The sequence below is a fragment of the Phyllobates terribilis genome, unplaced genomic scaffold, assembly GCF_046119375.1.
Source record: "Phyllobates terribilis strain yellow unplaced genomic scaffold, ASM4611937v1 Scaffold_207__1_contigs__length_3498100, whole genome shotgun sequence".
NCBI lineage: Eukaryota > Metazoa > Chordata > Amphibia > Anura > Dendrobatidae > Phyllobates > Phyllobates terribilis.
Window position 1 is genome coordinate 1,220,026 of NW_027362967.1, and position 144,179 is coordinate 1,364,204.

Consider the following 144,179-nt stretch of genomic DNA (forward strand, 5'->3'; position numbering starts at 1 on the left):
TCTTGCTGACTTTGTGTTTACTCCTAGTCATCCGCTGAAAGGATTGCTGCCTGAATCCTCTGCTAAGGGGACTTCTGCTGAAAGGAACCGCTGGCTGTTGTTCACTCACGCTGGGATCTCTGAACTTTTGTCTTCCTGAAGAAAACTTCTCCTGGATCTCTACACCTCTGGTATAGTCACCATCTTGCTCTGTGTTTAAATACCCGGCTCCAGCTCTGCTTAAGACATCGCTGTTTCCTCCGCTGCACCTCCTGCATTCTTCAATATCCAGATCCATATTCCAGTTTGTCTTCTCTTCTGCACTACGTGAGTCCACAATCAACTGAGGAATACCTACGTCTGCTTACTATCCTTATTTCTGTTTGCATATTACTGTACCTAAGTAAACTTGGACTATCGTTAACGTTTACATACCCTAATAGTAATGAAGGCCGTGCCTTACAGATTAGGTTCTAAGAAGTGTTGTTTGGAATGAACTTACCTTCATAAACTGTTTGCTGTGATCTTTTGCACTTGAGTTTAAAATAGACTTTCACACTACTCTTGTCTCAGTCTCTGCTTTTGGCCCACGCCATTGGACTTCAGGGTATCTACTAACATCGTAACAGGCAGTTCCTTTGAGCTCATGATTCTCATTTGGTCTGACATGCACTGTGAGCTGTGAGGTCTTATATAGACAGGTGTGTGCCTTTCCAAATCAAGTCCTATCAGTTTAATTAAACACAGCTGGACTCCAATGAAAGAGTAGAACCATCTCAAGGAGGATCACAAGAAATGGACAGCATGTGACTTAAATATGAGCAAAGGGTCTGAATACTTATGACCATGTGATATTTCAGTTTTCCTTTTTTAATAAATTTGCAAACATTTCTACATTTCTGTTTTTTTTCAGTCAAGATGGGGTGCAGAGTGGACTTTAATGAGAAAAAAAAAAGAACTTTTTAGAATTTACCAAATGGCTGCAATGAAACAAAGAGTGAAAGATGTAAAGGGGTCTGAATGCTTTCCGTACCCACTGTATATAGTACTCAATGTTCCAGGCAGTGGGAGGCATTACTGGGATCCAGAGCAGTCGCTCCAGTCACGTCCAGAGCCTAAGGTCTGGCATAGGAGCTGCCGGACACTTTGTGTGCTCTGAAGTACAAAGGAAGATGGACAGGGACCTGCATAGATGGAAGTTGAAGGCCAGTCCCGGGTGCACTGCAGAGGTGGACGAGAAATACAGGATGAGCTAGCAACAGGGCTGAAGAGGAGTTATGCTAAGAAGGAGGATAATGTGAATTGCTGTGCCTTATCCCATCTGTACCCACCTGATGAACTTGAACTGTCAAGTATATGTTTGACTGTTACAAAGAACTTCGTGTCCCCTAAATTGTGAGCGGCGGCTTCTGAGGACAGAAGCCTGAAGGCAGTGGAGGCCTGCGGCCTACAAGAGAGTGTGCTGCACCCCACACCCTAGAGCACACTGGGACTGGGACACCCATTGTCTGTAAAGTGCCAGAGCGAAATCAGACCGACGTTCAGTCACGACTACCGCTCTGTGCCACTTTACAAGATGAGTGATAAGGGAACTTCTCGATCAGAAGAGAAGAGGAAATAATGGTCGCTGCCCAAACTGTGACAAGAACAGGACCACAATGCAACAAGAACTGTCTCACAATGCTCTTGGAACTTTCCCATAATGCATTGCAAATTGAAACTAGAGCAAATACATTAAATCACTAGCAGACAGTGCAGTTATCAAACAATAAAAAAGAGACAGGATTCAAATGCAAGCAACATAATGTCAGAACTGATATACACATAAAGTGACTAGATTCCCTGGATAGCTAAATTCGCTGCTGAGGCAAGAACACGGGCTGCCCAGCACTATTTAAGTGCACCCCATTAAGATAGACACTCTAATTTACAAGGCCATAACATATAGGTGCATCTCACAAAATTAGAATATCATCAAAAAGTTAATTTATTTCAGTTCTTCAATGCAAAAAGTGAACCTCATATATTATATAGAGTCATTACAAACACAGTGATCTATTTCAAGTGTTTATTTCTGTTAATGTTGATGATTATGGCTTATAGCCAATGAAAACACAAAAGTCATTAACTCAGTAAATTAAAATAATTAACAAAAAACACCTGCAAAGACTTCCTAAGCATTTAAAAAGGTCCCTTAGTCTGTTTTAGTAGGCTCCACAATCATGACAATCATGATGAAGACTGCTGGCTTGACAGATGTCCAGAGTTCCAATTTTCATTTGAAATCAAGGTCCCAGAGTCTGGAAGAAGAGTGGAGAGGCCACAATCCAAGCTGCTTGAGGTCTAGTGTGAAGTTTCCACAATCAGTGATGGTTTGGGGAGCCGTGTCATCTGCTGGTGTAGGTCCACTGTGTTTTTTCAACACAAAAGTCAGCGCAGCCGTCTACCAGGAAATTTTAGAGCACTTCATGCTTCCCTCTGCCACAGTATCAAGCTACCAGGGGGGCAAAGGGGGCGGTGGCCCCGGGCCCCTCGCTCTTAGGGGGCCCATCCAGGGCTACGCCAGTGTAACTGTATCTAGCATGCCCCTGGTGCCAGCATCGGGCCCCACTGCCCGCCACCGCCGCAAGTTTACTGATGAGAGAGGGAGCGCGGATCTCTCTCCCATTAGTCCCTTCTGTGACTGACGTCTCTGACATCACTTGGCGCCCAGCCCGCTGTGCTGAAGATGTGTGCGTGCTGGGTGCTCTGAGCAGCGAGGGAACCAGGAGGAGAGATGAGTACTGTTTATTTATTTTTTGCCGGGTGGGGGGCGGCATTATATTACAGACTCTGCCTATGGGAAGGGGGAGGTGCATTATACTACAGACTCTGCCTATGGGGGAGCATTATCCTAAAGACTCTGCCCACAGAGAGGGGGGGCATTATACTAAAGACTCTGCCTATGGGGAGGGGGGGCATTATACTACAGACTGTCTATGGGGAGGGGGGGAGCATTATACTAAAGCCTCTGTCTATGGGGGGGCATTCTACTACAGACTCTGCCTATGGGGGGCATTATACTACAGACTCTGTTTATGAGCAGGGGAGAGCAGTAGACTACAGACTCTGCCTATGGGGGGACATTGTACTACAGACTCTGCCTATAAGAGGGGGAGCATTATACTACAGACTCTGCCTATAGGTGGGGCATTATACTACAGACGCTGCCTATGAGATGGGGGGGCATTATATCACAGACTCTGCCTATGAGGAGGGGGGGACATTATACTACAGACTCTGCCTATGAGATGGGGGGGCATTATACTACAGATTCTGCCTATGAGGAGGGGGGGGATTATACTACAGACTCTGACTATGAGGAGGGGGGAGCATTATACTACAGACTCTGCCTATGGGGGGGCATTATACTGCAGACTCTGCCTATGGGGGGGCATTATACTACAGACTCTGCCTATGAGGAGGGGGGGAGCATTATACTACAGACTCTGCCTATGGGGGGGACATTGTACTACAGACTCTGCCTATAAGAGTGGGAGCATTATACTACAGACTCTGCCTATGGGGGGTGCATTTTACTACAGACTCTGCCTATAAGTGGGGCATTATACTACAGACGCGGCCTATGAGATGGGGGGGCATTATACCACAGACTCTGCCTATGAGGAGGGGGGGCACATTACACTACAGACTCTGCCTATGAGATGGGGGGGGCATTATACTACAGATTCTGCCTATGAGGAGGGGGGGGGGCATTATACTACAGACTCTGCCTATGAGGAGGGGGGAGCATTATACTACAGACTCTGCCTATGGGGGGGGCATTATACTGCAGACTCTGCCTATGGGGGGGCATTATACCACAGACTCTGCCTATGAGGAGGGGGGGAGCATTATACTACAGACTCTGCCTATGGGGGGGAGCTTTATACTACAGACTCTGTCAATGGGGGGAGCATTTTACTACAGACTCTGCCTATAGGGGCGCATTATACTATACGAAGGACTATGGGGAGTGCATTATACTATATTGAGGACTATCTGGTGCATTATACTATATGTAGGCTATTTATACAGTGTGGGAGATAATGTGGGTTCTTTGAACAGCGTGGGGGCCATCATACAGTGTGGGAGATAATGTGGGGTCTTTGTATAGTGTGGAGGCCATCATACAGTGTTGGAGCAATCAGCTTGGGGGCTACTAAGGGGTCAGTATACTTTGTGGGGGTACTATACAGTGAGGGGGAATTATATCGTGAATATGAGAACATCATACTGGTTAGAGCGGAGCTCTACATGGGGGGAGACTCAGGACATTATTAAATCTTAGGTGGGCACTTATTGTTATAGGGGAACTCAGGTTATCGTGACTGTCGAAGGGGCACTATTACTTTCTAGGGGGCACAATGTGGGCACTGTTTTCTAGGACACTTGCACACGGCATTACTTTATTTTAGAGGTTTGTTTTACCATCTAGAGGGCACACAGTAGGTGCAGTAATAGGGACACATTTTGCAGCAGAGGCTCAGTATTGGGGTATCAGCAGGATGAGAAGTTTGTGCAGGTTGGGGATAGATGTGGTCAGTGCCTGAAATGTAAGGAGTCAAATGTGTCTTTGTTGTGATCTCTGCATACCTGAGACTCTGAGTCCTGGCTGGAGAAGTTGTCGTGTCGGTCTGGGCCAGATGGAAAAGACGGGAAAAGTGAACAATTTAATCAGAAAGAACGTCAGCTGTAAGGTACTATATATAACGGAGCTGTGATCTCTTATATGTTCTGCAGGACTGGCATCTATCAATATATGTCACCATATGGCGGTAATATCAGTGCTGGTCTTTGTGTAGAGATTATTTTTAGTAACAGCGCGGTCATCTGCTGAGGTTTTCCTACATCAACTATCTGGGTGCGCCGCTATAGTTGGAATCAGGGTTACCTGGTTAGAGGCCCACTCAGAAGTTTCGGCCCCCTGAACCAAAACCTTAGCTACGCCAAGCTTTTTGGAGATGGAAATTTCATTCTCCAGCAGGACTTGGCCCCTGTCCACACTGACAAAAGTACTAATACCTGGTTTAAAACAACAGTATCACTGTGCTTGATTGGCAGCAAACTCGCCTGACCTTAACCCCATAAAGAATCTATGGGGTATTGTCAAGAGGAAAATGAGAGACACCAGACCCAACAATGCAGACGACCTGAAGGCTTCTATCAAAGCCACCTGGGCTTCCATAACCCCTCAGCAGTGCCACAGGCTGATCGCCTCCATGCCACATTGCCGCATTGATGCAGTAATTGATGTAAAAGGATCCCCGACCAAGTATTGAGGGCATTTATTGAACATACATTTCAGTAGGATAACATTTTGGATTTTGAAAACATTTTTCAAGCTGTTGTTATAAGGTATTCTAATTAATTGAAATAATGACTTTTGAGTTTTCATTGGCTGTAAGCCATAATCATCAACATTAACAGAAATAAACACGTGAAATAGATCACTCTGTGTGTAATGGCTCTATATAATATATGAGTTTCACGTTTTGTATTGAAGAACTGAAATAAATTAACTTTTATGGTGATATTCTAATTTTGTGAGATGCACCTGTAGATGGGCTTGGCTGCACCCTGAATAAAAATAGCATGTAAAAAATATATATGATATATATGAGGTATTGGTCGATATTTTGGCCAAAATATACAAGCTCGCAACCTGCTCAAGGGTCCTCATACTTGCGAGTCCCTACACTAACATTAAAAGCAAAGTCACAAAAACAAGGAATTAAAGTTCCCACCAAAATTCAAGAATTAACACAGCAAATACAGCAACAATAATTACAAGGATGCAGCAAACCCATATAATGAAGAAGTCAGCAACACAGGTGCAAAATACTGATGAGACAACCACTCACAACCTACCAATTCATGGAGGGGGTGATAGCTTAGTATTAAAACTGCACACAAATAAGCCTTGTATAGGGCACTGGTCACACATAGGTAGTGCACAATGTCTGGCTTACAGCCTATTAGTGAAGCTCAAACTATTAGATTAGGTGGGCTGCCCAGCACTTTTTAAGTACACCCCATGAAGACAGACACCCTAGTTTACAAGGCCAACATTGATGGGTCTGGCTGCACCCTGAATAAAAATAACGTGCAAAAAATATATATGATATATATGAGGTATTAGTAAATATTTTGGCCAAAATACACAAGCTCGCAACCCGCGTCAAGGGTCCTCATACTTGCGAGTCCCTACACTAACATTAAAGCAAAGACAAATTTAAATTCCCACCAAAATTCAAGAATTAACACAGGAAAAAAGGGCAACAGTGTTTACCTGCCTAGGTCTCAGTACTAATCATACCATATAATAACGATGACAGCAATACAGGTGCAAAATACTGATGCGACAACCACTTACATATTACCAATTAATGGAGGGGGGTGATTACATAGTATTAAAACTGCACACAAAATTATATGGGATTGCTACATCCTAATAGTGCATTAGTTCTGAGATCTGGGCAGGTAAATGCTATATTAATAATTGATTTTTTGAGGAAAGTTAAATTCTCTTTTGTTGGCTTTACTTTTAATCTAACTGAAATACACATAAGCTTTTTTCCTAAACATTAGGATCTGTGTAGAGCCATCAGCTCAAAAAGGCTTCCTTTGACAGACTTGGCATAAGCAGGTCAAAAGGAACCCTGATCTTTACCATTACACCCCTTTACAGGAATGGAGACTTACCACATGCTCAGGGTTGCATCTACAGAGTAGCTGCTGGCCAGAGGAGCGAGCTTCAGGCTATAACTCTAACTAAAGCTTTTTTATTACTAAATGATGGGTTCTGTCTAAGGCCATTGGCTCAAAAAGGCTTCCTCGGACAGACTTGGCGCAAGCTACTCCATTCTGCAGATCCCAAGGGAACCCTGGCCTTTACCATTACACCCCTGTACAGGGATAGATACTTACCATAGGCCCAGGGTTGCATCTACAGAGTAGCTGCTGGCCGGAGGAGCGAGCTTGAGGCTATAGTGGTTGATTCAACTCTAACTAAAGCTTTTTTTTCCTAAATACTGGGATCTGTTTAAGGCTGTTGGCTCAAACAGACTTCCTCGGACAGACTTGGCGCAAGCTACTCCATTCTGCAGATCCCAAGGGAACCCTGGTTTTTACCATTACACCCCTGTACAGGGATAGATACTTACCATAGGCCCAGGGTTGCATCTACAGAGTAGCTGCTGGCCGGAGGAGTGCGCTTGAGGCTTGAGTAGTTGAGTCAATCCTAACTAAAGAAAAACCTATCTAATGCCACTTTCTTGTTAGGACCTGTCTGAGGCCTATGGCTCAAAAAAGCTTCTTTGGAAAAACTTGGCAAAAGCCAGTCTATCCTACAGGTTCCAAAGGAACTCTGACCTTCACTCTTACAGCCCTGTACAGTGATAAAGACTTATTACAGGGCCTTGATTGCATCTACATAGTAGATGCTGACTGGAGGGGCAAACTTAAGGTTAGAATGGTTCAGCCAACCCTAACTATTGCTACTTTCTTAAATGTTAGGATATTTCTGAGGCCATTGGCTCAAACAGGCTTCCTTGGACAGACTTGGCGCAAAACACACCATTTCTGATATTTCCAAATGAACCCTGGGCTTCACCCTTGAACCTCTATACAGGGACCGTTTCATAGTTTTAAGGTTGAAAGACACAAGTCTGTCAAGTTCAACCTAAAAGCTAATGTGTTGATCCAGAGGAAGGCAAAAACCCCATGAGGCAGATGCTAATTGCCCCATATTAGGGGAAAAATTCCTTCCCGACTCCACATATGGCAATCAGACTAGTTCCCTGGATCAACGTCCCATAACAAAATCTAGTACGGATAACCTGCAATTTTATATTATTTAAGAAAGGCACACACATGCCCTCCTTGAATTTTTTTTAGAAAATTAAGTATTTCAATTTCATGTGGTAGAGAGTTTCATAACCTCATTGCTCACACAATAAAAATTTGCCAACTAACTTCCTTTAGACAAAGTGAATTAGGATCTTTATGCTAGAGTAATTGAATTAACTCTAACTGAAATAGATTAATGCTTTTTTCCTAAATGTTGAAATTTGTTTAAATCCATCAGCTCAAAAAGGCTTTCTCGGACAGACTTGGCGCAAGCTACTCCATTCTGCAGATCCCAAGGGAACCCTGGCCTTTACCATTACACCCCTGTACAGGGATAGATACTTACCATAGGCCCAGGGCTGCATCTACAGAGTAGCTGCTGGCCGGAGGAGCGAGCTTGAGGCTATAGTGGTTGACTCAACTCTAACTAAAGCTTTTTTTTTCCTAAATACTGGGATCTGTTTAAGGCTGTTGGCTCAAACAGACTTCCTCGGACAGACTTGGTGCAAGCTACTCCATTCTGCAGATCCCAAGGGAACCCTGGTTTTTACCATTACACCCCTGTACAGGGATAGATACTTACCATAGGCCCAGAGTTGCATCTACAGAGTAGCTGCTGGCCGGAGGAGTGCGCTTGAGGCTTGAGTAGTTGAGTCAATCCTAACTAAAGAAAAACCTATCTAATGCCACTTTCTTGTTAGGACCTGTCTGAGGCCTATGGCTCAAAAAAGCTTCTTTGGAAAGACTTGGCAAAAGCCAGTCTATCCTACAGGTTCCAAAGGAACTCTGGCCTTCACTCTTACAGCCCTGTACAGCGATAAAGACTTATTACAGGGCCTTGATTGCATCTACATAGTAGATGCTGACTGGAGGGGCAAACTTAAGGCTAGAATGGTTCAGCCAACCCTAACTATTGCTACTTTCTTAAATGTTAAGATATTTCTGAGGCCGTTTGCTCAAACAGGCTTCCTTGGACAGACTCGGCGCAAACCACACCATTTCTGATGTTTCCAAATGAACCCTGGGCTTCACCCTTGAACCTCAATACATGGACAGTTTCATAGTTTTAAGGTTGAAAGACACAAGTCCATCAAGTTCAACCTAAAAGCTAATGTGTTGATCCAGAGGAAGGCAAAAACCCCATGAGGCAGATGCTAATTGGCCCATATTAGGGGAGAAATTCCTTCCCGACTCCACATATGGCAATCAGACTAGTTCCCTGGATCAACGTCCCATAACAAAATCTAGTACGGATAACCTGCAATTTTATATTATTCAAGAAAGGCACACATATGCCCTCCTTGAATTTTTTTTAGAAAATTAAGTATTTCAAGTTCATGTGGTAGAGAGTTCCATAACCTCATTGCTCACACAATAAAAATTTGCCAACTAACTTCCTTTAGACAAAGTGAATTAGGATCTTTATGCTAGAGTAATTGAATTAACTCTAACTGAAATAGATTAATGCTTTTTTCCTAAATGTTGAAATTTGTTTAAATCCATCAGCTCAAAAAGGCTTTCTCGGACAGACTTGGCGCAAGCTACTCCATTCTGCAGATCCCAAGGGAACCCTGGCCTTTACCATTACACGCCTGTACATGGATAGATACTTACCATAGGCCCAGGGCTGCATCTACAGAGTAGCTGCTGGCCGGAGGAGCGAGCTTGAGGCTATAGTGGTTGATTCAACTCTAACTGAAGCTTTTTTTTTTCCTAAATACTGGGATCTGTTTAAGGCTGTTGGCTCAAACAGACTTCCTTGGACAGACTTGGCGCAAGCTACTCCATTCTGCAGATCCCAAGGGAACCCAGGTTTTTACCATTACACCCCTGTACAGGGATAGATACTTACCATAGGCCCAGGGTTGCATCTACAGAGTAGCTGCTGGCCGGAGGAGTGCGCTTGAGGCTTGAGTAGTTGAATCAATCCTAACTAAAGAAAAACCTATCTAATGCCACTTTCTTGTTAGGACCTGTCTGAGGCCTATGGCTCAAAAAAGCTTCTTTGGAAAGACTTGGCAAAAGCCAGTCTATCCTACAGGTTCCAAAGGAACTCTGGCCTTCACTCTTACAGCCCTGTACAGCGATAAAGACTTATTACATGGCCTTGATTGCATCTACATAGTAGATGCTGACTGGAGGGGCAAACTTAAGGCTAGAATGGTTCAGCCACCCTAACTATTGCTACTTTCTGAAATGTTAGGATATTTCTGAGGCCTTTGGCTCAAACAGGCTTCCTTGGACAGACTGGGCGCAAAACACACCATTTCTGATGGTTCCAAATGAACCCTGGGCTTCACCCTTGAACCTCAATACAGGGACAGTTTCATAGTTTTAAGGTTGAAAGACACAAGTCCATCAAGTTCAACCTAAAAGCTAATGTGTTGATCCAGAGGAAGGCAAAAACCCCATGAGGCAGATGCTAATTGCCCAATTTTAGGGGAAAAATTCCTTCCCGACTCCACATATGGCAATCAGACTAGTTCCCTGGATCAACGTCCCATAATAAAATCTATTACCACTAACCTGAAATGTTATATTATTCAAGGAACATTTTTCATCAAGCAGTTTTCACCGGAAATGTGTTGCACAACTGTTTGAATCTCAGTAAATTCCTGCGCAACTTACATTTAAATACTCTGACCTTTTTACACCCACTCTTTTAACTTCTTAAATAGTGAACAGAGCTTATCTGGACCGCTTGTGGCTTAGCTTTACCTGAAAACTTATTACAAATTAGGCTGGAAAAGTGGTGTAAAATAGGACTGATATTGACTCCATCTTTTGACTGGAGTACATTTCTTGAGGTCTAGTACGTCAGCTTTAAGGGGATATTTCAATAAATGAATGACCCTGGCTGCAGGTATAAAGAATCAAACTGTGCTGTCCTGACCCATTCCTGGGATTGTGTATGGCACTGACATCACCTCAATACTGCCGCAGCCAACAAATGTAATCAGACGGACTGCCCAGCTGAGCGCACTGAGCTGCTGCAGCTCTGAGATGGTGGAACCTCTTTTTTTTAATTAAATGACCTGCAGCTAGGGACATTCATTTATTGAAAGGGAACAACCCCTTTAAGGATGAGTCAAGTTCATTAAGAGGTTTAGTCTTTTTAATGAATTTGGTGCACGTTCCTCCAATAGGCGCTTCATGAATGCTGGTATAGAAATCCACCAGCCTTGATGAATCGGCCACCATAGGTTTACATGGCATGAGCATATACAGAACAGTTGTGTAGTATACGTTACCAGGCCCTCATGATGCTCTTGGTCCTGGATGGCCTTCCACAGTCTGCTTTCTTGCTTCATCATCTTGAAGGGCTCCACTTTCTTTTCTTCTGGCTGGCATGGTGCGGCTCTATCATCCTGCTCCTTTAACACGAAGGGACGACTGTAAAGCTGCCAGGAGCGTTTTTTTATCCCCTTAGATCATTGTGACACCACAAAGTGATGACATAGACAAGTGGGTGAGGCGCATTTATTCAGTCATCGGGTGTGGTCAGAAGAAATTTGCATATTCCGTGATGTTACTACAATGAGAACAGACATGAACATTCTATTCGGAACCCGACCGCCATTATCAGCGGAACCTTCACTGCTGTCAGATTGGCACTAAAAACAAAAAGAGACCGCGGTGAACCTGGACAGTAACAATCTACAGGGACAGTGACTGCTAAGCGGACTTCATGTCAGATGTTATGCAGTTTTGTCAGAAAAAAAAACAATAAAATATATAAAAGACAGGCTCCAATAAACCTTAAACACTGGGCTGTAGTCACAGATTCTCCTTCCACCTGCAGCACATTGCTCCCCTGCCTAACCCTCCCCGTCCTGCAGCATGTTTCTCACCGCTTAATTCTCCCACTCCTGCAGCACATCACTCCCCTGTCTAAACCTCCCCCTCTTGCGGCACATTGGTCCCGTCTAATCCTCCCCTCCTTGCAGCACATTGTGCCCTTTCTAAATCTCCCCCTTCCTGCACCACATCACCCACTGCCAAATCCCCTCTTGCACCACATCGCCCACTGCCAAATCCTGCACTTCCTGCAGCATATCGCTCCCTGCCTAATCCTCTCCTATTGCATTACATCACTCCCCTGCATAAGCCACCTCTTCCTGCAGCACATCGCTTCCCTGCCTAAGCCTCCCCCTCCTGCATTACATCACTCCCCTGCCTAATCCTCCTCTTCCTGCAGCACAGCGCTCCCTGCCTAATCCTCCTCTTCCTGCAGCACATCGCTCCCCTGACCCCCTCTTACGTGACATCTTTTCTATCAGTTACATTTGTGAAGTAACTGCTGTCTCCTGTGAGCAGTGGAGAGCGAAGCTGAGAGCCAGGAGGCTCTGCCCCTCTGCCCCTTCTTGCCACATCATCATCCATCTACATCAGGGCTGTCAAACTCAAATATATAGAGGGCCAAAAGGAAGAGTTTAACTCAGAAAAATAAGTCAACACTTTATCAGATGTTTCTGTGAAAACTTGAGTACAACAAATAAGATTTTGTTATTTTCCCTCAGTTATAAAAAAAATAGTTATGAGAAAAGTGTGACAAAAAGGAGTCATAAAATGCACCAAAATGAAATATCACAATTTATGGCTCAAATTGAGGTGAAGCAAGGAAGAGGTTGAGCTTAGCTAATGAGATGCATCAAACATACAGGTGCTTCTCACAAAATTAGAATATCATCAAAAAGTTAATTTATTTCAGTTCTTCAATCCAAAAAGTGAAACTCATATATTATACAGAGTCATTACAGAGTGATCTATTTCAAGTGTTTATTTCTGTTAATGTTGATAATGATGGCTTACAGCCAATGAAAACACAAAGTCATTATCTCAGTAAATTAGAATAATTAACAAAAAACACCTGCAAAGGCTTCTTACGCATTTAAAAAGGTCCCTTTGTCTGTTTCAGTAGGCTCCACAATCATGGGGAAGACTGATGACTTGACAGATGTCCAGAAGGCAGTCATTGACACACTCCACAAGGAGTGTAAACCACAAAAGGTCATTGCTAAAGAAGCTGGCTGTTAACAGAGTGCTGTATCCAAGCATATTTATGGAAAGTTGAGTGGAAAGAAAAAGTGTGGTAGGAAGAGGTGCACAAGCAACCGGGATAACCGCAGCCTTGAAAAGATTGTTAAGGAAAGGCCATTCAAACATTTGGGGAAGATTCACAAGGAGTGGACTGCTGCTGGAGTCATTGCTTCAAGAGCCACCACACACAGACGTATCCAGGACATGGGCTACAAGTGTCACATTCCTTGTGTCGAGCCACTCATCACCAATAGACAACGCCAGAAGCATCTTACCTGGGCCAAGGAGAAAAACACCTGGACTGTTGCTCAGTGGTCCAAGGTGTTGTTTTCCGATGAAAGTAAATTTTGCATTTAATTTGGAAATCAAGGTCCCAGAGTCTGGAGGAAGAGTGGAGAGGCCACAATCCAAGCTGCTGGAGGTCTCGTGTGAAGTTTCCACAATCGGTGATGGTTTGGGGAGCCATGTCATGTGCTGGTGTAGGTCCACTGTGTTTTATCAAGACCAAAGTCAGCGCACCCGTCTACCAGGACATTGTAGAGCCCTTCATGCTTCCCTCTGCCCACAAGCTTTATGGAGATGGAAATGTCATTTTCCAGCAGGACTTGGCACCTGTCCACACGGCCAAAAGTACCAATACCTGGTTTACACAACAGTATCACTGTGCTTGATTGGCAGCAAACTCACCTGACCTTAACCCCATAGAGAATCTATTATAGGGAATCTATGGGGTATTGTCAAGAGAAAGATGAGAGACACCAGACCCAACAATGCAGACGAGCTGAAGGCTTCTATCAAAGCCACCTGGGCTTCCATAACACCTCAGCAGTGTCACAGGCTGATCGCCTCCATGCCACATTGCCGCATTGATGCAGTAATTGATGCAAAAGGAGCCTGGCCAAGTATTGAGGGCATTTACTGAACATATATTTCAGTAGGATAACATTTCAGATTTTAAAAACATTTTTCAAGCTGGTGTTATAAAGTATTCTAATTTACTGAGATAATAACATTAACAGAAATAAACACTTGAAATAGATCACTCTGTCTGTAATGACTCTATATAATATGAGTTTTACTTTTTGTATTGAAGAACTGAAATAAATTAACTTTTTGATGATATTCTAATTTTGTGAGAAGCACCTGTAGTATGCTATATGCCCAATTTTAACAAATGTACTGCAATTTTTGCTGAATGTGTTCAGAAATGTACAGATGTGTAAGCAGACAAATGCAGAGACTTAGGCTGTGTGCCCACGATGCAGAAATGCTCCGGATTTTTCCTGAGCGTTTCTGCATCTCGCTGGCAGAAAAAACGCATGCGGATTGTACATGCGGATTGTACATGCGGATTGTATATGCGGATTGTACATGCGGATTGTACATGCGGATTGTATATGCGGATTGTACATGCGGATTGTATATGCAGATTGTACACGCGGATTGTACATGCGGATTGTATATGCGGATTGTACATGCGGATTGTACATGCGTTTTTCCTGCCAGGGACATGCAGAAGTGAAGCGTTCTTCACATGCATTTCCACATGCGGGTTGACAAGCGCTTTACAAGCGATTTTAGCATCACTTGGAAAGTGCTTGTCAATTTGGTCACACTATAGAAATCCATGAAAACGGCATGGATTTATATAGTGTGACCCCAAAGACTGGTTAAAAATAAAAAAATCTACTGTATAATTGTCTTTTCCCATCTGTCTGTCTGTCTGTCCGTCTGTCCTGGAAATCCCGCGTCGCTCATTGGTCCGGCAGCGGCCAATCAGCGCCGCGGGATTTCTGAAAAAAGATGGCGGCCGTTAGCGGCTCATCTGCGGGACGGAGCTCAGCGGCGATGCAGCCGGGAGATGAGCGCCGCGAGGCGCTCATCTCCCGGCCGGTACCAGCAGAAGGACATCGACCGCCGGACCCATCTGCGGGACGGAGATGCAGCCGGGAGCCAAAATCGTGTAGCCAAGATCGGTGATTGGTCGCGGCCGATATTTAAATTTGGCGCCCAAATCGGTGATTGGTCGCGGGCAGCGTCCGCGACCAATCAGTACAGTAGTGTTTAACTTTTGCGGCAAGATCAGTGATTGGTCGCGGGCCAAGACCGCGACCAATCACCGATTTGTGCGGCACATTTAAATAGCGGCCGCGACCAATTGGATGTCAGCGCCGCTCCCCGGTCCTCCCTTCACCCCCTAGCCGCATGGATGTCAGCGCCGCTCCCCGGTCCTCCCTTCACACCCTAGCCGCTGCTGTCCCCACAGTATCTGCATGGTGTTACAAAGGTCCGGACATTTGTGTTAAAAATCGCTGATTGGTCGCCGACGCTATTTAAATGTGGCGCCAAAATCGGTGATTGGTCGCGCCCAGCGTCGGCGACCAATCAGCGATTTTTAACACAATTGTCCGGACCTTTGTAACACCATGCGGATACTGTGGGGACATCAGCGGCTAGGGTGTGAAGGGAGGACCGGGGAGCGGCGCTGACATCCAATTGGTCGCAGCCGCTATTTAAATGTGCCGCACAAATCGGTGATTGGTCGCGGTCTTGGCCCGCGACCAATCACTGATCTTGCCGCAAAAGTTAAACACTACTGTGCTGATTGGTCGCGGACGCTGCCCGCGACCAATCACCGATTTGGGCGCCAAATTTAAATATCGGCCGCGACCAATCACCGATCTTGGCTCCACATTTAAACACCGCTGTACTGATTGGTCGCGGACGCTATTTAAATGTGGCGCCAAAATCGGTGATTGGTCGCGCCAAGCGTCGGCGACCAATCAGCACAGCGGTGTTTAAATGTGGAGCCAAGATCGGTGATTGGTCGCGGCCGATATTTAAATTTGGCGCCCAAATCGGTGATTGGTCGCGGGCAGCGCCAGCGACCAATCACCGATTTTTAACACAAATGTCCGGACCTTTGTAACACCATGCGGATACTGTGGGGACATCAGCGGCTAGGGTGTCAAGGGAGGACCGGGGAGCGGCGCTGCGGGTCCGGATACTTCAGCTGCGAGCAGTCGCTCATCTCCCGGCTTCTCGCAGCGGAAGTAGCCGCACAGGCAGCGGCGCTCCCCGGTCCTCAATAATACGATTCCGCTCCCCGGTCCTCACCAATACGATTCGCTGATTGGTCTCGCTCTCCACACGCGACCAATCAGTGATCTTGGCGCTAAAGTTAAACACCGCTCTGCTGATTGGTCGCGGCCGCTGCCCGTGACCAATCACCGATTTGGGCGCCACATTTAAATAGCGGCCGCGACCAATCACCGATCTTGCTGCCACATTTAAACACTGCTGTGCTGATTGGTCGCGGACGCCAGACGCGACCAATCAGCGATTTTGGCGCCAAATTTAAACCCGCTCCGCTAGTTGGTCGCGGATGCCGGCCGCGACTAATCAGCATTACTGGCGCCAAATTTAAACACCGCTCTGCTGATTGATCGCGGTCGCTGGCCGGGATCAATCAGCAGTATTGGCGCCAAATTTAAACACCGCTCTGCTGATTAGTCGCGGTCGCCGTCCGCGACCAATCAGCAATATTGGCGCAAAATTTAAACACCGCTCTGCTGATTGGTCGCGGTCGCCTTCCGCGACCAATCAGCAGTATTGGCGCCAAATTTAAACCCCGCTATGCTGATTGGTCGCGGTTGCCGGCCGCGACCAATCAGCAGTATTGGCGCCAAGTTTAAACACCGCTCTGCTGATTGGTCGCGGTGGCCAGCCGCGACCAATCAGCGATTTTGGCGCCAAATTTAAACACCGCTCTGCTGATTGGTCGCGAGCGGCGATTGCGACCAATCAGCATTATTGGCGCCAAATTTAAACCCCGCTCTGCTGATTGGTCGAGACAGCCGGCCGCCACCAATCAGCAATTTTGGCGCCAAACTTAAACCCCGCTTTGCTGATTGGTCGCGGTTGCCGGCCGCGACTAATTAGTATTGTTGGCGCCAAATTGCCGGCCGCGACTAATCAGCATTATTGCCGCCAAATTTAAACACCGCTCTGCTGAGTGGTCGTGGCCGTGACCAGTCACCACTATTGGCGCCAAATTTAAACACCGCTTTGCTGATTGGTCGCGACCGGCGGCTGCAACCAATCAGCATTATTGGCGCAAAATTTAAACCCCGCTCTGCTGATTGGTCACGTTCGCTGGCCGCGACCAATCAGCAATTTTGGCGCCAAACTTAAACCCCGCTTTGCTGATTGGTCGCGGTTGCCGGCCGCGACTAATCAGTATTGTTGGCGCCAAATTGCCGGCCGCGACTAATTAGCATTATTGCCGCCAAATTTAAACACCGCTCTGCTGAATGGTCGTGGCCGTGACCAGTCACCACTATTGGCGCCAAATTTAAACACCGCTTTGCTGATTGGTCGCGACCGGCGGCTGCAACCAATCAGCATTATTGGCGCAAAATTTAAACCCCGCTCTGCTGATTGGTCACGTTCGCTGGCCGCGACCAATCAGCATTATTGGCGCAAAATTTAAACCCCGCCCTGCTGATTAGTCGCGACTGCCGGCCGTGACCAATCAGCGATATAGCCGCCAAATTTCAACACCGCTTTGCTGATTGGTCGCGGTTGTTGGCCGCGACCAATCAGCGATTTTGGCGCCAAATTTAAACACCGCTCTGCTGATTGCGCCCGGTCTGCCGCATACATATTCTAGAATACCCGATGCGTTAGAATCAGGCCACCATCTATAAATCTCTACTTAACTTCCTATGGCCCCCGCAGTCTTGCTTCGCTCCGTCCTGGCTGCCGGCAGATCGCGGTACACTGAAGTACCTGCTGTCACATGACTATGACGTCAGCGCAGGTCCTTCAGTCCATCGCGAGCTGCCGGCATGGGAGGACGAGCGCAGCGGGGGCCGTCAGAAGGTAAATATAACATTTATTTTATATTTTATTCTTTTTTTTGACAGGTTCTATGGTACCCGGGTCCGGAGGAGAGTCTCCCATCCTCCACACGCGGGTACCATCCGCACATTGAACGCATGTATTCCGCATGTGCTTATCTAGTGAAGCGGAATCCATTTGTTCCAATGCAAGTCAATGGCGGCGAAAAAGCAGCGCTTACGCGAAATAATTGGTAGTGCTGCGTTTTTTTCCGCAATGATAATCCGCAGTGGAAATTTCCGCAGCATGTGCACAGCACATGCGGACTATCATTGGGGAACATGGCAGACCTTCTAACATGCGTTTTTAAGCGTTTCTGCAGCGTTTTTGCCATGCCGAAACGCTTAAAAAACGCATTGTGGGCACACAGCCTTAGGCCATGTGCCCACGCAGCGTTTTTGTAGCATTTTTGCGGCATTTTTACGGCCGCGAAAACGTTTGTAGAACAGTCTGCCATGCAAAGCCATGTGAATTCGGATGTGCTGTGCACATGATGCGCTAATTTGCGCGCCGAATTCGCATTACTTTGCAAAACGCAGCATGACCATTTCTACTGCGATTACGCTGAAGCTTATTCGCGATGCGTGTGGTATCTGGGAGGAAGACGAGACTACAACTCCTCTTCATCCCGGCTACCACGCGGTGAAAAAAAGAAATAAAAAAGTTAAAAACAAACAAAACCTGTATATTCACCTCTCCGGCGGCCCCCGGTCTGCTCTCCGGTCTCCTCCGGTCTGCTGTCTGTACTGTCAGGACCTGCGCTGACGTCATTTAGTCAGGTGATGGTCGCATGACCGCTGACGTCGGCATCAGGTGATGGTCGCGTGACCATCAGCTGACTAAATGACGTCACCGCAGGTCCTGACCGTACACTGCGGGACGCTGAAGAGAGAAGACGCGGCCGGGAGCAGACCGGAGGAGACCGGAGAGCAGACCGGGGGCCGCCGGAGAGGTGAATATACCGTTGTTTTTTTTTATTTATTAACGTTTTCTTTTTTTTACTATAGATGCTGCATTTAAAGCATCTAAGTTGTTCACACATTATAGATCCATGTCGGTTGCATGGATTTATATTGTGTGATCAACTTGTCAAGCACTTTTCCAAGTGATGCTCAAAATTGCTTGGAAAAGTGCTTGAAAAAACGCATGTGAAAACGCTTCTCTCTGGCAAAAAAAACGCATGTAAATCTGCATCAAATCTGCTAGGTGTGCACACAGCCTTATAGCTGGTTTTGCTCTGAGCTGAGATGTCCGGGCTGAATAATGCTCTGGGAGCAGAACCCATCAGCAGAATCTGTCTGTTTCCTGCCTTGTAGCAGTGGATCCCAGCTATTTAGCTCACAGAGCATTGTCTACACAAGATACAATTGTATCCAATTTTCAGCTGGGAACAGGACTATGGACAAGTTTTGCAGCAACTGCATTTGTGATAGGAAATGTTGATCAATCTAGATTTTCTTCAGTGTTCTTATTCATTGCAGAAAATCTTAAAAAAGCCGAGGAATGTGGGCAACATGGTGGGTCAATGATTAACGCTGTGGGGCTGGGTTCATATAATAGCAAGGACAACATCTGCAAGGAGTTTGTATGTTCTCCCCGTGTTTGTGTGGGTTTCCTCCGGGTTCTCCGGTTTCCTCCCACACTCCAAAGACATACTGATAGGGAATTCATATTGTGAGCCCCAATGGGGACAGTGATGATAATGTCTGTAAGGGTGCTACAAAATCTAACGGCGCTATATAAGAGAGTAAAATAAATATATAACTAAATAAAATGAATGTATTAAAAGGCTAAGATTGCAAAGAGCTTGTAAAAACAAGAAACTTTGCAATTTCCTTCTTATTCAAAATCTTCTCTGTTCTCAAGAAGGAAAAGATTTTTAATTCTGCAGTGTACAGCTCATTGCTATGGTTACTGACCACCTGAGAAGTGGCCGGTCTCCTTGGCAAGAAGCGCTCACTTGCAGACTGGTGGACTTCAGCGCCCCTGTGCCTGTCCCATTCTGCAGAGGCAAAGCCGCCTCTGCCCGCAGAATGCAAGAGGGCACAATTCAGACAAGCGGCTCAGCCAAGCCACCGGCCAGAACTGTAAATCTTCAGCTTCTGATGAGAGGAACACAAGACCACCCCTTTAATAAAGGAGTAGAGCAGAACTCATACAGTGATTAGTGGGGGTCTGACACCTGAAATCCCCAGACATCAGCTACTTCTGCAAGATGATGTACACAGTGTTAAGAGCTGGAATAGCACAGCTCCGCACACTGTGCAATGGCTGGTTTCAGGTACTACAGCTCAGATCACAATCATTTCAATAGGAGCTGCAGTACCAAGATCGGCCACTACACAGTGTACAGCGCTGTGCTGTTTGGGCTCTACGCTGAGTATTTCCAGCTGCTGTCTTATTGGTGAGGGGGCCGTGTGTTGGAACCTCACTGATCTGATATTGATGACCAGGGTCGGACTGCGGTGTCTGGGGCCCACAGGGGAAATTAACTCTAGGGGCCCACCTACAGCAAGATGCAAATATCTGTTATCCGCTCTCGCTGTTATAGTGGAGCATTGACTGGCGGCTCCTGCACATCTACTGGGCGACACTCTAACTGGGATGGACATGTTTGCATTAAAGGGCTTCTTTGGTTAAAACTAGTGTTGAGCGAGTATGTTCTGTTAACCCTTTCGGCGAGTATGCTCGGGCCGAGCTCCGAGTATTTATAGCTGCTCGGTGATATGGTTGAATCGCTCCCGTGTGCATGATTTGCGACTGTTTGACGGTTTTAATACATGTGAGGAATGTGTAAGAAATAGACATTCCTCACATGTATTAACCCCTTAAGCCGCGGAGCATTTTCCGTTTTTGCATTTTCGCTTTTTGCTCCCCTTGTTCCCAGAGCCATAGCGTTTTTATTTTTTGGTCAATATGGCCATGTTAGGGCTTATTTTTTGCGGGACGAGTTGTACTTTTTAACGCCATTACTAGTTTTACCATGCCGTGTACGGGAAAACGGGAAAAAAATTCCAAGCGCCGTGAAATTGCAAAAAAAGTGCAATACCACTGAGGTTTTTTTTTATTTTTTTTACCACGTTCACTGAATGCTAAAACTGACCTGCCATTATTATTCTCCATGTCATTAAGAGCTCGTAGACACCAAACATGTATAGGTTCTTTTTTATTTAAGTGATGAAAAAAAAATCCAAAGTTTGGTAAAAAAAAAAAAAAAAAAAAATGGTGCCATTTTCCGAGACCCGTAGCGTCTCCATTTTTCGGGATCTGGGGCAGGGTGAGGGCTTATTTTTTGTGAACCGAGCTGAAGTTTTTATAGATGCTATTTTGGGGTAGATCCGATGTTTTGATCGTCCGTTATTGCATTTTATTGCAATTTTACAGTGACCAAAAAACGTAATTCTGGCGTTTAGAATTTTTTTCTCATTACGCCATTTACCGATCGCATTAATTCTATTTTTATATTGATAGATCAGGCGATTCTGAACGCAGCAATGCCAAATATGTGTATGTGGGGTTTATTTTATGATTTTAGGGGGTGATTTAAACTTTTACATTTTTTTATTTTTTTTCATATTTTTTAAAACTTTTTTTTTCACTTTTTGCATGCTTCTATAGTCTCCATAGGAGACTTGAAGCAGCAACTGTCCGATCGCCTCTGCTACATACAGGGGACCAGCAGTTCCCCTGTATGCAGCAGAAATGGTCCTGTCCTATGAGCGCCGACCACTAGATGGCGCTCATAGCGACAGGATCATTACAACCACTGGTGTCTGCTGCAGACCCAGGGTTGTCATGACCACACATCGCCGACCCGCGATCATGTGACGGGGTCGCCGATGGGCGGGGTAAGTGACGCGCTTCCAGGAAGCGCGCATTAAATGCCGCTGTCGGAGATTGACAGCGGCATTTAATATGTTAACAGCCGCTGGTGGATCGCGATTCCACCCGCGCCTGTTGCGGGCACATGTAAGCTGTAATAATCAGCTGACATGTGCTTGGTTCAGTGCGGGCTCAGCGCCGGAGCCCTCACTGAACCGGAGGATAACGACATGCGCGTACTAATACGTGACATGTCGTTAAGGGGTTAAAGCTGTCAAACAGTTGCAAATCATGCACACGGGAGCGATTCAACCATATCACCGAGCAGCTGTAAATACTCGGAGCTCGGGCCGAGCATACTCGGACAGAACATACTCGCTCAACACTAGTTAAAACAAGTTATCACCGATCCATGGGCTCTACAGGATAGGTGATCACTTATTGAGCATTTGTGTCCGAACATTGGAAAACGCACCTATCGGAAGAATGGGGAAGTTTTATCCCTGACAGAACACTTATCCCTATTTTAAAATGCTGCGGCAGGTGGGACGTCTGACCGCAGCTCTATTCATTCTCTTAGAGACTTGCAAAAAAGAGCAGCGCTCACAGCCACTGAGAGAATGAATGGATCAGTGGTCGCATCTCACATGCCGCTCCAGTCTAATGGGGAGAAAAGCTCCACATTCTGCCGGTGTGTGCAAGCAGTCAGACCCCCACCAATCAATATTATCACTGATCCTGTGGAGAGGTGATTACTTGTTTTCACCGGAGAACCCCTGTAAGTGCATCTCTGCCGCTCTGGTCCAAGTATTTAATCGCTAAGGCCACGGCCCTACTATCAGTATTCGGTCAGTGTCCAGTCAGTATTTTTTCTCAGGAGTGGGAGCCAAAACAGGTGATGAACAATCAGAGAAAAGGTATAATAGAAACAAGTCACCAATTCTGCATTAATCAACCATTCCTGGTTTCGGCAGCCACTCCTGAGAAAAATACTGACCAAATACTGATGGTGGGGCTGTGGCCTAATGGAAAAAAATCTTTTCCTAGTTAAGATCAGCGAGAATAAAATGACCGCCATACACAACACAGTCTACTATATCAACACCAATAATACCACATACAAAAGGGACAAATATCGCCACACCTTGACTAGATCACATATTACCACTACATAGTGACCGAATAATACCACATACAAGGAACAAATATGGCCAAACTATGACCAGACCATATATTACCACCCCAAGGTGACCAAATACTACAATACTGATCATGAATACAAAACCACAATACTAACAACACTGTTATTACCACCAGCAACATTATACACAGGAGCTCTGTATATAGTGTCAGTGTACAGGTAACACAGTGATCACCAGTGACATTATAGACAGGAGCTCTGTATATAGTGTATAGGTAATACAGTGATCACCAGTGACATACACAGGAGCTCTGTATATACTATATACACACGTGGTCAAAATTGTTGGTACCCCTCGTTTAATGAAAGAAAAACCCACAATGGTCACAGAAAAAACTTGAATCTGACAAAAGTAATAATAAATTAAAAATCGATGAAAATGAACAAATGAAAGACAGACATTGCTTTTCAACCCTGCTTCCACAGAATTTAAAAAAAAATTAAACTCTTGAAATAGGCCTGGACAGAAATGATGGTACCCCTGAAAATAATGTGACAAAAGGGACATGTTAAATCAAGTTGTGTCCACTAATTAGCATCACAGGTGTCGACAATCTTGTAATCAGTCAGTGGGCCTGTATATAGGGCTACAGATACTCACTGTGCTGTTTGGTGACATGGTGTGTACCACACTCAACATGGACCAAAGGAAGCAAAGGAAAGAGTTGTCTCAGGAGATTAGAAAGAAAATTATAGACAAGCATGTTAAAGGTAAAGGTTATAAGACCATCTCCAAGCACCTTGATGTTCCTGTAACTACAGTTGCACATATTATTCAGAAATTTAAGATCCATGGGACTGTAGCCAACCTCCCTGGACGTGGCCGCAGGAGGAAAATTGATAACAAATCAAAGAGACGAATAATATGAATGGTAACAAAAGAGCCCAGGAAAACTTCTAAAGAGATTAAAGGTGAACTTCAAGCTCAAGGAACATCAGTGTCAGATCGCACCATCCGTCGTTGTTTGATCTAAAGTGGACTTCATGGGAGACGACCAAGGAGTACACCATTGTTGAAAAAAAATCATAAAAAAGCCAGACTGGAATTTGCCAAACTACATGTTCACAAGTCACAAAGCTTTTAGGAGAATGCCCTATGGACAGATGAGACAAAAATGGAAGTTTTTGGCAAGGCACATCAGATCTATGTTCACAGATGGAAAAATGAAGCATATCAAGACAAGAACACTGTCCCTACTGTGAAACATGGAGGAGTCTCTTTTATGTTTTGGGGCTGGTCTGCCGCATCTGGCACAGGGTGTCTTGAATCTGTGCAGGGTACAATGAAATCTCAAGACTATCAAGGGATTCTAGAGAGAAATGTGCTGCCCAGTGTCAGAAAGCGTGGTCTCAGTCGCAGGTCAGGGGTCTTGCAACAGTATTATGACCCAAAACACACAGCTAAAAACACCCAACAATGGCTAAGAGGAAAACATTGGACTATTCTGAAGTGGCTTCTATGAGCCCTGACCTAAATCCTATTGATCATCTTTGGAAAGAGCTGAAACATGCCGTCTGGAAAAGGCAACCTTCAACCATGAGACAACTGGAGCAGTTTGCTCATGAGGAGTGGCCAAAATACCTCTGGAGAGGTGCAGAAGTCTCATTGACAGTTACAGGAGTCGTTTGATTGCAGTGATTGCCTCAAAAGGTTGTTCAGCAAAATATAAAGTTAAGAAGAACCATCATTTCTGTCCAGGCCTGTTTCATCAGTTTATTTTATTTTTTTAATTCTGTGGAAGCAGAAAAGCAATGTCTGACTTTCATTTCTTCATTTTCATAGATTTTTAATTTATTATTACTTTTGTCAGATTCAAGTTATTTCTGTGACCATTGTGGGTTTTTCTTTCATTAAACGAGGGGTACCAACAGTTTTGACCACGTGTGTAGTGTAAGTGTACATGTGTGTCACCCTGGCCTGGATGCCACAAGTGTAATTAAAGCTGTGTCTGAGAGCAGGGGGGAGGTTCTCTAGTCAGGGGAACATTAGCATGCAATGCCTCCTGTCTCAGGCCAGTAGGGGGAGCAGGCTGCCCCTATAAAAGCTGGTGCTGAGGGCAGGGTTAGAGAGAACCCAGATGACCTGTCTCAGGACTGAGACGTGTCTCAGCAGAGCAGGGACAGACAGTTGCACTGCACCTAAGAGGAAGTGTGGCAGGAGGAGAGCCACAAGCCAGAGACAAGAGGCGAAGCAAGCCTGTCTTGGCAGATAACAGACTTAATCTACCAGAGTTTGGTGTCTGAGGCTGGAAGGATTCCACATCCCCCAGCAGAGAACCAGTCCGCAAGGGACTGTATATTCCTTGGCCTAAGAAGCCTGGAGGCCCTGCCACAACAGAAGGGACCAGTAAAGCCATACAAGGCTGGGAGCAGAAAGGAACCCACGTCGCAGGCCATACAGGCGAGAAAACATGGAAAGCTCGGAAACGTGGGCTGTTACCCTATCAGGAGGAGATAGCCAGAAGGAGCGCAGAAAGCACGGTAGGCCTACACCCTCACCCTGACCAGGGCCAATTTCCCCGTTGCTCTCAGACATCCAGGTCCCCTCCTAGCCGGGACTGTTTGTGGGTCAGTTTACCTGTTTAGTAAAGACCCTAGACTGCAACCTGTTGTCTGTGTGCTCCTTGCTCCTCCAGCACTATCAGCACTGGGACTCCCACTACCATCACTCCCAACATCCATTATACTGCCCTGGGGCCGCACTCTTCCCGTGGAGAGTCACACTACCCTAGCTGCACACCTCATCAGCCCCAGCGGTCTGCATGCAGCGGCGGTTCCTAATAACCGCAATCCATGGGTGGCGTAGTCGGACATTATCAGCAGAACATAGCAGACTACCATTGGCCTGACCACCCTGAGCCACGGAACCGGGTCGCCACTACTACCCCCATCGTCTCCCTATTGCCCGGATCCGAGTGCCGCACGGCCCAGGGGGCGAGTCAGCTTTGGCGTAGTCGGCAGGATTTCGTGCCCGCAACCACCGGGTACTGCGTGCCTGAAAAAGACTTTTGTAACTTACCTGTGGCAAAGTTTCCCGCCGTCCGGAGTCTTTTCCCGCCATCCGGAGCCGATTCCCGCCATCGGACGCCATCTTGGACCGTTTCCCGCCATCTTCTGCCGCCTTCCCGCCATCCGCAGCTGCTTCCCGCCATCGGACGCCATCTTCAGGACGCCGCGCGGGAAGAAGAGGGGCGTGGACGTCAAAACCGCGCGAGATCCGAAGCTCCGCCCCACGCACCGACGCTGCGCAAGGTCCTGGAAGGGAGAGAGAGCGACGCTGACGTCATCAGGACGCGACGCCAGGTCCTCGTCCATAGCAGCAGCAGCGGAGCCGCGGCCTACAGAAGAGGATCGTCGGAAGGTAGGCCACGCGTAACTAGGGGGGGAGGAAGATGACGGACACAGAGGCGCCCACTACCACCATCGCAACTGCAGCAGCGGTGATGCCCTTTTCCTTGCCCTACATCCCTGGAGCGGCCTGGCTGCCCAAATACTCAGGGGAGCCCCATGCCCTAACTGACTTCAAGGAAAGGCTATACAGTTTGTTCCACGTTTACCCCCTGACAGAGGAACAGAAGGTCAGCATATTAACAGGGCAGTTAACTGGCGCAGCCCAGCGGGAGGTAAAATCATGGCCCACTGAGGAGAAAAGGACTGTGAAGGGTATTCAAGCCATGGTAGAACCCGTGTACTCAGACAGCAGGCCCACCATTTTGACAGCCCGGGGGGTGGTTGATGTCCGTCATGGGAGGGTGCCCGTCCGCATCCTCAACATTGGGGAGAGGGAGGTACACTTACCCAGGTACGCTACACTCGCCAAGCTGTTTGCGGTTGAACACAAAGCTATCAGGGCCGTGGAACCCTTGCCTCCATCTCCTCAGGCGGAGGGTAATGGCTCCCAGAAACAAAAGGAGGACTGGTGCCAGAAACTCCACGTGGGTGCTGACTCCACTCCCCTGCACCAAAAACAAGGAGTCTACCGGGTGGTACAGGAGTACGAGAGAGTCTTTAGTAAGCACCCGCTAGACTTCGGCAGAGTAAAGGGGATAGAACACCACATCCCCACAGGGAGCCACCCACCGATAAAAGAGAGGCACAGACCTGTACCCCCTGCACATTATCAGAACGCAAGGGGCATGCTAAGAGAGATGAAAGAAGCTGGGGTTATTAGAGACAGCTGTAGCCCCTGGGCAGCCCCCTTGGTTCTGGTCAAAAAGAAAGACGGCACCATGAGAATGTGCGTCGACTATAGACAAATCAACCGTATCACTCACAAAGACGCATATCCGCTGCCTAGAATAGAGGAGTCTTTAGCCGCACTAAAATCAGCTAACTTCTTTTCTACTTTGGACCTTACTAGCGGGTACTGGCAGGTTCCTGTGGCAGAGGCTGACAAGGAGAAGACCGCCTTCACCACCCCGATGGGACTGAGCGAATTCAACTGCATGCCTTTCGGGCTCTGCAACGCACCAGGGACCTTCCAGCGGCTGATGGAATGCTGTCTAGGGCACCAAAACTTCGAGACGGTCCTCCTTTACCTGGACGACGTGATCGTCTATTCGAAGACCTACGAGGACCATCTGAAGCACCTGGCCGAGGTGTTCGAAGCCCTGGCAGGCTATGGCCTGAAGGTGAAACCATCGAAGTGTCACCTGCTGAAACCAAAGGTCCAGTACCTAGGGCACGTGGTAAGCGCTGAAGGAGTGGCCCCCGACCCTGACAAGGTCACGGCAATCAAGAGCTGGCCAAGCCCCTCGAACATCAAAGAGGTGAGACAGTTTCTCGGGTTGGTAGGCTACTACCGAAGATTCATCCCCGGGTTCACCAAGATGGCAGCTCCTATGCAGGACCTCCTGATCGGACAGTCTAAGTCCAGGAGGCAAAAGCCGCCCTTCAAGTGGGATAAACCGGAAGAGGAGTCCTTCCGCCAGCTAAAGATGGCCCTCACAGGGGATGAGATCCTGGCCTACCCTGATTATGGCCAGCCTTTCATTCTCCACACAGATGCCAGTAATGTGGGACTGGGAGCCGTATTGTCCCAAAACCAACAGGGCAGAGAACGGGTGATCGCATACGCCAGCCGGAAGCTGAGGCCCACCGAGAGGAACCCGGAGAATTACAGCTCCTTCAAGCTAGAATTCTTGGCGGTGGTGTGGGCCGTGACGGAACGCTTCAAGCATTACCTGGCCTCCGCAAAGTTCACCGTGTACACGGACAACAACCCGTTGACACACCTGGACAATGCAAGACTGGGTGCCCTGGAACAGCGGTGGATGGCCCGTCTCTCCAACTATGACTTCGTGATCAAGTACCGGGCAGGCAAAACCAACTCCAACGCGGACGCCCTATCAAGGATGCCTCACTTACCTGAAGGTGACGAAGACCCAGAAGAGCTGGAGGAGGTAGAACTCCCCGCGTTTCACCGGTATGGAGCCGCTCAACACTCTCACCGCGTGAAGGAGGAGGATCTAACAACTGTGATGATGAATCCCCTACCTCACCACAGCTGGGCCGAGACCCAAGATAGTGACCCTGCAGTCCGCCTGGTGAAAGATCTGCTGACCCGGGAAGACGCCCGCTTAGATCCAGATGCCCCAGAGGAAGCCAAGCAGCTATGGAAGGAGAAGAGCAAGCTGTTCCTCTACGAAGGCAAGTTGTGCAGAAGGATTGTCAACCACCGGACGCACGAGCTGACCTGGCAAGTCGTGGTCCCAAGGAGGGATGCAGCTATGGTCCTGGGGGCTTACCATGACAGAGCGGGACACTTCGGTTGGAAGAAACTGGAGTTCCTACTAAGAGGAAGATTCTTTTGGGTCGGCATGAGAGGAGCTGTAGAAAAATGGTGCAGAGACTGTGGCCCTTGTCACCTAAGGAGGAAGGACCGTGCCAGCCAGAAGACACCCTTGAGGCCCATCATCACCACGCAGCCTCTTGAGCTGGTAGCTCTGGACCATGTCAAATTGGCTCCCAGCCGGTCAGGATACATCTATGCCCTGACAATCGTGGACCACTATTCCCGTTTTCTAGTGGTGGTCCCGGTAAAGGACTTGACAGCCCAAACAGCGGCCAGAGCCTTCCAGCAATATTTCTGCCGTCCACACGGGTATCCGGAACAGGTCCTGACAGACCAGGGTCCAGCGTTCGAGGCTGAAATCTTCCAGGAGTTCTGCAACCTCTATGGCTGTAAGAAGATTCGTACAACGCCTTACCACCCCCAAACCAACGGGATGTGTGAGAAGATGAACAATATAGTCATTGATCTCCTGAAGACGTTGCCCCTGGAGGAACGCAGCCTGTGGCCAGAAAAACTGCCGGACCTGATAGACCTATACAACAATATCCCGGTGAATGCTACAAACTGCACCCCGGCTTACCTGATGCGAGCTAGACCAGGAAAGCTGCCCGTAGACCTGGAGATGGGAGTCCTAATACCTGAGGACACCTCCCCGGATGCGGACTGGGATACGGAAAGGCAACTGCAGTACAAGAAGGTACAGGAGAGTGTGGAGAAGAGCCTGGCCCAGGTGAGAGAGAAGCAAGAAAGACTCTTCAATCAACACGCCCCTGCTAGTCCCCTAGAACCTGGTGAGCAAGTCCTAAAGCGAAAAAGAAGGCTACATAAGTTGGACGACCAGTGGGAAAGGGAACCCTACACCGTACTGCAGTCTGACCACGACAACCCAAAGGTGTGCGTAATCACCAAGGACGGAGGAGAAACCACTAGTGTCGTCTCCAGAGACCATCTCAAAAGGTGCCCCGAGCAACTCCGTAGTGCAGAAGAGGATCAGAGTGACCTTGAACCCGCAGAGGACAAGGAAGAAATGATCAGCACCGTTCTCGGAGAGTTTCCTCAGTCCTGAACTCGCATAAATGATGCCATAGTGGTACCTGTCCTGCATTTCCTGCAACCGGCACAGCAACAACCAACACCAGAGCCGGAAGGTGAAGAGGAGCAAGCAGTTCCAGAGGCAGAAGAGCCTGTACCAGTAGCCCAGGAGAGTCAACCCTCTGCTGACAGTGAGCCTGCCATGCCTGCGGTAAGCCAAAGGACCCGCAGACAGCTGCCTGCCCTACCTGTACACCCAGCTGGTAGCTGCACCCCTAACGCTAGTGGGGAAAGCCAAGTAGGTCCACCACCAGACAGTGGGCTACGTAGGTCAACCAGGAGCACAAAGGGACAGATACCCGCTCGCTGGAGAATATAGAGTGTACTAAAATTGTAAATAACCCTGTTGCCAAATGTTGAATTGTTTGCAAAGTTACATGCATGTTTGGTAATACTCTGTTTCAGTTTCTTGCAGCTACCGTAAGGACTCACAGGTTATGGACTTTTTATAACCGGGACCTTGTATGGACTGCGTTCAGAGCCTAACCCAGGAATGAACTAAGACTGTGAAGGACTTGGGGTAGGACAGACCCCCACCTGGTTAAGGCTCCCAGTTGTGCTGGTGATATGGACACCCGGTCACAGGCCACACTGTGACCTTAAGAACTCAATTTGTGCGTCGTCTGTCTATTAATGTTTTATTGTTATGCATATTGTCTTTGTTTACTGTTTAGTCCCGGAGTACTAAATTTCACTAGGGGGGAATGTGTCACCCTGGCCTGGATGCCACAAGTGTAATTAAAGCTGTGTCTGAGAGCAGGGGGGAGGTTCTCTAGTCAGGGGAACATTAGCATGCAATGCCTCCTGTCTCAGGCCAGTAGGGGGAGCAGGCTGCCCCTATAAAAGCTGGTGCTGGGGGCAGGGTTAGAGAGAACCCAGATGACCTGTCTCAGGACTGAGACGTGTCTCAGCAGAGCAGGGACAGACAGTTGCACTGCACCTAAGAGGAAGTGTGGCAGGAGGAGAGCCACAAGCCAGAGACAAGAGGCGAAGCAAGCCTGTCTTGGCAGATAACAGACTTAATCTACCAGACTTTGGTGTCTGAGGCTGGAAGGATTCCACATCCCCCAGCAGAGAACCAGTCCGCAAGGGACTGTATATTCCTTGGCCTAAGAAGCCTGGAGGCCCTGCCACAACAGAAGGGACCAGTAAAGCCATACAAGGCTGGGAGCAGAAAGGAACCCACGTCGCAGGCCATACAGGCGAGAAAACACGGAAAGCTCGGAAACGTGGGCTGTTACCCTATCAGGAGGAGATAGCCAGAAGGAGCGCAGAAAGCACGGTAGGCCTACACCCTCACCCTGACCAGGGCCAATTTCCCCGTTGCTCTCAGACATCCAGGTCCCCTCCTAGCCAGGACTGTTTGTGGGTCAGTTTACCTGTTTAGTAAAGACCCTGGACTGCAACCTGTTGTCTGTGTGCTCCTTGCTCCTCCAGCACTATCAGCACTGGGACTCCCACTACCATCACTCCCAACATCCATTATACTGCCCTGGGGCCGCACTCTTCCCGTGGAGAGTCACACTACCCTAGCTGCACACCTCATCAGCCCCAGCGGTCTGCATGCAGCGGCGGTTCCTAATAACCGCAATCCACGGGTGGCGTAGTCGGACATTATCAGCAGAACATAGCAGACTACCATTGGCCTGACCACCCTGAGCCACGGAACCGGGTCGCCACTACTACCCCCATCGTCTCCCTATTGCCCGGATCCGAGTGCCCCACGGCCCAGGGGGCGAGTCACATGTAATACACTGACTCACCAGTGACGTCTCTAGGTGAAGTTCTTCATCTTCGCTTTTCTTCATCATCTGGCACAGACGGCCATCACTTCTTCCAGCCAGGAATCATCTCTGCAGAAAATAACACACAGTTATCAATAACTGATCTCTTCTAGGGAATATTCCCACTCCACCCCCCGACTTCTACACTACACCAGTTGAAGAAAAAAAGCGATATAGTGCCGCCCTGCACAGTAACAGGAGCCCGCTTTTGTCCTATCCCATGGAAAACAATTTCCTAAAAAGTAAATTATATTACAGAAGTAATAATGTCTCTAATTGGACTCTAAAATAATAATGTTCCTCACTGGCCACCATAAACTAATAAAGTATGTTCCTCAATCTGGCCCCAAACAGTAATTAAGTCCCTTGTTCAGCCTGGCACCCCCATATATCCATCCTGGCCCCCCCTTCCCTGCATATATCCATCCTGACACCCCCCATATATCCCTTCTGGCCCCCATATGTCCAGTGTGACCCCTCCATATATTTATCCTAGCCCACGTGTATCGAGCCTGCCCCCTCCCATATACCCATCCTAGTCCCCCATGTGGCCCTCCTGTTCCCCCCATATATCCATCCTGGCCTCCATGTGTCCAGCCTGCCCCCCCACATCTCCATCCTGGCCTCCATGTTTCCAGGCTGCCCCCCCATATATCTGTCCTGGCCTCCATGTGTCCAGCCTGCCCCCTCCCATATATCTGTCCTAAAGCCCCATGTGTCAAGCCTGCCCCCCATATATCCATCCTGGCCTCCATGTGTCCAGCATGCCCCCCCTACATATCCTTCCTGGCCTCCATGTGTCCAGCCTGCCCCCCACAATATATCCATCCTGGCCTCCATGTTTCCAGCCTGCCCCCCATATATCCATCCTGGCCTCAATGTGTCCAGCCTGCCCCCTCATATATCCATCCTGCCCTTCCCCCCTGCATATATCCATCCTGACACCCCCCCATATATCCATACTGGCCCCCATATGTCCAGCGTGGCCCCTCCATATATTTATCCTAGCCCACGTGTATCGAGCCTGCCCCTCCACATATCTATCCTAGCCCCCCATGTGTCCAGCCTGCCCCCCACATATCCATCCTGGCCATCATGTGTCCAGCCTGCCCCGCCCCCCATATATCCGGCCCCCCCATATATCCATCCCCCTCACATATCCATCCTGGCCTCCATGTGTCCAGCCTGCCCCACCATATAGCCATCCTGCCCACCCTTTCCCATGTGTCCAGCCAGGCTCCCCCTTATGTGTCCAGCCAGGCTCCCCCCCTTGTGTGTCCAGCCAGGGTTCCCCCTTGTGTGTCCAGCCAGGCTCTCACCCTTGTGTGTCCAGCCAGTGTTCCCCCTTGTGTGTCCAGCCAGGGTTCCCCCTTGTGTGTCCAGCCAGGGTTCCCTCTTGTGTGTCCAGTCAGGGCTTCCCCTTGTGTGTCCAGCCAGGGCTCCCCCTTGTGGGTCCAGCCAGGGTTCCCCCTTGTGTGTCCATCCAGCTCCCCCCTTGTGTGTCCAGCCAGGGCTCCCCCTTGTGTGTCCAGTCAGGGCTCCCCCTTGTGTGTCCAGCCAGGGCTCCCCCTTGTGTGTCCAGCCAGGGTTCCCTCTTGTGTGTCCAGTCAGGGCTCCCCCTTGTGTGTCCAGTCAGGGCTCCCCCTTGTGTGTCCAGTCAGGGCTCCCCCTTGTGTGTCCAGCCAGGGCTTCCCCTTGTGTGTCCAGCCAGGGCTCCCCCTTGTGTGTCCAGCCAGGGCTCCCCCTTGTGTGTCCAGCAAGGCCCCCCTTGTGTGTCCATCCGGGCCCCCCCTTGTGTGTCCAGCCAGGGTCCCCCCTTGTGTGTCTAGCCGGGCCCCCCCTTGTGTGTCCAGCCAGGGGCCCATCCCATTCTGCATCCACTCATATACACACAGACACACACACAGACACCTCTTACCTTCCTGCTCTCCCGTGCGGTGTCCTCCTTCTCCGGTGACGTCATACGCCGGCCGGGGAAGGGAGACGCGCAGCTTCAGCTGCTTCACTGGGACGTGTGTCGCGGCGGTTCAGGTAATGAATGCCGCGTGCGCGCGTCCCTGCATACACTGTGCCTGCGCTTTTAAAGGGCCCGTGCCCCTTAAAACCGCAGGTTTTTTTATTTTTTCATTCTCTTCTCCCCCTCTCCTCTGCAGAAGGGTACCCCGCCAGCCCAGTCCCACCCTGTTGATGACTTATCCTAAAATCGGTCATTAATATATAAGTCCTGGACAGTCCCGTTAAGCTTGTTTTACCTAGTTATAAAAGCCCTTTAAGTCCTCATTATAAGGTAAGGTATGAATGGATCTAATTAAATTCTCCAAAGAGAACTATTTATACATTTTAGTCACTGTGAGCTTTCTACAAGATATTGCGGGCAGTATATAGCGAATATACGGACACAGAGCCATTCGCCGGCTCAGATTGTCAATAAGCACCTTGTAAATATGAGACCTTGACATCATAGGTTACTTGGCTTAATATGAAATTGTCCCTCATGTGTACCGCATTGTGGGCAGGGACTATATGTACATCACTGCAGAATATGTTGGCAATAAAAAGTCAACAGAAATGAATATCATGCAGATCCTCACCAGGACTCCAGCAGTGTCACCATCCTGCCACCATACAGCTATAGAAGGACAATAAACCTGCAGGGTTCTCCCCTCAGTTATTTTTCCTTTAATTTTATTATCTGTTTCTTACTCACAGTGAAAGAACAGTCATCAGATATTTTATTGTTCACTTTTTATTTTACAGTCTCAGCTCTGAAGAATAGAACGTCTTATGAATAAATGACAGCTCACTTATTACAGTGGTGGCCAAAAGTATTGGCACCCCTGCAATTCTATCAGATAATACTCAGTTTCTTCCTGAAAATGATTGCAATCACAAATTCTTTGGTATTATTATCTTCATTTAATTTGCTTGCAAGGAAAACACAAAAGAGAATGAAGCAAAAATCAAATCATTGATCATTTCACACAAAACTCCAAAAATGGGCCAGACAAAAGTATTGGCACCCTCAGCCTAATACTTGGTTGCACAACCTTTAGCCAAAATAACTGCGAACAGCCACTTCCGGTAACCATCAATGAGTTTCTTACAATGCTCTGCTGGAATTGTAGACCATTCTTCTTTGGCAAACTGCTCCAGGTCCCTGATATTTGAAGGGTGCCTTCTCCAAACTGCCATTTTGTGATCTCTCCACAGGTGTTCTATGGGATTCAGGTCTGGACTCATTGCTGGCCACCTTAGAAGTCTCCAGTGCTTTCTCTAAAACCATTTTATAGTGCTTTTGGAAGTGTGTTTTGGGTCATTGTCCTGCTGGAAGACCCATGACCTCTAAGGGCGACCCAGCTTTCTCACACTGGGCCCTACATTATGCTGCAAAATTTGTTGGTAGTCTTCAGACTTCATAATGCCATGCACACGGTCAAGCAGTCCAGTGCCAGAGGCAGCAAAGCAACCCCAAAACATCAGGGAACCTCCGCCATGTTTGACTGTAGGGACCATGTTCTTTTCTTTGAATGCCTCTTTTTTTTTCCTGTACACTCTATGTTGATGGTTTTTTCCAAAAAGCTCGACTTTTGTCTCATCTGACCAGAGAACATTCTTCCAAAACATAGTAACATAGTTTGTAAACATAGTTAGTAAAGCCGAATAACGATTTGCGTCCATCAAGTTCGACCTGTTAGTTCTGTAATTGGTAAAGTTGATCCAGAGGAGGGCAAAAACCCCAAATGATTTGGCCAATCTTCACCTGAGGAAAAATTCCCTCCTGACTCTGAAACCAGCAGTCAGAATAAATCCCTGTATCAACTTACTATTTTATTTTATTTTTAAGTATATGCTGAAATCTGCCTGGCATCTAGAAATGCATCCAGTCCCCGCTTGAACTGGTGTAGTGAATCTGACATCACCGTCTCCTCACTCTGTGAATTCCATATTCTCACTGCTCTTACCGTAAAGAACCCCTCTAGTGACGCTTACCCAATCTGAGTATATTCCATTTATAACCACCCTCTGCCTTCTATCCCTTAGCCAGTTAGCTACCCACTTGCAGACATTTTCCCCCAGCCCCATCATTCTCATTTTGTATACCAACCTATTATGTGGCACGCTATCGAAAGCTTTTGAGAAGTCGAGATACACGACATCCACTGGTTCCCCCTGATCTACTCGAGAGCTAATCTCCTCGTAGAAGTCAATCAGGTTTGTTTGGCAGGAGCGATTCCTCATGAATCCATGTTGGTTCGGGATTAAAAGATTATTAGCATCAAGATGCTCCGTAATTGCCTCTTTAATGAAGCTTTCAAAAATTTTGCCCACAACGGACGTCAGACTCACCGGCCGATAGTTTCCGGCGTCACTTTTCGCTCCCTTTTTGAATATTGGCACTACATTCGCCTGTCGCCAATCAAGTGGCACAGACCCAGTCTCAACAGAGTCCTTAAATATAAGATATAACGGTCTGTCTATCACATTACTTAGTTCCCTTAGTACCCGTGGGTGTATGCCATCAGGTTCTGGTGATTTGTTTATTTTAATGTTACTGAGGCGTTTCTGTACCCCAGCTTGGGTTAGATTTGTCATACTTAGTGGAGGATTAAGCTTGTCACTTCTCATTTCTCCTGTTAGTTTGATTTCCTTTGTGAAAGTTGTCGAAAAAAAATTATTTAATAGATTAGCTTTATCCTCATCTTTCTCTATGATTTTGCCTTCCTCACTTTTTATTGGTCCAATATTATCCGATTTAATCCTTTTACTATTTATATACGTAAAGAACAGTTTGGGATTTGATCTACTTTCCCTAGCAATACGTCTCTCTGTTTCCTCCTTCGCTATTTTTATTTGTTTTTTACAGGTTCTCGTTTTTTCCTTGTAACACATTAGTGCCTCCTTACTGTTTTCCTGTTTTAATCTCTTGAATGCCTCTTTTTTGCTATTTAACGCCCCTTTTACGTTCTTGTTCAACCATATTGGTTTCCTCTTATTTCTGGCCCTTTTATTCCCATACGGTATATACCTCTCGCACTGAGTATTCAGAATTCTTTTGAAGGTTTCCCATTTACTATTCGTATTCCTTTGATTAAGAACTTTGTCCCAGTCAATAAATTGAAGGCTTTCTTTCAGCTGATCAAACTTCGCCCTCCTAAAGTTTAATGTTTTTGTTGTTCCCTTATTGATAACCCTACTGAAGGGCATTTTGAAGTCGATAATATTATGGTCGCTATTACCTAGGTGCCCCCCTATCTGTACAGTTATTCTATCAGGCCTATTAGTCAATATTAAGTCCAACACGGCCTTCCCTCTCGTTGGTTCCTGCACTAGTTGGGAGAGATAATTATCCTTAATATTTGTCAAGAACCTTTTTCCTTTCTGAGATCTACAGGTTTCTGTTTCCCAGTCAATATCCGGGTAGTTGAAATCCCCCATTACAATCACTTCATTATGTTTTGCTAATTTGTCTATTTGTCCTAATAGCAGATTCTCATTCTCCTCTGTTATATTGGGTGGCTTATAGCAGACCCCCAGTAATATTTTATTATTATTTTTAGTTCCCTCTATCTCTACCCACATGGACTCGACCCCCTCTTCTCCCTCTCCTATATCTTCCCTTAGTCTGGGTTTTAGACATGACTTTACATATAAGCAGACTCCTCCGCCTTTCCCCTGTTTCCGGTCCCTTCTAAATAAACTATAATCTAATAAATTTACCGCCCAGTCGTAGCTATCGTCTAGCCAAGTCTCTGTTATACCTACGATGTCATACCTCTCCTCCCATATAAGCGCCCGCAGCTCATCCGCCTTATTGGTCAGGCTTCTTGCGTTGGTCAGCATGCAAGATAAAACTTTGGGGTTATTTAGCATCCTATTCTTCTCTAACGATCTAACTGTACTATCCCCACCCCCCTCTCCACCCTCATTATATTCACTTCTCCCCTTCCCCCTTGCTTGCCTCACATCCCACCTATTTCCTTGGTTTCCCCCCCCGTCTCTAGTTTAAAAACTCCTCCAACCTATTAGCTATCTTCTTCCCCAGCACCGCTGCACCCTCCCCATTGAGGTGCAGCCCGTCCCTACGGTAGAGCCTGTATATGACCGCGAAGTCGGCCCAGTTCTCCATGAACCCAAACCCTTCTGCCTTGCACCAACTCTTTAGCCACTTATTCACCTCCCTAACTTCCTGTTGGCGCTCCTGTGTGGCTCGCGGGATTGGTAGTATTTCTGAGAAAACTACCTTGGAGGTCCTTGCCCTAAGCTTCCTACCTAGGTCCCTGAAATCATTTTTAAGGACCCTCCATCTACCACTCACTTTGTCATTGGTGCCGATGTGGACCATGACCGCTGGGTCTTCGCCAGCCCCACCCAGTAACCTGTCAACCCGATCCGCGATGTGCCGGACTCGAGCGCCAGGGAGGCAGCACACCGTTCAGCGATCCCGGTCTTTGTGACAGATTGCCCTGTCTGTCCCCCTAATAATAGAGTCACCCACTACCAGAACCTGTCTTGCCTGCCCTACACTTCCCCCCTCCCCCTCATTACTGGAGCATACACTCCCCCGGCGGTCAGAGGATCTGTCATGCTCCAATAATGCCGGTTCTGAACCAGCCTTCCTATACTTCTTCCCTCTATCCCTCCTTACTGTTATCCAGCTCCCTGCCTGTTCAGCCTGCACTTCCCCTCTATGCTCCACCCCCAGTATTGACCCATTGAGTGTCTGCTCGGTGAGCAGCAAACTCCGTTCTATGTTGTCGATGCTCCTCAGTACCGCTATCTGAGCACTTAGATCCAGAATTTGGGCTTCCAAGTGCACGATATGCTCACATCTCTCGCAGCAGTATGGATCCTCGAGTGGGTGCTCACGGAATGCATACATTGCGCAAGATGTACACTGCACGGCTCCGTCCAACATGGACGTCATTCTAAATATGGGGATACAGTCAGTATATATATACAAGTACAAAACACAATTATTTATATATAGGTGTATGGACGGGGATCAATTAGGGATGTGCAAGTGTATCAATTAGATATTGGCAGGGGATCAGTTAAGTATGGACGGGGGATCAATTAAGCATCAAGTATGGACGGGGGAATCAGCTAAGTAGGTCAGGTGGATTAATTAAGTAAAAAGTAAAGTAAAGAAAGAATGAAATACAGTCAGCAATTCAGTCCTAAGTCCTCCCTTCCAAACTCCCTGAATCCAAAGTCACTGAAAAACAAGTCACACACTTACTTTCGTTCGCACTTACGCTCCGGACACACGCAGCTCGTTCACACTCGCAAACTAAGAGATTTAAAGTGTTTTTTTTTTTTTTTCCTTTTCCAGCAATGTACCCTTCACCTCAATGCACTTCCAAAGGACTTTATGCCCAACCAGCTGCCCCTTATAAACCCTTAATTATGACCCCTTCCCCTTAATTAACCCCTTGTGAGTAAATCTACACCTCAGGATTTTAGTGCAATGTAGTTAACCTTTAAATACACAGGTAGTAAACTAAGAAACTAAAACTGTAGTGAGAAAATAGATTTTAAAAAGCCCAATAAATCTAAACAGGTAGAAAAGCACTCAGCAGATCACAATGCAGCACTCACCGCAATTCACACAGGTATTTTATGCAGGATTCCCAATACCTCTTCACGCAATTCACACAGGTATTTTCTGCAGGATTCCCAATACCTCTTCACGCAATTCACACAGGTATTTTCTGCAGGATTCCCAATACCTCTTCACGCAATTCACACAGGTATTTTCTGCAGGATTCCCAATACCTCTTCACCTTCACCTCAATGCACTTCCAGTTCTAGGCTTTATCAGGTAAGTTTTGGCAAACTCCAGCCTGGCTTTTTTATGTCTCGGGGTAAGAAGTGGGGTCTTCCTGGGTATCCTACCATACAGTCCCTTTTCATTCAGACGCCGACGGATAGTACGGGTTGACACTGTTGTACCCTCAGACTGCAGGGCAGCTTGAACTTGTTTGGATGTTAGTCGAGGTTCTTTATCCACCATCCGCACAATCTTGCGTTGAAATCTCTCGTCAATTTTTCTTTTCCGTCCACATGTAGGGAGGTTAGCCACAGTGCCATGGGCTTTAAACTTCTTGAAGACACTGCGCACGGAAGACACAGGAACATTCAGGTCTTTGGAGACGGACTTGTAGCCTTCAGATTGCTCATGCTTCCTCACAATTTGGTTTCACAAGTCCTCAGACAGTTCTTTGGTCTTCTTTCTTTTCTCCATGCTCAATGTGGTATACACAAGGACACAGGACAGAGGTTCAGTCAACTTTAATCCATGTTAACTGGCTGCAAGTGTGATTTAGTTATTGCCAACACCTGTTAGGTGCCACAGGTAAGTTACAGGTGCTGTTAATTACACGAATTAGAGAAGCATCACATGATTTTTCAAACAGTGCCAATACTTTTGTCCATCCCCTTTTTTAGGTTTGATGTGGAATTATATCCAATTTGGCTTTAGGACAATTCTATTTGTGTTTTTTCATTGAAGACAAATTAAATGAAGATAATAATACCAAAGAATTTGTGATTGCAATCATTTTCAGGAAGAAACTGAGTATTATCTGACAGAATTGCCGGGGTGCCAATACTTTTGGCCACCACTGTATTTCATGCGGCAGAAGTTAGCCTCCAGCAATGGAAGAGGGAACCGAGAAAGTGTAGAAAATGCTCTATCATGGCAGCAGTGGTAAGAGACATTGGAAATGCACGATCAAACCTATCATATCATAGGATTATCTATCATCTATCTATCCTTATATACTCTATTTCATATCTATCTATCCATCTATCTATCCATATATGTATCGATCTATCTTTCTATCTATCCATGTATGATGGATGGATAGATAGATGGATAGATGAATAAATAGATGGATAGATAGATGGATAGATAGATAAATAGATAGATAGATAGTGTAGGGATTTGTACTCACTGAGCCGCGTTGGAGGTAGGCACAGGTTCACACAGTGATGCAGTCCACGGGTTCAAACAAACTGGTGGCTTATTTTAGTGTCCATACACCAGTTAAGAAACAAAAGTTACAGCCTTTTCCTGGCACAAAAAGGAATAACAGAACAAAGCTCAAAATAACAAGTCCATGCAGCACGGCTTCAGCCGTTTAAACAAGGTGCTTTTCTCTGCCTCCTGCAGAGTCTAAGAAGCACCTGCAAGGTCTGCTCACCTTGCCCAGCAAACACAGACAGAGACAGGCGCAGCTGTCTTAAATTAGCCTTCCAAGACCTGGACTGGAGGTAAGTGAGCAGCTGTTCCCCCCAGCTCTTTCAGCTGCTCATAAAACCCGGCCCTGTAATCCGGACCCATTAAATTCCTCTCAGCACTATGTGTGCTGGAGCCTGCTTCTCCGGATCCTACATCACCGAAGCATGGCACTTCGAGGACACATACCTCCCGTCCACGATCTGTCCGGCAGCAACCTTACATACACCCCCCCTCTGTCCAAAGCCGTAGGGCTTGGCACCTTCTGTCACCATACAATAAATCCTTGACAAGGCAGCGGCATTCCCATGTTGTTTCCCAGGTCTATGCTCTACCCGGAAACTAAAATCTTGTAGAGCCAGGAACCACCTAGTCACTCTGGCATTGTTTCCCTTCTTTTCTCGCATCCACCTCAATGGGGCATGGTCTGACACTAACCTGAACCTTCTACCTAATAGGTAATACCTCAGAGTGTCTAACGCCCACTTAATGGCCAAACATTCTTTTTCTACAATGGAGTAGTCCTTCTCACAAGCGGAGAGCTTCAGACTGAGGTATTTTACAGGGTGTTCTTCTCCGTTAATCTCCTGGGACAAGACTGCTCCCAGCCCGACATCCGATGCATCTATCTGGACCACAAACTCCTTGGAGAAGCTGGGTGCCACCAAGACTGGTTGTTTACAGAGGACCAGTTTCAATTCCTGGCAGGTCGCTTCTGCTTCCGGGGACCACTTGGCCATAGCTGACTTCATCCCTTTCAGAAGATCCATCAGTGGGGCTGCTATCAGGGCAAAGTTAGGGACAAATCTTCGATAGTAGCCCACAATGCCTAGAAACGCCCTGACCTGCTTCTTCGAGAGGGGCTGTGGCCAGTTCAAGATCGCCTCGACCTTATTTATTTGTGGTTTTATTTCCCCTCTACCAACCACGTACCCTAGGTACTTGGCTTCCTCCATCCCCATGGCACATTTCTTCGGGTTGATAGTAAAGCCCGCCTTCCTTAGGGCATCAAGTATGGCTTGAACTTTGTCCAGATGACTTTCCCAGTCCTGGCTAAATATGACGATAGCATCTAGGTAGGCCGCTGCATACTGTTTGTGGGGTGCTAAGATCCGGTCCATGGCTCTCTGGAAGGTGGCCGGAGCTCCCTTCAACCCAAACGGCATCCTGACGTATTGGCGTAGAGAAGGCTGTCTTCTCCTTAGCCTCTTTGGACAGGGGAATTTGCTAATATCCTTTGGTGAGGTCCAGAGTGGTGATGTACCGAGCGGGTCCTAGCCTTTCGATAAGCTCATCTACCCTAGGCATTGGGTAGGCGTCGAACTTTGAGACCTCCTTCAGCTTCCTATAGTCGTTGCAAAACCGCCATTCCCCATCTGGTTTCGGCACTAAGACTATAGGACTGGACCATCCACTTTTGGACTCTTCAATGACTCCCAGGTTTAGCATCCGCCTTACTTCTTTAGAGATCACCTCTCTGCGGGCTTCGGGGATCCGGTATGGTTTTAGATTGACGCGAACATGAGGCTCTGTGAGAACCTCATGCTCTATGACCTGAGTGAGTCCTGGCAACTCCGAAAACATGTCTTTATTTCGCTGTAACAACTCTTTGCACTGTTGCTTTTGGGCATGTGACAGTGACTCTGCCACCTTGACCTCTTTTACATCGGCCTCAGCCTCAGCCACTAAACAGGGAGCTTCCGCAGGCTCTCTATCTTGCCATGGCTTAATCAAGTTAACATGGTAAATTTGGTAGGGCTTCCTCTTCACTGGTTGGTGGATCTTAAAGTTGACTTCCCCCACTTTCTCTACCACCTCATAGGGGCCCTGCCACTTGGCCATGAACTTGCTCTCCACTGTGGGACTAGCACAAGCACTCGATCTCCTGGGTTGAACGATCTCACCCTGGCCGACCTATTATACACCCTGGACTGTGCCTCTTGTGCCTTGAGGAGGTGCTCCCTCACAATGGGCATCACATGGGCAATCCTCTCTTGCATCTGGGCAACGTGCTCCACCACTCTCCTATAGGGAGTGGTCTCAGCTTCCCAGGACTCTTTCTCCACCTCCAGGAGTCCTGAGGGTGTCGTCCATAGAGTGGTTCAAACGGGGAGAAACCTGTGGAAGCTTTGGGAACTTCCCTCATGGCGAACAACATATAGTCCCAGTCTCGGCCATCCTTTTCCACTGCTTTCCTCAACATTGCTTTCAAGGTTTTGTTAAACCTCTCTACCAGTCCATCCGTCTGGGGAGAGTACACGGAGGTTCTCAGTTGTGCAATCTGCAGTGTCTTGCACAATTCTCTCATGACCTTCGACATAAATGGAGTTCCTTGGTCTGTTAGGATCTCGTTAGGCAACCCGGTTCTTGAAAACATGTGGACTAACTCCCGGGCTATACACCTGGTGGAGGAGTTTCGTAGTGGTACGGCCTCCAGATACCATGTAGCATAATCTAATACCACCAGGATATACTGATGCCCTTGGGCGGACTTGACCAGAGGCCCCACTAGATCCATTGCTATGCGTTCGAATGGAACCTCGATGACTGGTAGTGGCACTAGGGGACTGCGGAAGTGGGCCACTGGGGAGGTTATCTGGCATGTGGGGCAGGAACGACAATAACTCTATATTTCTCTATAGCAACCTGGCCAGTAGAATCTTTGGAGGATCCGTTCTTGAATCTTGTCTGCACCCAGGTGACCACCCAACACATGAGAATGAGCCATGTCTAACACCCTGCGTCTATAGGGCCCTGGCACCAGCAACTGTTCTATTACCTCACCCCTTGGCTTGGTTATTCTGTACAGCAAATCCCCATTCACAGCAAAATGAGGGAACCGAGTGTCAGCCCCCGGTTCCTGAGGCACCCCATTTAACACAGTAACATTTTCAAAGGCCCCTTTCAGAGTTAAATCCCTGAGTTGGGCAGTTCCAAAGTTTCCCTCGGACACCTCCAGCTCAGGGATATTGGACTCAGGGGATGCTACTTCATCCTCATTGCCCACCAGCACACACATGGGAAACTCATCTACTATGTTCTGCGGGTAAGTTTCCTTAGGGGCGATCTGGCTGTCGTCCAAGCAACCAGGTGTCCCCGCTTTCCCCCACATTTCCCAGAATAATGCAAAGTAACGTCCAATTATTATGGGATGCAATAGGTCCTTAACGACCGCCACTTCATGAGATGTGGTGCCACAGTCTGTGTTTACATCCACCTGGGCCACAGGATAGTTCTTAGCGTCCCCATGGATACACCGGACATCCACCACCTTCCCAGAAACCAGCCGATGAGGGAGTGTGGCCCTTATCAGGGTCACCAAACTTCCTGAGACCAATAGTCCAGAGACTTGTGCCCCGTTAACTGACACTGAGCATGCCTGAGGGCCCTCGCCATGTTGACGAACTGCGCTGCAGGCGGGGTAGGCAAAATAAGAGCAACGCCGGCCCATGTTACAGTCCATTGGTTCAGAGGTTATGGGACACTGGGAGGCAATATGGCCAGGGGTATGACATCTCCAACACACTATATTATGGGGTGGGACCTTGGGCAGCAACTCAGACCCCTCCTGAACTCTAGGATGCCCCCCAGGTGTGGCGCTAGCTCGCTTCTTTTGGGTGTCCGCCACCTTTTGGGAACCCCAGTATTGAGAGGCTACGACCCCTTGTTTTCCCAACGGACTCTCAACCGCCTGGTATCTTTCCACCAACCCCACCAAGTCATCAGCATTATAGGGATCTCCCTGGGCAACCCAGGATTTTACCGACTTCGGGAGAGAGTGTATAAACCTGTCTATAACGACCTCTATCTCATATCATAGGACTATCTAGCATCTATCTATTATTTATATGACGCGCCCCCTGGGCCATGAGGCACCCGGGACCGGACTTCAGGGCAATGCTGGGAGTAGTAGTGGCGACCCGGTCCCGTGGCTCAGGGTGGCCAGACCAATATTGTGGCAGTCTCTGTATCAGTATAATGCAATGTCCGACTACGCCACCCGTGGATTGCGGTCAATAAGAACCGCCGCTGCTGAGCAGACCTCTGAGGCTGATGTTGTGAGGGCAGCAGAGTGTAGTATAACTCCCCACGGGAGGAGTATAGCCTCAGGCTAGTGAGTGTGGATGATAGGAGTGATGGTGCACGAGCGCAGCAGGAACGACTCAGAGGCTTTGCAGTGCAGTTCAGGGTCTTTACTGATGGTGATAAGGCAGACCCTCCCGGGAGTACTGGCTAGCATAAGAGGCCTGGTCAGTCTGTGAGCAAACTGGAGTTCCCCTGGCCAGGTGGAGTTGTAGGCCTCCCTGACTATCTGCACTCTTCCTGGCTACCTTGCTGTAAGCGAGTAGAAGTAGCCCACGTCCCTGAGTGTTCCGTGTGGTGCTCACCTGTATGGCTGGTGACTTGGGGCCTTCTGATAGCCCCCGCTCCTCGATTGCAGTGCTGGTCCCTTGCTCGTGACTGAGCCTCCGGGCTTCTATGGCCAGAGGAATTGAAATCCCCTGCCGGCGGGTTTCTGCTGCTGGGTATATATAAGTCCCCGCAACCTCGGACTCCTGTGTCCGGTTCTCAGAGTCTTCTGCCAGGACGAACTCCGCTTAGCTCAAGTCCCTGGTCTTCAGCTCCTGCTCCTACAGAGCTCCTCGCTGTTACTTTCCCTGTGTCTGGAACTAACTCCAGGCTCTGACTTCACTAACCCCGCCCCAGATCCAGTTTATATAGGGCAGGTTCCTCCCCTATCTGGTCTGGGACAGGAGGTGTTGCATGTTTAAGGGCTCCGAACCAGGAAACCTCCCACTTGCTCTCAGACATAATATTTCTATTACAGTGGTAACCAGACCCTGGGGTGCCACATATCCATCTATCTATCTCATATCTATCTATCTATCAATCTCATATCTATCTATCTTCTCCACTTTTTATCTGGTCTCAGGTATGACTTTCATATTACCCACGACTGTTACTTGCCACAGGTGAGTTTTAACGAGCATCACATGCTTGAAGCAAAGTTGTTTTTCCACAATTTTGGAAAAGTGCCAACAATTTTGTCCGGCCCATTTTTGGAGTTTTGTGTGAAATTATGTCCAATTTGCCTTTTTTTCCCATTTTTTTGTGCTGTTTCAATACACACAAAGGAAATAAATATTATAACAAATGTATAACAAAACATGTGTAATTGTAATAATTTTCTGGGAGAAATACTTCACTTTCTGGAACAATCTCAAGGTTGCTAAACACTTCCGGCCATGACTGTGTGTATATATGGGCCCTCAATAAACCATCCCTCCCAAGGAAAAGGCCACAGCAAGGGTCAGGAATCGGTGGCCTTCCCTCTCCGAATCTTAGGGAGAGACGGTTGTGCTTCCAGCATCCACCTAGGCTGCCACCCCAGTGGAACTAATAGCAGGGTTGCCAACTGTCCAGAAATTCTTGGACAGTCCATAAAAATAGGGCACTTTTTTCCCTGTCCGTAAAAAAAAATGTGATGCGTCCATAATCTTTCTGAAGCTGGAGAGACTTGTTCAGATGGAGGGAGATGTAGGGGCATCATATTGTGTATAGGGAGATGTAGGGGCATCATATTGTGTATAGGTATCATATTGTGTATCTGCATGTGTGGGGACATCATACGGTGTATATGGAGCTGTGAGCACATCATACTGTATTTAGGGAACAATGAGGGAATCATACTGTATACAAGGAGCTGTGGAAACATAATGCTGTGTAAAGGGTCTGTGGGGTCATCATCTAATATACAGTACAGACCAAAAGTTTGGACACACCTTCTCATTTAAAGATTTTTCTGTATTTTCATGACTATGAAAATTGTACATTCACACTGAAGGCATCAAAACTATGAATTAACACATGTGGAATTATATACTTAACAAAAAAGTGTGAAACAACTGAAAATATGTCTTATATTCTAGGTTCTTCAAAGTAGCCACCTTTTGCTTTGATGACTGCTTTGCACACTCTTGGCATTCTCTTGATGAGCTTCAAGAGGTAGTCAATGGAAATGGTCTTCCAACAATCTTGAAGGAGTTCCCAGAGATGCTTAGCACTTGTTGGCCCTTTTGCCTTCACTCTGCGGTCCAGCTCACCCCAAATCATCTCGATTGGGTTCAGGTCTGGTTTCTCTTGAAATGAGAAGGTGTGTCCAAACTTTTGGTCTGTACTGTATATAATCGTCTTATCCCGTCTGTCTGTCTGTCCTTCTGTCCAGGAAATCCTGCGTCGCTGATTGGTCCAGCCGCGGCCAATCAGCGACGCGGGATTTCAGAAAAAGATGGCGGCCGTTAGCAGCTCATCTGCCGCACGGAGGTCAGCGGCGATGCAGCCGGGAGATGACCGGCGCTAGCCGCTCATCTCCCGGCTGCTCGCAGCAGAAGTACCGCGACCGGCGGCGCCGCTGACCTCCATGCGGCTACCGTCGGGAGAGCAATGGCTAGGGCCGCTGATCTCCCGACGGCAAGTGTGAAGCGAGGACCGGGGAGCGGCGCCGCCAGTCGGGATACTTCGGCTGTGAGCAGCCGGCCATCTCCCGGTTCCTTGCAGCGGAAGTACCCGCACAGGTAGCGTCGCTGCCCGGTCCTCAGTAATACGATTCGCTGATTGGTCGGAATCAGCGATATTGGCGCCGCGACCAATCAGCGATACTGGCGCCAAATTTAAACACCGCTCTGCTGATTGGTCGTGGCCGGCGGCCGCGACCAATCAGCGATTTTGGCGCCACATTTAAGCACCACTCTGTTGATTGCGCCTGGTCGGCCGCATACAGATTCTAGAATACCCGATGCGTTAGAATCGGGCCACCATCTAGTACTGTATATAAAGAGCTGTGGGAGCCATCACACTATATATAGAGACCTGTGAAAAGCTTATGTGTTGATCCAGAGGAAGTAAAAAAAAACCATGAGGCAGATGCTGCTTGCCCAAAATTAGGGGAAAAATTCCTTCCCGACTCCACATATGGCAATCAGACTAGTTGCTTGGATCAACGTCCCATAACAAAATCTAGTATGAATAACCTGTAATGTTATTCAAGAAAGTCACACAGGACCTCCTTGAACTTTTTTTTAGAGAATTAAGTATTACAAGGTCATGTGGTAGAGAGTTCCATACCTCACACAATAAAACATTGCCATCTAACTTCCTTTAGACAAAGCGAATTAGGAGCTTGATGCTAGAGTAGTTGAATTAAAACTGAAAAAAATTATTAACACAGCAAAAAAGAGGAACAGTATTTATTCTCCAGCCCAGGTCTCAAAACGAATGCACTAATCAGGATGAAGCAAACCATATAATAAAGGCAGGGGCAGCACAGGTGCAAAATACTGATGAGACAACCAACTCATAACCTACCAATTCTTGGAGGGGGTCATTGCTTAGTATTAAAACTGCACACAAAAAATGGCTTGTATAGGTCACTGGTCACACACAGATTGTTAGGGGAATGGTTGCAAACAACTTTATTAAATAGTGGAAAGCAAACGAACCCGGGGTCCGTGATGCAGCCTGGAGGACTGCGGACGAACACCTTCCGGGTAAGAAGGTAAAACAACCAACTGAAATAACAATCCCCCCCGTGTTACTGCACACCGGAACGGGAATAGGGATTCGCACTATCTCCGTTAACTGCACGAGAGATGTGCGACAAATAATGGAGCCGTAGCCCTGTTAACTGCACAGAGGCTACGCAGCAGGCGCTCGGATGCGTGTGTGATTCACGCCGGCTTATACGTGCTCCCAGCCGGCGTGCTACCGGACTGCGGAGTATCTCTCCACGTGGCTAACAGGCGGTGCCGGGAATACGGAGTCCGCAGTCTGCTCGGGGTGTATAGCGACCCCCTTGTTGGAGCCAGACTGTCAGACGAAGCTACCTGCCTCCCTCCATCTAAGGCTGCCTATCCCCTGCTAAACCTGCCTGTCAGAAGCTATAACAGCAAAAGCACACGTGGAGCCGAAACGACCAAGCGTCCACACAATAACACCAACTCAGCTCAATGATCAGAGTGCGCCGCCATGTTTGTGGGCGTGCTATTTAAATATTAAGCCCTGCCCATCGTCACATTATTGGTGACGTCACCCGCGACCAATCAGGCGGTGCCAGGTCACCGGATCAGCTGACTCCCAAACCACCAATCACGGTCCGCCATGTCACGGGCATGCTCAGTGCAGTGTATCCTGGACTTAGGCTGTAACAGCCCTGTTTCCCTCCGCAACCTATCCTTCATGTTGCTAGGAACAAAGACCCGAGAGACAGCTTGTACATCTCGTGCACCAGCTAGGCATTGGGACCGATGACGATGCTGAGAAGCATCTGGACCGGAATGGGAGACCACAGAATCCACTGATGATTCTGAACCCATTTCGGATCCAGAAAACACCTGACGCCCAACACAGATAGTGCTCAATATAGGGCTTACAGCCTATTAGTGACCCTCATACTGTTAGATTAGGCAGGCTGCAAAGCACTATCTAAGTGCACCCCATGAGGACAGACCCCCTAGTTTACAAATCCAGCATTGATGGGCTTGTCTGAACCCTGAATAAAAATAACGTGCAAAATCTATATATGAGGTTCTGGTAGATATTTTGGCGCTGGTCACGCACAGTGTCTGGTTTACAGCCTATTAGTGACGCCCATACTATTAGATTAGGCAGGCTATGCTCCCCTCATACACCTTACCACGGTGTGTAGTGTGACATGGAGCTAAACCCCCTGTCTTCTTAAGAATAAGGCTGCGAAAAACCTTCTCTTTATTGATAGTAGAGAAACCTCCATACAGTAGATGCGGAAAACATACGATGAACCCCAGTATTGTACCACATAGATAGGCCTCTTACCGGCTAAGCTTGGAGCAGGCTGTGTGCACAGAGCCCAAGATACAAAACTGTAGGAATGTGGACTGTCTTACCCTGTTCCTGCCCCTGAAGACAACAAACGCGTCATGTGAATACTGTCTTGCGGTTTTAAATGTAAAAGTGATATGTGTCTTATGTAATGTATAATGGTGATGTAACAGCATGTGAAGTGTTAATGCATAATGTGAGTATAGCATAAGATAAGCTTAGGATACCATAAGACATAAGTATAACATAAACCCTAAAATACAAATTTTATTAAATCTCTTTAAAATCGGGACATGCGGCATAAAGATGATCCGCATCAGTATTGCACTTTATCAAGATAAGTTCCTTTTATTGTTTAGTCTTGTGATCATTTATGTCATTGATACCTCTATGGGTGATTAATTCCAGGGCTGGCTAGGGTTATCCAGGGATAGCCGCCGTGGAGCGGGGCACCACAGTGTCAACATTAACTAGGGTGTCACCCTCCACTATAAGGCAGGTAATCAGCATCTAGGGTGTTGAACAGGGCTGATTGTAGCCTTTGTTTGGATGCCCGAATGTATCCTTTGGCTTGGAGGTCCAAAGATATTAGGAACGTTCTTGGGTGTTTTTATAAATTTGCACATTGTCACTTTATTCACTGTTGTCACTTTAATCATTTAGTACACACTGAGGATTGATTGTTTGATGTGATATCTGTACCAGTTTCTGGTAGACTGTCAGATCTTTGGTCTATGTAAGTACGAATAAGGGACTTTTAGGGTCTAGGGGCAGCTGCCGTTCAGCAAGGGTGCCATTGTCATCTATATGTAGGATGCCCATCTCCGTTGACATGCAGGTTCAGGCTAGGGTATCTATAGGGTGAGTTTTATTGAAGTACAGTGGGTACGGAAAGCATTCAGACCCCTTTAAATTTTTCACTCTTTGTTTCATTGCAGCCATTTGGTAAATTCTAAAAAGTTCATTTTTTTCTCATTAAAGTACACTGTGCACCCCATGTTGACTGAAAAAAACAGAAATGTAGAAATTTTTGCAAATTTATTAAAAAAGGAAAACTGAAATATCACATGGTCATAAGTATTCAGACCCTTTGCTCATATTTAAGTCACATGCTGTCCATTTCCTTGTGATCCTCCTTGAGATGGTTCTACTCTTTCATTGGAGTCCAGCTGTGTTTAATTAAACTGATAGGACTTGATTTGGAAAGGCACACACCTGTCTATATAAGACCTCACAGCTCACAGTGCATGTCAGACCAAATGACCAGTATTGAGTAGAAGCCACCTTTTGAGCTAGTGCATCCATGAGTCTTCTTGGGAATGATGCAACAAGTTTTTCACACCTGGATTTGGGGTTCCTCTGCCATTCTTCCTTGCAGATCCTCTCCAGTTCTGTCAGGTTGGATGGTGAACGTTGGTGGACAGCCATTTTCAGGTCTCTCCAGAGATGTTCAATTGGGTTTAGGTCAGGGCTCTGGCTGGGCCAGTCTAGAATGGTCACAGAGTTGTTCTGAAGCCACTCCTTTGTTATTTTAACTGTGTGCTTAGGGTCATTGTCTTGTTGGAAGGTGAACCTTCGGCCAAGTCTGAGGTCCAGAGCACTCTGGAAGAGGTTTTCATCCAGGATATCTGTGTACTTGGCCGCATTCATGTTTCTTTCAATTCCAACCAGTCGTCCTGTCCCTGCAGCTGAAAAACACCCCCATGATGCTGCCACCACCATGTTTCACTGTTGGGATTGTATTGGGCAGGTGATGAGCAGTGCCTGGTTTTTTCCACACATACCCCTTAGAATTATCACCAAAAAGTTCTATCTTAGTCTCATGAGACCAAAGAATCTTATTTCTCATAGACTGGGAGTCCTTCATGTGTTTTTAAGCAAACTCTGTGCAGGCTTTCATATGTCTTGCACTGAGGAGAGGCTTCCGTTGGGCCACTCTGCCATAAAGGCTCGACTTGTGGAGGGCTGCAGTGATAGTTGACTTTATGCAACTTTCTCCCATCTCCCTACTGCATCTTTGGAGCTGAGCCACAGTGATCTTGGGGTTCATCTTTACCTCTCTCACCAAGGCTCTTCTCCCACGATTGCTCAGTTTAGCTGGACGGCCAGGTCTAGGAAGACTTCTGGTGGTCCCAAACTTCTTCCACTTAAGGATTATGGAGGCCACTGTGTTCTTAGGACCCTTGACTAATGCAGAAATTCTTTTGTAAACTTGGCCAGATCTGTGCCTTGCCACAATTCTGTCTCTAAGCTCCTTGGGCAGTGTCAGGATGCCAGGTTTAATTTTACTTTGCCAGTAGTTTTTCCCTTAGCCAAGATGGCTTCCATTGCCTCACTGGGGTCATGTGTTTCCTGCCTGTGGACCTACTTAAACTGCATGTGTTGCAATCATGCCTTGCCTGAGTATTGTGTGCTTTTAGCTTTCTACTCACCTGTGCTAGCCCTCTGAATAGAGTCTTGCTGACCTTGTGTTTACTCCTAGTCATCCGCTGAAAGGATTGCTGCCTGAATCCTCTGCTAAGGGGACTTCTGCTGAAAGGAACCACTGGCTGTTGTTCACTCACGCTGGGATCTCTGAACTTTTGTCTTCCTGAAGAAAACTTCTCCTGGATCTCTACACCTCTGGTATAGTCACCATCTTGCTCTGTGTTTAAATACCCGGCTCCAGCTCTGCTTAAGACATCGCTGTTTCCTCCGCTGCACCTCCTGCATTCTTCAATATCCAGATCCATATTCCAGTTTGTCTTCTCTTCTGCACTACGTGAGTCCACAATCAACTGAGGAATGCCTACGTCTGCTTACTATCCTTATTTCTGTTTGCATATTACTGTACCTAAGTAAACTTGGACTATCGTTAACGTTTACATACCCTAATAGTAATGAAGGCCGTGCCTTACAGATTAGGTTCTAAGAAGTGTTGTTTGGAATGAACTTACCTTCATACACTGTTTGCTGTGATCTTTTGCACTTGAGTTTAAAATAGACTTTCACACTACTCTTGTCTCAGTCTCTGCTTTTGGCCCACGCCATTGGACTTCAGGGTATCTACTAACATCGTAACAGGCAGTTCCTTTGAGCTCATGATTCTCATTTGGTCTGACATGCACTGTGAGCTGTGAGGTCTTATATAGATAGGTGTGTGCCTTTCCAAATCAAGTCCTATCAGTTTAATTAAACACAGCTGGACTCCAATGAAAGAGTAGAACCATCTCAAGGAGGATCACAAGAAATGGACAGCATGTGACTTAAATATGAGCAAAGGGTCTGAATACTTATGACCATGTGATATTTCAGTTTTCCTTTTTTAATAAATTTGCAAAAATTTCTACATTTCTGTTTTTTTTCAGTCAAGATGGGGTGCACAGTGTACTTTAATGAGAAAAAAAAAAGAACTTTTTAGAATTTACCAAATGGCTGCAATGAAACAAAGAGTGAAAGATGTAAAGGGGTCTGAATGCTTTCCGTACCCACTGTATATAGTACTCAATGTTCCAGGCAGTGGGAGGCATTACTGGGATCCAGAGCAGTCGCTCCAGTCACGTCCAGAGCCTAAGGTCTGGCATAGGAGCTGCCGGACACTTTGTGTGCTCTGAAGTACAAAGGAAGATGGACAGGGACCTGCATAGATGGAAGTTGAAGGCCAGTCCCGGGTGCACTGCAGAGGTGGACGAGAAATACAGGATGAGCTAGCAACAGGGCTGAAGAGGAGTTATGCTAAGAAGGAGGATAATGTGAATTGCTGTGCCTTATCCCATCTGTACCCACCTGATGAACTTGAACTGTCAAGTATATGTTTGACTGTTACAAAGAACTTCGTGTTCCCTAAATTGTGTGCGGCGGCTTCTGAGGACAGAAGCCTGAAGGCAGTGGAGGCCTGCGGCCTACAAGAGAGTGTGCTGCACCCCACACCCTAGAGCACACTGGGACTGGGACACCCATTGTCTGTAAAGTGCCAGAGCGAAATCAGACAGACGTTCAGTCACGACTACCGCTCTGTGCCACTTTACAAGATGAGTGATAAGGGAACTTCTCCATCAGAAGAGAAGAGGAAATAATGGTCGCTGCCCAAACTGTGACAAGAACAGGACCACAATGCAACAAGAACTGTCTCACAATGCTCTTGGAACTTTCCCATAATGCATTGCAAATTGAAACTAGAGCAAATACATTAAATCACTAGCAGACAGTGCAGTTATCAAACAATAAAAAAGAGACAGGATTCAAATGCAAGCAACATAATGTCAGAACTGATATACACATAAAGTGACTAGATTCCCTGGATAGCTAAATTCGCTGCTGAGGCAAGAACACGGGCTGCCCAGCACTATTTAAGTGCACCCCATGAAGATAGACACTCTAATTTACAAGGCCATAACATATAGGTGCATCTCACAAAATTAGAATATCATCAAAAAGTTAATTTATTTCAGTTCTTCAATGCAAAAAGTGAACCTCATATATTATATAGAGTCATTACAAACACAGTGATCTATCTCAAGTGTTTATTTCTGTTAATGTTGATGATTATGGCTTATAGCCAATGAAAACACAGAAGTCATTAACTCAGTAAATTAAAATAATTAACAAAAAACACCTGCAAAGACTTCCTAAGCATTTAAAAAGGTCCCTTAGTCTGTTTTAGTAGGCTCCACAATCATGACAATCATGATGAAGACTGCTGGCTTGACAGATGTCCAGAGTTCCAATTTTCATTTGAAATCAAGGTCCCAGAGTCTGGAAGAAGAGTGGAGAGGCCACAATCCAAGCTGCTTGAGGTCTAGTGTGAAGTTTCCACAATCAGTGATGGTTTGGGGAGCCGTGTCATCTGCTGGTGTAGGTCCACTGTGTTTTTTCAACACCAAAGTCAGCGCAGCCGTCTACCAGGAAATTTTAGAGCACTTCATGCTTCCCTCTGCCACAGTATCAAGCTACCAGGGGGGCAAAGGGGGCGGTGGCCCCGGGCCCCTCGCTCTTAGGGGGCCCATCCAGGGCTACGCCAGTGTAACTGTATCTAGCATGCCCCTGGTGCCAGCATCGGGCCCCACTGCCCGCCACCGCCGCAAGTTTACTGATGAGAGAGGGAGCGCGGATCTCTCTCCCATTAGTCCATTCTGTGACTGACGTCTCTGACATCATCACTTGGCGCCCAGCCCGCTGTGCTGAAGATGTGTGCGTGCTGGGTGCTCTGAGCAGCGAGGGAACCAGGAGGAGAGATGAGTACTGTTTATTTATTTTTTGCCGGGTGGGGGGCGGCATTATATTACAGACTCTGCCTATGGGAAGGGGGAGGTGCATTATACTACAGACTCTGCCTATGGGGGAGCATTATCCTAAAGACTCTGCCCACAGAGAGGGGGGGCATTATACTAAAGACTCTGCCTATGGGGAGGGGGGGCATTATACTACAGACTGTCTATGGGGAGGGGGGGAGCATTATACTAAAGCCTCTGTCTATGGGGGGGCATTCTACTACAGACTCTGCCTATGGGGGGCATTATACTACAGACTCTGTTTATGAGCAGGGGAGAGCAGTAGACTACAGACTCTGCCTATGGGGGGACATTGTACTACAGACTCTGCCTATAAGAGGGGGAGCATTATACTACAGACTCTGCCTATGGGGGGTGCATTTTACTACAGACTCTGCCTATAGGTGGGGCATTATACTACAGACGCTGCCTATGAGATGGGGGGGGCATTATATCACAGACTCTGCCTATGAGGAGGGGGGGCACATTATACTACAGACTCTGCCTATGAGATGGGGGGGCATTATACTAAAGATTCTGCCTATGAGGAGGGGGGGGATTATACTACAGACTCTGACTATGAGGAGGGGGGAGTATTATACTACAGACTCTGCCTATGGGGGGGCATTATACTGCAGACTCTGCCTATGGGGGGGCATTATACTACAGACTCTGCCTATAAGGAGGGGGGGAGCATTATACTACAGACTCTGCCTATGGGGGGGGACATTGTACTACAGACTCTGCCTATAAGAGGGGGAGCATTATACTACAGACTCTGCCTATGGGGGGTGCATTTTACTACAGACTCTGCCTATAGGTGGGGCATTATACTACAGGCGCTGCCTATGAGATGGGGGGGCATTATACCACAGACTCTGCCTATGAGGAGGGGGGGCACATTACACTACAGACTCTGCCTATGAGATGGGGGGGGCATTATACTACAGATTCTGCCTATGAGGAGGGGGGGGCATTATACTACAGACTCAGCCTATGAGGAGGGGGGAGCATTATACTACAGACTCTGCCTATGGGGGGGGCATTATACTGCAGACTCTGCCTATGGGGGGGCATTATACCACAGACTCTGCCTATGAGGAGGGGGGGAGGGTTATACTACAGACTCTGCCTATGGGGGGGAGCTTTATACTACAGACTCTGTCAATGGGGGGAGCATTTTACTACAGACTCTGCCTATAGGGGCGCATTATACTATACGAAGGACTATGGGGAGTGCATTATACTATATTGAGGACTATCTGGTGCATTATACTATATGTAGGCTATTTATACAGTGTGGGAGATAATGTGGGTTCTTTGAACAGCGTGGGGGCCATCATACAGTGTGGGAGATAATGTGGGGTCTTTGTATAGTGTGGAGGCCATCATACAGTGTTGGAGCCATCAGCTTGGGGGCTACTAAGGGGTCAGTATACTTTGTGGGGGTACTATACAGTGAGGGGGAATTATATCGTGAATAGGAGAACATCATACTGGTTAGAGCGGAGCTCTACATGGGGGGAGACTCAGGACATTATTAAATCTTAGGTGGGCACTTATTGTTATAGGGGAACTCAGGTTATCGTGACTGTCGAAGGGGCACTATTACTTTCTAGGGGGCACAATGTGGGCACTGTTTTCTAGGACACTTGCACACGGCATTACTTTATTTTAGAGGTTTGTTTTACCATCTAGAGGGCACACAGTAGGTGCAGTAATAGGGACACATTTTGCAGCAGAGGCTCAGTATTGGGGTATCAGCAGGATGAGAAGTTTGTGCAGGTTGGGGATAGATGTGGTCAGTGCCTGAAATGTAAGGAGTCAAATGTGTCTTTGTTGTGATCTCTGCATACCTGAGACTCTGAGCCCTGGCTGGAGAAGTTGTCGTGTCGGTCTGGGCCAGATGGAAAAGACGGGAAAAGTGAACAATTTAATCAGAAAGAACGTCAGCTGTAAGGTACTATATAAAACTGAGCTGTGATCTCTTATATGTTTTGCAGGACTGGCATCTATCAATATATGTCACCATATGGCGGTAATATCAGTGCTGGTCTTTGTATAGAGATTATTTTTAGTAACAGCGCGGTCATCTGCTGAGGTTTTCCTACATCAACTATCTGGGTGCGCCGCTATAGTTGTAATCAGGGTTACCTGGTTAGAGGCCTACTCAGAAGTTTCGGCCCCCTGAACCAAAACCTTAGCTACGCCAAGGTTTTTGGAGATGGAAATTTCATTCTCCAGCAGGACTTGGCCCCTGTCCACACTGCCAAAAGTACTAATACCTGGTTTAAAACAACAGTATCACTGTGCTTGATTGGCAGCAAACTCACCTGACCTTAACCCAATAAAGAATCTATGGGGTATTGTCAAGAGGAAAATGAGAGACACCAGACCCAACAATGCAGACGACCTGAAGGCTTCTATCAAAGCCACCTGGGCTTCCATAACCCCTCAGCAGTGCCACAGGCTGATCCCTCCATGCCACATTGCCGCATTGATGGAGTAATTGATGTAAAAGGAGCCCCGACCAAGTATTGAGGGCATTTATTGAACATACATTTCAGTAGGATAACATTTTGGATTTTGAAAGCTGTTGTTATAAGGTATTCTAATTAATTGAAATAATGACTTTTGAGTTTTCATTGGCTGTAAGCCATAATCATCAATATTAACAGAAATAAGCACGTGAAATAGATCACTCTGTGTGTAATGGCTCTATATAATATATGAGTTTCACGTTTTGTATTGAAGAACTGAAATAAATTAACTTTTCTGGTGATATTCTAATTTTGTGAGATGCACCTGTAGATGGGCTTGGCTGCACCCTGAATAAAAATAGCATGTAAAAAATATATATGATATATATGAGGTATTGGTCGATATTTTGGCCAAAATATACAAGCTCGCAACCTGCTCAAGGGTCCTCATACTTGCGAGTCCCTACACTAACATTAAAAGCAAAGTCACAAAAACAAGGAATTAAAGTTCCCACCAAAATTCAAGAATTAACACAGCAAATACAGCAACAATAATTACAAGGATGCAGCAAACCCATATAATGAAGAAGTCAGCAACACAGGTGCAAAATATTGATGAGACAACCACTCACAACCTACCAATTCATGGAGGGGGTGATAGCTTAGTATTAAAACTGCACACAAATAAGCCTTGTATAGGGCACTGGTCACACATAGGTAGTGCACAATGTCTGGCTTACAGCCTATTAGTGAAGCCCAAACTATTAGATTAGGCGGGCTGCCCAGCACTTTTTAAGTACACCCCATGAAGACAGACACCCTAGTTTACAAGGCCAACATTGATGGGTCTGGCTGCACCCTGAATAAAAATAACGTGCAAAAAATATATATGATATATATGAGGTATTAGTAAATATTTTGGCCAAAATACACAAGCTCGCAACCCGCGTCAAGGGTCCTCATACTTGCGAGTCCCTACACTAACATTAAAAGCAAAGACAAATTTAAATTCCCACCAAAATTCAAGAATTAACACAGGAAAAAAGGGCAACAGTGTTTACCTGCCTAGGTCTCAGTACTAATCATACCATATAATAACGATGACAGCAATACAGGTGCAAAATACTGATGCGACAACCACTCACATATTACCAATTAATGGAGGGGGGTGATTACATAGTATTAAAACTGCACACAAAATTATATGGGATTGCTACATCCTAATAGTGCATTAGTTCTGAGATCTGGGCAGGTAAATGCTATATTAATAATTGATTTTTTGGCGAAAGTTAAATTCTCTTTTGTTGGCTTTACTTTTAATCTAACTGAAATACACATAAGCTTTTTTCCTAAACATTAGGATCTGTGTAGAGCCATCAGCTCAAAAAGGCTTCCTTTGACAGACTTGGCATAAGCAGGTCAAAAGGAACCCTGATCTTTACCATTACACCCCTTTACAGGAATGGAGACTTACCACATGCTCAGGGTTGCATCTACAGAGTAGCTGCTGGCCAGAGGAGCGAGCTTGAGGCTATAACTCTAACTAAAGCTTTTTTATTACTAAATGATGGGTTCTGTCTAAGGCCATTGGCTCAAAAAGGCTTCCTCGGACAGACTTGGCGTAAGCTACTCCATTCTGCAGATCCCAAGGGAACCCTGGCCTTTACCATTACACCCCTGTACAGGGATAGATACTTACCATAGGCCCAGGGTTGCATCTACAGAGTAGCTGCTGGCCGGAGGAGCGAGCTTGAGGCTATAGTGGTTGATTCAACTCTAACTAAAGCTTTTTTTTCCTAAATACTGGGATCTGTTTAAGGCTGTTGGCTCAAACAGACTTCCTCGGACAGACTTGGCGCAAGCTACTCCATTCTGCAGATCCCAAGGGAACCCTGGTTTTTACCATTACACCCCTGTACAGGGATAGATACTTACCATAGGCCCAGGGTTGCATCTACAGAGTAGCTGCTGGCCGGAGAAGTGCGCTTGAGGCTTGAGTAGTTGAGTCAATCCTAACTAAAGAAAAACCTATCTAATGACACTTTCTTGTTAGGACCTGTCTGAGGCCTATGGCTCAAAAAAGCTTCTTTGGAAAAACTTGGCAAAAGCCAGTCTATCCTACAGGTTCCAAAGGAACTCTGACCTTCACTCTTACAGCCCTGTACAGTGATAAAGACTTATTACAGGGCCTTGATTGCATCTACATAGTAGATGCTGACTGGAGGGGCAAACTTAAGGTTAGAATGGTTCAGCCAACCCTAACTATTGCTACTTTCTTAAATGTTAGGATATTTCTGAGGCCGTTGGCTCAAACAGGCTTCCTTGGACAGACTTGGCGCAAAACACACCATTTCTGATGTTTCCAAATGAACCCTGGGCTTCACCCTTGAACCTCTATACAGGGACCGTTTCATAGTTTTAAGGTTGAAAGACACAAGTCCATCAAGTTCAACCTAAAAGCTAATGTGTTGATCCAGAGGAAGGCAAAAACCCCATGAGGCAGATGCTAATTGCCCCATATTAGGGGAAAAATTCCTTCCCGACTCCACATATGGCAGTCAGACTAGTTCCCTGGATCAACGTCCCATAACAAAATCTAGTACGGATCACCTGCAATTTTATATTATTCAAGAAAGGCACACACATGCCCTCCTTGAATTTTTTTTAGAAAATTAAGTATTTCAATTTCATGTGGTAGAGAGTTTCATAACCTCATTGCTCACACAATAAAAATTTGCCAACTAACTTCCTTTAGACAAAGTGAATTAGGATCTTTATGCTAGAGTAATTGAATTAACTCTAACTGAAATAGATTAATGCTTTTTTCCTAAATGTTGAAAATTGTTTAAATCCATCAGCTCAAAAAGGCTTTCTCGGACAGACTTGGCGCAAGCTACTCCATTCTGCAGATCCCAAGGGAACCCTGGCCTTTACCATTACACCCCTGTACAGGGATAGATACTTACCATAGGCCCAGGGCTGCATCTACAGAGTAGTTGCTGGCCGGAGGAGCGAGCTTGAGGCTATAGTGGTTGATTCAACTCTAACTAAAGCTTTTTTTTCCTAAATACTGGGATCTGTTTAAGGCTGTTGGCTCAAACAGACTTCCTCGGACAGACTTGGCGCAAGCTACTCCATTCTGCAGATCCCAAGGGAACCCTGGTTTTTACCATTACACACCTGTACAGGGATAGATACTTACCATAGGCCCAGGGTTGCATCTACAGAGTAGCTGCTGGCCGGAGGAGTGCGCTTGAGGCTTGAGTAGTTGAATCAATCCTAACTAAAGAAAAACCTATCTAATGACACTTTCTTGTTAGGACCTGTCTGAGGCCTATGGCTCAAAAAAGCTTCTTTGGAAAGACTTGGCAAAAGCCAGTCTATCCTACAGGTTCCAAAGGAACTCTGGCCTTCACTCTTACAGCCCTGTACAGTGATAAAGACTTATTACAGGGCCTTGATTGCATCTACATAGTAGATGCTGACTGGAGGGGCAAACTTAAAGTTAGAATGGTTCTGCCAACCCTAACTATTGCTATTTTCTTAAATGTTAGGATATTTCTGAGGCCATTGGCTCAAACAGGCTTCCTTGGACAGACTTGGCGCAAAACACACCATTTCTGATGTTTCCAAATGAACCCTGGGCTTCACCCTTGAACCTCTATACAGGGACCGTTTCATAGTTTTAAGGTTGAAAGACACAAGTCCATCAAGTTCAACCTAAAAGCTAATGTGTTGATCCAGAGGAAGGCAAAAACCCCATGAGGCAGATGCTAATTGCCCCATATTAGGGGAAAAATTCCTTCCCGACTCCACATATGGCAATCAGACTAGTTCCCTGGATCAACGTCCCATAACAAAATCTAGTACGGATAACCTGCAATTTTATATTATTCAAGAAAGGCACACACATGCCCTCCTTGAATTTTTTTTAGAAAATTAAGTATTTCAATTTCATGTGGTAGAGAGTTTCATAACCTCATTGCTCACACACTAAAAATTTGCCAACTAACTTCCTTTAGACAAAGTGAATTAGGATCTTTATGCTAGAGTAATTGAATTAACTCTAACTGAAATAGATTAATGCTTTTTTCCTAAATGTTGAAATTTGTTTAAATCCATCAGCTCAAAAAGGCTTTCTCGGACAGACTTGGCGCAAGCTACTCCATTCTGCAGATCCCAAGGGAACCCTGGCCTTTACCATTACACCCCTTTACAGGGATAGATACTTACCATAGGCCCAGGGTTGCATCTACAGAGTAGCTGCTGGCCGGAGGAGCGAGCTTGAGGCTATAGTGGTTGATTCAACTCTAACTAAAGCTTTTTTTTCCTAAATACTGGGATCTGTTTAAGGCTGTTGGCTCAAACAGACTTCCTCGGACAGACTTGGCGCAAGCTACTCCATTCTGCAGATCCCAAGGGAACCCTGGTTTTTACCATTACACCCCTGTACAGGGATAGATACTTACCATAGGCCCAGGGTTGCATCTACAGAGTAGCTGCTGGCCGGAGGAGTGCGCTTGAGGCTTGAGAAGTTGAGTCAATCCTAACTAAAGAAAAACCTATCTAATGACACTTTCTTGGTAGGACCTGTCTGAGGCCTATGGCTCAAAAAAAGCTTCTTTGGAAAAACTTGGCAAAAGCCAGTCTATCCTACAGGTTCCAAAGGAACTCTGACCTTCACTCTTACAGCCCTGTACAGTGATAAAGACTTATTACAGGGCCTTGATTGCATCTACATAGTAGATGCTGACTGGAGGGGCAAACTTAAGGTTAGAATGGTTCAGCCAACCCTAACTATTGCTACTTTCTTAAATGTTAGGATATTTCTGAGGCCGTTGGCTCAAACAGGCTTCCTTGGACAGACTTGGCGCAAAACACACCATTTCTGATGTTTCCAAATGAACCCTGGGCTTCACCCTTGAACCTCTATACAGGGACCGTTTCATAGTTTTAAGGTTGAAAGACACAAGTCCATCAAGTTCAACCTAAAAGCTAATGTGTTGATCCAGAGGAAGGCAAAAACCCCATGAGGCAGATGCTAATTGCCCCATATTAGGGGAAAAATTCCTTCCCGACTCCACATATGGCAATCAGACTAGTTCCCTGGATCAACGTCCCATAACAAAATCTAGTACGGATCACCTGCAATTTTATATTATTCAAGAAAGGCACACACATGCCCTCCTTGAATTTTTTTTAGAAAATTAAGTATTTCAATTTCATGTGGTAGAGAGTTTCATAACCTCATTGCTCACACAATAAAAATTTGCCAACTAACTTCCTTTAGACAAAGTGAATTAGGATCTTTATGCTAGAGTAATTGAATTAACTCTAACTGAAATAGATTAATGCTTTTTTCCTAAATGTTGAAATTTGTTTAAATCCATCAGCTCAAAAAGGCTTTCTCGGACAGACTTAGCGCAAGCTACTCCATTCTGCAGATCCCAAGGGAACCCTGGCCTTTACCATTACACCCCTGTACAGGGATAGATACTTACCATAGGCCCAGGGCTGCATCTACAGAGTAGTTGCTGGCCGGAGGAGCGAGCTTGAGGCTATAGTGGTTGATTCAACTCTAACTAAAGCTTTTTTTTCCTAAATACTGGGATCTGTTTAAGGCTGTTGGCTCAAACAGACTTCCTCGGACAGACTTGGTGCAAGCTACTCCATTCTGCAGATCCCAAGGGAACCCTGGTTTTTACCATTACACACCTGTACAGGGATAGATACTTACCATAGGCCCAGGGTTGCATCTACAGAGTAGCTGCTGGCCGGAGGAGTGCGCTTGAGGCTTGAGTAGTTGAATCAATCCTAACTAAAGAAAAACCTATCTAATGACACTTTCTTGTTAGGACCTGTCTGAGGCCTATGGCTCAAAAAAGCTTCTTTGGAAAGACTTGGCAAAAGCCAGTCTATCCTACAGGTTCCAAAGGAACTCTGGCCTTCACTCTTACAGCCCTGTACAGTGATAAAGACTTATTACAGGGCCTTGATTGCATCTACATAGTAGATGCTGACTGGAGGGGCAAACTTAAAGTTAGAATGGTTCTGCCAACCCTAACTATTGCTATTTTCTTAAATGTTAGGATATTTCTGAGGCCATTGGCTCAAACAGGCTTCCTTGGACAGACTTGGCGCAAAACGCACCATTTCTGATGTTTCCAAATGAACCCTGGGCTTCACCCTTGAACCTCTATACAGGGACCGTTTCATAGTTTTAAGGTTGAAAGACACAAGTCCATCAAGTTCAACCTAAAAGCTAATGTGTTGATCCAGAGGAGGACAAAAACCCCATGAGGCAGATGCTAATTGCCCCATATTAGGGGAAAAATTCCTTCCCGACTCCACATATGGCAATCAGACTAGTTCCCTGGATCAACGTCCCATAACAAAATCTAGTACGGATAACCTGCAATTTTATATTATTTAAGAAAGGCACACACATGCCCTCCTTGAATTTTTTTTAGAAAATTAAGTATTTCAATTTCATGTGGTAGAGAGTTTCATAACCTCATTGCTCACACAATAAAAATTTGCCAACTAACTTCCTTTAGACAAAGTGAATTAGGATCTTTATGCTAGAGTAATTGAATTAACTCTAACTGAAATAGATTAATGCTTTTTTCCTAAATGTTGAAATTTGTTTAAATCCATCAGCTCAAAAAGGCTTTCTCGGACAGACTTGGCGCAAGCTACTCCATTCTGCAGATCCCAAGGGAACCCTGGCCTTTACCATTACACCCCTGTACAGGGATAGATACTTACCATAGGCCCAGGGCTGCATCTACAGAGTAGCTGCTGGCCGGAGGAGCGAGCTTGAGGCTATAGTGGTTGATTCAACTCTAACTAAAGCTTTTTTTTCCTAAATACTGGGATCTGTTTAAGGCTGTTGGCTCAAACAGACTTCCTCGGACAGACTTGGCGCAAGCTACTCCATTCTGCAGATCCCAAGGGAACCCTGGTTTTTACCATTACACCCCTGTACAGGGATAGATACTTACCATAGGCCCAGGGTTGCATCTACAGAGTAGCTGCTGGCCGGAGGAGTGCGCTTGAGGCTTGAGTAGTTGAATCAATCCTAACTAAAGAAAAACCTATCTAATGCCACTTTCTTGTTAGGACCTGTCTGATGCCTATGGCTCAAAAAAGCTTCTTTGGAAAGACTTGGCAAAAGCCAGTCTATCCTACAGGTTCCAAAGGAACTCTGGCCTTCACTCTTACAGCCCTGTACAGCGATAAAGACTTATTACAGGGTCTTGATTGCATCTACATAGTAGATGCTGACTGGAGGGGCAAACTTAAGGCTAGAATGGTTCAGCCAACCCTAACTATTGCTACTTTCTTAAATGTTAGGATATTTCTGAGGCCGTTGGCTCAAACAGGCTTCCTTGGACAGACTGGGCGCAAAACACACCATTTCTGATGTTTCCAAATGAACCCTGGGCTTCACCCTTGAACCTCTATACAGGGACCGTTTCATAGTTTTAAGGTTGAAAGACACAAGTCCATCAAGTTCAACCTAAAAGCTAATGTGTTGATCCAGAGGAAGGCAAAAACCCCATGAGGCAGATGCTAATTGCCCCATATTAGGGGAAAAATTCCTTCCCGACTCCACATATGGCAATCAGACTAGTTCCCTGGATCAACGTCCCATAACAAAATCTAGTACGGATAACCTGCAATTTTATATTATTCAAGAAAGGCACACACATGCCCTCCTTGAATTTTTTTTAGAAAATTAAGTATTTCAATTTCATGTGGTAGAGAGTTTCATAACCTCATTGCTCACACAATAAAAATTTGCCAACTAACTTCCTTTAGACAAAGTGAATTAGGATCTTTATGCTAGAGTAATTGAATTAACTCTAACTGAAATAGATTAATGCTTTTTTCCTAAATGTTGAAATTTGTTTAAATCCATCAGCTCAAAAAGGCTTTCTCGGACAGACTTGGCGCAAGCTACTCCATTCTGCAGATCCCAAGGGAACCCTGGCCTTTACCATTACACCCCTGTACAGGGATAGATACTTACCAAAGGCCCAGGGCTGCATCTACAGAGTAGCTGCTGGCCGGAGGAGCGAGCTTGAGGCTATAGTGGTTGATTCAACTCTAACTAAAGCTTTTTTTTCCTAAATACTGGGATCTGTTTAAGGCTGTTGGCTCAAACAGACTTCCTCGGACAGACTTGGCGCAAGCTACTCCATTCTGCAGATCCCAAGGGAACCCTGGTTTTTACCATTACACCCCTGTACAGGGATAGATACTTACCATAGGCCCAGGGTTGCATCTACAGAGTAGCTGCTGGCCGGAGGAGTGCGCTTGAGGCTTGAGTAGTTGAATCAATCCTAACTAAAGAAAAACCTATCTAATGCCACTTTCTTGTTAGGACCTGTCTGATGCCTATGGCTCAAAAAAGCTTCTTTGGAAAGACTTGGCAAAAGCCAGTCTATCCTACAGGTTCCAAAGGAACTCTGGCCTTCACTCTTACAGCCCTGTACAGCGATAAAGACTTATTACAGGGTCTTGATTGCATCTACATAGTAGATGCTGACTGGAGGGGCAAACTTAAGGCTAGAATGGTTCAGCCAACCCTAACTATTGCTACTTTCTTAAATGTTAGGATATTTCTGAGGCCGTTGGCTCAAACAGGCTTCCTTGGACAGACTGGGCGCAAAACACACCATTTCTGATGTTTCCAAATGAACCCTGGGCTTCACCCTTGAACCTCTATACATGGACCGTTTCATAGTTTTAAGGTTGAAAGACACAAGTCCATCAAGTTCAACCTAAAAGCTAATGTGTTGATCCAGAGGAAGGCAAAAACCCCATGAGGCAGATGCTAATTGCCCCATATTAGGGGAAAAATTCCTTCCCGACTCCACATATGGCAATCAGACTAGTTCCCTGGATCAACGTCCCATAACAAAATCTAGTACGGATAACCTGCAATTTTATATTATTCAAGAAAGGCACACACATGCCCTCCTTGAATTTTTTTTAGAAAATTAAGTATTTCAATTTCATGTGGTAGAGAGTTTCATAACCTCATTGCTCACACAATAAAAATTTGCCAACTAACTTCCTTTAGACAAAGTGAATTAGGATCTTTATGCTAGAGTAATTGAATTAACTCTAACTGAAATAGATTAATGCTTTTTTCCTAAATGTTGAAATTTGTTTAAATCCATCAGCTCAAAAAGGCTTTCTCGGACAGACTTGGCGCAAGCTACTCCATTCTGCAGATCCCAAGGGAACCCTGGCCTTTACCATTACACCCCTGTACAGGGATAGATACTTACCATAGGCCCAGGGCTGCATCTACAGAGTAGCTGCTGGCCGGAGGAGCGAGCTTGAGGCTATAGTGGTTGATTCAACTCTAACTAAAGCTTTTTTTTCCTAAATACTGGGATCTGTTTAAGGCTGTTGGCTCAAACAGACTTCCTCGGACAGACTTGGCGCAAGCTACTCCATTCTGCAGATCCCAAGGGAACCCTGGTTTTTACCATTACACCCCTGTACAGGGATAGATACTTACCATAGGCCCAGGGTTGCATCTACAGAGTAGCTGCTGGCCGGAGGAGTGCGCTTGAGTAGTTGAATCAATCCTAACTAAAGAAAAACCTATCTAATGCCACTTTCTTGTTAGGACCTGTCTGAGGCCTATGGCTCAAAAAAGCTTCTTTGGAAAGACTTGGCAAAAGCCAGTCTATCCTACAGGTTCCAAAGGAACTCTGGCCTTCACTCTTACAGCCCTGTACAGCGATAAAGACTTATTACAGGGTCTTGATTGCATCTACATAGTAAATGCTGACTGGAGGGGCAAACTTAAGGCTAGAATGGTTCAGCCAACCCTAACTATTGCTACTTTCTTAAATGTTAGGATATTTCTGAGGCCGTTGGCTCAAACAGGCTTCCTTGGACAGACTGGGCGCAAAACACACCATTTCTGATGTTTCCAAATGAACCCTGGGCTTCACCCTTGAACCTCTATACAGGGACCGTTTCATAGTTTTAAGGTTGAAAGACACAAGTCCATCAAGTTCAACCTAAAAGCTAATGTGTTGATCCAGAGGAAGGCAAAAACCCCATGAGGCAGATGCTAATTGCCCCATATTAGGGGAAAAATTCCTTCCCGACTCCACATATGGCAATCAGACTAGTTCCCTGGATCAACGTCCCATAACAAAATCTAGTACGGATAACCTGCAATTTTATATTATTCAAGAAAGGCACACACATGCCCTCCTTGAATTTTTTTTAGAAAATTAAGTATTTCAATTTCATGTGGTAGAGAGTTTCATAACCTCATTGCTCACACAATAAAAATTTGCCAACTAACTTCCTTTAGACAAAGTGAATTAGGATCTTTATGCTAGAGTAATTGAATTAACTCTAACTGAAATAGATTAATGCTTTTTTCCTAAATGTTGAAATTTGTTTAAATCCATCAGCTCAAAAAGGCTTTCTCGGACAGACTTGGCGCAAGCTACTCCATTCTGCAGATCCCAAGGGAACCCTGGCCTTTACCATTACACCCCTGTACAGGGATAGATACTTACCATAGGCCCAGGGCTGCATCTACAGAGTAGCTGCTGGCCGGAGGAGCGAGCTTGAGGCTATAGTGGTTGATTCAACTCTAACTAAAGCTTTTTTTTCCTAAATACTGGGATCTGTTTAAGGCTGTTGGCTCAAACAGACTTCCTCGGACAGACTTGGCGCAAGCTACTCCATTCTGCAGATCCCAAGGGAACCCTGTTTTTTACCATTACACCCCTGTACAGGGATAGATACTTACCATAGGCCCAGGGTTGCATCTACAGAGTAGCTGCTGGCCGGAGGAGTGCGCTTGAGGCTTGAGTAGTTGAATCAATCCTAACTAAAAAAAAACCTATCTACTGCCACTTTCTTGTTAGGACCTGTCTGAGGCCTATGGCTCAAAAAAGCTTCTTTGGAAAGACTTGGCAAAAGCCAGTCTATCCTACAGGTTCCAAAGGAACTCTGGCCTTCACTCTTACAGCCCTGTACAGCGATAAAGACTTATTACAGGGTCTTGATTGCATCTACATAGTAGATGCTGACTGGAGGGGCAAACTTAAGGCTAGAATGGTTCAGCCAACCCTAACTATTGCTACTTTCTTAAATGTTAGGATATTTCTGAGGCCGTTGGCTCAAACAGGCTTCCTTGGACAGACTGGGCGCAAAACACACCATTTCTGATGTTTCCAAATGAACCCTGGGCTTCACCCTTGAACCTCTATACAGGGACCGTTTCATAGTTTTAAGGTTGAAAGACACAAGTCCATCAAGTTCAACCTAAAAGCTAATGTGTTGATCCAGAGGAAGGCAAAAACCCCATGAGGCAGATGCTAATTGCCCCATATTAGGGGAAAAATTCCTTCCCGACTCCACATATGGCAATCAGACTAGTTCCCTGGATCAACGTCCCATAACAAAATCTAGTACGGATAACCTGCAATTTTATATTATTCAAGAAAGGCACACACATGCCCTCCTTGAATTTTTTTTAGAAAATCAAGTATTTCAATTTCATGTGGTAGAGAGTTTCATAACCTCATTGCTCACACAATAAAAATTTGCCAACTAACTTCCTTTAGACAAAGTGAATTAGGATCTTTATGCTAGAGTAATTGAATTAACTCTAACTGAAATAGATTAATGCTTTTTTCCTAAATGTTGAAATTTGTTTAAATCCATCAGCTCAAAAAGGCTTTCTCGGACAGACTTGGTGCAAGCTACTCCATTCTGCAGATCCCAAGGGAACCCTGGCCTTTACCATTACACCCCTGTACAGGGATAGATACTTACCATAGGCCCAGGGCTGCATCTACAGAGTAGCTGCTGGCCGGAGGAGCGAGCTTGAGGCTATAGTGGTTGATTCAACTCTAACTAAAGCTTTTTTTTCCTAAATACTGGGATCTGTTTAAGGCTGTTGGCTCAAACAGACTTCCTCGGACAGACTTGGCGCAAACTACTCCATTCTGCAGATCCCAAGGGAACCCTGGTTTTTACCATTACACCCCTGTACAGGGATAGATACTTACCATAGGCCCAGGGTTGCATCTACAGAGTAGCTGCTGGCCGGAGGAGTGCGCTTGAGGCTTGAGTAGTTGAATCAATCCTAACTAAAGAAAAACCTATCTAATGCCACTTTCTTGTTAGGACCTGTCTGAGGCCTATGGCTCAAAAAAGCTTCTTTGGAAAGACTTGGCAAAAGCCAGTCTATCCTACAGGTTCCAAAGGAACTCTGGCCTTCACTCTTACAGCCCTGTACAGTGATAAAGACTTATTACAGGGCCTTGATTGCATCTACATAGTAGATGCTGACTGGAGGGGCAAACTTAAAGTTAGAATGGTTCAGCCAACCCTAACTATTGCTACTTTCTTAAATGTTAGGATATTTCTGAGGCCATTGGCTCAAACAGGCTTCCTTGGACAGACTTGGCGCAAAACACACCATTTCTGATGTTTCCAAATGAACCCTGGGCTTCACCCTTGAACCTCTATACAGGGACCGTTTCATAGTTTTAAGGTTGAAAGACACAAGTCTGTCAAGTTCAACCTAAAAGCTAATGTGCTGATCCAGAGGAAGGCAAAAACCCCATGAGGCAGATGCTAATTGCCCCATATTAGGGGAAAAATTCCTTCCCGACTCCACATATGGCAATCAGCATAGTTCCCTGGATCAACGTCCCATAACAAAATCTAGTACGGATAACCTGCAATTTTATATTATTTAAGAAAGGCACACACATGCCCTCCTTGAATTTTTTTTAGAAAATTAAGTATTTCAATTTCATGTGGTAGAGAGTTTCATAACCTCATTGCTCACACAATAAAAATTTGCCAACTAACTTTCTTTAGGCAAAGTGAATTAGGATCTTTATGCTAGAGTAATTGAATTAACTCTAACTGAAATAGATTAATGCTTTTTTCCTAAATGTTGAAATTTGTTTAAATCCATCAGCTCAAAAAGGCTTTCTCGGACAGACTTGGCGCAAGCTACTCCATTCTGCAGATCCCAAGGGAACTCTGGCCTTTACCATTACACCCCTGTACAGGGATAGATACTTACCATAGGCCCAGGGCTGCATCTACAGAGTAGCTGCTGGCCGGAGGAGCGAGCTTGAGGCTATAGTGGTTGATTCAACTCTAACTACAGCTTTTTTTTCCTAAATACTGGGATCTGTTTAAGGCTGTTGGCTCAAACAGACTTCCTCGGACAGACTTGGCACAAGCTACTCCATTCTGCAGATCCCAAGGGAACCCTGTTTTTTACCATTACACCCCTGTACAGGGATAGATACTTACCATAGGCCCAGGGTTGCATCTACAGAGTAGCTGCTGGCCGGAGGAGTGCGCTTGAGGCTTGAGTAGTTGAATCAATCCTAACTAAAGAAAAACCTATCTAATGCCACTTTCTTGTTAGGACCTGTCTGAGGCCTATGGCTCAAAAAAGCTTCTTTGGAAAGACTTGGCAAAAGCCAGTCTATCCTACAGGTTCCAAAGGAACTCTGGCCTTCACTCTTTCAGCTCTGTACAGCGATAAAGACTTATTGCAGGGCCTTGATTGCATCTACATAGTAGATACTGACTGGAGGGGCAAACTTAAGGCTAGAATGGTTCAGCCAACCCTAACTATTGCTACTTTCTTAAATGTTAGGATATTTCTGAGGCCGTTGGCTCAAACAGGCTTCCTTGGACAGACTGGGTGCAAAACACACCATTTCTGATGGTTCCAAATGAACCCTGGGCTTCACCCTTGAACCTCAATACATGGACAGTTTCATAGTTTTAAGGTTGAAAGACACAAGTCCATCAAGTTCAACCTAAAATCTAATGTGTTGATCCAGAGGAAGGCAAAAACCACATGAGGCAGATGCTAATTGCCCCATATTAGAGGAAAAATTCCTTCCCGACTCCACATATGGCAATCAGACTAGTTCCCTGGATCAACGTCTCATAACAGAATCTAGTACGGATAACCTGCAATTTTATATTATTCAAGAAAGGCACACATATGCCCTCCTTGAATTTTTTTTAGAAAATTAAGTATTTCAAGTTCATGTGGTAGAGAGTTCCATAACCTCATTGCTCACACAATAAAAATTTGCCAACTAACTTCCTTTAGACAAAGTGAATTAGGATCTTTATGCTAGAGTAATTGAATTAACTCTAACTGAAATAGATTAATGCTTTTTTACTAAATGTTGAAATTTGTTTAAATCCATCAGCTCAAAAAGGCTTTCTCGGACAGACTTGGCGCAAGCTACTCCATTCTGCAGATCCCAAGGGAACCCTGGCCTTTACCATTACACGCCTGTACATGGATAGATACTTACCATAGGCCCAGGGCTGCATCTACAGAGTAGCTGCTGGCCGGAGGAGCGAGCTTGAGGCTATAGTGGTTGATTCAACTCTAACTGAAGCTTTTTTTTTTCCTAAATACTGGGATCTGTTTAAGGCTGTTGGCTCAAACAGACTTCCTCGGACAGACTTGGCGCAAGCTACTCCATTCTGCAGATCCCAAGGAAACCCAGGTTTTTACCATTACACCCCTGTACAGGGATATATACTTACCATAGGCCCAGGGTTGCATCTACAGAGTAGCTGCTGGCCGGAGGAGTCCGCTTGAGGCTTAAGTAGTTGAATCAATCCTAACTAAAGAAAAACCTATCTAATGCCACTTTCTTGTTAGGACCTGTCTGAGGCCTATGGCTCAAAAAAGCTTCTTTGGAAAGACTTGGCAAAAGCCAGTCTATCCTACAGGTTCCAAAGGAACTCTGGCCTTCACTCTTACAGCCCTGTACAGCGATAAAGACTTATTACATGGCCTTGATTGCATCTACATAGTAGATGCTGACTGGAGGGGCAAACTTAAGGCTAAAATGGTTCAGCCACCCTAACTATTGCTACTTTCTGAAATGTTAGGATATTTCTGAGGCCGTTGGCTCAAACAGGCTTCCTTGGACAGACTGGGCGCAAAACACACCATTTCTGATGGTTCCAAATGAACCCTGGGCTTCACCCTTGAACCTCAATACAGGGACAGTTTCATAGTTTTAAGGTTGAAAGACACAAGTCCATCAAGTTCAACCTAAAAGCTAATGTGTTGATCCAGAGGAAGGCAAAAACCCCATGAGGCAGATGCTAATTGCCCCATTTTAGGGGAAAAATTCCTTCCCGACTCCACATATGGCAATCAGACTAGTTCCCTGGATCAACGTAACATAACAAAATCTATTACCACTAATCTGAAATGTTATATTATTCAAGGAACATTTTTCATCAAGCAGTTTTCACCGGAAATGTGTTGCACAACTGTTTGAATCTCAGTAAATTCCTGCGCAACTTACATTTAAATACTCTGACCTTTTTACACCCACTCTTTTAACTTCTTAAATAGTGAACAGAGCTTATCTGGACCGCTTGTGGCTTAGCTTTACCTGAAAACTTATTACAAATTAGGCTGGAAAAGTGGTGTAAAATAGGACTGAAATTGACTCCATCTTTTGACTGGAGTACATTTCTTGAGGTGTAGTACGTCAGCTTTAAGGGGATATTTCAATAAATGAATGACCCTGGCTGCAGGTATAAAGAATCAAACTGTGCTGTCCTGACCCATTCCTGGGATTGTGTATGGCACTGCCATCACCTCAATACTGCCGCAGCCAACAAATGTAATCAGACGGACTGCCCAGCTGAGCGCACTGAGCTGCTGCAGCTCTGAGATGGTGGAACCTCTTTTTTTTAATTAAATGACCTGCAGCTAGGGACATTCATTTATTGAAAGGGAACAACCCCTTTAAGGATGAGTCAAGTTCATTAAGAGGTTTAGTCTTTTTAATGAATTTGGTGCACGTTCCTCCAATAGGCGCTTCATGAATGCTGGTATAGAAATCCACCAGCCTTGATGAATCGGCCACCATAGGTTTACATGGCATGAGCATATACAGAACAGTTGTGTAGTATACGTTACCAGGCCCTCATGATGCTCTTGGTCCTGGATGGCCTTCCACAGTCTGCTTTCTTGCTTCATCATCTTGAAGGGCTCCACTTTCTTTTCTTCTGGCTGGCATGGTGCGGCTCTATCATCCTGCTCCTTTAACACGAAGGGACGAATGACTGTAAAGCTGCCAGGAGCGTTTTTTTATCCCCTTAGATCATTGTGACACCACAAAGTGATGACATAGACAAGTGGGTGAGGCGCCTTTATTCAGTCATCGGGTGTGGTCAGAAGAAATTAGCATATTCCGTGATGTTACTACAATGAGAACAGACATGAACATTCTATTCGGAACCCGACCGCCATTATCAGCGGAACCTTCACTGCCAGGGCCGGCTCCAGGTTTTTCTGGGCCCCGGGCGAAAGAGTCTCAGTGGGCCCCTTTAACACATACCACAATTCATGATGCACAGATGGCGGCAGAGAAATATAAGTATAGTACAATTCCAAAGATTTCACTTACTTCTTACATTATTTGAGTGATATCTATTGTAAATTCTACAATATCATACATCAGAGGGGATTTATGCAAGTCAACCCTGTATGTGCCAATTCTTGTGACCTACCTCCTCCCTCAGTTCCAGTCAGCCTTTTATTCTGAGCTGACCTCCTTGCAAAGAAAAAACTGCACACATTAAATCCAAAATTTTTTTAATGGAAAACTTTTTAAAGTAAACAATGGAAAATATTAACACAGAACTTTTGTAAAAGTGCAAAAAGTGAAGGAACTACAAAATGGGTTGCAGCATTACATCAGTATTTATTATCCCCATTCTGTGTTTTGAATTTGCTCGAGGTTGGGTTAGTAATACTGATGCAAAACATTAACCCCAGTAGTGGCATGTGCAAGAATGCAGCCTAAGAGCCATAAAAACAAAAAAAAACAAAAAAACAGTAGTGCAATTAGGTGACAAACAGTAGATAATGTGATTTGAAATCACTAAAAAACTTTTCTCCTGGTTTTTTCAGCAGCAAAAGAACGTATAACTTGATTAAAATCTACACATTCTGCTTCTTGTGATTCTATTGAAAGAATTGCCAATGCATTTAACCTGTCTTGAGACATCTGGGACCTGAGGAAGTTTTTAATAAGCTTCAGTTTGCTGAAGCTTCTTTCAGCTGACGCAACTGAAACGGGCACCGTTAGCAGTAGCTTCAAAGCCAATACCAGATTTGGGAATGCCAGATTCAGTGAATTAGAGAACACATATTGCAAAGTTTCCTGTGGACTTAGATGATCGGGCAGCATCCTATCCAGTGTCTTCAGTTCTTCCAGAAGAATCTCTCCATCAACTGCTGGATCAGCAAAGTTTAAACACTGTTGTTCTAATGTCGGCAAGTCAGTTGCTGCTTTCTTGATGTCATTGAGAAATCCAAACTTGGCAGTGAATTTTTTTAAGAAAACGAATCTTGTTTCTATTTCCTCAAGCACAGTTTTAAGTAAAGGCTTGAAGAATGTCTCTTCAAACTCTATTCTTGCATTCAAAAATAATGTTCCACTTGCTTGTTGGCATGCTGGCTCTTGGCAATCTTTATCATAGCATTGGCGAGTTTTTTTCCGAATTCTGCTTGCTGGGTACTCGGTAGGTATATCAAGCTTCTTACATATATCGGCAGCTTTACTTTCTGCTTGTTTGAACCCCGATTCCAAATACTCTGTGAAGGCAGTAGTTGTGGACTCAACCAGTGGAATAGTGTTAGAAAGGTTCATATTTTTCGTCTGTACAGCTAGGCTGATTTGGTTAACCTGCAGCAAAATGTCATACCAAACACATAATGATACAACAAAAGGGTACGTGCATAGTGAATCCAATAGAATCTTTGCTTCACTGTATGTGTCACTGGAATATTTAGTGCCATGTACAAAAACTTCTAAAGCTTCAACAAGCTGAGGAAACTGAAACAAAATGGCTTTCACTGATTCAAGCCGAGCACACCATCGTGTCTGAGACAGAGCCTTCAGTGTTAATTGTGACAAATGCATACAGGCCACTTCCCACCTCTTAGTTGCTACAGAGAAAAATGCATAAATGCGACTCAAAAGGTCATAAAACTGTTTTGATCGGTTGGAACTCTCTGCAGCATGTACCACTACAAGATTCCAGTTATGTGGAGAACATGGCACAAAGAATGCATAAGGGTTTTTCTCTAAAACAATGGCCTGCACTCCTTTGTATTGTCCCCTCATATTAGCTCCATTGTCATAGCACTGGCCACGAATATCTGAGACACACAACTGATGCTGTTCTGTCAATCTTTCTAGAACAACTGTTGCTAGGCCTCTTCCGGTTGTGTCTGCGACATGCAGAAATTCCAAGAAGCTTTCTTTGACCTCCACAGTTTTGCTCATTTCATCCATGTCCACATATCGCAACACAAGGGACAACTGCTCTTGCTTAGAGATGTCTGGTGTGCAGTCTACAATTATGCTGAAAAATTTTACTCGCTTTACTTTTTCAATTATCATTTTAATTACTGCATCTCCAATCAGCTTTAAAAAGTTGTTTTGCATATCTTTGCTCAAATAATGCACATTTGTGCCTTCTTTAGCACGCTGCAAGTGCTCCTTCAGAACCAAATCAAATTCAGAGATCAGTTCCAGTAACTGGAGAAAAATCCCATTGTGTTCTGTGAATACAGTATCTGATGCTCCTCTGAATGGGAGATTGTTTTTTGCCAACCATCGAATCACTTTCAGTATCCGCAACAAAACTTCACGCCAACGCTGTTCTTCCAAATGGATTTGCCGACGCAAATTTTTGTCAATGGCTCTTTCACATGTTAGGCTGGCTTCCAGCTCTTTCCATTTTGCATAATTAGAGAAGTGAGGGCTGGAAATTTCATGGGAGTGCAAAGATCCCTTACCACTGACATGTTTCCAGTCTCTGAAACCACCAGGACTAGAGAACACAGATTTTGCTTCATTGTCAAATAAACGGCAACAGAAACAATATATGCAATCTCCCACCACTGAGTAAACAAGCCAATCTCGTACAACCTTTATTCCAGTACCCATCAACCTGTAGTAATGAGTATAAGCGAAGCGTCTCTTTGAACCATCTGAAAAGTCTGTGAGCGGGAAATTTTCCAATGTCACTTGTTTGGGACCCCTTTTGATTGCCTGGCATCTCAGTACATCAGAAATTATATCAGGCCATTCAGCGGGATCATCGGTTAGGTCCGGCAGAGGTTCAGAAAGACAGTGAAGGATTTGCTGATGTGAAGAATCTTCAATTTCTTCAGTAACTTCATCAGTGCTGGAAAAAGCTTCCACAGATTCACTAATAGCTGGTTGAATACCTGACGTAGTGGAAGTGGAGGTAGACTCTCCACTGTCCTTTTGTGTGGGCTTCCTAAAGAAGCGATCAATTGTAGTAAGCTTCTTCACTTTCTCTTCCAATAATTGCTTCTCTTTTCTTTTCTGACTTCCAGACTTGTGCTTCTTGGATGGAGGTGCCTGTTCACCTGAAAGTTCCTGGCCTTGATCACTCTTATCCATTTTGGCCTAATGAAGAAGTGAAATCAAGGCAATTTCAGTCTGTAGTTTTCAACATTTTCATTTTTCACAGCAACCATTTTGTCTATACAGAATTACTTCCGCTTAGTTCTTCTAGCTTGCGATTGATTTATTTGGTGATGTTTTGTTTTTATATCACTTCTGCTGAAGTTCCTTGCCCAGATAATATGCAAAGGAGGATGTGTTTTGGCAATGGTAACGTGGTTTAGGTTGAGTTCACACTGGTGTTGTAATATTTACTAATGATTGGTCACTAACCTGCACCAGTCCACGCGTGGGTTCTGGAAAACAAATCCTGATAGTAGTGTTTCTGCACTGCGTCACTCTTTGAGTAGGTGCCACATAGATGCTGTGATATAGGGTCCACAGGTTTCAGGGTTTCAGTACCTGTAGTATTAGAGGTAAACGCATATTGATAAATGTACCCTACAAGTAGAAACTATCCTCAGCAGTGTACCCTTTACAAAAATGGTGACTCAGACCATATATTCCATTTTGAACCTGCAAATAACAGCATGACATCAAAGGCTAGTGATCTGCTCCAGTGGTCATGGGGATTGAGAACAATAATTAAGACCAACAGAGACCAACTGCAACCATTTTTTAAATGCATCAAGTCGGTGGGGAGACGCTGGCCCTGATCACCATTTCACAGAGTTACTAATGCAGAACACCAGAGACAGCAGCTAGGTAAAATAGCATTAGGGTACGTGCACACGGTCAGGAGTTGCTGCTGGTTTGACGCTGCGTGTTATTCGACATCAAACCCTGTTACCGCATAGTGGATGCGATTTGTAGAAATCCTATGTCCACTATGCGTCTCCGTGTACCTGTGGATCACCTGTGGTCACTGACATGAGGCGCATCTTTCCAGACTGCAGCATGTCAATTTCTCTTGTGGAGACACTAGTTTCCGCAAGAGAAATTAGATCACTGTAATATATAGGATGCGGTGAATCCGCATGGTTCAATAAACACATGCGGATTCACCTGAAGTATGCTGCGTTCAAAACGCTGCCTGTACAGATGATGTGCACATTATCATACCCTTATGGTCAGATTATTTATTATGCTTCATTGCTTACTTATATAACTACATCATATTCCACAGTGTTTACAGACATTGTCAGAACTCCAGCAGCCGTCCACAACATAAAGAGATGGGGCAGGCAGCCGCACAAAGATGGAGCTACTAACCGCTCCTTAACTATAGCACAGAAGACTGAAACTAATACTATACTTGTAGGACAATAAGATAAAATATGTATGACACAGTATTGTCAGTATAGGACACTTCTCTACAACACAGGTACTGTTATCACAGCATGAATGGATTGATATAATACACAGGACAGCCTGACGGGAACTGTGTTATTACAGAACAGAGGGGCACAGCTATTACAGATGTCACAGTCCTCACCAGGATGGCACAGGGTCAGGACAGCAGTGTTGCTGGCTGCCAGCAGCTAACCCCCACCACATCATCTCAGGACTGGAGTCTGCTAGCAGTAACTCACCCCACATAGTGAAGATGGGCACCACTGGGTGGTCCGTACCAGGAGAAGGGGTCACAATTACAATATACCCCTCCTATGGATCAGCAAACTACCACCATAAATAGTCAGCAGCACACACACTACTACTAAGCACAGTGCTGTCTGCAGTCTGTCTGCAGCATCTTAGGAAATCCTGGTCCGGTCTAGTAGTGGTCTGTCTGACTGTGTGGAATGGCAGAGAAGGAAGGGGCAGCAGGCAGGGCAGGGGTAGGCATGCCGCATGATGGTGCCTGGCTGCTCTGCAGCTGCTATAGGAGGGGACTGGAAGGCTATACTTAATGGTCTGACTCTGACCCACCATCACCAACATCCCTGCCCGTTCCATTCCTTCTCTGCCATTTCTCACAGACAGGGCTTCCGGTTTATACTGCAGTGTGCTGACAGGAGGAGCAATGTCAGTAATTCACCCAGTGACAGTCTCCCCCTAGTGGAAATGGAATGGCACCAGTGGGTGGTCATGGTCAGATAGTGCCAGAAGGGCCGGCCAGTGTGCAGCCACACACAGATACGCACACGGCACACCATTAAGTATTGCCCCCCCCAGACCCCAGTCCCCTCCTATAGCAGCTGCAGAGCAGACAGACTAGGCATGCCTAGGAGGGGACTGGAGGGCTATACTTAATGGTGTGCCGGGCCCCGTGTGCGTATCTATGTGTGGCTGCATACTGGCTGGTCCCTTCTGGCACTGTCTGACCATGACCACCCACTGGTGCCATTTCATTTCCACTATGTGGAGACTGTCACTGGGTGAATTACTGACATTGCTCCTCCTGTCAGCACACTGCAGTATAAACCGGAAGCCCTGTCTGTGAGAAATGGCAGAGAAGGAATGGAACGGGCAGGGATGTTGGTGATGGTGGGTCAGAGTCAGACCATTAAGTATAGCCTTCCAGTCCCCTCCTATAGCAGCTGCAGAGCAGCCAGGCACCATCATGCGGCATGCCTACCCCTGCCCTGCCTGCTGCCCCTTCCTTCTCTGCCATTCCACACAGTCAGACAGACCACTACTAGACCGGACCAGGATTTCCTAAGATGCTGCAGACAGACTGCAGACAGCACTGTGCTTAGTAGTAGTGTGTGTGTGTGGAGTGTGCTGCTGTACTGAGTTGACTTAACTTGGCTATATATCTATGTCTTTCTATTTATACATTATAGATACATGATGATGCATGTGACTATCACTGTGACATCATGTATCTATAGATAGAAAGACATTGATGATAAGAGTAAGATGTGCACTGTGCACAGAAAAAGTTACCGGCGGTCGGTCGCAGTGTGTGCTGCTGGCTGTGGCTGGCTGCTGATTTCCGAGGAGCTCGAGCTCGGAGGAGGGACCCAGTCAGAAGGCAGTGCAGTTGCGGTAAGAATAGATGGTGCACAGCACTGCCACCATCTGACTGGATGTCTGCCGCCGCTGCTGGACCCGGCGCATGCGCTCAATAGCGGGAGGAGAGAGGAGGCTAAGATGCATCTGCCGGCCGGCGGTAACCAAGGACGCGGCGGGCAGCGCTCACATAGCAACCGAGGTGAGTGCGGGCCCCCGCTGTCCAGAAGAGGATCTGCCGGCCGGCGGTAACCAAGAACGCTGATGGCAGTACCGCAGCGCTGCTCACACACATGAGTCTATCATGACACATAGCGATATGAGTGGAGTGGGCCCTCCTTTCTGTCCAGGGCCCCGGCACTCGCCCGGGTGCGCCGGGTGGTGACGCCGGCCCTGTTCACTGCTGTCAGATTGGCACTAAAAACAAAAAGAGACCGCGGTGAACCTGGACAGTAACAATCTACAGGGACAGTGACTGCTAAGCGGACTTCATGTCAGATGTTATGCAGTTTTGTCAGAAAAAAAACAATAAAATATATAAAAGACAGGCTCCAATAAACCTTAAACACTGGGCTGTAGTCACAGATTCTCCTTCCACCTGCAGCACATTGCTCCCCTGCCTAACCCTCCCCGTCCTGCAGCATGTTTCTCACCGCTTAATTCTCCCACTCCTGCAGCACATCACTCCCCTGTCTAAACCTCCCCCTCTTGCGGCACATTGCTCCCGTCTAATCCTCCCCTCCTTGCAGCACATTGTGCCCTTTCTAAATCTCCCCCTTCCTGCACCACATCACCCACTGCCAAATCCCCTCTTGCACCACATCGCCCACTGCCAAATCCTGCACTTCCTGCAGCATATCGCTCCCTGCCTAATCCTCTCCTATTGCATTACATCACTCCCCTGCATAAGCCACCTCTTCCTGCAGCACATCGCTTCCCTGCCTAAGCCTCCCCCTCCTGCATTACATCACTCCCCTGCCTAATCCTCCTCTTCCTGCAGCACAGCGCTCCCTGCCTAATCTTCCCCCTCCTGCAGCACATCGCTCCCCTGACCTCCTCTTACGTGACATCTTTTCTATCAGTTACATTTGTGAAGTAACTGCTGTCTCCTGTGAGCAGTGGAGAGCGAAGCTGAGAGCCAGGAGGCTCTGCCCCTCTGCCCCTTCTTGCCACATCATCATCCATCTACATCAGGGCTGTCAAACTCAAATATATAGAGGGCCAAAAGGAAGAGTTTAACTCAGAAAAATAAGTCAACACTTTATCAGATGTTTCTGTGAAAACTTGAGTACAACAAATAAGATTTTGTTAATTTCCCTCAGTTATAAAAAAAATAGTTATGAGAAAAGTGTGACAAAAAGGAGTCATAAAATGCACCAAAATGAAATATCACAATTTATGGCTCAAATTGAGGTGAAGCAAGGAAGAGGTTGAGCTTAGCTAATGAGATGCATCAAACATACAGGTGCTTCTCACAAAATTAGAATATCATCAAAAAGTTAATTTATTTCAGTTCTTCAATCCAAAAAGTGAAACTCATATATTATACAGAGTCATTACAGAGTGATCTATTTCAAGTGTTTATTTCTGTTAATGTTGATAATGATGGCTTACAGCCAATGAAAACACAAAGTCATTATCTCAGTAAATTAGAATAATTAACAAAAATCACCTGCAAAGGCTTCTTACGCATTTAAAAAGGTCCCTTTGTCTGTTTCAGTAGGCTCCACAATCATGGGGAAGACTGCTGACTTGACAGATGTCCAGAAGGCAGTCATTGACACACTCCACAAGGAGTGTAAACCACAAAAGGTCATTGCTAAAGAAGCTGGCTGTTAACAGAGTGCTGTATCCAAGCATATTTATGGAAAGTTGAGTGGAAAGAAAAAGTGTGGTAGGAAGAGGTGCACAAGCAACCGGGATAACCGCAGCCTTGAAAAGATTGTTAAGGAAAGGCCATTCAAACATTTGGGGAAGATTCACAAGGAGTGGACTGCTGCTGGAGTCATTGCTTCAAGAGCCACCACACACAGACGTATCCAGGACATGGGCTACAAGTGTCACATTCCTTGTGTCAAGCCACTCATCACCAATAGACAACGCCAGAAGCATCTTACCTGGGCCAAGGAGAAAAACACCTGGACTGTTACTCAGTGGTCCAAGGTGTTGTTTTCCGATGAAAGTAAATTTTGCATTTAATTTGGAAATCAAGGTCCCAGAGTCTGGAGGAAGAGTGGAGAGGCCACAATCCAAGCTGCTTGAGGTCTCGTGTGAAGTTTCCACAATCGGTGATGGTTTGGGGAGCCATGTCATCTGCTGGTGTAGGTCCACTGTGTTTTATCAAGACCAAAGTCAGCGCACCCGTCTACCAGGACATTGTAGAGCACTTCATGCTTCCCTCTGCCCACAAGCTTTATGGAGATGGAAATGTCATTTTCCAGCAGGACTTGGCACCTGTCCACACGGCCAAAAGTACCAATACCTGGTTTACACAACAGTATCACTGTGCTTGATTGGCAGCAAACTCACCTGACCTTAACCCCATAGAGAATCTATTATAGAGAATCTATGGGGTATTGTCAAGAGAAAGATGAGAGACCCCAGACCCAACAATGCAGACGAGCTGAAGGCTTCTATCAAAGCCACCTGGGCTTCCATAACACCTCAGCAGTGTCACAGGCTGATCGCTTCCATGCCACATTGCCGCATTGATGCAGTAATTGATGCAAAAGGAGCCCCGACCAGGTATTGAGTGCATTTACTGAACATACATTTCAGTAGGACAACATTTCAGATTTTAAAAACATTTTTCAAGCTGGTGTTATAAAGTATTCTAATTTACTGAGATAATAGCATTAACAGAAATAAACACTTGAAATAGATCACTCTGTCTGTAATGACTCTATATAATATGAGTTTTACTTTTTGTATTGAAGAACTGAAATAAATTAACTTTTTGATGATATTCTAATTTTGTGAGAAGCACCTGTAGTATGCTATATGCCCAATTTTAACAAATGTACTGCAATTTTTCCTGAATGTGTTCAGAAATGTACAGATGTGTAAGCAGACAAATGCAGAGACTTAGGCTATGTGCCCACGATGCACAAAAGCTCCGGATTTTTCCTGAGCGTTTCTGCATCTCCCTGGCAGAAAAAACGCATGCGGATTGTACATGCGGATTGTACATGCGGATTGTACATGCGGATTGTACATGCAGATTGTACATGCGGATTGTATATGCGGATTGTACATGCAGATTGTACATGCAGATTGTACATGCGGATTGTACATGCGGATTGTACATGCGGATTGTACATGCGGATTGTATATGCGGATTGTACATGCGGATTGTACATGCGGATTGTACATGCGGATTGTACATGCAGATTGTACATGCGGATTGTACATGCGGATTGTACATGCGGATTGTACATGCGGATTGTATATGCGGATTGTACATGCGGATTGTAAATGCGTTTTTCCTGCCAGGGACATGCAGAAGTGAAGCGCTCTTCACATGCATTTCCACATGCGGGTTGACAAGCGCTTTACAAGCGATTTTAGCATCACTTGGAAAGTGCTTGTCAATTTGGTCACACTATAGAAATCCATGAAAACGGCATGGATTTATATAGTGTGACCCCAAAGACTGGTTAAAAATAAAAAAATCTACTGTATAATTGTCTTTTCCCATCTGTCTGTCTGTCTGTTTGTCCGTCTGTCCTGGAAATCCCGCGTCGCTCATTGGTCCGGCAGCGGCCAATCAGCGCCGCGGGATTTCTGAAAAAAGATGGCGGCCGTTAACGGCTCATCTGCGGGACGGAGCTCAGCGGCGATGCAGCCGGGAGATGAGCGCCGCGAGGCGCTCATCTCCCGGCCGGTACCAGCAGAAGGACATCGACCGCCGGACCCATCTGCGGGACGGAGATACAGCCGGGAGCCAAAATCGTGTAGCCAAGATCGGTGATTGGTCGCGGCCGATATTTAAATTTGGCGCCCAAATCGGTGATTGGTCGCGGGCAGCGTCCGCGACCAATCAGTACAGTAGTGTTTAACTTTTGCGGCAAGATCAGTGATTGGTCGCGGGCCAAGACCGCGACCAATCACCGATTTGTGCGGCACATTTAAATAGCGGCCGCGACCAATTGGATGTCAGCGCCGCTCCCCGGTCCTCCCTTCACCCCCTAGCCGCATGGATGTCAGCGCCGCTCCCCGGTCCTCCCTTCACACCCTAGCCGCTGATGTCCCCACAGTATCTGCATGGTGTTACAAAGGTCCGGACATTTGTGTTAAAAATCGCTGATTTAAAAAATCACCGATTTTTAACACAAATGTCCGGACCTTTGTAACACCATGCGGATACTGTGGGGACATCAGCGGCTAGGGTGTCAAGGGAGGACCGGGGAGCGGCGCTGCGGGTCCGGATACTTCCGCTGCGAGCAGTCGCTCATCTCCCGGCTTCTCGCAGCGGAAGTAGCCGCACAGGCAGCGGCGCTCCCCGGTCCTCACTAATACGATTCCGCTCCCCGGTCCTCACCAATACGATTCGCTGATTGGTCTCGCTCTCCACACGCGACCAATCAGTGATCTTGGCGCTAAAGTTAAACACCGCTCTGCTGATTGGTCGCGGCCGCTGCCCGTGACCAATCACCGATTTGGGCGCCACATTTAAATAGCGGCCGCGACCAATCACCGATCTTGCCGCCACATTTAAACACTGCTGTGCTGATTGGTCGCGGACGCCAGACGAGACCAATCAGCGATTTTGGCGCCAAATTTAAACCCGCTCCGCTAGTTGGTCGCGGATGCCGGCCGCGACTAATCAGCATTACTGGCGCCAAATTTAAACACCGCTCTGCTGATTGATCGCGGTCGCTGGCCGGGATCAATCAGCAGTATTGGCGCCAAATTTAAACACCGCTCTGCTGATTAGTCGCGGTCGCCGTCCGCGACCAATCAGCAATATTGGCGCAAAATTTAAACACCGCTCTGCTGATTGGTCGCGGGCGGCGATTGCGACCAATCAGCATTATTGGCGCCAAATTTAAACCCCGCTCTGCTGATTGGTCGAGACAGCCGGCCGCCACCAATCAGCAATTTTGGCGCCAAACTTAAACCCCGCTCTGCTGATTGGTCGCGGTTGCCGGCCGCGACTAATCAGTATTGTTGGCGCCAAATTGCCGGCCGCGACTAATCAGCATTATTGCCGCCAAATTTAAACACCGCTCTGCTGAATGGTCGTGGCCGTGACCAGTCACCACTATTGGCGCCAAATTTAAACACCGCTTTGCTGATTGGTCGTGACCGGCGGCTGCAACCAATCAGCATTATTGGCGCAAAATTTAAACCCCGCCCTGCTGATTAGTCGCGACTGCCGGCCGTGACCAATCAGCGATATAGCCGCCAAATTTCAACACCGCTTTGCTGATTGGTCGCGGTTGTTGGCCGCGACCAATCAGCGATTTTGGCGCCAAATTTAAACACCGCTCTGCTGATTGCGCCCGGTCTGCCGCATACATATTCTAGAATACCCGATGCGTTAGAATCAGGCCACCATCTATAAATCTCTACTTAACTTCCGATGGCCCCCGCAGTCTTGCTTCGCTCCGTCCTGGCTGCCGGCAGATCGCGGTACACTGAAGGACCTGCTGTCACATGACTATGACGTCAGCGCAGGTCCTTCAGTCCATCGCGAGCTGCCGGCATGGGAGGACGAGCGCAGCGGGGGCCGTCAGAAGGTAAATATAACATTTATTTTATATTTTATTCTTTTTTTTGACAGGTTCTATGGTACCCGGGTCCGGAGGAGAGTCTCCCATCCTCCACACGCGGGTACCATCCGCACATTGAACGCATGTATTCCGCATGTGCTTATCTAGTGAAGCGGAATCCATTTGTTCCAATGCAAGTCAATGGCGGCGAAAAAGCAGCGTTTACGCGAAATAATTGGTAGTGCTGCGTTTTTTTCCGCAATGATAATCCGCAGTGGAAATTTCCGCAGCATGTGCAGAGCACATGCGGACTATCATTGGGGAACATGGCAGACCTTCTAACATGCGTTTTTAAGCGTTTCTGCAGCGTTTTTGCCATGCCGAAACGCTTAAAAAATGCATTGTGGGCACACAGCCTTAGGCCATGTGCCCACGTAGCGTTTTTGTAGCATTTTTGCGGCATTTTTACGGCCGCGAAAACGTTTGTAGAACAGTCTGCCATGCAAAGCCATGTGAATTCGGATGTGCTGTGCACATGATGCGCTAATTTGCGCGCCGAATTCGCATTACTTTGCAAAACGCAGCATGACCATTTCTACTGCGATTACGCTGAAGCTTATTCGCGATGCGTGTGGTACCTGGGATGAAGATGAGACTACAACTCCTCTTCATCCCGGCTACCACGCGGTGAAAAAAAGAAATAAAAAAGTTAAAAATAAACAAAACCTGTATATTCACCTCTCCGGCGGCCCCCGGTCTGCTCTCCGGTCTCCTCCGGTCTGCTGTCTGTACTGTCAGGACCTGCGGTGACGTCATTTAGTCAGGTGATGGTCGCATGACCGCTGACGTCGGCATCAGGTGATGGTCGCGTGACCATCAGCTGACTAAATGACGTCACCGCAGGTCCTGACCGTACACTGCAGGACGCTGAAGAGAGAAGACGCGGCCGGGAGCAGACCGGAGGAGACCGGAGCGCAGACCGGGGGCCGCCGGAGAGGTGAATATACCGTTGTTTTTTTTTATTTATTAACGTTTTCTTTTTTTTACTATAGATGCTGCATTTAAAGCATCTAAGTTGTTCACACATTATAGATCCATGTCGGTTGCATGGATTTATATTGTGTGATCAACTTGTCAAGCACTTTTCCAAGTGATGCTCAAAATTGCTTGGAAAATTGCTTGAAAAAACGCATGTGAAAACGCTTCTCTCTGGCAGAAAAAACGCATGTAAATCTGCATCAAATCTGCTAGGTGTGCACACAGCCTTATAGCTGGTTTTGCTCTGAGCTGAGATGTCCGGGCTGAATAATGCTCTGGGAGCAGAACCCATCAGCAGAATCTGTCTGTTTCCTGCCTTGTAGCAGTGGATCCCGGCTATTTAGCTCACAGAGCATTGTCTACACAAGATACAATTGTATCCAATTTTCAGCTGGGAACAGGACTATGGACAAGTTTTGCAGCAACTGCATTTGTGATAGGAAATGTTGATCAATCTAGATTTTCTTCAGTGTTCTTATTCATTGCAGAAAATCTTAAAAAAGCCGAGGAATGTGGGCAACATGGTGGGTCAATGATTAACGCTGTGGGGCTGGGTTCATATAATAGCAAGGACAACATCTGCAAGGAGTTTGTATGTTCTCCCCGTGTTTGTGTGGGTTTCCTCCGGGTTCTCCGGTTTCCTCCCACACTCCAAAGACATACTGATAGGGAATTCATATTGTGAGCCCCAATGGGGACAGTGATGATAATGTCTGTAAGGTGCTACAAAATCTAACGGCGCTATATAAGAGAGTAAAATAAATATATAACTAAATAAAATGAATGTATTAAAAGGCTAAGATTGCAAAGAGCTTGTAAAAACAAGAAACTTTGCAATTTCCTTCTTATTCAAAATCTTCTCTGTTCTCAAGAAGGAAAAGATTTTTAATTCTGCAGTGTACAGCTCATTGCTATGGTTACTGACCACCTGAGAAGTGGCCGGTCTCCTTGGCAAGAAGCGCTCACTTGCAGACTGGTGGACTTCAGTGCCCCTGTGCCTGTCCCATTCTGCAGAGGCAAAGCCGCCTCTGCCCGCAGAATGCAAGAGGGCACAATTCAGACAAGCGGCTCAGCCAAGCCACCGGCCAGAACTGTAAATCTTCAGCTTCTGATGAGAGGAACACAAGACCACCCCTTTAATAAAGGAGTAGAGCAGAACTCATACAGTGATTAGTGGGGGTCTGACACCTGAAATCCCCAGACATCAGCTACTTCTGCAAGATGATGTACACAGTGTTAAGAGCTGGAATAGCACAGCTCCGCACACTGTGCAATGGCTGGTTTCAGGTACTACAGCTCAGATCACAATCATTTCAATAGGAGCTGCAGTACCAAGATCGGCCACTACACAGTGTACAGCGCTGTGCTGTTTGGTCTCTACGCTGAGTATTTCCAGCTGCTGTCTTATTGGTGAGGGGGCCGTGTGTTGGAACCTCACTGATCTGATATTGATGACCAGGGTCGGACTGCGGTGTCTGGGGCCCACAGGGGAAATTAACTCTAGGGGCCCACCTACAGCAAGATGCAAATGTCTGTTATCCGCTCTCGCTGTTATAGTGGAGCATTGACTGGCGGCTCCTGCACATCTACTGGGCGACACTCTAACTGGGATGGACATGTTTGCATTAAAGGGCTTCTTTGGTTAAAACTAGTGTTGAGCGAGTATGTTCTGTTAACCCTTTCGGCGAGTATGCTCGGGCCGAGCTCCGAGTATTTATAGCTGCTCGGTGATATGGTTGAATCGCTCCCGTGTGCATGATTTGCGACTGTTTGACGGTTTTAATACATGTGAGGAATGTGTAAGAAATAGACATTCCTCACATGTATTAACCCCTTAAGCCGCGGAGCATTTTCCGTTTTTGCATTTTCGCTTTTTGCTCCACTTGTTCCCAGAGCCATAGCGTTTTTATTTTTTAGTCAATATGGCCATGTTAGGGCTTATTTTTTGCGGGACGAGTTGTACTTTTCAACGCCATTACTAGTTTTACCATGCCATGTACGGGAAAAAAATTCCAAGCGCCGTGAAATTGCAAAAAAAGTGCAATACCACTGAGGGTTTTTTTTATTTTTTTTACCACGTTCACTGAATGCTAAAACTGACCTGCCATTATTATTCTCCAGGTCATTACGAGTTCGTAGACACCAAACATGTATAGGTTCTTTTTTATTTAAGTGATGAAAAAAAAATCCAAAGTTTGGTAAAAAAAAAAAAAAAAATGGTGCCATTTTCCGAGACCCGTAGCGTTTCCATTTTTCGGGATCTGGGGCAGGGTGAGGGCTTATTTTTTGTGAACCGAGCTGAAGTTTTTATAGATGCTATTTTGGGGTAGATCCGATGTTTTGATCGTCCGTTATTGCATTTTATTGCAATTTTACGGTGACCAAAAAACGTAATTCTGGCGTTTAGAATTTTTTTCTCATTACGCCATTTACCGATCGCATTAATTCTATTTTTATATTGATAGATCAGGCGATTCTGAACGCGGCAATACCAAATATGTGTATGTGGGGTTTATTTTATGATTTTATTTTGAATGGGGCGAAAGGGGGGTGATTTAAACTTTTAAATTTTTTTATTTTTTTTCATATTTTTTAAAACTTTTTTTTCACTTTTTGCTTGCTTCTGTACTCTACATAGGAGACTTGAAGCAGCAACTGTCCGATCACCTCTGCTACATACAGGGAACCAGCAGATCCCCTGTATGCAGCAGAAATGGTCCTGTCCTATGAGCACCGACCACTAGATGGCGCTCATAGCAATTCCACCCGCGCCTGTTGCGGGCACATGTCAGCTGTAAGAATCAGCTGACATGTGCTTGGTTCAGTGCGGGCTCAGCGCCGGAGCCCTCACTGAACCGGAGGATAACGACATGCACGTACTAATACGTGACATGTCGTTAAGGGGTTAAAGCTGTCAAACAGTTGCAAATCATGCACACGGGAGCGATTCAACCATATCACCGAGCAGCTGTAAATACTCGGCGCTCGGCTCGAGCATACTCGGACAGAACATACTCGCTCAACACTAGTTAAAACAAGTTATCACCGATCCATGGGCTCTACAGGATAGGTGATCACTTATTGAGCATTTGTGTCCGAACATTGGAAAACGCACCTATCGGAAGAATGGGGAAGTTTTATCCCTGACAGAACACTTATCCCTATTTTAAAATGCTGCGGCAGGTGGGACGTCTGACCGCAGCTCTATTCATTCTCTTAGAGACTTGGAAAAAAGAGCAGCGCTCACAGCCACTGAGAGAATGAATGGATCAGTGGTCGCATCTCACATGCCGCTCCAGTCTAATGGGGAGAAAAGCTCCACATTCTGCCGGTGTGTGCAAGCAGTCAGACCCCCACCAATCAATATTATCACTGATCCTGTGGAGAGGTGATTACTTGTTTTCACCGGAGAACCCCTGTAAGTGCATCTCTGCCGCTCTGGTCCAAGTATTTAATCGCTAAGGCCACGGCCCTACTATCAGTATTCGGTCAGTATCCAGTCAGTATTTTTTCTCAGGAGTGGGAGCCAAAACAGGTGATGAACAATCAGAGAAAAGGTATAATAGAAACAAGTCACCAATTCTGCATTTATCAACCATTCCTGGTTTCGGCACCCACTCCTGAGAAAAATACTGACCAAATACTGATGGTGGGGCTGTGGCCTAATGGAAAAAAATCTTTTCCTAGTTAAGATCAGCGAGAACAAAATGACCGCCATACACAGCACAGTCCACTATATCAACACCAATAATACCACATACAAAAGGGACAAATATCGCCACACCTTGACTAGATCACATATTACCACTACATAGTGACTGAATAATACCACATACAAGGAACAAATATGGCCAAACTATGACCAGACCATATATTACCACCCCAAGGTGACCAAATACTACAGTACTGATCATGAATACAAAACCACAAAACTAACAACACTGTTATTACCACCAGCGACATTATACACAGGAGCTCTGTATATAGTGTCAGTGTACAGGTAACACAGTGATCACCAGTGACATTATAGACAGGAGCTCTGTATATAGTGTATAGGTAATACAGTGATCACCAGTGACATACACAGGAGCTCTGTATATACTATATACACACGTGGTCAAAATTGTTGGTACCCCTCGTTTAATGAAAGAAAAACCCACAATGGTCACAGAAAAAACTTGAATCTGACAAAAGTAATAATAAATTAAAAATCGATGAAAATGAACAAATGAAAGACAGACATTGCTTTTCAACCCTGCTTCCACAGAATTTAAAAAAAATTAAACTCTTGAAATAGGCCTGGACAGAAATGATGGTACCCCTGAAAATAATGTGACAAAAGGGACATGTTAAATCAAGTTGTGTCCACTAATTAGCATCACAGGTGTCTACAATCTTGTAATCAGTCAGTGGGCCTGTATATAGGGCTACAGATACTCACTGTGCTGTTTGGTGACATGGTGTGTACCACACTCAACATGGACCAAAGGAAGCAAAGGAAAGAGTTGTCTCAGGAGATTAGAAAGAAAATTATAGACAAGCATGTTAAAGGTAAAGGTTATAAGACCATCTCCAAGCAGCTTGATGTTCCTGTAACTACAGTTGCACATATTATTCAGAAATTTAAGATCCATGGGACTGTAGCCAACCTCCCTGGACGTGGCCGCAGGAGGAAAATTGATAACAAATCAAAGAGACGAATAATATGAATGGTAACAAAAGAGCCCAGGAAAACTTCTAAAGAGATTAAAGGTGAACTTCAAGCTCAAGGAACATCAGTGTCAGATCGCACCATCCGTCGTTGTTTGATCTAAAGTGGACTTCATGGGAGACGACCAAGGAGTACACCATTGTTGAAAAAAAATCATAAAAAAGCCAGACTGGAATTTGCCAAACTACATGTTCACAAGTCACAAAGCTTTTAGGAGAATGCCCTATGGACAGATGAGACAAAAATGGAAGTTTTTGGCAAGGCACATCAGATCTATGTTCACAGATGGAAAAATGAAGCATATCAAGATAAGAACACTGTCCCTACTGTGAAACATGGAGGAGTCTCTTTTATGTTTTGGGGCTGGTCTGCCGCATCTGGCACAGGGTGTCTTGAATCTGTGCAGGGTACAATGAAATCTCAAGACTATCAAGGGATTCTAGAGAGAAATGTGCTGCTCAGTGTCAGAAAGCGTGGTCTCAGTCGCAGGTCATGGGTCTTGCAACAGTATTATGACCCAAAACACACAGCTAAAAACACCCAACAATGGCTAAGAGGAAAACATTGGACTATTCTGAAGTGACCTTCTATGAGCCCTGACCTAAATCCTATTGAGCATCTTTGGAAAGAGCTGAAACATGACGTCTGGAAAAGGCAACCTTCAACCATGAGACAACTGGAGCAGTTTGCTCATGAGGAGTGGCCAAAATACCTGTGGAGAGGTGGAGAAGTCTCATTGACAGTTACAGGAGTCGTTTGATTGCAGTGATTGCCTCAAAAGGTTGTTCAGCAAAATATAAAGTTAAGAAGAACCATCATTTCTGTCCAGGCCTGTTTCATCAGTTTATTTTATTTTTTTTATTCTGTGGAAGCAGAAAAGCAATGTCTGACTTTCATTTGTTCATTTTCATAGATTTTTAATTTATTATTACTTTTGTCAGATTCAAGTTATTTCTGTGACCATTGTGGGTTTTTCTTTCATTAAACGAGGGGTACCAACAGTTTTGACCACGTGTGTAGTGTAAGTGTACATGTGTGTCACCCTGGCCTGGATGCCACAAGTGTAATTAAAGCTGTGTCTGAGAGCAGGGGGGAGGTTCTCTAGTCAGGGGAACATTAGCATGCAATGCCTCCTGTCTCAGGCCAGTAGGGGGAGCAGGCTGCCCCTATAAAAGCTGGTGCTGAGGTCAGGGTTAGAGAGAACCCAGATGACCTGTCTCAGGACTGAGACGTGTCTCAGCAGAGCAGGGACAGACAGTTGCACTGCACCTAAGAGGAAGTGTGGCAGGAGGAGAGCCACAAGCCAGAGACAAGAGGCGAAGAGAGCCTGTCTTGGCAGATAACAGACTTAATCTACCAGACTTTGGTGTCTGAGGCTGGAAGGATTCCACATCCCCCAGCAGAGAACCAGTCCGCAAGGGACTGTATATTCCTTGGTCTAAGAAGCCTGGAGGCCCTGCAACAACAGAAGGGACCAGTAAAGCCATACAAGGCTGGGAGCAGAAAGGAACCCACGTCGCAGGCCATACAGGCGAGAAAACACGGAAAGCTCGGAAACGTGGGCTGTTACCCTATCAGGAGGAGATAGCCAGTAGGAGCGCAGAAAGCACGGTAGGCCTACACCCTCACCCTGACCAGGGCCAATTTCCCCGTTGCTCTCAGACATCCAGGTCCCCTCCTAGCCGGGACTGTTTGTGGGTCAGTTTACCTGTTTAGTAAAGACCCTGGACTGCAACCTGTTGTCTGTGTGCTCCTTGCTCCTCCAGCACTATCAGCACTGGGACTCCCACTACCATCACTCCCAACATCCATTATACTGCCCTGGGGCCGCACTCTTCCCGTGGAGAGTCACACTACTCTAGATGCACACCTCATCAGCCCCAGCGGTCTGCATGCAGCGGCGGTTCCTAATAACCGCAATCCACGGGTGGCGTAGTCGGACATTATCAGCAGAACATAGCAGACTACCATTGGCCTGACCACCCTGAGCCACGGAACCGGGTCGCCACTACTACCCCCATCGTATCCCTATTGCCCGGATCCGAGTGCCCCACGGCCCAGGGGGCGAGTCAGCTTTGGCGTAGTCGGCAGGATTTCGTGCCCGCAACCACCGGGTACTGCGTGCCTGAAAAAGACTTTTGTAACTTACCTGTGGCAAAGTTTCCCGCCGTCCTGAGTCGTTTCCCGCCATCCGGAGCCGATTCCCGCCATCGGACGCCATCTTGGACCGTTTCCCGCCGTCTTCTGCCGCCTTCCCACCATCCGCAGCTGCTTCCCGCCATCGGACGCCATCTTCAGGACGCCGCGCGGGAAGAAGATGGGCGTGGACGTCAAAACCGCGCGAGATCCGAAGCTCCGCCCCACGCACCGACGCTGCGCAAGGTCCTGGAAGGGAGCGAGAGCGACGCTGACGTCATCAGGACGCGACGCCAGGTCCTCGTCCATAGCAGCAGCAGCGGAGCCGCGGCCTACAGAAGAGGATCGTCGGAAGGTAGGCCACGCGTAACTAGGGGGGGAGGAAGATGACGGACACAGAGGCGCCCACTACCACCAACGCAGCTGCAGCAGCGGTGATACCCTCTTCCTTGCCCTACATCCCTGGAGCGGCCTGGCTGCCCAAATACTCAGGGGAGCCCCATGCCCTAACTGACTTCAAGGAAAGGCTATACAGTTTGTTCCACGTTTACCCCCTGACAGAGGAACAGAAGGTCAGCATATTAACAGGGCAGTTAACTGGCGCAGCCCAGCGGGAGGTAAAATCATGGCCCACTGAGGAGAAAAGGACTGTGAAGGGTATTCTGGCCCGGCTGCGGGGTACCTTTGACACACGTACCTCCGCTGAGATTAAAATGAGGTTCTATGGATGTAAGCAGCGGGCACAGGACAGCATCAGAGACTATGCCCTAAATCTGCAGGAAGCCTTGAGGGCTATTCAACAAACTGACCCTGGCAGTGTGCAGGAAACGGATAAGCTGCTAACAGAACAATTCATAGAAGGTCTGCTGTCTAGCGCCCACAGGGCCCAACTGCGCCTCATGTTCTTTCAGAACCCCGACCTGACCTTTGCCCAATTTAAGGACAGGGCCATAAGGGTGCTCCGTGAATCTGCAACCAGTAGCGCTATAAACCCCCGGCGCCCTGCTATCACTTACCACCAGGAGGCGGCGCCCTCCTCTATGGACTCCGTGGAGGCTGATGCACAGGCCCTGAACCAAGCCCCGTCGAAAGATCTGCACCACCAAGTCCAGGAGCTGACCAGGAGCGTCGCGGCGTTGACCAGGACCGTCCAGGCGTTGCAAGTGGACCCGTCAAGACCCATCGAGCTGGCTTCAAGTCCGGAGAATGTCCCATGGCGTCGACAGAGGAGGATCCCGTCGTTCCGAGGGAGGCCCACAGACCGCTACGCAGAGGATGGACAGCCCATTTGCCGTCGATGCAACCAGCCCGGACACATTTCCAGGTACTGTAATTTAAACGGGTCCAACCTGGGGCAGAGGGCCAACCCCCAGGCATAAGATCACCAGGCCCTTACAATTGGCGTAATAAGTACGTTGGGGGGCGCTCGGTTTTACCCGTGGTGCTGGACGGTATCCCCATGAGTGCCTTGCTGGATACTGGGTCACAAGTAACCACTATCCCTTATGTACTTTTTAAGCAGTATTGGACTGATGCTGATATCACACGGTATCCAGACGGTAACTTGAGCATCATCGCCAGTAATGGCTTACCCGTGCCGCAGATGGGGTTCAAGGAGATGACCATTAAGATTGGTAAAGTTGAACTACCGGCACAGGGAGTGATTATTGTGGACATTGACCGTCATGAAAGTCACCCTAAAATAACTGTGGGTACTAACGTGATTGAAAATTGTCTTTCAGAGGTAATTGTAATCTTACAACAGGTGGCGGTGAATGCTAGTTCCAGCCAACAGAGAATCCTCAACAAGGAGATAAAGGCCCTGATGAGACGGCAGCAGGTAGAACTGTCTGGTGGTGAGATCGGTAGCGTAAGACTGAGTGACCCATTCCGCATTTCCATGCCTCCCAAAAGTGAAATGATGATCTGGTGTCGGACTGCAATCGGGTTGAGAGGTAGAGACTACCAAGACATGGTAGAACCCGTGTACTCAGACAGCAGGCCCACCATTTTGACAGCCCGGGGGGTGGTTGATGTCCGTCATGGGAGGGTGCCCGTCCGCATCCTCAACATTGGGGAGAGGGAGGTACACTTACCCAGGTACGCTACACTTGCCAAGCTGTTTGTGGTCGAACACAAAGCTATCAGGGCCGTGGAACCTTTGCCTCCATCTCCACAGGCGGAGAGTAATGGCTCCCAGAAACAAAAGGAGGACTGGTGCCAGAAACTCCACGTGGGTGCTGACTCCACTCCCCTGCACCAAAAACAAGGAGTCTACTGGGTGGTACAGGAGTACGAGAGAGTCTTTAGTAAGCACCCGCTAGACTTCGGCAGAGTAAAGGGGATAGAACACCACATCCCCACAGGGAGCCACCCACCGATAAAAGAGAGGCACAGACCTGTACCCCCTGCACATTATCAGAACGCAAGGGGCATGCTAAGAGAGATGAAAGAAGCTGGGGTTATTAGAGACAGCTGTAGCCCCTGGGCAGCCCCCTTGGTTCTGGTCAAAAAGAAAGACGGCACCATGAGAATGTGCGTCGACTATAGACAAATCAACCGTATCACTCACAAAGACGCATATCCGCTGCCTAGAATAGAGGAGTCTTTAGCCGCACTAAAATCAGCTAACTTCTTTTCTACTTTGGACCTTACTAGCGGGTACTGGCAGGTTCCTGTGGGCAGAGGCTGACAAGGAGAAGACCGCCTTCACCACCCCGATGGGACTGAGCGAATTCAACTGCATGCCTTTCGGGCTCTGCAACGCACCAGGGACCTTCCAGCGGCTGATGGAATGCTGTCTAGGGCACCGAAACTTCGAGACGGTCCTCCTTTACCTGGACGACGTGATCGTCTATTCGAAGACCTACGAGGACCATCTGAAGCACCTGGCCGAGGTGTTCGAAGCCCTGGCAGGCTATGGCCTGAAGGTGAAACCATCGAAGTGTCACCTGCTGAAACCAAAGGTCCAGTACCTAGGGCACGTGGTAAGCGCGGAAGGAGTGGCCCCCGACCCTGACAAGGTCACGGCAATCAAGAGCTGGCCAAGCCCCTCGAACATCAAAGAGGTGAGACAGTTTCTCGGGTTGGTAGGCTACTACCGAAGATTCATCCCCGGGTTCACCAAGATGGCAGCTCCTATGCAGGACCTCCTGATCGGACAGTCTAAGTCCAGGAGCCAAAAGCCGCCCTTCAAGTGGGATAAACCGGAAGAGGAGTCCTTCCGCCAGCTAAAGATGGCCCTCACAGGGGATGAGATCCTGGCCTACCCTGATTATGGCCAGCCTTTCATTCTCCACACAGATGCCAGTAATGTGGGACTGGGAGCCGTATTGTCCCAAAACCAACAGGGCAGATAACAGGTGATCGCATACGCCAGCCGGAAGCTGAGGCCCACCGAAAGGAACCCGGAGAATTACAGCTCCTTCAAGCTAGAATTCTTGGCGGTGGTGTGGGCCGTGACGGAACGCTTCAAGCATTACCTGGCCTCCGCAAAGTTCACCGTGTACACGGACAACAACCCGTTGACACACCTGGACAATGCAAGACTGGGTGCCCTGGAACAGCGGTGGATGGCCCGTCTCTCCAACTATGACTTCGTGATCAAGTACCGGGCAGGCAAAACCAACGCCAACGCGGACGCCCTATCAAGGATGCCTCACTTACCTGAAGGTGACGAAGACCCAGAAGAGCTGGAGGAGGTAGAACTCCCCGCGTTTCACCGGTATGGAGCCGCTCAACACTCTCACCGCGTGAAGGAGGAGGATCTAACAACTGTGATGATGAATCCCCTACCTCACCACAGCTGGGCCGAGACCCAAGATAGTGACCCTGCAGTCCGCCTGGTGAAAGATCTGCTGACCCGGGAAGACGCCCGCTTAGATCCAGATGCCCCAGAGGAAGCCAAGCAGCTATGGAAGGAGAAGAGCAAGCTGTTCCTCTACGAAGGCAAGTTGTGCAGAAGGATTGTCAACCACCGGACGCACGAGCTGACCTGGCAAGTCGTGGTCCCAAGGAGGGATGCAGCTATGGTCCTGGGGGTTTACCATGACAGAGCGGGACACTTCGGTTGGAAGAAACTGGAGTTCCTACTAAGAGGAAGATTCTTTTGGGTCGGCATGAGAGGAGCTGTAGAAAAATGGTGCAGAGACTGTGGCCCTTGTCACCTAAGGAGGAAGGACCGTGCCAGCCAGAAGACACCCTTGAGGCCCATCGTCACCACGAAGCCTCTTGAGCTGGTAGCTCTGGACCACGTCAGATTGGCTCCCAGCCGGTCAGGATACATCTATGCCCTGACAATCGTGGACCACTATTCCCGTTTTCTAGTGGTGGTCCCGGTAAAGGACTTGACAGCCCAAACAGCGGCCAGAGCCTTCCAGCAATATTTCTGCCGTCCACACGGGTATCCGGAACAGGTCCTGACAGACCAGGGTCCAGCGTTCGAGGCTGAAATCTTCCAGGAGTTCTGCAACCTCTATGGCTGTAAGAAGATTCGTACAACGCCTTACCACCCCCAAACCAACGGGATGTGTGAGAAGATGAACAATATAGTCATTGATCTCCTGAAGACGTTGCCCCTGGAGGAACGCAGCCTGTGGCCAGAAAAACTGCCGGACCTGATAGACCTATACAACAATATCCCGGTGAATGCTACAAACTGCACCCCGGCTTACCTGATGCGAGCTAGACCAGGAAAGCTGCCCGTAGACCTGGAGATGGGAGTCCTAATACCTGAGGACACCTCCCCGGATGCGGACTGGGATACGGAAAGGCAACTGCAGTACAAGAAGGTACAGGAGAGTGTGGAGAAGAGCCTGGCCCAGGTGAGAGAGAAGCAAGAAAGACTCTTCAATCAACACGCCCCTGCTAGTCCTCTAGAACCTGGTGAGCAAGTCCTAAAGCGAAAAAGAAGGCTACATAAGTTGGACGACCAGTGGGAAAGGGAACCCTACACCGTACTGCAGTCTGACCACGACAACCCAAAGGTGTGCGTAATCACCAAGGACGGAGGAGAAACCACTAGTGTCGTCTCCAGAGACCATCGCAAAAGGTGCCCTGAGCAACTCCGTAGTGCAGAAGAGGATCAGAGTGACCTTGAACCCGCAGAGGACAAAGAAGAAATGATCAGCACCGTTCTTGGAGAGTTCCCTCAGTCCTGGACTCGCATAAATGATGCCATAGTGGTACCTGTCCTGCATTTCCTGCAACCGGCACAGCAACAACCAACACCAGAGCCGGAAGGTGAAGAGGAGCAAGCAGTTCCAGAGGCAGAAGAGCCTGTACCAGCAGCCCAGGAGAGTCAACCCTCTGCTGACAGTGAGCCTGCCATGCCTGCGGTAAGCCAAAGGACCCGCAGACAGCTGCCTGCCCTACCTGTACACCCAGCTGGTAGCTGCACCCCTAACGCTAGTGGGGAAAGCCAAGTCAGTCCACCACCAGACAGTGGGCTACGTAGGTCAACCAGGAGCACAAAGGGACAGATACCCGCTCGCTGGAGAATATAGAGTGTACTAAAATTGTAAATAACCCTGTTGCCAAATGTTGAATTGTTTGCAAAGTTACATGCATGTTTGGTAATACTCTGTTTCAGTTTCTTGCAGCTACCGTAAGGACTCACAGGTTATGGACTTTTTATAACTGGGACCTTGTATGGACTGCGTTCAGAGCCTAACCCAGGAATGAACTAAGACTGTGAAGGACTTGGGGTAGGACAGACCCCCACCTGGTTAAGGCTCCCCGTTGTGCTGGTGATATGGACACCCGGTCACAGGCCACACTGTGACCTTAAGAACTCAATTTGTGCGTCGTCTGTCTATTAATGTTTTATTGTTATGCATATTGTCTTTGTTTACTGTTTAGTCCCGGAGTACTAAATTTCACTAGGGGGGAATGTGTCACCCTGGCCTGGATGCCACAAGTGTAATTAAAGCTGTGTCTGAGAGCAGGGGGGAGGTTCTCTAGTCAGGGGAACATTAGCATGCAATGCCTCCTGTCTCAGGCCAGTAGGGGGAGCAGGCTGCCCCTATAAAAGCTGGTGCTGGGGGCAGGGTTAGAGAGAACCCAGATGACCTGTCTCAGGACTGAGACGTGTCTCAGCAGAGCAGGGACAGACAGTTGCACTGCACCTAAGAGGAAGTGTGGCAGGAGGAGAGCCACAAGCCAGAGACAAGAGGCGAAGCAAGCCTGTCTTGGCAGATAACAGACTTAATCTACAAAACTTTGGTGTCTGAGGCTGGAAGGATTCCACATCCCCCAGCAGAGAACCAGTCCGCAAGGGACTGTATATTCCTTGGCGTAAGAAGCCTAGAGGCCCTGCCACAACAGAAGGGACCAGTAAAGCCATACAAGGCTGGGAGCAGAAAGGAACCCACGTCGCAGGCCATACAGGCGAGAAAACACGGAAAGCTCGGAAACGTGGGCTGTTACCCTATCAGGAGGAGAAAGCCAGAAGGAGTGCAGAAAGCACGGTAGGCCTACACCCTCACCCTGACCAGGCCCAATTTCCCCGTTGCTCTCAGACATCCAGGTCCCCTCCTAGCCGGGACTGTTTGTGGGTCAGTTTACCTGTTTAGTAAAGACCCTGGACTGCAACCTGTTGTCTGTGTGCTCCTTGCTCCTCCAGCACAATCAGCACTGGGACTCCCACTACCATCACTCCCAACATCCATTATACTGCCCTGGGGCCGCACTCTTCCCGTGGAGAGTCACACTACCCTAGCTGCACACCTCATCAGCCCCAGCGGTCTGCATGCAGCGGCGGTTCCTAATAACTGCAATCCACGGGTGGCGTAGTCGGACATTATCAGCAGAACATAGCAGACTACCATTGGCCTGACCACCCTGAGCCACAGAACCGGGTCGCCACTACTACCCCCATCGTCTCCCTATTGCCCGGATCCGAGTGCCCCACGGCCCAGGGGGCGAGTCACATGTAATACACTGACTCACCAGTGACGTCTCTAGGTGAAGTCCTTCATCTTCGCTTTTCTTCTTCATCTGGCACAGACGGCCATCACTTCTTCCAGCCAGGAATCATCTCTGCAGAAAATAACACACAGTTATCAATAACTGATCTCTTCTAGGGAATATTCCCACTCCACCCCCCGACTTCTACACTACACCAGTTGAAGAAAAAAAGCGATATAGTGCCGCCCTGCACAGTAACAGGAGCCCGCTTTTGTCCTATCCCATGGAAAACAATTTCCTAAAAAGTAAATTATATTACAGAAGTAATAATGTCTCTAATTGGACTCTAAAATAATAATGTTCCTCACTGGCCACCATAAACTAATAAAGTATGTTCCTCAATCTGGCCCCAAACAGTAATTAAGTCCCTTGTTCAGCCTGGCACCCCCATATATCCATCCTGGCCCCCCCTTCCCTGCATATATCCATCCTGACACCCCCCATATATCCCTTCTGGCCCCCATATGTCCAGTGTGACCCCTCCATATATTTATCCTAGCCCACGTGTATCGAGCCTGCCCCCTCCCATATACCCATTCTAGTCCCCCATGTGGCCCTCCTGTTCCCCCCATATATCCATCCTGGCCTCCATGTGTCCAGCCTGCCCCCCCACATATCCATCCTGGCCTCCATGTTTCCAGCCTGCCCCCCCATATATCTGTCCTGGCCTCCATGTGTCCAGCCTGCCCCCTCCCATATATCCGTCCTAAAGCCCCATGTGTCAAGCCTGCCCCCCCATATATCCATCCTGGCCTCCATGTGTCCAGCATGCCCCCCCTACATATCCATCCTGGCCTCCATGTGTCCAGCCTGCCCCCCCCAATATATCCATCCTGGCCTCCATGTTTCCAGCCTGCCCCCCATATATCCATCCTGGCCTCCATGTGTCCAGCCTGCCCCCTCATATATCCATCCTGCCCTTCCCCCCTGCATATATCCATCCTGACACCCCCCCATATATCCATACTGGCCCCCATATGTCCAGCGTGGCCCCTCCATATATTTATCCTAGCCCACGTGTATCGAGCCTGCCCTCCCACATACCTATCCTAGCCCCCCATGTGTCCAGCCTGCCCCCCACATATCCATCCTGGCCATCATGTGTCCAGCCTGCCCCGCCTCCCATATATCCGGCCCCCCATATATCCATCCCCCTCACATATCCATCCTGGCCTCCATGTGTCCAGCCTGCCCCACCATATAGCCATCCTGCCCACCCTTTCCCATGTGTCCAGCCAGGCTCCCCCTTATGTGTCCAGCCAGGCTCCCCCCCTTGTGTGTCCAGCCAGGGTTCCCCCTTGTGTGTCCAGCCAGGCTCACACCCTTGTGTGTCCAGCCAGTGTTCCCCCTTGTGTGTCCAGCCAGGGTTCCCCCTTGTGTGTCCAGCCAGGGTTCCCTCTTGTGTGTCCAGTCAGGGCTTTCCCTTGTGTGTCCAGCCAGGGCTCCCCCTTGTGGGTCCAGCCAGGGTTCCCCCTTGTGTGTCCATCCAGCTCCCCCCTTGTGGGGGCCCATCCCATTCTGCATCCACTCATATACACACAGACACACACACAGACACCTCTTACCTTCCTGCTCTCCCGTGCGGTGTCCTCCTTCTCCGGCGGCTGAGTTGCGCGCCTCCTTCACTGCAGGCGCATGACGATGGCGTCATACGCCGGCCGGGGAAGGGAGACGCGCAGCTTCAGCTGCTTCACTGGGACGTGTGTCGCGGCGGTTCAGGTAATGAACGCCGCGTGAGCGCGTCCCTGCATACACTGTGCCTGCGCTTTTAAAGGGCCCGTGCCCCTTAAAACCGCAGGTTTTTTTATTTTTTCATTCTCTTCTCCCCCTCTCCTCTGCAGAAGGGTACCCCGCTAGCCCAGTCCCTCCCTGTTGATGACTTATCCTAAAATCGGTCATTAATATATAAGTCCTGGACAGTCCCGTTAAGCTTGTTTTACCTAGTTATAAAAGCCCTTTAAGTCCTCATTATAAGGTAAGGTATGAATGGATCTAATTAAATTCTCCAAAGAGAACTATTTATACATTTTAGTCACTGTGAGCTTTCTACAAGATATTGCGGGCAGTATATAGCGAATATACGGACACAGAGCCATTCGCCGGCTCAGATTGCCAATAAGCACCTTGTAAATATGAGACCTTGACATCATAGGTTACTTGGCTTAATATGAAATTGTCCCTCATGTGTACCGCATTGTGGGCAGGGACTATATGTACATCACTGCAGAATATGTTGGCAATAAAAAGTCAACAGAAATGAATATCATGCAGATCCTCACCAGGACTCCAGCAGTGTCACCATCCTGCCACCATACAGCTATAGAAGGACAATAAACCTGCAGGGTTCTCCCCTCAGTTATTTTTTCCTTTAATTTTATTATCTGTTTCTTACTCACAGTGAAAGAACAGTCATCAGATATTTTATTGTTCACTTTTTATTTTACAGTCTCAGCTCTGAAGAATAGAACGTCTTCTGAATAAATGACAGCTCACTTATTACAGTGGTGGCCAAAAGTATTGGCACCCCTGCAATTCTATCAGATAATACTCAGTTTCTTCCTGAAAATGATTGCAATCACAAATTCTTTGGTATTATTATCTTCATTTAATTTGCTTGCAAGGAAAAAATACAAAAGAGAATGAAGCAAAAATCAAAACCTTGATCATTTCACACAAAACTCCAAAAATGGGCCGGACAAAAGTATTGGCACCCTCAGCCTAATACTTGGTTGCACAACCTTTAGCCAAAATAACTGCGAACAACCGCTTCCGGTAACCATCAATGAGTTTCTTACAATGCTCTGCTGGAATCGTAGACCATTCTTCTTTGGCAAACTGCTCCAGGTCCCTGATATTTGAAGGGTGCCTTCTCCAAACTGCCATTTTGTGATCTCTCCACAGGTGTTCTATGGGATTCAGGTCTGGACTCATTGCTGGCCACCTTAGAAGTCTCCAGTGCTTTCTCTAAAACCATTTTATAGTGCTTTTGGAAGTGTGTTTTGGGTCATTGTCCTGCTGGAAGACCCATGACCTCTAAGGGCGACCCAGCTTTCTCACACTGGGCCCTACATTATGCTGCAAAATTTGTTGGTAGTCTTCAGACTTCATAATGCCATGCACACGGTCAAGCAGTCCAGTGCCAGAGGCAGCAAAGCAACCCCAAAACATCAGGGAACCTCCGCCATGTTTGACTGTAGGGACCATCTTCTTTTCTTTGAATGCCTCTTTTTTTTTCCTGTACACTCTATGTTGATGGTTTTTCCCAAAAAGCTCGACTTTTGTCTCATCTGACCAGAGAACATTCTTCCAAAACATAGTAACATAGTTTGTAAACATAGTTAGTAAAAGCCGAATAAAGACTTGCGTCCATCAAGTTCGACCTGTTAGTTCTGTAATTGCTAAAGTTGATCCAGAGGAGGGCAAAAACCCCAAATGATTTGGCCAATCTTCACCTGAGGAAAAATTCCCTCCTGACTCTGAAACCAGCAGTCAGAATAAATCCCTGTATCAACTTACTATTTTATTTTATTTTTAAGTATATGCTGAAATCTGCCTGGTATCTAGAAATGCATCCAGTCCCCGCTTGAACTGGTGTAGTGAATCTGACATCACCGTCTCCTCACTCAGTGAATTCCATATTCTCACTGCTCTTACCGTAAAGAACCCCTTCCTATGCTGGTGCTGAAACCTTTTCTCTTCCAGTCTTAGTGAATGCCCTCTTGTTACCGTAATATCCCTCCTTTTGAACAAATCCCTGGCAAGGTCTCTATACTGTCCCCTAACATATTTGTACACATTTATTATGTCCCCCCTCAACCTTCTCTTTTCCAGGCTGAATAGTCCTAGTTTTGCCAACCTCTCTGGGTATTGCAGTCCCTCCATTCCCTTTATTAATTTTGTTGCCCTCCTTTGTACCTTTTCAAGCTCATTTATATCCTTTCTATATATTGGGGCCCATAACTGAGCACAGTATTCCAAGTGTGGTCTGACCAGTGCTTTGTACAGTGGAAGAACAATGTTCTCCTCCTTTGCAGCTATACCTCTTCTGATACATCCCATTACCCTGTTTGCCCTTACAGCAGCGGCCTGACTTTGGGCACTCCAATTTAGTTTGCCATCAATCAAGATGCCCAAGTCCTTCTCCATCTCTGAATTCCCCAATGATTTCCCATTCAGTGAGTACTGGTGACTTCCATTTTTCCTTCCCATATGTATGACCTTACATTTCTCCTCGCTAAACCTCATTTGCCATTTAATGCTCCACCTACCCAGCTTATCCAAATCCCTCTGTAGGTCTTCACTATCCTCTTTTGTATTAATTGTTTTACATAACTTTGTGTCATCTGCAAATATTGATATTTTACTATTTATCCCGTTGACTATGTCGTTAATAAAGATATTAAATAACATTGGGCCTAGGACAGACCCCTGTGGTACCCCACTAGTGACGCTTACCCAATCTGAGTATATTCCATTTATAACCACCCTCTGCCTTCTATCCCTTAGCCAGTTAGCTACCCACTTGCAGACATTTTCCCCCAGCCCCATCATTCTCATTTTGTATACCAACCTATTATGTGGCACGCTATCGAAAGCTTTTGAGAAGTCGAGATACACGACATCCACTGGTTCCCCCTGATCTACTCGAGAGCTAACCTCCTCGTAGAAGTCAATCAGGTTTGTTTGGCAGGAGCGATTCCTCATGAATCCATGTTGGTTCGGGATTAAAAGATTATTAGCATCAAGATGCTCCGTAATTGCCTCTTTAATGAAGCTTTCAAAAATTTTGCCCACAACGGACGTCAGACTCACCGGCCGATAGTTTCCGGCGTCACTTTTCGCTCCCTTTTTGAATATTGGCACTACATTCGCCTGTCGCCAATCAAGTGGCACAGACCCAGTCTCAACAGAGTCCTTAAATATAAGATATAACGGTCTGTCTATCACATTACTTAGTTCCCTTAGTACCCGTGGGTGTATGCCATCAGGTCCTGGTGATTTGTTTATTTTAATGTTACTGAGGCGTTTCTGTACCCCAGCTTGGGTTAGATTTGTCATACTTAGTGGAGGATTAAGTTTGTCACTTCTCATTTCTCCTGTTAGTTCGATTTCCTTTGTGAAAGTTGTCGAAAAAAAATTATTTAATAGATTAGCTTTATCCTCATCTTTCTCTATGATTTTGCCTTCCTCACTTTTTATCGGTCCAATATTATCCGATTTAATCCTTTTACTATTTATATACGTAAAGAACAGTTTGGGATTTGATCTACTTTCCCTAGCAATACGTCTCTCTGTTTCCTCCTTCGCTATTTTTATTTGTTTTTTGCAGGTTCTCGTTTTTTCCTTGTAACACATTAGTGCCTCCTTACTGTTTTCCTGTTTTAATCTCTTGAATGCCTCTTTTTTGCTATTTAACGCCCCTTTTACGTTCTTGTTCAACCATATTGGTTTTCTCTTATTTCTGGCCCTTTTATTCCCATACGGTATATACCTCTCGCACTGAGTATTCAGAATTCTTTTGAAGGTTTCCCATTTACTATTCGTATTACTTTGATTAAGAACTTTGTCCCAGTCAATAAGTTGAAGGCTTTCTTTCAGCTGATCAAACTTCGCCCTCCTAAAGTTTAATGTTTTTGTTGTTCCCTTATTGATAACCCTACTGAAGGGCATTTTGAAGTCGATAATATTATGGTCGCTATTACCTAGGTGCCCCCCTATCTGTACCTCAGTTATTCTATCAGGCCTATTAGTCAATATTAAGTCTAACACGGCCTTCCCTCTCGTTGGTTCCTGCACTAGTTGGGAGAGATAATTATCCTTAATATTTGTCAAGAACCTTTTTCCTTTCTGAGATCTACAGGTTTCTGTTTCCCAGTCAATATCCGGGTAGTTGAAATCCCCCATTACAATCACTTCATTATGTTTTGCTACTTTGTCTATTTGTCCTAATAGCAGTTTCTCATTCTCCTCTGTTATATTGGGTGGCTTATAGCAGACCCCCAGTAATATTTTATTATTATTTTTAGTTCCCTCTATCTCTACCCACATGGACTCGACCCCCTCTTCTGCCTCTCCTATATCTTCCCTTAGTCTGGGTTTTAGACATGACTTTACATATAAGCAGACTCCTCCGCCTTTCCCCTGTTTCCGGTCCCTTCTAAATAAACTATAATCTAATAAATTTACCGCCCAGTCGTAGCTATCGTCTAGCCAAGTCTCTGTTATACCTACGATGTCATACCTCTCCTCCCATATAAGCGCCCGCAGCTCATCCGCCTTATTGGTCAGGCTTCTTGCGTTGGTCAGCATGCAAGATAAAACTTTGTGGTTATTTAGCATCCTATTCTTCTCTAACGATCTAACTGTACTATCCCCACCCCCCTCTCCACCCTCATTATATTCACTTCTCCCCTTCCCCCTTGCTTGCCTCACATCCCACCTATTTCCTTGGTTCCCCCCCCCCGTCTCTAGTTTAAAAACTCCTCCAACCTATTAGCCATCTTCTTCCCCAGCACCGCTGCACCCTCCCCATTGAGGTGCAGCCCGTCCCTACGGTAGAGCCTGTAGCCGACCGCGAAGTCGGCCCAGTTCTCCATGAACCCAAACCCTTCTGCCTTGCACCAACTCTTTAGCCACTTATTCACCTCCCTAACCTCCTGTTGGCGCTCCTGTGTGGCTCGCGGGATTGGTAGTATTTCTGAGAAAACTACCTTGGAGGTCCTTGCCCTAAGCTTCCTACCTAGGTCCCTGAAATAATTTTTAAGGACCCTCCATCTACCACTCACTTTGTCATTGGTGCCGATGTGGACCATGACCGCTGGGTCTTCGCCAGCCCCACCCAGTAACCTGTCAACCCGATCCGCGATGTGCCGGACTCGAGCGCCAGGGAGGCAGCACACCGTTCGGCGATCCCGGTCTTTGTGACAGATTGCCCTGTCTGTCCCCCTAATAATAGAGTCACCCACTACCAGAACCTGTCTTGCCTGCCCTACACTTCCCCCCTCCCCCTCATTACTGGAGCATACACTCCCCCGGCGGTCAGAGGATCTGTCGTGCTCCAATAATGCCGGTTCTGAACCAGCCTTCCTATACTTCTTCCCTCTATCCCTCCTTACTGTTATCCAGCTCCCTGCCTGTTCAGCCTGCACTTCCCCTCTATGCTCCACCCCCAGTATTGACCCATTGAGTGTCTGCTCGGTGAGCAGCAAACTCCGTTCTATGTTGTCGATGCTCCTCAGTACCGCTATCTGAGCACTTAGATCCAGAATTTGGGCTTCCAAGTGCACGATATGCTCACATCTCTCGCAGCAGTATGGATCCTCGAGCGGGTGCTCACGGAATGCATACATTGCGCAAGATGTACACTGCACGGCTCCGTCCAACATGGACGTCATTCTAAATATGGGGATACAGTCAGTATATATATACAAGTACAAAACACAATTATTTATATATAGGTGTATGGACGGGGATCAATTAGGGATGTGCAAGTGTATCAATTAGATATCGGCGGGGGATCAGTTAAGTATGGACGGGGGATCAATTAAGTATCAAGTATGGACGGGGGAATCAGCTAAGTAGGTCAGGTGGATTAATTAAGTAAAAAGTAAAGTAAAGAAAGAATGAAATACAGTCAGCAATTCAGTCCTAAGTCCTCCCTTCCAAACTCCCTGAATCCAAAGTCACTGAAAAACAAGTCACACACTTACTTTCGTTCGCACTTACGCTCCGGACACACGCAGCTCGTTCACACTCGCAAACTAAGAGATTTAAAGTGTTTTTTTTTTGTTGTTTTTTTTTCCTTTTCCAGCAATGTACCCTTCACCTCAATGCACTTCCAAAGGACTTGATGCCCAACCAGCTGCCCCTTATAAACCCTTAATTATGACCCCTTCCCCTTAATTAACCCCTTGTGAGTAAATCTACACCTCAGGATTTTAGTGCAATGTAGTTAACCCTTAAATACACAGGTAGTAAACTAAGAAACTAAAACTGTAGTGAGAAAATAGATTTTTAATAGCCCAATAAATCTAAACAGGTAGAAAAGCACTCAGCAGATCACAATGCAGCACTCACCGCAATTCACACAGGTATTTTCTCCAGGATTCCCAATACCTCTTCACTGAAAAACAAGTCACACACTTACTTTCGTTCGCACTTACGCTCCGGACACACGCAGCTCGTTCACACTCGCAAACTAAGAGATTTAAAGTGGTTTTTTTTTTTTTTTTTTCCTTTTCCAGCAATGTACCCTTCACCTCAATGCACTTCCAAAGGACTTTATGCCCAACCAGCTGCCCCTTATAAACCCTTAATTATGACCCCTCCCCTTAATTAACCCCTTGTGAGTAAATCTACACCTCAGGATTTTAGTGCAATGTAGTTAACCCTTAAATACACAGGTAGTAAACTAAGAAACTAAAACTGTAGTGAGAAAATAGATTTTAAAAAGCCCAATAAATCTAAACAGGTAGAAAAGCACTCAGCAGATCACAATGCAGCACTCACCGCAATTCACACAGGTATTTTCTGCAGGATTCCCAATACCTCTTCACGCAATTCACACAGGTATTTTCTGCAGGATTCCCAATACCTCTTCACGCAATTCACACAGGTATTTTCTGCAGGATTCCCAATACCTCTTCACCTTCACCTCAATGCACTTCCAGTTTTAGGCTTTATCAGGTAAGTTTTGGCAAACTCCAGCCTGGCTTTTTTATGTCTCGGGGTAAGAAGTGGGGTCTTCCTGGGTATCCTACCATACAGTCCCTTTTCATTCAGACGCCGACGGATAGTACGGGTTGACACTGTTGTAGCCTCGGACTGCAGGGCAGCTTGAACTTGTTTGGATGTTAGTCGAGGTTCTTTATCCTCCATCCGCACAATCTTGCGTTGAAATCTCTCGTCAATTTTTCTTTTCCGTCCACATGTAGGGAGGTTAGCCACAGTGCCATGGGCTTTAAACTTCTTGATGACACTGCGCACGGAAGACACAGGAACATTCAGGTCTTTGGAGACGGACTTGTAGCCTTCAGATTGCTCATGCTTCCTCACAATTTGGTTTCACAAGTCCGCAAACAGTTCTTTGGTCTTCTTTCTTTTCTCCATGCTCAATGTGGTACACACAAGGACACAGGACAGAAGTTGAGTCAACTTTAATCCATGTTAACTGGCTGCAAGTGTGATTTAGTTATTGCCAACACCTGTTAGGTGCCACAGGTGCTCTTTCAGCTGCTCATAAAACCCGGCCCTGTAATCCGGACGCATTAAATTCCTCTCAGCACTATGTGTGCTGGAGCCTGCTTCTCCGGATCCTACATCACCGAAGCATGGCACTTCGAGGACACATACCTCCCGTCCACGATCTGTCCGGCAGCAACCTTACATACACCCCCCCTCTGTCCAAAGCCGTAGGGCTTGGCACCTTCTGTCACCATACAATAAACCCTTGACAAGGCAGCGGCATTCCCATGTTGTTTCCCAGGCCTATGCTCTACCCGGAAACTAAAATCTTGTAGAGCCAGGAACCACCTAGTCACTCTGGCATTGTTTCCCTTCTTTTCTCGCATCCACCTCAATGGGGCATGGTCTGACACTAACCTGAACCTTCTACCTAATAGGTAATACCTCAGAGTGTTTAACGCCCACTTAATGGCCAAACATTCTTTTTCTACAATGGAGTAGTCCTTCTCACAAGCGGAGAGCTTCAGACTGAGGTATTTTACAGGGTGTTCTTCTCCGTTAATCTCCTGGGACAAGACTGCTCCCAGCCCGACATCCGATGCATCCATCTGGACCACAAACTCCTTGGAGAAGCTGGGTGCCACCAAGACTGGTTGTTTACAGAGGACCAGTTTCAATTCCTGGCAGGTCGCTTCTGCTTCCGGGGACCACTTGGCCATAGCTGACTTCATCCCTTTCGGAAGATCCATCAGTGGGGCTGCTATCAGGGCAAAGTTAGGGACAAATCTTCGATAGTAGCCCACAATGCCTAGAAACGCCATGACCTGCTTCTTCGAGAGGGGCTGTGGCCAGTTCAAGATCGCCTCGACCTTATTTATTTGTGGTTTTATTTCCCCTCTACCAACCACGTACCCTAGGTACTTGGCTTCCTCCATCCCCATGGCACATTTCTTCGGGTTGATAGTAAAGCCCGCCTTCCTTAGGCATCAAGTATGGCTTGAACTTTGTCCAGATGACTTTCCCAGTCCTGGCTAAATATGACGATGGCATCTAGGTAGGCCGCTGCATACTGTTTGTGGGGTGCTAAGATCCGGTCCATGGCTCTCTGGAAGGTGGCCGGAGCTCCCTTCAACCCAAACGGCATCCTGACGTATTGGCGTCGAGAAGGCTGTCTTCTCCTTAGCCTCTTTGGACAGGGGAATTTGCCAATATCCTTTGGTGAGGTCCAGAGTGGTGATGTACCGAGCGGGTCCTAGCCTTTCGATAAGCTCATCTACCCTAGGCATTGGGTAGGCGTCGAACTTTGAGACCTCGTTCAGCTTCCTATAGTCGTTGCAAAACCGCCATTCCCCATCTGGTTTCGGCACTAAGACTATAGGACTGGACCATCCACTTTTGGACTCTTCAATGACTCCCAGGTTTAGCATCCGCCTTACTTCTTTAGAGATCACCTCTCTGCGGGCTTCGGGGATCCGGTATGGTTTTAGATTGACGCGAACATGAGGCTCTGTGAGAACCTCATGCTCTATGACCTGAGTGAGTCCTGGCAACTCCGAAAACATGTCTTTATTTCGCTGTAACAACTCTTTGCACTGTTGCTTTTGGGCATGTGACAGTGACTCTGCCACCTTGACCTCTTTCACATCGGCCTCAGCCGCAGCCATTAAACAGGGAGCTTCCGCAGGCTCTCTATCTTGCCATGGCTTAATCAAGTTAACATGGTAAATTTGGTAGGGCTTCCTCTTCCCTGGTTGGTGGATCTTAAAGTTGACTTCCCCCACTTTCTCTACCACCTCATAGGGGCCCTGCCACTTGGCCATGAACTTGTCTCCACTGTGGGACTAGCACAAGCACTCGATCTCCTGGGTTGAACGATCTCACCCTGGCCGACCTATTATACACCCTGGACTGTGCCTCTTGTGCCTTAAGGAGGTGCTCCCTCACAATGGGCATCACATGGGCAATCCTCTCTTGCATCTGGGCAACGTGCTCCACCACTCTCCTATAGGGAGTGGTCTCAGCTTCCCAGGACTCTTTCTCCACCTCCAGGAGTCCTGAGGGTGTCGTCCATAGAGTGGTTCAAACGGGGAGAAACCTGTGGAAGCTTTGGGAACTTCCCTCATGGCGAACAACATATAGTCCCAGTCTCGGCCATCCTTTTCCACTGCTTTCCTCAACATTGCTTTCAAGGTTTTGTTAAACCTCTCTACCAGTCCGTCCGTCTGGGGAGAGTACACGGAGGTTCTCAGTTGTGCAATCTGCAGTGTCTTGCACAATTCCCTCATGACCTTCGACATAAATGGAGTTCCTTGGTCTGTTAGGATCTCGTTAGGCAACCCAGTTCTTGAAAACATGTGGTCTAACTCCCGGGCTATACACCTGGTGGAGGAGTTTCGTAGTGGTACGGCCTCCAGATACCATGTAGCATAATCTAATACCACCAGGATATACTGATGCACTTGGGCGGACTTGACCAGAGGCCCCACTAGATCCATTGCTATGCGTTCGAATGGAACCTCGATGACTGGTAGTGGCACTAGGGGACTGCGGAAGTGGGCCACTGGGGAGGTTATCTGGCATGTGGGGCAGGAACGACAATAACTCTATATTTCTCTATAGCAACCTGGCCAGTAGAATCTTTGGAGGATCCGTTCTTGAATCTTGTCTGCACCCAGGTGACCACCCAACACATGAGAATGAGCCATGTCTAACACCCTGCGTCTATAGGGCCCTGGCACCAGCAACTGTTCTATTACCTCACCCCTTGGCTTGGTTATTCTGTACAGCAAATCCCCATTCACAGCAAAATGAGGGAACCGAGTGTCAGCCCCCGGTTCCTGAGGCACCCCATTTAACACAGTAACATTTTCAAAGGCCCCTTTCAGAGTTAAATCCCTGAGTTGGGCAGTTCCAAAGTTTCCCTCGGACACCTAAAGCTCAGGGATATTGGACTCAGGGGATGCTACTTCAGCCTCATTGCCCACCAGCACACACATGGGAAACTCATCTACTATGTTCTGCGGGTAAGTTTCCTTAGGGGCGATCTGGCTGTCGTCCAAGCAACCAGGTGAACCCGCTTTCCCCCACATTTCCCAGAATAATGCAAAGTAACGTCCAATTATTATGGGATGCAATAGGTCCTTAACGACCGCCACTTCATGAGATGTGGTGCCACAGTCTGTGTTTACATCCACCTGGGCCACAGGATAGTTCTTAGCGTCCCCATTGATACACCGGACACCCACCACCTTCCCAGAAACCAGCCGATGAGGGAGTGTGGCCCTTATCAGGGTCACCAAACTTCCTGAGACCAATAGTCCAGAGACTTGTGCCCCGTTAACTGACACTGAGCATGCCTGAGGGCCCTCGCCATGTTGACGAACCGCGCTGCAGGCGGGGTAGGCAAAATAAGAGCAACGCCGGCCCATGTTACAGTCCATTGGTTCAGAGGTTATGGGACACCGGGAGGCAATATGGCCAGGGGTATGACATCTCCAACACACTATATTATGGGGTGGGACCTTGGGCAGCAACTCAGACCCCTCCTGAACTCTAGGATGCCCCCCAGGTGTGGCGCTAGCTCCCTTCTTTTGGGTGTCCGCCACCTTTTGGGAACCCCAGTATTGAGAGGCTACGACCCCTTGTTTTCCCAACGGACTCTCAACCGCCTGGTATCTTTCCACCAACCCCACCAAGTCATCAGCATTATAGGGATCTCCCTGGGCAACCCAGGATTTTACCGACTTCGGGAGAGAGTGTATAAACCTGTCTATAACGACCTCTATCTCATATCATAGGACTATCTATCATCTATCTATTATCTATATGACGCGCCCCCTGGGCCATGGGGCACCCGGGACCGGACTTCAGGGCAATGCTGGGAGTAGTTGTGGCGACCTGGTCCCGTGGCTCAGGGTGGCCAGACCAATATTGTGGCAGTCTCTGTATCAGTATAATGCAATGTCCGACTACGCCACCCGTGGATTGCGGTCAATAAGAACCGCCGCTGCTGAGCAGACCTCTGAGGCTGATGTTGTGAGGGCAGCAGAGTGTAGTATAACTCCCCACGGGAGGAGTATAGCCTCAGGCTAGTGAGTGTGGATGATAGGAGTGATGGTACACGAGCGCAGCAGGAACGACTCAGAGGCTTTGCAGTGCAGTTCAGGGTCTTTACTGATGGTGATAAGGCAGACCCTCCCGGGAGTACTGGCTAGCATAAGAGGCCTGGTCAGTCTGTGAGCAAACTGGAGTTCCCCTGGCCAGGTGGAGTTGTAGGCCTCCCCGACTATCTGCACTCTTCCTGGCTACCTTGCTGTAAGCGAGTGGAAGTAGCCCACGTCCCTGAGTGTTCCGTGTGGTGCTCACCTGTATGGCTGGTGACTTGGGGCCTTCTGATAGCCCCCGCTCCTCGATTGCAGTGCTGGTCCCTTGCTCATGACTGAGCCTCCGGGCTTCTATGGCCAGAGGACTTGAAATCCCCTGCCGGCGGGTTTCTGCTGCTGGGTATATATAAGTCCCCGCAACCTCGGACTCCTGTGTCCGGTTCTCAGAGTCTTCTGCCAGGACGAACTCCGCTTAGCTCAAGTCCCTGGTCTTCAGCTCCTGCTCCTACAGAGCTCCTCGCTGTTACTTTCCCTGTGTCTGGAACTAACTCCAGGCTCTGACTTCACTAACCCCGCCCCAGATCCAGTTTATATAGGGCAGGTTCCTCCCCTATCTGGTCTGGGACAGGAGGTGTTGCATGTTTAAGGGCTCCGAACCAGGAAACCTCCCACTTGCTCTCAGACATAATATTTCTATTACAGTGGTAACCAGACCCCTGGGGTGCCACATATCCATCTATCTATCTCATATCTATCTATCTATCTATCAATCTCATATCTATCTATCTTCTCCACTTTTTATCTGGTCTCAGGTATGACTTTCATATTACCCACGACTGTTACTTGCCACAGGTGAGTTTTATTGAGCATCACATGCTTGAAGCAAAGTTGTTTTTCCACAATTTTGGAAAAGTGCCAACAATTTTGTCCAGCCCATTTTTGGAGTTTTGTGTGAAATTATGTCCAATTTGCCTTTTTTTCCCATTTTTTTGTGCTGTTTCAATACACACAAAGGAAATAAATATTATAACAAATGTATAACAAAACATGTGTAATTGTAATAATTTTCTGGGAGAAATACTTCACTTTCTGGAACAATCTCAAGGTTGCTAAACACTTCCGGCCATGACTGTGTGTATATATGGGCCCTCAATAAACCATCCCTCTCAACGAAAAGGCCACAGCAAGGGTCAGGAATCGGTGGCCTTCCCTCTCCGAATCTTAGGGAGAGACGGTTGTGCTTCCAGCATCCACCTAGGCTGCCACCCCAGTGGAACTAATAGCAGGGTTGCCAACTGTCCAGAAATTCTTGGACAGTCCATAAAAATAGGGCACTTTTTTCCCTGTCCGTAAAAAAAAATGTGATGCGTCCATAATCTTTCTGAAGCTGGAGAGACTTGTTCAGATGGAGGGAGATGTAGGGGCATCATATTGTGTATAGGGAGATGTAGGGGCATCATATTGTGTATAGGTATCATATTGTGTATCTGCATGTGTGGGGACATCATACGGTGTATATGGAGCTGTGAGCACATCATACTGTATTTAGGGAACAATGAGGGAATCATACTGTATACAAGGAGCTGTGGAAACATAATGCTGTGTAAAGGGTCTGTGGGGTCATCATCTAATATACAGTACAGACCAAAAGTTTGGACACACCTTCTCATTTAAAGATTTTTCTGTATTTTCATGACTATGAAAATTGTACATTCACACTGAAGGCATCAAAACTATGAATTAACACATGTGAAATTATATACTTAACAAAAAAAGTGTGAAACAACTGAAAATATGTCTTATATTCTAGGTTCTTCAAAGTAGTCACCTTTTGCTTTGATGACTGCTTTGCACACTCTTGGCATTCTCTTGATGAGCTTCAAGAGGTAGTCACCGGAAATGGTTTTCACTTCACAGGTGTGCCCTGTCAGGTTTAATAAGTGGGAGTTCTTGCCTTATAAATGGGGTTCGGATCATCAGCTGTGTTGTGCAGAAGTCTGGTGGATACACAGCTGATAGTCCTACTAAATAGACTGTTAGAATTTGTATTATGGCAAGAAAAAAGCAGCTAAGTAAAGAAAAATGAGTGGCCATCATTACTTTAAGAAATGAAGGTCAGTCAATGCAAAAAATTGGTAAAACTTTGAAAGTGTCCCCAAGTGCAGATGCAAAAACCATCAAGCGCTGCAAGAAACTGGCTCACATGAGGACTGCCCCAGGAAAGGAAGACCAAGAGTCACCTCTGCTTCTGAGGATAAGTTTATCCGAGTCACCAGCCTCAGAAATCGCAGGTTAACAGCAGCTCAGATTAGAGACCAGGTCAATGCCACACAGAGTTCTAGCAGCAGACACATCTCTTCAACAACTGTTAAGAGGAGACTTTGTGCAGCAGGCCTTCATGGTAAAATAGCTGCTAGGAAACCACTGCTAAGGACAGGCAACAAGCAGAAGAGACTTATTTGGGCTAAAGAACACAAGGAATGGACATTAGACCAGTGGAAATCTGTGCTTTGGTCTGATGAGTCTAAATTTGAGATCTTTGGTTCCAACCACCGTGTCTTTGTGCGATGCAGAAAAGGTGAACGGATGGACTCTACATGTCTGGTTCCCACCGAGAAGCATGGAGGAGGAGGTGTGATGGTGTGGGGGTGCTTTGCTGGTGACACTGTTGGGGATTTATTCAAAATTGAAGGCATACTGAACCAACATGGCTACAACAGCATCTTGCAGCGGCATGCTATTCCATCCGGTTTGCGTTTAGTTGGACCATCGTTTATTTTTCAACAGGACAATGACCCCAAACACACCTCCAGGCTGTGTAAGGGCTATTTGACCAAGAAGGAGAATGATGGGGTGCTACGCCAGATGACCTGGCCTCCACAGTCACCAGACCTGAACCCAATCGAGATGATTTGGGGTGAGCTGGACCGCAGAGTGAAGGCAAAAGGGCCAACAAGTGCTAAGCATCTCTGGGAACTCCTTCAAGATTGTTGGAAGACCATTTCCATTGACTACCTCTTGAAGCTCATCAAGAGAATGCCAAGAGTGTGCAAAGCAGTCATCAAAGCAAAAGGTGGCTACTTTGAAGAACCTAGAATATAAGACATATTTTCAGTTGTTTCACACTTTTTTGTTAAGTATATAATTCCACATGTGTTAATTCATAGTTTTGATGCCTTCAGTGTGAATGTACAATTTTCATAGTCATGAAAATACAGAAAAATCTTGAAATGAGAAGGTGTGTCCAAACTTTTGGTCTGTACTGTATATAATCGTCTAATCCCGTCTGTCTGTCTGTCCTTCTGTCCAGGAAATCCTGCGTCGCTGATTGGTCCAGCCGCGGCCAATCAGCGACGCGGGATTTCAGAAAAAGATGGCGGCCGTTAGCAGCTCATCTGCCGCACGGAGGTCAGCGGCGATGCAGCCGGGAGATGACCGGCGCTAGCCGCTCATCTCCCGGCTGCTCGCAGCAGAAGTACCGCGACCGGCGGCGCTGCTGACCTCCATGCGGCTACCGTCGGGAGATCAATGGCTAGGGCCGCTGATCTCCCGACGGCAAGTGTGAAGCGAGGACCGGGGAGCGGCGCCGCCAGTCGGGATACTTCGGCTGTGAGCAGCCGGCCATCTCCCGGTTCCTCGCAGCGGAAGTACCCGCACAGGTAGCGTCGCTGCCCGGTCCTCAGTAATACGATTCGCTGATTGGTCGGAATCAGCGATATTGGCGCCGCGACCAATCAGCGATACTGGCGCCAAATTTAAACACCGCTCTGCTGATTGGTTGTGGCCGGCGGCCGCGACCAATCAGCGATTTTGGCGCCACATTTAAACACCACTCTGTTGATTGCGCCTGGTCGGCCGCATACAGATTCTAGAATACCCGATGCGTTAGAATCGGGACACCATCTAGTACTGTATATAAAGAGCTGTGGGAGCCATCACACTATATATAGAGACCTGTGAAAAGCTAATGTGTTGATCCAGAGGAAGTCAAAAAACCCCATGAGGCAGATGCTGCTTGCCCAAAATTAGGGGAAAAATTCCTTCCCGACTCCACATATGGCAATCAGACTAGTTGCTTGGATCAACGTCCCATAACAAAATCTAGTATGAATAACCTGTAATATTATTCAGGAAAGTCACACAGGACCTCCTTGAACTTTTTTTTAGAGAATTAAGTATTACAAGGTCATGTGGTAGAGAGTTCCATACCTTACACAATAAAACATTGCCATCTAACTTCCTTTAGACAAAGCGAATTAGGAGCTTGATGCTAGAGTAGTTGAATTAAAACTGAAAAAAATTATTAACACAGCAAAAAAGAGGAACAGTATTTATTCACCTGCCCAGGTCTCAAAACTAATGCACTAATCAGGATGAAGCAAACCATATAATAAAGGCAGGGGCAGCACAGGTGCAAAATACTGATGAGACAACCAACTCATAACCTACCAATTCTTGGAGGGGGTCATTGCTTAGTATTAAAACTGCACACAAAAAATGGCTTGTATAGGTCACTGGTCACACACAGATTGTTAGGGGAATGGTTGCAAACAACTTTATTAAATAATGGAAAGCAAACGAACCCGGGGTCCGCGATGCAGCCTGGAGGACTGCGGACGAACACCTTCCGGGTAAGAAGGTAAAACAACCAACTGAAATAACAATCCCCCCCGTGTTACTGCACACCGGAACGGGAATAGGGATTCGCACTATCTCCGTTAACTGCACGAGAGATGTGCGACAAATAATGGAGCCGTAGCCCTGTTAACTGCACAGAGGCTACGCAGCAGGCGCTAGGATGCGTGTGTGATTCACGCAGGCGTATACATGCTCCCAGCCGGCTTGCTACCGGACTGAGGAGTATCTCTCCACGTGGCTAACAGGCGGTGCCGGGAATACGGAGTCCGCAGTCTGCTCGGGGTGTATAGCGACCCCCTTGTTGGAGCCAGACTGTCAGACGAAGCTACCTGCCTCCCTCCATCTAAGGCTGTCTATCCCCTGCTAAACCTGCCTGTCAGAAGCTATAACAGCAAAAGCACACGTGGAGCCGAAACGACCAAGCGTCCACACAATAACACCAACTCAGCTCAATGATCAGAGCGCGCCGCCATGTTTGTGGGCGTGCTATTTAAATATTAAGCCCTGCCCACCGTCACATTATTGGTGACGTCACCCGCGACCAATCAGGCGGTGCCAGGTCACCGGATCAGCTGACTCCCAAACCACTAATCACGGTCCGCCATGTCACGGGCATGCTCAGTGCAGTGTATCCTGGACTTAGGCTGTAACAGCTCTGTTTCCCTCCGCAACCTATCCTTCATGTTGCTAGGAACAAAGACCCAAGAGACAGCTTGTACATCTCGTGCACCAGCTAGGCGTTGGGACCAATGACGATGCTGAGCAGCATCTGGACCGGAATGGGAGACCACAGAATCCACTGATGATTCTGAACCCATTTCAGATCCAGAAAACACCTGACGCCTAACACAGATAGTGCTCAATATAGGGCTTACAGCCTATTAGTGACCCTCATACTGTTAGATTAGGCAGGCTGCAAAGCACTATCTAAGTGCACTCCATGAGGACAGACCCCCTAGTTTACAAATCCAGCATTGATGGGCTTGTCTGAACCCTGAATAAAAATAACGTGCAAAATCTATATATGAGGTTCTGGTAGATATTTTGGCGCTGGTCACACACAGTGTCTGGTTTACAGCCTATTAGTGACGCCCATACTATTAGATTAGGCGGGCTATGCTCCCCTCATACACCTTACCACGGTGTGTAGTGTGACATGGAGCTAAACCCCCTGTCTTCTTAAGAAAAAGGCTGCGAAAAACCTTCTCTTTATTGATAGTAGAGAAACCTCCATACAGTAGATGCGGAAAACATACGATGAACCCCAGTATTGTACCACATAGATAGGGCTCTTACCGGCTAAGCTTGGAGCAGGCTGTGTGCACAGAGCCCAAGATACAAAACTGTAGGGATGTGGACTGTCTTACCCTGTTCCTGCCCCTGAAGACAACAAACACCTCATGTGAACACTCTCTTGCGGTTTTATATGTAAAAGTGATATGTGTCTTATGTAATGTATAATGGTGATGTAACAGCATGTGAAGTGTTAATGCATAATGTGAGTATAGCATAAGATAAGCTTAGGATACCATAAGACATAAGTATAACATAAACCCTAAAATACAAATTTTATTAAATCTCTTTAAAATCGGGACATGCGGCATAAAGATGATCCGCATCAGTATTGCACTTGATCAAGATAAGTTCCTTTTATTGTTTAGTCTTGTGATCATTTATGTCATTGATACCTCTATGGGTGATTAATTCCAGGGCTGGCTAGGGTTATCCAGGGATAGCCGCCGTGGAGCGGGGCACCACAGTGTCAACATTAACTAGGGTGTCACCCTCCACTATAAGGCAGGTAATCAGCATCTAGGGTGTTGAACAGGGCTGATTGTAGCCTTTGTTTGGATGCCCGAATGTATCCTTTGGCTTGGAGGTCCAAAGATATTAGGAACGTTCTTGGGTGTTTTTATAAATTTGCACATTGTCACTTTATTCACTGTTGTCACTTTAATCATTTAGTACACACTGAGGATTGATTGTTTGATGTGATATCTGTACCAGTTTCTGGTAGACTGTCAGATCTTTGGTCTATGTAAGTACGAATAAGGGACTTTTAGGGTCTAGGGGCAGCTGCCGTTCAGCAAGGGTGCCATTGTCATCTATATGTAGGATGCCCATCTCCGTTGACATGCAGGTTCAGGCTAGGGTATCTATAGGGTGAGTTTTATTGAAGTACAGTGGGTACGGAAAGCATTCAGACCCCTTTAAATTTTTCACTCTTTGTTTCATTGCAGCCATTTGGTAAATTCTAAAAAGTTCATTTTTTTCTCATTAAAGTACACTGTGCACCCCATGTTGACTGAAAAAAACAGAAATGTAGAAATTTTTGCAAATTTATTAAAAAAGGAAAACTGAAATATCACATGGTCATAAGTATTCAGACCCTTTGCTCATATTTAAGTCACATACTGTCCATTTCCTTGTGATCCTCCTTGAGATGGTTCTACTCTTTCATTGGAGTCCAGCTGTGTTTAATTAAACTGATAGGACTTGATTTGGAAAGGCACACACCTGTCTATATAAGACCTCACAGCTCACAGTGCATGTCAGACCAAATGACCAGTATTGAGTAGAAGCCCCCTTTTGAGCTAGTGCATCCATGAGTCTTCTTGGGAATGATGCAACAAGTTTTTCACACCTGGATTTGGGGTTCCTCTGCCATTCTTCCTTGCAGATCCTCTCCAGTTCTGTCAGGTTGGATGGTGAACGTTGGTGGACAGCCATTTTCAGGTCTCTCCAGAGATGTTCAATTGGGTTTAGGTCAGGGCTCTGGCTGGGCCAGTCTAGAATGGTCACAGAGTTGTTCTGAAGCCACTCCTTTGTTATTTTAACTGTGTGCATAGGGTCATTGTCTTGTTGGAAGGTGAACCTTCGGCCAAGTCTGAGGTCCAGAGCACTCTGGAAGAGGTTTTCATCCAGGATATCTGTGTACTTGGCCGCATTCATGTTTCTTTCAATTCCAACCAGTCGTCCTGTCCCTGCAGCTGAAAAACACCCCCATGATGCTGCCACCACCATGTTTCACTGTTGGGATTGTATTGGGCAGGTGATGAGCAGTGCCTGGTTTTCTCCACACATACCCCTTAGAATTATCACCAAAAAGTTCTATCTTAGTCTCATCAGACCAAAGAATCTTATTTCTCATAGACTGGGAGTCCTTCATGTGTTTTTAAGCAAACTCTGTGCAGGCTTTCATATGTCTTGCACTGAGGAGAGGCTTCCGTTGGGCCACTCTGCCATAAAGGCTCGACTTGTGGAGGGCTGCAGTGATAGTTGACTTTATGCAACTTTCTCCCATCTCCCTACTGCATCTTTGGAGCTCAGCCACAGTGATCTTGGGGTTCATCTTTACCTCTCTCACCAAGGCTCTTCTCCCACGATTGCTCAGTTGAGCTGGACGGCCAGGTCTAGGAAGACTTCTGGTGGTCCCAAACTTTTTCCACTTAAGGATTATGGAGGCCACTGTGTTCTTAGGACCCTTGACTAATGCAGAAATTCTTTTGTAAACTTGGCCAGATCTGTGCCTTGCCACAATTCTGTCTCTAAGCTCCTTTGGCAGTGTCAGGATGCCAGGTTTAATTTTACTTTGCCAGTAGTTTTTCCCTTAGCCAAGATGGCTTCCATTGCCTCACTGGGGTCATGTGTTTCCTGCCTGTGGACCTACTTAAACTGCATGTGTTGCAATCATGCCTTGCCTGAGTATTGTGTGCTTTTAGCTTTCTACTCACCTGTGCTAGCCCTCTGAATAGAGTCTTGCTGACTTTGTGTTTACTCCTAGTCATCCGCTGAAAGGATTGCTGCCTGAATCCTCTGCTAAGGGGACTTCTGCTGAAAGGAACCGCTGGCTGTTGTTCACTCACGCTGGGATCTCTGAACTTTTGTCTTCCTGAAGAAAACTTCTCCTGGATCTCTACACCTCTGGTATAGTCACCATCTTGCTCTGTGTTTAAATACCCGGCTCCAGCTCTGCTTAAGACATCGCTGTTTCCTCCGCTGCACCTCCTGCATTCTTCAATATCCAGATCCATATTCCAGTTTGTCTTCTCTTCTGCACTACGTGAGTCCACAATCAACTGAGGAATGCCTACGTCTGCTTACTATCCTTATTTCTGTTTGCATATTACTGTACCTAAGTAAACTTGGACTATCGTTAACGTTTACATACCCTAATAGTAATGAAGGCCGTGCCTTACAGATTAGGTTCTAAGAAGTGTTGTTTGGAATGAACTTACCTTCATAAACTGTTTGCTGTGATCTTTTGCACTTGAGTTTAAAATAGACTTTCACACTACTCTTGTCTCAGTCTCTGCTTTTGGCCCACGCCATTGGACTTCAGGGTATCTACTAACATCGTAACAGGCAGTTCCTTTGAGCTCATGATTCTCATTTGGTCTGACATGCACTGTGAGCTGTGAGGTCTTATATAGACAGGTGTGTGCCTTTCCAAATCAAGTCCTATCAGTTTAATTAAACACAGCTGGACTCCAATGAAAGAGTAGAACCATCTCAAGGAGGATCACAAGGAAATGGACAGCATGTGACTTAAATATGAGCAAAGGGTCTGAATACTTATGACCATGTGATATTTCAGTTTTCCTTTTTTAATAAATTTGCAAAAATTTCTACATTTCTGTTTTTTTTTCAGTCAAGATGGGGTGCACAGTGTACTTTAATGAGAAAAAAAATGAACTTTTTAGAATTTACCAAATGGCTGCAATGAAACAAAGAGTGAAAGATGTAAAGGGGTCTGAATGCTTTCCGTACCCACTGTATATAGTACTCAATGTTCCAGGCAGTGGGAGGCATTACTGGGATCCAGAGCAGTCGCTCCAGTCACGTCCAGAGCCTAAGGTCTGGCATAGGAGCTGCCGGACACTTTGTGTGCTCTGAAGTACAAAGGAAGATGGACAGGGACCTGCATAGATGGAAGTTGAAGGCCAGTCCCGGGTGCACTGCAGAGGTGGACGAGAAATACAGGATGAGCTAGCAACAGGGCTGAAGAGGAGTTATGCTAAGAAGGAGGATAATGTGAATTGCTGTGCCTTATCCCATCTGTACCCACCTGATGAACTTGAACTGTCAAGTATATGTTTGACTGTTACAAAGAACTTCGTGTCCCCTAAATTGTGAGCGGCGGCTTCTGAGGACAGAAGCCTGAAGGCAGTGGAGGCCTGCGGCCTACAAGAGAGTGTGCTGCACCCCACACCCTAGAGCACACTGGGACTGGGACACCCATTGTCTGTAAAGTGCCAGAGCGAAATCAGACCGACGTTCAGTCACGACTACCGCTCTGTGCCACTTTACAAGATGAGTGATAAGGGAACTTCTCCATCAGAAGAGAAGAGGAAATAATGGTCGCTGCCCAAACTGTGACAAGAACAGGACCACAATGCAACAAGAACTGTCTCACAATGCTCTTGGAACTTTCCCATAATGCATTGCAAATTGAAACTAGAGCAAATACATTAAATCACTAGCAGACAGTGCAGTTATCAAACAATAAAAAAGAGACAGGATTCAAATGCAAGCAACATAATGTCAGAACTGATATACACATAAAGTGACTAGATTCCCTGGATAGCTAAATTCGCTGCTGAGGCAAGAACACGGGCTGCCCAGCACTATTTAAGTGCACCCCATGAAGATAGACACTCTAATTTACAAGGCCATAACATATAGGTGCATCTCACAAAATTAGAATATCATCAAAAAGTTAATTTATTTCAGTTCTTCAATGCAAAAAGTGAACCTCATATATTATATAGAGTCATTACAAACACAGTGATCTATTTCAAGTGTTTATTTCTGTTAATGTTGATGATTATGGCTTATAGCCAATGAAAACACAAAAGTCATTAACTCAGTAAATTAAAATAATTAACAAAAAACACCTGCAAAGACTTCCTAAGCATTTAAAAAGGTCCCTTAGTCTGTTTTAGTAGGCTCCACAATCATGACAATCATGATGAAGACTGCTGGCTTTACAGATGTCCAGAGTTCCAATTTTCATTTGAAATCAAGGTCCCAGAGTCTGGAAGAAGAGTGGAGAGGCCACAATCCAAGCTGCTTGAGGTCTAGTGTGAAGTTTCCACAATCAGTGATGGTTTGGGGAGCCGTGTCATCTGCTGGTGTAGGTCCACTGTGTTTTTTCAACACAAAAGTCAGCGCAGCCGTCTACAAGGAAATTTTAGAGCACTTCATGCTTCCCTCTGCCACAGTATCAAGCTACCAGGGGGGCAAAGGGGGCGGTGGCCCCGGGCCCCTCGCTCTTAGGGGGCCCATCCAGGGCTACGCCAGTGTAACTGTATCTAGCATGCCCCTGGTGCCAGCATCGGGCCCCACTGCCCGCCACCGCCGCAAGTTTACTGATGAGAGAGGGAGCGCGGATCTCTCTCCCATTAGTCCCTTCTGTGACTGACGTCTCTGACATCATCACTTGGCGCCCAGCCCGCTGTGCTGAAGATGTGTGCGTGCTGGGTGCTCTGAGCAGCGAGGGAACCAGGAGGAGAGATGAGTACTGTTTATTTATTTTTTGCCGGGTGGGGGGCGGCATTATATTACAGACTCTGCCTTAGGGAAGGGGGAGGTGCATTATACTACAGACTCTGCCTATGGGGGAGCATTATCCTAAAGACTCTGCCCACAGAGAGGGGGGGCATTATACTAAAGACTCTGCCTATGGGGAGGGGGGGCATTATACTACAGACTGTCTATGGGGAGGGGGGAGCATTATACTAAAGCCTCTGTCTATGGGGGGGCATTCTACTACAGACTCTGCCTATGGGGGGCATTATACTACAGACTCTGTTTATGAGCAGGGGAGAGCAGTAGACTACAGACTCTGCCTATGGGGGGACATTGTACTACAGACTCTGCCTATAAGAGGGGGAGCATTATACTACAGACTCTGCCTATGGGGGTGCATTTTACTACAGACTCTGCCTATAGGTGGGGCATTATACTACAGACGCTGCCTATGAGATGGGGGGGGCATTATATCACAGACTCTGCCTATGAGGAGGGGGGGCACATTATACTACAGACTCTGCCTATGGGGGCGCATTATACTATACGAAGGACTATGGGGAGTGCATTATACTATATTGAGGATTATCTGGTGCATTATACTATATGTAGGCTATTTATACAGTGTGGGAGATAATGTGGGTTTTTTGAACAGTGTGGGGGCCATCATACAGTGTGGGAGATAATGTGGGGTCTTTGTATAGTGTGGAGGCCATCATACAGTGTTGGAGCCATCAGCTTGGGGGCTACTAAGGGGTCAGTATACTGTGTGGGGGTACTATACAGTGAGGGGGAATTATATAGTGAATAGGAGAACATCATACTGGTTAGAGCGGAGCTCTACATGGGGGGAGACTCAGGACATTATTAAATCTTAGGTGGGCACTTATTGTTATAGGGGAACTCAGGTTATCGTGACTGTCGAAGGGGCACTATTACTTTCTAGGGGGCACAATGTGGGCACTGTTTTCTAGGACACTTGCACACGGCATTACTTTATTTTAGAGGTTTGTTTTACCATCTAGAGGGCACACAGTAGGTGCAGTAATAGGGACACATTTTGCAGCAGAGGCTCAGTATTGGGGTATCAGCAGGATGAGAAGTTTGTGCAGGTTGGGGATAGATGTGGTCAGTGCCTGAAATGTAAGGAGTCAAATGTGTCTTTGTTGTGATCTCTGCAGACCTGAGACTCTGAGTCCTGGCTGGAGAAGTTGTCGTGTCGGTCTGGGCCAGATGGAAAAGACGGGAAAAGTGAACAATTTAATCAGAAAGAACGTCAGCTGTAAGGTACTATATATAACTGAGCTGTGATCTCTTATATGTGCTGCAGGACTGGCATCTATCAATATATGTCACCATATGGCGGTAATATCAGTGCTGGTCTTTGTATAGAGATTATTTTTAGTAACAGCGCGGTCATCTGCTGAGGTTTTCCTACATCAACTATCTGGGTGCGCCGCTATAGTTGGAATCAGGGTTACCTGGTTAGAGGCCCACTCAGAAGTTTCGGCCCCCTGAACCAAAACCTTAGCTACGCCAAGCTTTTTGGAGATGGACATTTCATTTTCCAGCAGGACTTGGCCCCTGTCCACACTGACAAAAGTACTAATACCTGGTTTAAAACAACAGTATCACTGTGCTTGATTGGCAGCAAACTCACCTGACCTTAACCCCATAAAGAATCTATGGGGTATTGTCAAGAGGAAAATGAGAGACACCAGACCCAACAATGCAGACGACCTGAAGGCTTCTATCAAAGCCACCTGGGCTTCCATAACCCCTCAGCAGTGCCACAGGCTGATCCCTCCATGCCACATTGCCGCATTGATGCAGTAATTGATGTAAAAGGAGCCCCGACCAAGTATTGAGGGCATTTATTGAACATACATTTCAGTAGGATAACATTTTGGATTTTGAAAACATTTTTCAAGCTGTTGTTATAAGGTATTCTAATTAATTGAAATAATGACTTTTGAGTTTTCATTGGCTGTAAGCTATAATCATCAACATTAACAGAAATAAACACGTGAAATAGATCACTCTGTGTGTAATGGCTCTATATAATATATGAGTTTCACGTTTTGTATTGAAGAACTGAAATAAATTAACTTTTATGGTGATATTCTAATTTTGTGAGATGCACCTGTAGATGGGCTTGGCTGCACCCTGAATAAAAATAGCATGTAAAAAATATATATGATATATATGAGGTATTGGTCGATATTTTGGCCAAAATATACAAGCTCGCAACCTGCTCAAGGGTCCTCATACTTGCGAGTCCCTACACTAACATTAAAAGCAAAGTCACAAAAACAAGGAATTAAAGTTCCCACCAAAATTCAAGAATTAACACAGCAAATACAGCAACAATAATTACAAGGATGCAGCAAACCCATATAATGAAGAAGTCAGCAACACAGGTGCAAAATATTGATGAGACAACCACTCACAACCTACCAATTCATGGAGGGGGTGATTGCTTAGTATTAAAACTGCACACAAATAAAGCCTTGTATAGGGCACTGGTCACACATAGGTAGTGCACAATGTCTGGCTTACAGCCTATTAGTGAAGCCCAAACTATTAGATTAGGCGGGCTGCCCAGCACTTTTTAAGTACACCCCATGAAGACAGACACCCTAGTTTACAAGGCCAACATTGATGGGTCTGGCTGCACCCTGAATAAAAATAACGTGCAAAAAATATATATGATATATATGAGGTATTAGTAAATATTTTGGCCAAAATACACAAGCTCGCAACCCGCGTCAAGGGTCCTCATACTTGCGAGTCCCTACACTAACATTAAAAGCAAAGACAAATTTAAATTCCCACCAAAATTCAAGAATTAACACAGGAAAAAAGGGCAACAGTGTTTACCTGCCTAGGTCTCAGTACTAATCATACCATATAATAACGATGACAGCAATACAGGTGCAAAATACTGATGTGACAACCACTCACATATTACCAATTAATGGAGGGGGGTGATTACATAGTATTAAAACTGCACACAAAATTATATGGGATTGCTACATCCTAATAGTGCATTAGTTCTGAGATCTGGGCAGGTAAATGCTATATTAATAATTGATTTTTTGGGGAAAGTTAAATTCTCTTTTGTTGGCTTTACTTTTAATCTAACTGAAATACACATAAGCTTTTTTCCTAAACATTAGGATCTGTTTAGAGCCATCAGCTCAAAAAGGCTTCCTTTGACAGACTTGGCATAAGCAGGTCAAAAGGAACCCTGATCTTTACCATTACACCCCTTTACAGGAATGGAGACTTACCACATGCTCAGGGTTGCATCTACAGAGTAGCTGCTGGCCAGAGGAGCGAGCTTGAGGCTATAACTCTAACTAAAGCTTTTTTATTACTAAATGATGGGTTCTGTCTAAGGCCATTGGCTCAAAAAGACTTCCTCGGACAGACTTGGCGCAAGCTACTCCATTCTGCAGATCCCAAGGGAACCCTGGCCTTTACCATTACACCCCTGTACAGGGATAGATACTTACCATAGGCCCAGGGTTGCATCTACAGAGTAGCTGCTGGCCGGAGGAGCGAGCTTGAGGCTATAGTGGTTGATTCAACTCTAACTAAAGCTTTTTTTTCCTAAATACTGGGATCTGTTTAAGGCTGTTGGCTCAAACAGACTTCCTCGGACAGACTTGGCGCAAGCTACTCCATTCTGCAGATCCCAAGGGAACCCTGGTTTTTACCATTACACCCGTGTACAGGGATAGATACTTACCATAGGCCCAGGGTTGCATCTACAGAGTAGCTGCTGGCCGGAGGAGTGCGCTTGAGGCTTGAGTAGTTGAGTCAATCCTAACTAAAGAAAAACCTATCTAATGACACTTTCTTGTTAGGACCTGTCTGAGGCCTATGGCTCAAAAAAGCAACTTTGGAAAAACTTGGCAAAAGCCAGTCTATCCTACAGGTTCCAAAGGAACTCTGACCTTCACTCTTACAGCCCTGTACAGTGATAAAGACTTATTACAGGGCCTTGATTGCATCTACATAGTAGATGCTGACTGGAGGGGCAAACTTAAGGTTAGAATGGTTCAGCCACCCTAACTATTGCTACTTTCTTAAATGTTAGGATATTTCTGAGGCCGTTGGCTCAAACAGGCTTCCTTGGACAGACTTGGCGCAAAACACACCATTTCTGATGTTTCCAAATGAACCCTGGGCTTCACCCTTGAACCTCTATACAGGGACCGTTTCATAGTTTTAAGGTTGAAAGACACAAGTCCATCAAGTTCAACCTAAAAGCTAATGTGTTGATCCAGAGGAAGGCAAAAACCCCATGAGGCAGATGCTAATTGCCCCATATTAGGGGAAAAATTCCTTCCCGACTCCACATATGGCAATCAGACTAGTTCCCTGGATCAACGTCCCATAACAAAATCTACTACGGATCACCTGCAATTTTATATTATTCAAGAAAGGCACACACATGCCCTCCTTGAATTTTTTTTAGAAAATTAAGTATTTCAATTTCATGTGGTAGAGAGTTTCATAACCTCATTGCTCACACAATAAAAATTTGCCAACTAACTTCCTTTAGACAAAGTGAATTAGGATCTTTATGCTAGAGTAATTGAATTAACTCTAACTGAAATAGATTAATGCTTTTTTCCTAAATGTTGAAATTTGTTTAAATCCATCAGCTCAAAAAGGCTTTCTCGGACAGACTTGGCGCAAGCTACTCCATTCTGCAGATCCCAAGGGAACCCTGGCCTTTACCATTACACCCCTGTACAGGGATAGATACTTACCATAGGCCCAGGGCTGCATCTACAGAGTAGCTGCTGGCCGGAGGAGCGAGCTTGAGGCTATAGTGGTTGATTCAACTCTAACTAAAGCTTTTTTTTCCTAAATACTGGGATCTGTTTAAGGCTGTTGGCTCAAACAGACTTCCTCGGACAGACTTGGCGCAAGCTACTCCATTCTGCAGATCCCAAGGGAACCCTGGTTTTTACCATTACACACCTGTACAGGGATAGATACTTACCATAGGCCCAGGGTTGCATCTACAGAGTAGCTGCTGGCCGGAGGAGTGCGCTTGAGGCTTGAGTAGTTGAATCAATCCTAACTAAAGAAAAACCTATCTAATGACACTTTCTTGTTAGGACCTGTCTGAGGCCTATGGCTCAAAAAAGCTTCTTTGGAAAGACTTGGCAAAAGCCAGTCTATCCTACAGGTTCCAAAGGAACTCTGGCCTTCACTCTTACAGCCCTGTACAGTGATAAAGACTTATTACAGGGCCTTGATTGCATCTACATAGTAGATGCTGACTGGAGGGGCAAACTTAAAGTTAGAATGGTTCAGCCAACCCTAACTATTGCTACTTTCTTAAATGTTAGGATATTTCTGAGGCCATTGGCTCAAACAGGCTTCCTTGGACAGACTTGGCGCAAAACACACCATTTCTGATGTTTCCAAATGAACCCTGGGCTTCACCCTTGAACCTCTATACAGGGACCGTTTCATAGTTTTAAGGTTGAAAGACACAAGTCTGTCAAGTTCAACCTAAAAGCTAATGTGTTGATCCAGAGGAAGGCAAAAACCCCATGAGGCAGATGCTAATTGCCCCATATTAGGGGAAAAATTCCTTCCCGACTCCACATATGGCAATCAGACTAGTTCCCTGGATCAACGTCCCATAACAAAATCTAGTACGGATAACCTGCAATTTTATATTATTTAAGAAAGGCACACACATGCCCTCCTTGAATTTTTTTTAGAAAATTAAGTATTTCAATTTCATGTGGTAGAGAGTTTCATAACCTCATTGCTCACACAATAAAAATTTGCCAACTAACTTCCTTTAGACAAAGTGAATTAGGATCTTTATGCTAGAGTAATTGAATTAACTCTAACTGAAATAGATTAATGCTTTTTTCCTAAATGTTGAAATTTGTTTAAATCCATCAGCTCAAAAAGGCTTTCTCGGACAGACTTGGCGCAAGCTACTCCATTCTGCAGATCCCAAGGGAACCCTGGCCTTTACCATTACACCCCTGTACAGGGATAGATACTTACCATAGGTCCAGGGCTGCATCTACAGAGTAGCTGCTGGCCGGAGGAGCGAGCTTGAGGCTATAGTGGTTGATTCAACTCTAACTAAAGCTTTTTTTTCCTAAATACTGGGATCTGTTTAAGGCTGTTGGCTCAAACAGACTTCCTCGGACAGACTTGGCGCAAGCTACTCCATTCTGCAGTTCCCAAGGGAACCCTGGTTTTTACCATTACACCCCTGTACAGGGATAGATACTTACCATAGGCCCAGGGTTGCATCTACAGAGTAGCTGCTGGCCGGAGGAGTGCGCTTGAGGCTTGAGTAGTTGAATCAATCCTAACTAAAGAAAAACCTATCTAATGACACTTTCTTGTTAGGACCTGTCTGAGGCCTATGGCTCAAAAAAGCTACTTTGGAAAGACTTGGCAAAAGCCAGTCTATCCTACAGGTTCCAAAGGAACTCTGGCCTTCACTCTTACAGCCCTGTACAGCGATAAAGACTTATTACAGGGCCTTGATTGCATCTACATAGTAGATGCTGACTGGAGGGGCAAACTTAAGGCTAGAATGGTTCAGCCAACCCTAACTATTGCTACTTTCTTAAATGTTAGGATATTTCTGAGGCCGTTGGCTCAAACAGGCTTCCTTGGACAGACTGGGCGCAAAACACACCATTTCTGATGTTTCCAAATGAACCCTGGGCTTCACCCTTGAACCTCTATACAGGGACCGTTTCATAGTTTTAAGGTTGAAAGACACAAGTCCATCAAGTTCAACCTAAAAGCTAATGTGTTGATCCAGAGGAAGGCAAAAACTCCATGAGGCAGATGCTAATTGCCCCATATTAGGGGAAAAATTCCTTCCCGACTCCACATATGGCAATCAGACTAGTTCCCTGGATCAACGTCCCATAACAAAATCTAGTACGGATAACCTGCAATTTTATATTATTCAAGAAAGGCACACACATGCCCTCCTTGAATTTTTTTTAGAAAATTAAGTATTTCAATTTCATGTGGTAGAGAGTTTCATAACCTCATTGCTCACACAATAAAAATTTGCCAACTAACTTCCTTTAGACAAAGTGAATTAGGATCTTTATGCTAGAGTAATTGAATTAACTCTAACTGAAATAGATTAATGCTTTTTTCCTAAATGTTGAAATTTGTTTAAATCCATCAGCTCAAAAAGGCTTTCTCGGACAGACTTGGCGCAAGCTACTCCATTCTGCAGATCCCAAGGCAACCCTGGCCTTTACCATTACACCCCTGTACAGGGATAGATACTTACCATAGGCCCAGGGTTGCATCTACAGAGTAGCTGCTGGCCGGAGGAGCGAGCTTGAAGCTATAATGGTTGATTCAACTCTAACTAAAGCTTTTTTTTCCTAAATACTGGGATCTGTTTAAGGCTGTTGGCTCAAACAGACTTCCTCGGACAGACTTGGCGCAAGCTACTCCATTCTGCAGATCCCAAGGGAACCCTGGTTTTTACCATTACACCCCTGTACAGGGATAGATACTTACCATAGGCCCAGGGTTGCATCTACAGAGTAGCTGCTGGCCGGAGGAGTGCGCTTGAGGCTTGAGTAGTTGAGTCAATCCTAACTAAAGAAAAACCTATCTAATGACACTTTCTTGTTAGGACCTGTCTGAGGCCTATGGCTCAAAAAAGCTTCTTTGGAAAAACTTGGCAAAAGCCAGTCTATCCTACAGGTTCCAAAGGAACTCTGACCTTCACTCTTACATCCCTGTACAGTGATAAAGACTTATTACAGGGCCTTGATTGCATCTACATAGTAGATGCTGACTGGAGGGGCAAACTTAAGGTTAGAATGGTTCAGCCAACCCTAACTATTGCTACTTTCTTAAATGTTAGGATATTTCTGAGGCCGTTGGCTCAAACAGGCTTCCTTGGACAGACTTGGCGCAAAACACACCATTTCTGATGTTTCCAAATGAACCCTGGGCTTCACCCTTGAACCTCTATACAGGGACCGTTTCATAGTTTTAAGGTTGAAAGACACAAGTCCATCAAGTTCAACCTTAAAGCTAATGTGTTGATCCAGAGGAAGGCAAAAACCCCATGAGGCAGATGCTAATTGCCCCATATTAGGGGAAAAATTCCTTCCCGACTCCACATATGGCAATCAGACTAGTTCCCTGGATCAACGTCCCATAACAAAATCTAGTACGGATAACCTGCAATTTTATATTATTCAAGAAAGGCACACACATGCCCTCCTTGAATTTTTTTTAGAAAATTAAGTATTTCAATTTCATGTGGTAGAGAGTTTCATAACCTCATTGCTCACACAATAAAAATTTGCCAACTAACTTCCTTTAGACAAAGTGAATTAGGATCTTTATGCTAGAGTAATTGAATTAACTCTAACTGAAATAGATTAATGCTTTTTTCCTAAATGTTGAAATTTGTTTAAATCCATCAGCTCAAAAAGGCTTTCTCGGACAGACTTGGCGCAAGCTACTCCATTCTGCAGATCCCAAGGGAACCCTGGCCTTTACCATTACACCCCTGTACAGGGATAGATACTTACCATAGGCCCAGGGCTGCATCTACAGAGTAGCTGCTGGCCGGAGGAGCGAGCTTGAGGCTATAGTGGTTGATTCAACTCTAACTAAAGCTTTTTTTTCCTAAATACTGGGATCTGTTTAAGGCTGTTGGCTCAAACAGACTTCCTCGGACAGACTTGGCGCAAGCTACTCCATTCTGCAGATCCCAAGGGAACCCTGGTTTTTACCATTACACCCCTGTACAGGGATAGATACTTACCATAGGCCCAGGGTTGCATCTACAGAGTAGCTGCTGGCCGGAGGAGTGCGCTTGAGGCTTGAGTAGTTGAATCAATCCTAACTAAAGAAAAACCTATCTAATGCCACTTTCTTGTTAGGACCTGTCTGAGGCCTATGGCTCAAAAAAGCTTCTTTGGAAAGACTTGGCAAAAGCCAGTCTATCCTACAGGTTCCAAAGGAACACTGGCCTTCACTCTTACAGCCCTGTACAGCGATAAAGACTTATTACAGGGCCTTGATTGCATCTACATAGTAGATGCTGACTGGAGGGGCAAACTTAAGGCTAGAATGGTTCAGCCAACCCTAACTATTGCTACTTTCTTAAATGTTAAGATATTTCTGAGGCCGTTGGCTCAAACAGGCTTCCTTGGACAGACTGGGCGCAAAACACACCATTTCTGATGTTTCCAAATGAACCCTGGGCTTCACCCTTGAACCTCTATACAGGGACCGTTTCATAGTTTTAAGGTTGAAAGACACAAGTCCATCAAGTTCAACCTAAAAGCTAATGTGTTGATCCAGAGGAAGGCAAAAACCCCATGAGGCAGATGCTAATTGCCCCATATTAGGGGAAAAATTCCTTCCCGACTCCACATATGGCAATCAGACTAGTTCCCTGGATCAACGTCCCATAACAAAATCTAGTACGGATAACCTGCAATTTTATATTATTCAAGAAAGGCACACACATGCCCTCCTTGAATTTTTTTTAGAAAATTAAGTATTTCAATTTCATGTGGTAGAGAGTTTCATAACCTCATTGCTCACACAATAAAAATTTGCCAACTAACTTCCTTTAGACAAAGTGAATTAGGATCTTTATGCTAGAGTAATTGAATTAACTCTAACTGAAATAGATTAATGCTTTTTTCCTAAATGTTGAAATTTGTTTAAATCCATCAGCTCAAAAAGGCTTTCTCGGACAGACTTGGCGCAAGCTACTCCATTCTGCAGATCCCAAGGGAACCCTGGCCTTTACCATTACACCCCTGTACAGGGATAGATACTTACCATAGGCCCAGGGCTGCATCTACAGAGTAGCTGCTGGCCGGAGGAGCGAGCTTGAGGCTATAGTGGTTGATTCAACTCTAACTAAAGCTTTTTTTTCCTAAATACTGGGATCTGTTTAAGGCTGTTGGCTCAAACAGACTTCCTCGGACAGACTTGGCGCAAGCTACTCCATTCTGCAGATCCCAAGGGAACCCTGTTTTTTACCATTACACCCCTGTACAGGGATAGATACTTACCATAGGCCCAGGGTTGCATCTACAGAGTAGCTGCTGGCTGGAGGAGTGCGCTTGAGGCTTGAGTAGTTGAATCAATCCTAACTAAAGAAAAACCTATCTAATGCCACTTTCTTGTTAGGACCTGTCTGAGGCCTATGGCTCAAAAAAGCTTCTTTGGAAAGACTTGGCAAAAGCCAGTCTATCCTACAGGTTCCAAAGGAACTCTGGCCTTCACTCTTTCAGCTCTGTACAGCGATAAAGACTTATTGCAGGGCCTTGATTGCATCTACATAGTAGATACTGACTGGAGGGGCAAACTTAAGGCTAGAATGGTTCAGCCAACCCTAACTATTGCTACTTTCTTAAATGTTAGGATATTTCTGAGGCCGTTGGCTCAAACAGGCTTCCTTGGACAGACTGGGCGCAAAACACACTATTTCTGATGTTTCCAAATGAACCCTGGGCTTCACCCTTGAACCTCAATACATGGACAGTTTCATAGTTTTAAGGTTGAAAGACTCAAGTCCATCAAGTTCAACCTACAAGCTAATGTGTTGATCCAGAGGAAGGCAAAAACCCCATGAGGCAGATGCTAATTGCCCCATATTAGAGGAAAAATTCCTTCCCGACTCCACATATGGCAATCAGACTAGTTCCCTGGATCAACGTCCCATAACAAAATCTAGTACGGATAACCTGCAATTTTATATTATTCAAGAAAGGCACACATATGCCCTCCTTGAATTTTTTTTAGAAAATTAAGTATTTCAAGTTCATGTGGTAGAGAGTTCCATAACCTCATTGCTCACACAATAAAAATTTGCCAACTAACTTCCTTTAGACAAAGTGAATTAGGATCTTTATGCTAGAGTAATTGAATTAACTCTAACTGAAATAGATTAATGCTTTTTTCCTAAATGTTGAAATTTGTTTAAATCCATCAGCTCAAAAAGGCTTTCTCGGACAGACTTGGCGCAAGCTACTCCATTCTGCAGATCCCAAGGGAACCCTGGCCTTTACCATTACACACCTGTACATGGATAGATACTTACCATAGGCCCAGGGCTGCATCTACAGAGTAGCTGCTGGCCGGAGGAGCGAGCTTGAGGCTATAGTGGTTGATTCAACTCTAACTAAAGCTTTTTTTTTTCCTAAATACTGGGATCTGTTTAAGGCTGTTGGCTCAAACAGACTTCCTCGGACAGACTTGGCGCAAGCTACTCCATTCTGCAGATCCCAAGGGAACCCAGGTTTTTACCATTACACCCCTGTACAGGGATAGATACTTACCATAGGCCCAGGGTTGCATCTACAGAGTAGCTGCTGGCCGAAGGAGTGCGCTTGAGGCTTGAGTAGTTGAATCAATCCTAACTAAAGAAAAACCTATCTAATGCCACTTTCTTGTTAGGACCTGTCTGAGGCCTATGGCTCAAAAAAGCTTCTTTGGAAAGACTTGGCAAAAGCCAGTCTATCCTACAGGTTCCAAAGGAACTCTGGCCTTCACTCTTACAGCCCTGTACAACGATAAAGACTTATTACATGGCCTTGATTGCATCTACATAGTAGATGCTGACTGGAGGGGCAAACTTAAGGCTACAATGGTTCAGCCACCCTAACTATTGCTACTTTCTGAAATGTTAGGATATTTCTGAGGCCGTTGGCTCAAACAGGCTTCCTTGGACAGACTGGGCGCAAAACACACCATTTCTGATGGTTCCAAATGAACCCTGGGCTTCACCCTTGAACCTCAATACAGGGACAGTTTCATAGTTTTAAGGTTGAAAGACACAAGTCCATCAAGTTCAACCTAAAAGCTAATGTGTTGATCCAGAGAAAGGCAAAAACCCCATGAGGCAGATGCTAATTGCCCCATTTTAGGGGAAAAATTCCTTCCCGACTCCACATATTGCAATCAGACTAGTTCCCTGGATCAACGTCCCATAATAAAATCTATTACCACTAACCTGAAATGTTATATTATTCAAGGAACATTTTTCATCAAGCAGTTTTCTCCGGAAATGTGTTGCACAACTGTTTGAATCTCAGTAAATTCCTGCGCAACTTACATTTGAATACTCTGACCTTTTTACACCCACTCTTTTAACTTCTTAAATAGTGAACAGAGCTTATCTGGACCGCTTGTGGCTTAGCTTTACCTGAAAACTTATTACAAATTAGGCTGGAAAAGTGGTGTAAAATAGGACTGAAATTGACTCCATCTTTTGACTGGAGTACATTTCTTGAGGTCTAGTACGTCAGCTTTAAGGGGATATTTCAATAAATGAATGACCCTGGCTGCAGGTATAAAGAATCAAACTGTGCTGTCCTGACCCATTCCTGGGATTGTGTATGGCACTGACATCACCTCAATACTGCCGCAGCCAACAAATGTAATCAGACGGACTGCCCAGCTGAGCGCACTGAGCTGCTGCAGCTCTGAGATGGTGGAACCTCTTTTTTTTAATTAAATGACCTGCAGCTAGGGACATTCATTTATTGAAAGGGAACAACCCCTTTAAGGATGAGTCAAGTTCATTAAGAGGTTTAGTCTTTTTAATGAATTTGGTGCACGTTCCTCCAATAGGCGCTTCATGAATGCTGGTATAGAAATCCACCAGCCTTGGTGAATCGGCCACCATAGGTTTACATGGCATGAGCATATACAGAACAGTTGTGTAGTATACGTTACCAGGCCCTCATGATGCTCTTGGTCCTGGATGGCCTTCCACAGTCTGCTTTCTTGCTTCATCATCTTGAAGGGCTCCACTTTCTTTTCTTCTGGCTGGCATGGTGCGGCTCTATCATCCTGCTCCTTTAACACGAAGGGACGACTGTAAAGCTGCCAGGAGCGTTTTTTTATCCCCTTAGATCATTGTGACACCACAAAGTGATGACATAGACAAGTGGGTGAGGCGCCTTTATTCAGTCATCGGGTGTGGTCAGAAGAAATTAGCATATTCCGTGATGTTACTACAATGAGAACAGACATGAACATTCTATTCGGAACCCGACCGCCATTATCAGCGGAACCTTCACTGCTGTCAGATTGGCACTAAAAACAAAAAGAGACCGCGGTGAACCTGGACAGTAACAATCTACAGGGACAGTGACTGCTAAGCGGACTTCATGTCAGATGTTATGCAGTTTTGTCAGAAAAAAAAACAATAAAATATATAAAAGACAGGCTCCAATAAACCTTAAACACTGGGCTGTAGTCACAGATTCTCCTTCCACCTGCAGCACATTGCTCCCCTGCCTAACCCTCCCCGTCCTGCAGCATATTTCTCACCGCTTAATTCTCCCACTCCTGCAGCACATCACTCCCCTGTCTAAACCTCCCCCTCTTGCGGCACATTGCTCCCGTCTAATCCTCCCCTCCTTGCAGCACATTGTGCCCTTTCTAAATCTCCCCCTTCCTGCACCACATCACCCACTGCCAAATCCCCTCTTGCACCACATCGCCCACTGCCAAATCCTGCACTTCCTGCAGCATATCGCTCCCTGCCTAATCCTCTCCTATTGCATTACATCACTCCCCTGCATAAGCCACCTCTTCCTGCAGCACATCGCTTCCCTGCCTAAGCCTCCCCCTCCTGCATTACATCACTCCCCTGCCTAATCCTCCTCTTCCTGCAGCACAGCGCTCCCTGCCTAATCCTCCTCTTCCTGCAGCACATCGCTCCCCTGACCCCCTCTTACGTGACATCTTTTCTATCAGTTACATTTGTGAAGTAACTGCTGTCTCCTGTGAGCAGTGGAGAGCGAAGCTGAGAGCCAGGAGGCTCTGCCCCTCTGCCCCTTCTTGCCACATCATCATCCATCTACATCAGGGCTGTCAAACTCAAATATATAGACGGCCAAAAGGAAGAGTTTAACTCAGAAAAATAAGTCAACACTTTATCAGATGTTTCTGTGAAAACTTGAGTACAACAAATAAGATTTTGTTATTTTCCCTCAGTTATAAAAAAAATAGTTATGAGAAAAGTGTGACAAAAAGGAGTCATAAAATGCACCAAAATGAAATATCACAATTTATGGCTCAAATTGAGGTGAAGCAAGGAAGAGGTTGAGCTTAGCTAATGAGATGCATCAAACATACAGGTGCTTCTCACAAAATTAGAATATCATCAAAAAGTTTATTTATTTCAGTTCTTCAATCCAAAAAGTGAAACTCATATATTATACAGAGTCATTACAGAGTGATCTATTTCAAGTGTTTATTTCTGTTAATGTTGATAATGATGGCTTACAGCCAATGAAAACACAAAAGTCATTATCTCAGTAAATTAGAATAATTAACAAAAAACACCTGCAAAGGCTTCTTACGCATTTAAAAAGGTCCCTTTGTCTGTTTCAGTAGGCTCCACAATCATGGGGAAGACTGATGACTTGACAGATGTCCAGAAGGCAGTCATTGACACACTCCACAAGGAGTGTAAACCACAAAAGGTCATTGCTAAAGAAGCTGGCTGTTAACAGAGTGCTGTATCCAAGCATATTTATGGAAAGTTGAGTGGAAAGAAAAAGTGTGGTAGGAAGAGGTGCACAAGCAACCGGGATAACCGCAGCCTTGAAAAGATTGTTAAGGAAAGGCCATTCAAACATTTGGGGAAGATTCACAAGGAGTGGACTGCTGCTGGAGTCATTGCTTCAAGAGCCACCACACACAGACGTATCCAGGACATGGGCTACAAGTGTCACATTCCTTGTGTCGAGCCACTCATCACCAATAGACAACGCCAGAAGCATCTTACCTGGGCCAAGGAGAAAAACACCTGGACTGTTGCTCAGTGGTCCAAGGTGTTGTTTTCCGATGAAAGTAAATTTTGCATTTAATTTGGAAATCAAGGTCCCAGAGTCTGGAGGAAGAGTGGAGAGGCCACAATCCAAGCTGCTTGAGGTCTCGTATGAAGTTTCCACAATCGGTGATGGTTTGGGGAGCCATGTCATCTGCTGGTGTAGGTCCACTGTGTTTTATCAAGACCAAAGTCAGCGCACCCGTCTACCAGGACATTGTAGAGCCCTTCATGCTTCCCTCTGCCCACAAGCTTTTTGGAGATGGAAATGTCATTTTCCAGCAGGACTTGGCCCCTGTCCACACTGCCAAAAGTACCAATACCTGGTTTACACAACAGTATCACTGTGCTTGATTGGCAGCAAACTCGCCTGACCTTAACCCCATAGAGAATCTATTATAGAGAATCTATGGGGTATTGTCAAGAGGAAGATGAGAGACACCAGACCCAACAATGCAGATGAGCTGAAGGCTTCTATCAAAGCCACCTGGGCTTCCATAACACCTCAGCAGTGTCACAGGCTGATCGCCTCCATGCCACATTGCCGCATTGATGCAGTAATTGATGCAAAAGGAGCCCTGACCAAGTATTGAGGGCATTTACTGAACATACATTTCAGTAGGACAACATTTCAGATTTTAAAAACATTTTTCAAGCTGGTGTTATAAAGTATTCTAATTTACTGAGATAATAACATTAACAGAAATAAACACTTGAAATAGATCACTCTGTCTGTAATGACTCTATATAATATGAGTTTTACTATTTGTATTGAAGAACTGAAATAAATTAACTTTTTGATGATATTCTAATTTTGTGAGAAGCACCTATAGTATGCTATATGCCCAATTTTAACAAATATACTGCAATTTTTCCTGAATGTGTTCAGAAATGTACAGATGTGTAAGCAGACAAATGCAGAGACTTAGGCTATGTGCCCACGATGCACAAAAGCTCCGGATTTTTCCTGAGCGTTTCTGCATCTCGCTGGCAGAAAAAACGCATGCGGATTGTACATGCGGATTGTACATGCGGATTGTACATGCGGATTGTACATGCGGATTGTACATGCGGATTGTACACGCGGATTGTACACGCGGATTGTACACGCGGATTGTACACGCGGATTGTACATGCGGATTGTACATGCGGATTGTACATGCGGATTGTACATGCGGATTGTACATGCGGATTGTACATGCGGATTGTACACGCGGATTGTACACGCGGATTGTACACGCGGATTGTACACGCGGATTGTACACGCGGATTGTACATGCGGATTGTACACGCGGATTGTACACGCGGATTGTACACGCGGATTGTACACGCGGATTGTACACGCGGATTGTACATGCGGATTGTACACGCGGATTGTACATGCGGATTGTACACGCGGATTGTACACGCGGATTGTACATGCGGATTGTACATGCGGATTGTATATGCGGATTGTACACGCGGATTGTACATGCGGATTGTACACGCGGATTGTACATGCGGATTGTATATGCGGATTGTACATGCGTTTTTCATGCCAGGGACATGCAGAAGTGGAGCGTTCTTCACATGCATTTCCACATGCGCGTTGACAAGCGCTTTACAAGCGATTTTAGCATCACTTGGAAAGTGCTTGTCAACTTGGTCACACTATAGAAATCCATGAAAACGGCATGGATTTATATAGTGTGACCCCAACGACTGGTTAAAAATAAAAAAATAAATCTATACTTACCTTCCGATGGCCCCCGCAGTCTCGCTTCGCTCCGTCCTGGCTGCCGGCAGATCGCGGTACACTGAAGGACCTGCCGTCACATGACTATGACGTCAGCGCAGGTCCTTCAGTCCATCGCGAGCTGCCGGCATGGGAGGACGAGCGCAGCGGGGGCCGTCAGAAGGTAAATATAACATTTATTTTTTATTTTATTCTTTATTTTGACAGGTTCTATGGTACCCGGGTCCGGAGGAGAGTCTCCCATCCTCCACACCCGGGTACCATCCGCACATTGAACGCATGTATTCCGCATGTGCTTATCTAGTGAAGCGGAATCCATTTGTTCCAATGCAAGTCAATGGCCAGGAAAACGCTGCGCTTCCGCAAAATAATTCGTAGTGCTGCGTTTTTTTCCAAAATGATAATCCGCAGCGGAAATTTCCGCAGCATGTGCACAGCACATGCGGACTATCATTGGGGAACATGGCAGACCTTCTAACATGCGTCTTTAAGCGTTTCTGCAGCGTTTTTGCCATGCGGAAACGCTTAAAATACGCGTCGTGGGCACACAGCCTTAGGCCATGTGCCCACGTAGCGTTTTTGTAGCGTTTTTGCGGCGTTTTTACGGCCGCGAAAACGCTTGTAAAACAGTCTGCCATGCAAAGCCATGTGAATTCGGATGTGCTGTGCACATGATGCGCTAATTTGCGCGCCGAATTCGCATTACTTTGCAAAACGCAGCATGACCATTTCTACTGCGATTACGCTGAAGCTTATTCGCGATGCGTGTGGTATCTGGGAGGAAGACGAGACTACAACTCCTCTTCATCCCGGCTACCACGCGGTGAAAAAAAGAAATAAAAAAGTTAAAAACAAACAAAACCTGTATATTCACCTCTCCGGCGGCCCCCGGTCTGCTCTCCGGTCTCCTCCGGTCTGCTGTCTGTACTGTCAGGACCTGCGCTGACGTCATTTAGTCAGGTGATGGTCGCATGACCGCTGACGTCGGCATCAGGTGATGGTCGCGTGGCCATCAGCTGACTAAATGACGTCACCGCAGGTCCTGACCGTACACTGCGGGACGCTGAAGAGAGAAGACGCGGCCGGGAGCAGACCGGAGGAGACCGGAGAGCAGACCGGGGGCCGCCGGAGAGGTGAATATACAGTTGTTTTTTTTCATTTATTAACGTTTTCTTTTTTTTACTATAGATGCTGCATTTAAAGCATCTAAGTTGTTCACACATTATAGATCCATTTCGGTTGCATGGATTTATATTGTGTGATCAACTTGTCAAGCACTTTTCCAAGTGATGCTCAAAATCGCTTGGAAAATTGCTTGAAAAAATGCATGTGAAAACGCTTCTCTCTAGCAGAAAAAACGCATGTAAATCTGCATCAAATCTGCTAGGTGTGCACACAGCCTTATAGCTGGTTTTGCTCTGAGCTGAGATGTCCGGGCTGAATAATGCTCTGGGAGCAGAACCCATCAGCAGAATCTGTCTGTTTCCTGCCTTGTAGCAGTGGATCCCGGCTATTTAGCTCACAGAGCATTGTCTACACAAGATACAATTGTATCCAATTTTCAGCTGGGAACAGGACTATGGACAAGTTTTGCAGCAACTGCATTTGTGATAGGAAATGTTGATCAATCTAGATTTTCTTCAGTGTTCTTATTCATTGCAGAAAATCTTAAAAAAGCCGAGGAATGTGGGCAACATGGTGGGTCAATGATTAACGCTGTAGGGCTGGGTTCATATAATAGCAAGGACAACATCTGCAAGGAGTTTGTATGTTCTCCCCGTGTTTGTGTGGGTTTCCTCCGGGTTCTCCGGTTTCCTCCCACACTCCAAAGACATACTGATAGGGAATTCATATTGTGAGCCCCAATGGGGACAGTGATGATAATGTCTGTAAGGTGCTACAAAATCTAACGGCGCTATATAAGAGAGTAAAATAAATATATAACTAAATAAAATGAATGTATTAAAAGGCTAAGATTGCAAAGAGCTTGTAAAAACAAGAAACTTTGCAATTTCCTTCTTATTCAAAATCTTCTCTGTTCTCAAGAAGGAAAAGATTTTTAATTCTGCAGTGTACAGCTCATTGCTATGGTTACTGACCACCTGAGAAGTGGCCGGTCTCCTTGGCAAGAAGCGCTCACTTGCAGACTGGTGGACTTCAGTGCCCCTGTGCCTGTCCCATTCTGCAGAGGCAAAGCCGCCTCTGCCCGCAGAATGCAAGAGGGCACAATTCAGACAAGCGGCTCAGCCAAGCCACCGGCCAGAACTGTAAATCTTCAGCTTCTGATGAGAGGAACACAAGACCACCCCTTTAATAAAGGAGTAGAGCAGAACTCATACAGTGATTAGTGGGGGTCTGACACCTGAAATCCCCAGACATCAGCTACTTCTGCAAGATGATGTACACAGTGTTAAGAGCTGGAATAGCACAGCTCCGCACACTGTGCAATGGCTGGTTTCAGGTACTACAGCTCAGATCACAATCATTTCAATAGGAGCTGCAGTACCAAGATCGGCCACTACACAGTGTACAGCGCTGTGCTGTTTGGGCTCTACGCTGAGTATTTCCAGCTGCTGTCTTATTGGTGAGGGGGCCGTGTGTTGGAACCTCACTGATCTGATATTGATGACCAGGGTCGGACTGCGGTGTCTGGGGCCCACAGGGGAAATTAACTCTAGGGGCCCACCTACAGCAAGATGCAAATATCTGTTATCCGCTCTCGCTGTTATAGTGGAGCATTGACTGGCGGCTCCTGCACATCTACTGGGCGACACTCTAACTGGGATGGACATGTTTGCATTAAAGGG